We start from the raw sequence: 121,896 nt of genomic DNA, 5'->3' as shown, positions 1-121,896 counted from the left end.
AGGGTTCTGGCTTTTTAATGAGGGTTGAGTTCTCGGTGAGGAGCCCCCCCCCCCCCATGTCATGATTATTAATGACAGCGTTACGAAGCGAGCGTGACATCAAGGCTCTGGCTTTTTATGTATTAATGATTTCTTTATTAGGTTTACTTTCCATAAAGAAAGGACAAAATGAAAGCTAATTTTCTTAAACAAATGTTCGTTTCCGCTCCACCTTCATGCGGAGTGACGTCACCCGTTAATAACTATTAATGAGGTGGGGGGGTCCTTGTGGAGGACCCCACCTGGTCATGATTATTAATTAGGGGGGGCTGGTCGACGTGGAGTGACGTCACGCGCGTTACACACAGACATTCCTGGCTCATGTTAGTGATGGCCAGGTCGCTTTAGTGTTTAATTTGTTTCTGTTTTGGCTATTTGTTTACCTTTCATGTACTCTGCACTCCTACCGTGTTTGTTGTAACTGTTTGTTGTTTTAACGCTCTTACCCCGTGCCTCTGCTGGACATCTGTGAAAAAAGAGCTTTATAGCTCATCGGATTCCTCCAGTATAAATAAATATTCAGATTGTTATGTTTGGTTTCCGACCAACTGGGATAAGCCTGTCAACGTGATACCTAAACGTTCTAATTTTAACAAAACAAAAACACAAGCACCTCAAATGAATGACACACCACGTGGTTCACGCGCGTGTCGTTCCGCCGTGACGGCTGTGACGGGCAGCCCGAAGACGATAACGCTGTGGGACAAGTCCTGTGGGGCCGTCCATAAATGACGTCACGCGATTTTGGACGATTTTTGAACCCCCCCTCGTCACACGGCGTCACAAAAAGTCGGACCCCCCCTTCAAATATGACGTCACAAAGCTCTGCCCCCCCAAAAAAAATATGCTTCAAATCGCTTTAAACTATTGTCATTGTAGTGCGTATTTAATGTGGCGCTGCACTCTGATGTTTTAGGAGAAAACATTTATTAAAAAGTCTATTTAATTAAGTAGAACGTGTTGCCTATATTTATTTAAAGTTGCTCATTTTGATGCGACGTCACATTTCTCAACCCCCCCCCCCCTCGTCACACATCGTCACAAATGTCTGACCTCCCCAAAGTGCGTGCCGTCATTTATGGACGGCCCCAAATATTGGGGAGGCCAGATTAGAACACTGCTGAGCCACGTGACGGCACAGCGGGGCACTGCAGCAGCCTGGCCTCGAGGTGGCGATGGAGGCTGCGTAGAACGATTTCGATCATTTTTCCAACATTGATAGGGTCCGGACACAAATTAGAAATCCGGCTTATAGCATGCGTGGGCAAGGCTCTCAACCAGCAGTGGATTTGGGGCTGTGAAGAAATTCTATTAAATTTAATATCTATGCGATAAGCCACTTCGTTGGGCTATCATTTGTGGCCAGGTCGCTTCTGAAAGAAAGATACATTACTCAGTGGGCCTTTTTTGCGTAAAAAGATAGTTTATACATGGATCCTCTACTTACGAACGAGTTAGGTTTCAGATGTTTGTTCGTAATTCGATTTGTTCGTACGTACAACTTTACTCCCGTCGATTCTAAACACTATGTACGGCCATGTACACTAAACAAGGGGAATGGATTCAAAAGTTGTATAATTATTATACAACTTAAATAATCTCCTGTAGATGTAGATGCCACTGGTTCTTCACGTTCTGCAGATATAGGTGCCACTGGTTCTTCACATTCTGCAGATGTAGATGGCACCAGTTCTTCACCTTATACAGATGTAGATGCCACTGGTTCTTCACGTTCTGCAGATGTAGATGCCACTGGTTCTTCTAGTTCTGGAGATGTAGATGCCACTGGTTCGTCACGTTCTGCAGATGTAGATGCCACTGGTTCTTCACATTCTGCAGATGTAGATGCCACTGGTTCGTCACGTTCTGCAGATGTAGATGCCACTGGTTCGTCACGTTCTGCAGATGTAGATGCCACTGGTTCTTCACGTTCTGTAGATGTAGATACCACTGGTTCTTCACGTTCGGCAGATGTAGATGCCACTGGTTCTTCACGTTCTGCAGATGTAGATGCTTGTTCGTATCTCTGAAATTACGTAAATTGGGTGTTCGTAAGTAGATGACTACCTATAGTTTTTTTTCAGTTTTAACTTATTCCACTTCACAGTTATGGTTGGAGCAGTGCATACATACACGTGTGGTGGCCTCAAGGGTGCAGAGACAGTGCCGTGTGTGGGGTGTTGCCGTGAAGGGGGTCGCACCAGGATGTGACCGGGAGGTGAACCCGAGGGGACACGTGACCAGACAAGAGGTGGCAGAGGGGCCCCAGTTGGGGGTGAGAGGATCACGTGGTGGGGATCCAGAGTCCCCACGAGGGTTCTGGAAGGGAGGCGTGGCCAAGGGAGGAGCCAGCCAGGCCAGGGGAGCTATAAGCAGGGTCCCGGGAGGAACCGGGGGTCAGCTCTGGGAATGAAGTCGCCATCCTCAATCCTCGGTCTCCACGTGTGGGCCAGGCAGCCCGTTGGCTGTCCGGGTCTGGTTATAGAATAGCCGCAAGTATTAGTGTCGTTAGCCATGGTGGTCACCACCCTATGTGACAATCCTGTTAAAGAGTTACCCGTTGTGTTAAATAAAAGTGTTGCCTCCAAGTACAAGTCTGCATCTAATTAACGCACTACACACGTATGGACCGCATGCGTGAGACCGATCAGAGCCTGACTGGTTGACTCCGCCTGTGGGTGAGCCAAGGAGGGTTGGTGAGATCGAGAGGCCCGCGGTAAATATCCCTCCTCCCTCCCCCAGCTACTGATTTGACTGCCGCGTCTGATGTGGTGGAATGACGCCACATCCGTTCTGCCTGCCGGCTAAATTGGCACCAACAACTGGAGATTTGAGAATTTTCGTTCTCTTAGCAATGTCACCCGATGAGGAAAAAAAATATTCCGTAAAAGCAAAAAATCCTAACTTAAAAAAGCACTCAAATGACCAGATCCTCTCTCAAATCACCTCCGCCAACTCTTCAAGGGCCTCTAGGACTCTCCAAGGCACGCTGAGACCGACCCCAAATGTTGGAGTGACCTGGGGCAAGCGCAATGCCTCGTGTTAAAAATACAACTTCCAGATTAATTGATTGTGTATTTGAGATACAAAAACTGGCCAGGTATAACATTTTCGAGCATCTGGCCTCAGCCCCTGTGTGTACACAAGATGACGAGCTGATTCTAAATTGAAACAAACATTAAAACGACCGCACAAAGGGAGCTTTGTTCCTAAATAACATTTATGTATACAACAAAAAGGACACGTGGCTGAAAAGCAATTTTACTTCCGATAGAGAACCCAGCCTTGCTGTGCCCTCAAAGCAATGCCCACCGCAGCACCTCCTATTAGCGAGGTTGGCTTCGTACGGTGCGAAAGAAGTTCAACACACACACAGATCACTCCAACGTGGATCAAACGTCACAAGGGGTGCCTTGCACTGTCAGCCACTGATTTTACATAAAATAGTTTAGTTTTACAGTTTCGGGTTTTTTTTCGCACACCAATTTTTCTTAACGCGGTAATTCCACGAGCATCCGCGCAGTGGAGGTGAATTATTCGCTCGGTCCGTGGCCATATCAACGATAATGAAATCAATCAATCAAACTTCATTTCTATAGAATTATTCGTGCAAAAAATGCAATACATAGTGCTTTACAGGCCTCTCACAGCGCAGTTGGCAGCGCCGCAGCTTGTGTTACACATAGACATGACATTAACTTGCCAATCCCCCTAATCTCTCTGCCTAATCTCTCCCATCAACATAGTGCTAATCTCCCATTAACACTGCTGTTGTGCGCATATGCGGGGGCTATACTCTTATGCGGTGATGGAAGCTCATTTCATGCTAATCTCTCTCCCTAATCTCTCCCATTAACACAACTGACGTGCTTGCGTCCGGGGATGGAATTGTGGGGGACGCGCGCCCCCGGCTCCCCCTCTGTGGGAGGGTTGATCTCGGGAGGGCTGTGGACTCCGGACTCCTCGCTCGTGTGAGAGCCGCCGCTATTCAACTCCTCGCTCGCGGGGGGAGAGGGCTGCCGCTCTCCGGCTCCTCTCCTCGCACCGCAGCCCCTCAGGTCCGCAGGTCCTGTTTGGGGGGCATAGCTCGGGGCTGGCGCACGGCTGCCTGAAGTCAATCCGTCGCTTCTCAGCCACTCAAACGCGACGTCTCCGCTCACACAACCCCGCGCACCACTCACATGCGCTGAGCGGGGGGTCAGGGGTTAGAGGGCAATGACGTCCTTCGCACACGCGTTGCCGATTGGAGGGGGTGTCTCTGAGGTTATTTAAAGGGCTGTATGAATAATCCCACGTGTACCCGGGCGGGTCCATCGTCGTTCACCGGGGCACACGATAAACAAAGGCCGTATGGATAACCTCGCATGTACGCCGCCCGTTTACCTCACGCACACACCAAACAAAGGCCGCACGAATAACCGCGCGTGTATGCCGCCAGTTTGCCTCAAGCACACGTTAAACGAAAGAGCGTATGAGTAATCTCACGTGCCCCTGTACGAGTCCGCCGCCGCTCACCACACGCACACGCTAACCACGAGCTACACGCATGGGCGAGCGCAAACACGTGGGTGACTACACACTCGCGCACAAACACAGGGTACAACGACGCAGGAACCCCGGGCGGGCGCGCACACAATGGCCGCCTCGACAGAGTTACCCGCGCGCAAATCCCCGTACCACGACGAGCGGACTCACACCACCATGCGCCCGTTCCACACTCGCAGAAACCACACGACAAGGTTTATTGATCACCAACAGTTTATTCTCAGTGAGTCCGAGGCTAAATAGTACAGAGCCCGGAGTCAATATTAGTAGAATAACTAATCTATTCCCGACGGTCTAAGACCCAATCTGTCCTGCCTATTTTGAATTAACCTCCCTAGGCTTTTACGCTTAAATCCCAACTCTCTCTTTCGTACTCACGGTTTGCCTCGGATGCACGGGCCGTCGAGGAGAGACAAGGCTGCACGAGGTTCTTGCTGGGAGCGGGGCCTGGCTTCGCTGAGACTCGTCACACGGACGACCCAGTGGCCGGCAAGCTGACTGCTCCGATGGCTGACTTGAGGAGAACGCGAACTCCCCATCATCGCTCTCCTCTCCCATTTTATCCTTCCCTACATCAAAGGTCTGCCCGGCTAACCCGCGATACCCCACTGCCATTGGTGCGCCCGCCTCGGTGCCTTCACAGACGTCCGCTTCCCTCTCTACCCATCAACAGGGGCCACCGCTGGGCCGTTGACATTGGCTACGGCGTGCAAGCGTACTTTTCCGGCCAATCAGATGCTTCGCCTGGTGCTCGTGTATGTCCTAACCGCGGAGACTGAGTAGCCTCGTCGTGACCATGCAATTGCACGTCAATTCATGGCTCCGCGGTGTAATTGGGTGAAAACCTGGAGGCCAGGTGACTTCCCCACGAGGTCCTACGTGGGGGGTGTTGTGCGTGTTGAGTGTGTAGTGTGTGTAGTGTGTTGTGTGTGTGTTGTGTGTGCTCGGTTGGGGGGTGGTGAGGGAGAGTAGTGTCGGCCCGGACGCTCTCCCGTGGTGGCGCTGCAGGCACGGCTCCGACGGAGCGACTTCGCTGCTGTAGCACCACAGAATTCCTTTCCAGCTCAGACCCCGCTTGCTTGCCCTTCGCCACATATAAAACCTCTTGTTGTAACAGCTCTCTCGCTTGTTCAGCAGTTACACTGCTGAATTATTTTTTTCCGGCTGAGGACGACCGCTTGTGTTGCGATCGAAACGTCGTGATATATATATTTTTTATTTTATTTTTCCACCTACGTGACTTTACCGAAAGAACCAAAGAGTATGGATTCCTGCAGTCACGAAAGCTTCAAATGAAGATTATTGCTATTTACACATGTATTTTACAGAGAGCAAAATCCGTTCAATATGTCGAGTAAAAACGATACACTAATTTTGTATATTTTACAAGGTGTAAGGCCCCACTAAGCTGCTATGTAGTAGCTTTATTTCAGAAGCGATTTGGCCATCACAAATTATAGTTCAACGAAGTGGCTTATCATCATCACGTGGACATTTATAGCACGCAGTACGATACACAGGACGCAGATTCAAATGCAAAAGTCTTTGTAAAAGAAGCAGCCATGGTCTATCCACTGCTGGAAGAAGCCCTCCCCAAGCTGTCGCCATCTATCACACAAGTTATTTTCGGCACTCTGATCTGTTATTTTCGGCTCTGATTATACATCAAGTAAAATTTCTCACAATAACACCTCGAGGTTGCTGCTCTGCGATTATACATTCGCATGCTAATCTCTCGCATTAACATAGCCACCTCAGCGCGCTCGACATGGAGGCCGCTCAACGATCTTACATTAACATGCAAATGTTTTACCTGGCAGCCCTTTGATTGATGGAAAACACACCACCGTCGCGGTCGCTGCCCACCACTAACATTAAGATCGGCTGCTGAGGACCCGGAGAATAATCTGCACGACCACGGTGAGAGAGACAAATTCCAAATACACGAGCAATCGAACCCACGGCCTCCTGCATACCAAGCGAGGTAGTTAACATCTCACCACCGTGGTGCCTCCACAAGAGTGAAAGGTGCGGCCCTGCAATTACCTTGCTTCAAGCAATTGCTGGTGGAAAAGCCTCCGCTCGCGACAGCCCTGGCCGCGAGGATGAATCTCCCGTGCTGGCCAAACGTCTTGGGAGAGGTGGCAGGAGCCACTTTACCCCATCGTGCACACACTAACCCGCCCATCGACTGACTGCCTGCAGTGCAGCATTTTTCGTGCCACTGGAGCGACATGAGGATTGTGTGCGCAGCGTAGCAGCCCGTCGATGAACTGTGACGCACCTAGGGACGTCCCGAGTGACATTCAACAATCAGCGATTACTTTCTCGTTTTGTTGTTGTTGTTGGTTTGTACCATGGTGGGGGGAAGGGGGTCTCTGTTTGCTCCGACAGACCACGAATGTAACGCCAGCGGACAGTTTTGCGGACAACTCCGGCTGTCCGCCTTATGGTGCTGACCCTGGCGGTTGTTGTAATTGCCGGCGAAACGTGGGTTTACTCTCCAACACACAACCGGTGTGCATGCTGAACTAGTAACCCACGTGTTGTTTACGTGACACGACCATGCCAATTGGCTGTGACGGGTGGTGGCGGGTTCAACAACACATTTATATTTAATCGATCTCAACCAAAAAAACTTTGGATTACATTGGTCGTGACTGTCGCCTGATGAAGCTGGTGGTTGTAATTACTGGCGAAACGTCATACTCAGATTGTAAATGCAGCTTTGCTCTTCATCACACCGGTGTGCTATACTAGTCACAAATTGGCACGTTCTGTTTACGTGACACTACCTTTTGGCTGTGTCGGGTGGTGGCCGGTTTAATGACACATTTATATATCTTCGCGATCTAACTGAAAAAAAAACCTCAATTATTGTTCGTGAAGTCTGGTCGAATAAAACCTGCAACGACCTCCTCCACTCGAAGGCGTTGACGGCCGTGCGTTCACGCAATGTCCTTGTAGCGATCTAAACAAAAGCTCATTTCCTTAGAACTGATTTTTTGCGTTTAGTCTGCTGTCCTCCCCCCGTCACCTCCCGCACCACTGATTGGCTCGGTTGGCTCACTACGTACGGCGCATAAAGAAGTTCAACGTGCATCTTCACAAACTGCTCTATCATTTGCTGGAGCGGCAAAAGGGATTGCCCGGTCGCTCGACGGGGGGGGGAAAAAACGCTCGTTGGAACCGTTTCTCAAACGCGAAAGGCGGACAACAATTCCAGGGAACCGGTGAAAATTCGCTGTGGGCTGCGGCCGGCAGGGGGAAGGACTCGAGACGACGGCTGGGCAGCAAGATTCCTTCGAGCGCACTTTTCAGAAATCTGCCGCCCACACTTCCTAAGTGGATGCCGACGTCCACGCGCACTTGCAGGGCCACTTTTTTTGGGCCGCGGCCTCACGCACAAGGCGGCCAATGCGTGGCCTACCTCTAAAAACACATCTCCGTTACGCCGTCTCTCGCCGGGTCTAAAAAAAAAATACGCTTTGCGGTGGGCGGGGTGGGGGAATCCCTGCGTTGGGACTATTTGGCCACTTCCTCACTAACTTGGGCGCGTTTTTGTTATTCGTTTTTTTTATTTTAGGGGGTGGGGGGGGGGAAGCACAAAACCCGAGAACAAAACCCACAAATATTACCGGAAAGAAAAATTAAAGTCTGCACGGACGGGTTCGTGATCCCCACCTGCTGCTCACCTTGTATACACCACCCACCCCCCCACCCCCGTCGACCCCCAAGGCCATGTCGCAGCCCCAGGAGGCTACGGGAGTTTCACAAAAATATCAACGCGAGTCGTCAAACTGCCCACCGCCCCCGACCTCGCCTCCGCGGTCGTTTGCCGGAGGCGCGCGACCGTGACGCCCGGCTTCGCGCGTTTTGGATCGACGTCGAAAAGGGCACCGGCGCCAGCGCAAGAAGAGGGGGGGAGGGGGGCGGGACTCGCCCATGTGGCATGGGTGAAGAAAGACCTGGCCCACCGGGAGAACGGCGGTCGGACGGCCCACTGGGTGAATGTCGGTCGGGAGGCCCACCGGGAGAACGGCGGTCGGGCGGCCCACCGGGAGAACGGCGGTCGGGCGGCCCATACGGGTTCGAACTCCCCGGCGGCCGCCCCGGTTACAGTAGCGCGATGCCGCATCGACCATCGTCGCGATTCGACTGCTACACCGCCGTCGGCTTCACTCAAGGTCGGACATTAAAGACCCCCCACCCCAACCACCACCGCCCCCAGGGTCATTCGCAATGAGTGGGCTGTTGCATCCCTGCGTCAGATTAAAAAAAAACTCTTGAGAACTGTAAATTTCGATTTAAAGCTTTCATGACTGCAAGGATGCATCTTCTTTGGTTCTTTCGGTAAAGTCACGTAGAATGAGAATAAAATAATAAATTGATAAAATAACACAATATTATTCTCACGACGTTTCGGCCACAACACAAGCGGCCTTCATCAGGTGAGAACTGCTTGTTGTTTTTTTAGTTCGTTATTGCCCCCCCACCCCAAGTACACACCTCCGATTAGCGCGGTTGGCTACGTACGGTGCGAAAGAAGTTCAACACACACACGTACGTATAGGTACATACGTACGAATCTTTGTCAGGCTGTGTGCAGTAGATGCGGTGGCAAACACGGCACGTGTGTTGAAACGCTGGCGCGTGCAACGACGGCGACTCTTCGATAGAAATTGATTCCTACGCCCCGTTTGCACCACGATACCTTTGCTGATCTCGTCAAGGACCATAAACCGCCATCACTCGGACTCCGGTCATCCTCGCAGCAGCGGCGGCTTGTGGCTGGCCGTCAAACAAAGACGGCGGTCACCGCATCGCGCCCTTTCGCAAGCGCTTCTACGGCCGTCTGGAATGCTCTTCCTTCCGAGCTGTGCACTTTCAAAAATCATCTGCATTGACGAACTTATTTATTTCGAACTGCTTTTTGCGTTTAGTTTGTTGTCTTTCCCCCACACCTCCAATAAGCGCTGTTGGCTACGTAGAGTACAAAATAAGCTCAACATACAAAAAGACAAAAATCTCCCAAATAGCCTGAACAGAGTGTTGGAGCAAGTGCTGTTAGTGGCCACCTGTGAAGGCCGGAACTGTGGCACACGAGGGGGTGGGTGGCCAGCAACCACGCCCGGCCGCGTTTGCCTCCCCCAGCGACGATGTTTACTGCACACCGCACCAGGTACTCATTTGAGGCTGAGTCGACCAAGGGGAGGCCCAGGACCGGTTCAGATAATCGTCACCGGTGTTCGCCGCGAGCGGGAATCGAACCCGGGTCGCCAGGTTCATAGCGCAGCGCGCTAACCGCTACACTACCGCTCCCTCTACAACAAACACACACATCAGGGTCCAAATTCAAAAACCACATCGCAAACTCCTCAGTTAAAATTCCGCACGCTGCATATGCAATCGTCGCCTGCTACTGGCAGAGGGACTCATGGCCCAAGGTCGCTCTCACAAAGGCGACCCCTTCCTGGTCTCTTGCGCTCTCACCGGGGAAATCGACTCGGAACTCCGAGCGACGGAGGGGCTCTGAGAAATGGAACGGGCCGATCATTTTGTTCAGGGAGCCCGAACCCCCCCCCCAAAAGAAACAATTAAAGTTCTCATTCTGTTCGACAGCTCGGAAACCGTCGTTCGTCAACGGAGCCACCGATTCCTCAGGCTCACGACGCAACCCGTCGGGTGTGAGCGCGAGCGTCGGCCATTTGCGATCCGCGCGAATGATGCACGAACGTGAAATCCGGGTGAAGAAGAGCGATAACTGTGCAGAAAAACAAGAAACGGTACCAACGAGACGGTGAAAATGAGACCGAGTATCTGAACGTAATGGAATAGTAATTTCAGCGGTTGCACTCGATCCCTCCACCGAATGGCGATTCAGTGAAATGACACAGCACCCTGTTACGATCCCATTGAATACCGGTATAGTATTGTGTGCGTCTCATGGATTATCTCATATGTACTATTTCAAAACTATTTTTTATTTTACCAGGTAAGGCCCACCGAGCGATATATAGCTCTTTTTCAGAAGCGACCTGGCCACCACAAATGGTAGGACAGCAGACTAAGTGGGCTCAACGTCGCGTGGACATTCATGGCAGACAAACAACTCGAAAGGCGCGACATCCATTCTAAATGTGGAGGGAATAACCGGATGGGCCTGAGAAAAATCAACGCGACCACGGCGAGAGAAACACGCAGACTCCAAATATACAGCAGGTCAAGGCCATAATTATAATATGTATTTGGGGGGGACACATCCCCCCCAATATTCAAATATGCTCAAAATGTTCCCCCCAATATATTGCTATAAAATAGATTTCTGTTTATATGATTGTGGTTATGGTTGTACTTTATAAATACCTAATCTCTGCCATTACATACAATGAAACAAGAAAATGTAAAAAATAAAAAACAGAGCAATGTAATACAATAACACTATTAGACATTATTGTAAAAAAAAAAGTCCATCCCATGTGTTAGTGATTTTTTTATATTTTAGGCAGGAAATTAGTTTTCAAATTTAGATTTTTTTTCTGGGGGGGGGGGGACTCCCAGACCCCCTGGAAGATTTTTCCCCCCCCAATGTTGACTCCATGGCTACGGCCTTGCAGCAGGTGACAGGCGTCAGGGTCGGGATTGACTCACGACCCGCTGCACACCAGGGCCAGTGTGTACTGCCCCGTCTCATTGCACACCGTTTCGTTTTGTGCATTCATTTGTGCTGCCACGCTTATTTGTTCCGTCTCATTCTGTCGTGTGTGCTGTCTCGTACGTGCTTATCCAGTGTGGTACAATCTCATCTGTGCCGTCATGTTTTCCCAAGGGCCTGCATGGGCGCCACGGTGGTTAGGAGATGTTAACTACCTCGCCTGGTATACAGGAGGTCGTGGGTTCCATGCCGACCCTGACGCCCGCTGCTGTATATTTGTAGTTTCCGTGTCGCTCTTTCTCTCCCCGTGGTCGCGTAGATTTTTTTCCGGGTCCTCCGGTTTTCCCCCTCCACATTTAGAATCAGCGTCACGCATTCAGAATATTTGGCCGCTTAAAATTTCCACACGATGAGCAACTTCGTTATTTATGAATACAAATTAATTCGGTTCAAGTTTGAAAAAATAAGAAAAGGTTTTACCCTTTCTGGAAACAGGTGCTGAGATGTTAAAACACCAAGCAGAAACCTTGTGTAAGGAATCAAGTTCGCATTAACCACTTGTGGTGAACATTCAAATAAACACGCTCTGATAATTACAGTGAGGGAAAAAAGTATTTGATCCCCTGCTGATTTTGTACATTTTCCCACTGACAAAGAAATGATCAGTCTATAATTTAATTGTAGGTTTATTTGAACAGGGAGAGACAGAACAAAAAAATCCAGAAAAACGCATTTCAAAAATATTATAAATTGATTTGCATTTTAATGAGGAAAATAAGTATTTGACCCCTCTGCAAAACATGACTTTGTACTTGGTGGCAAAAAACTTTGTTGGCAATCACAGAGGTCAGATGTTTCTTGTAGTTGGCCACCAGGTTTGCACACATCTCAGGAGGGATTATGTCCCACTCCTCTTTGCAGATCTTCTCCAAGTCATTAAGGTTTCGAGGCTGACGTTTGGCAACTCGAACCTTCAGCTCCCTCCACAGATTTTCTATGGAATTAAGGTCTGGAGACTGGCTAGGCCACTCCAGGACCTATATGTGCTTCTTCTTGAGCCACTTCTTTGTTGCCTTGGCCGTGTGTTTTGGGTCATTGTCATGTTGGAATACCCATCCACAACCCATTTTCAATGCCCTAGCTGAGGGAAGGAGGTTCTCACCCAAGATTTGACGGTACATGGCCCCGTCCATCGTCCCTTTGATGCGATGAAGTTGTTCTGTCCCCTTAGCAGAAAAACACCCCCAAAGCATGTTTCCACCTCCATGTTTGACGGTGGGGATGGTGTTCTTGGGGTCTTAGGCAGCATTCCTCTTCCTCCAAACACGGCGAGTTGAGTTGATGCCAAAGAGCTCCATTTTGGTCTCATCTGACCACAACACTTTCACCCAGTTGTCCTCTGAATCATTCAGATGTTCATTGGCAAACTTCAGACGGGCATGTATATGTGCTTTCTTGAGCAGGGGGACCTTGCGGGCGCTGCAGGATTTCAGTCCTTCACGGCATAGTGTGTTACCAATGTGTTTTCTTCGTGATTATGGTCCCAGCTGCCTTGAGATCATTGACAAGATCCTCCCGTGTAGTTCTGGGCTGATTCCTCACCATTCTCATGATCATTGCAACTCCACGAGGTGAGATCTTGCATGGAGCCCCAGGCCGAGAGAGATTGACAGTTCTTTTGTGTTTCTTCCATTTGCGAATAATCGCACCAACTGTTGTCACCTTCTCACCAAGCTGCTTGGCAATGGTCTTGTAGCCCATTCCAGCCTTGTGTAGGTCTACAATCTTGTCCCTGACATCCTTGGAGAGCTCTCTGGTCTTGGTCATGGTGGAGAGTTTGGAATCTGATTGATTGCTTCTGTAGACAGGTGTCTTTTATACAGGCAACAAGCTGAGATTAGGAGCACTCCCTTTAAGAGTGTGCTCCTAATCTCAGCTCGTTACCTGTATAAAAGACACCTGGGAGCCAGAAATCTTTCTGATTGAGAGGGGGTCAAATACTTATTTCGCTCATTAAAATTCCAATCAATTTATAACATTTTTGACATGCGTTTTTCTGGATTTTGTTGTTGTTATTCTGTCTCTCACTGTTCAAATAAACCTACCATTAATATTATAGACTGATCATATCTTTGTCAGTGGGCAAACGTACACAATCAGCAGGGGATCAAATACTTTTTTCCCCTCACTGTATATATGGGCATTGTCTTTGAAACTGATTGGCCTACACCAGAGAGCAGTCTTATTTATTATGGCCTAGTCTCACCACCAGTGTCAGACCAGAGAACGCGAAAAGGCAAACAGAACCAAGACAATGCACGAAGCAGAGCATTTATAGCTCGGGGGGCAGAGAGGCAGAGGGGGGGTGGGGGAAGAGTGGCGGCGCTACCGACACGCACGGTCGGGAACGACGCCGGCGCCTCCCGCTCCCACGTCTGCGCCGCCTTTGTCGATGTCCGTGTGCGTCTTCATCATCACCGTCGGCCCAAAACACACAGCGCCCACTTGCACCGAAAGCCCAGCCGACTCTGGCGCCTCTCGCTCTCGTACCCGTTTTGTTTGGACGCCTCTCAATTGCGAGCAGCGCAACATTTGGCGGGGAGACCCCTCCGCAACTCCTCCTCCTCCTCCACGACGCCGCCGGCGGCTGCCGCTCTGCCGCGCTCACGCGTCCGGGGGGGGGGGGGGAGGGGTGAATCGTCGTCCGCCCGCACGCCACGAAGCGCCAACTGGAAAAAGCAGAAATGGTGGCGGCACTCGAAAGGGACCCCCCCGGGAAGCGGTTCTGCGGTATCCGCTTCCGCGGGGACGGTCTACGGCACGAAAGGGTCGCGGGGTCGCGGGGTCGCGGGGTCGCGCCGCCTGCCACCCCCGCGGGAGGTCCCGGCCGAATCCTTCGCCTCGTGCCCCGGCGCCGTCGGGGATTAAAATTTGGGGAGGAAAGGAAAAAAAGCATCACAGCCAGAAGACGGGAGGGCGTTCGTTTTTGGTAGGGGAATCCTTCTTTAATAGGGTGTTCGCTAACAACAGCACTTGCCTCAACAGTCTGTAAGGCAAAATGGGGGGGGGAAGGGGGGGGGGCATGTGTGTGTTAGTGTGTGCGTGTGTAGTGGGGTGGGGGAGCAGTAGCGCAGCGAGCCGTCGGCACGCCGCGTAACGAACCCGGCGACCCGAGTTCGATTCCCCCTCATGGCCAACACCGGCGACGATTATTTGAACCGGTCCTGGGCCTCCCCTAGGTCGACTCGACCTGGTGCGGTGTGCGGTGAACATCGGCACGAGGGAGACAAAGGCCGTCGGGCGTGGTGCTGGCCACTCACCCCCTCGTGTGTCGTGCCGTCCGTCATGTGTGCCAATCGCTAAAATCACTTGTCCCAACAGTCTGTTACAGGCTATAGGGGGGACCTTCGTCTCTTGAATGTCAGTAGTGTCACGCTGCACAGAAGCATTCTCAGCATATAATAGAGACCCCGGCTTTAACGGGGTCGCCGCTGTCTGCCCGGAACCGGACAAACGACCACATCTCGCGTCCCGGGGCTGCACTCGCAAGGCTCCATAGCGACCCCTGGGCAAGAGGATCTCCTTCCACCCCAGCAGCATCAGCGGCGGCGGCGGCGGCAGCAGCATCATCGGCGGCTTCCAAATCGCAGTCCCGTCCGGCGACGTCCTCCTCCAAGTCCGGGAAGGCGACCTCCCCGGCGCTCGTCCCGGCGCCGTTGCCGCCGTTGCCGCCGCCGGCCCCTCCTGGCTTCTTGGGAATGCGGAATCCACCCCAGTTTGTGGACGGCCCCGCCGGCGCGGAGCGCGCCGCGCGGGCCTTCGCCGCACCCGCCGCTTGCGCTCCGCTCCTTTTCGACGCCGCCGTGGCCGCCGCGGCCGCCGGTGCCGCGGTCGCAGCGGCGGCGGCCGCCGAAGCCGCCGCGGTCGCGCCGGCCGTCGATTTGCTACGTCGGCCCCTCCGCCGGGGGCCCGCGCTCGCCGTGTCCGTGCCGGTTCCGGGGCCCCGTCGCCGGCCAACCGAGGAGGAGGAGCGAGCGCGGTGGCGGCGGCGGCGCCGTTTGCGCCGGCGCGGGGCCCCCGGGCGCCCGTCGGCGTCGCTGGCGCTGCTTCCGCCGTCGCCGGCGCCGCTGCTGCCGCCGTCGCTGCTGCTGCCGCCGCTGCTGTCGCGGGATTTGCGATCGCGCGGAGCGCGCCGGGTTTTCCTTGCCGTGCCCTCGAGGGAAGGCCCTGCAGGAGGAGAGAGAAGTGGGGGGTCGGGGGAAGCTATTAAATCTATGATTCTGATCACAGCAAAACCTCGTTGGTGTATTTGAATGCGGGATCATTCGGCACGGCTGCGCTTTCGGCATATATAGAGTGAGGGAAAAAAGTATTTGATCCCCTGCTGATTTTGTACGTTTGCCCACTGACAAAGAAATGATCAGTCTATAATTTTAATGGTAGGTTTATTTGAACAGTGAGAGACAAAAGGTTAATTTACGTCAGCCAAATACTGTGTAATTTCTTACATAAACCTGTCAACCCATATGGTTCACCCGTATTCTTGTCCACGGAAATTGGGTTTTCAGATCCATACGGCATACGGCCATTCCAATACGGGCTTTGTAGGATGACCGTTGAGATTTCTAAGGGGCACGGGGTGACCAATAAGGTCTGAACTGGTCTGGAATAAGGTTGGGCAACTGATAAGGGGTCGACACAGGCATCTTTACACGCGAGCGCTGCTCTAATTGTGTCGCGGCTGTTCACCCACCAAATGTCAACGGCTCAGCGCCCACGAAACCGCAAACACGTCGGCAAATAAACCGACTGCGGTGAGATGACGCCCGCTAGGCGTTCACCCGCTAGGCGTCCACCCGCTAGGCGTTCACCCGCTAGGCGTTCACCCGCTAGGCGTCCACCCGCTAGGCGTCCACCCGCTAGGCGTCCACCCGCTAGGCGTCCACCCGCTAGGCGTTCACCCGCATTCTGCGAACGTGAACAACACATTGAGCCCCATCTACGCGTGTTGTGCGTAATCTGTGTTTCAGTTTTATCCGGGCCGCCCCTCCTCCCCGAGAGTTGACTGCATATCGGGGGGGGGGGGGCGGGTACCAAGGTGGCAAAATGTTAACTGCCTCGCGTGGTATGCAGGTGGTCGTGGGTTCTATCCCGACCCTGATGATGCCTGCTGTATATTTGGAGTCTGTGTGTCTCTCTCTCTCATCATCACCACAGTAGCTAGGAGATGTTAACTGCCTCGCCTGGTATGCAGGTGGTCGTGGGTTCTATCCCGACCCTGATGATGCCTGCTGTGTGTTTGAAGTCTGCGCGTCTCTCCCAGTGGTCGCGTGGGTTTTAATCTCCGGGTTCTCCTGTTTTTCCCTCCGCAGTTACAATCAACGTCACGCGTCCAACGTATTCGGCTCAGAAATCGTCCACACGATGATGAGCCACTTCGTTGCGCTATCATTTGTGGCCATGTCGCTTCTACGTAGCCCACTGAGCTACGAAGCTCAGTGGGCTTTACCTGGTCAAGTAAAAATAGCAAAAGTCTCAAGTTCAGCGATGAACTTTCATAATATTCATTTACAGATAAACCCGCGCCTCACGGCGTTTAACGACGGCGGGGGGACACGCACGCGCGCAGAGGCCGCTGTCGTCGTCGTCGTCGGCGGCGGCGGCGGAAGGAGACGCCAGGGCGAGCTGCACGCGCCTCCAGAAGAGCTGCTCGTGGAGGCGCGCCAGGGCGCTCTTGAGCTTCTCCCGGCGCAACGCCATGTAGCAGAGGTTCCTGGCCTGCTCCCGCCGGCAACACGGGCACCACGCCGTCACCGTTAGCGATGGGGGGGGGCAGGGACTACGCCATGTAGCAGAGGTTCCTGGCCTGCTCCCGCCGGCAACACGGGCACCACGCCGTCACCGTTAGCGATGGGGGGGGGCAGGGACTACGCCATGTAGCAGAGGTTCCTGGCCTGCTCCCGCCGGCAACACGGGCACCACGCCGTCACCGTTAGCGATGGGGGGGCGGGGGGGGCAGGGACTACGCCATGTAGCAGAGGTTCCTCGCCTGCTTCCAACCGGCACCACGGGTCGCCTCTGAAAACGAGCTACGTAGCTCAGCGAGCCTCCCCTGGTAAAATAAAAATAGCGTCATCGTTCCGTTTCAAAGAATCGCTTTTTATAAAGTTTTAAAAACGTCTCAGAGCAACAAAGCAACCACGGCAGGGATGCGTTTCCGATTTTCGAATTGAAGGGAAAACACCGAAAATTCCGCCTCGTTATGGAACGCTGGGACGGTACGAATCATTATAGACAAATCCGAAAACGCGACGTCACGGGAAATGACGTCGCATGCGTGGCACCACGTCCCGGCTCGTCCCGCCAACGCCAAAAGCAGGCGTCACGGGGAACTGGGCAACGTCACTTCTGAGAGCACGGAAATGGACGTAGCAACATTCCGACCGAATTGCAAATGCACACCGTGTCAACCCATACTGTTTGCCCCGTATTTTTGTACAGGCAAATTCAATTTTCAGGTCCATACGGCGTACAGCCGTTTCAATACGGGATTTGTAGGATGAACGTTGAGCTTTATAAGGGGCTCGGGGTGACCAATAAGGCCTGAATTGGCCTGTAATAAGGTAACCACTGATAAGGGGTGGAAAGGTGACCCAGATTTTCCGTAAAGAATCCGAATAAGATTTCCTCTTTCACCCAAAACGCATCCCCCTAAACCACGCCGTGCGTGCGAAAAATAACAATTTCTCAATCAATAGCAGTAATATGATGATGAAAATGAACACAATACTTTTTCAATCAGTCAACGGGAATACGATTACGCGCATTATTTGGCGACGCTGCCGTTGGCAGTGGGCCAAGAGGACGAACAAGAGGGTGGCGCATCGCCTGATACGTCACCGATAATTACGTATCAAAATAATAAAAACCTTCAACGTTTCTTCGTCACTGGTAAATCTCAAACACCAATTTCCTGGGTCTCAAGCACAGGGGAGAAAGGAGGGGGGGGGGGCGGAGGGAGAAATTTCCTCCATCACCGCCCCCCAACTAAACTATGGGAAGAGATACACAAATCCCGCGTGTAGCCTTAACAGACTGTCGGGGCAAGTGCTGTTAGCGGTACACGAGGGGGTGGGTGGCCAGCACCACGCCCGACCGCCTTTGTCTCCCCAGCGGCGATGTTTAAACACCGCGCCGGGTAATCATTTGAGAGGCCGAGTCGACCTAGGGGAGGCCTGGGACCGGTTCAGATAATCGTCACCGGTGTTGGCGGTGAGCGGGAATCGAACCCGGGTCGCATTATTCATAGCGCAGCGCTAACGGCTTGACTACCAAGACACGCGCACACACACGCGGGATTAATTTAAAATCCACATTTCAACCGACAGAGAACGCCGCTTGGCGACGTTGCGGCCCACCGTACCCGCTCGAGATTCTGCCGCAGGTGCGTGAGGGAGTTCATGTCCCGCTGGGCAGCGCTCTCCTCCTCCTCCTCCTCTCCCGTCGTCGTCGTCGCCGCCGTCGTCACCAGCGCCACCTCCGCGTGGCGCTCCTCCTCTTCGTCTTCCTCATCATCGTCATCATCCTCCTCGTCCTCCCCGTCCTCCTCGCTGCGCCCCTCCACCTCGTCGGCGCCCGCGTGAGCCGGGGACGACGATGACGACGACGACGACGACGATGACGACGTTGACGACATCGTCTTGGCCGGGAGGGTCGGAGGCCTGGCAGTGAGGACGCCGCACCAACGATTAAGGCTCCATTCTTATAGCCTGCTGGGGGCAGCACCACGCGTGCCAACGCGTGGTGCGTCTGGGGGTGGCCGGGGCTCAGCACACCGTACAGGAGGTCGTGGGTTCCTGTATACTACGACCTCCTGTATACCAGGCGAGGTAGTTAACATCTCCTAGCCACCGTGATGATGATGAGAGTCACGCAGACTCCAAATACACAGCAGGCATCGTCAGGATCTGGATCGAACCCACGACCTCCTGCATAACGTCGGGCATGCGGATTTAGCAGAGAGAAAGAGACTGGGGGTGGTCAGTCGTAGGCAGGGGAAACAATGGAGCCCTTAAACTTGAACCTGGACTTGAACAGAGGCCAAGGAGTCAACAGCACGAATGACTGCGGGAGTCCAGACTGTGGGCAGCAGCAGTAGCAGCAGTAATAGTAGCAGTAGTAGTAGCAGTAGTAGCAGCAGTAACAGCAGTGGTAGCAGCAGCAGTAGCAGCAGCAGTAGCAGCAGCAGTAGCAGCAGCAGTAGCAGCAGTAGCAGCAGCATCAGTAGCAGCAGCATCAGTAGCAGCAGTAGCAGCAGTAGCAGCAGCAGTAGGAGCAGCAGCAGTAGCAGCAGTAGTAGCAGCAGTAGTAGCAGCAGTAGTAGCAGCAGTAGGAGCTGCAGTAGCAGCAGCAGTAGCAGCAGCAGTAGCAGCAGCAGCAGTAGTAGCAGCACTAGGAGCTGCAGTAGCAACAGAAGCAGCAGCAGTAGTAGTAGCAGTAGTAGCAGCAGTAGGAGCAGGAGCAGCAGTAGTAGCAGCAGTAGCAGCAGCAGTAGTAGCAGCAGTAGGAGCAGCAGTAGTAGCAGCAGTAGTAGCAGCAGTAGCAGCAGCAGTAGTAGCAGCAGTAGGAGCTGCCATAGCAACAGAAGTAGTAGCAGCAGCAGTATTAGCAGCAGTAGAAGCTGCAGTAGGAGCAGCAGTAGTAGCAGCAGTAGCAGCAGTAGGAGCAGCAGTAGTAGCAGTAGAAGCTGCAGTAGGAGCAGCAGTAGTAGCAGCAGTAGGAGCAGCAGTAGTATCAGCAGTAGCAGCAGCAGCAGTAGTATCAGCAGTAGTAGCAGTAGTAGCAGCAGTAGCAACAGAAGCAGTAGCAGCAGCAGTAGCAGCAGCAGAAGCAGAGGAGATTTATTGATGAGAGGTTTTTGTTTGGGTTCGATCGTGTAAATATAATGTGTCGTTAAACCCGCCACCACCCGACACGGCCAATTGGTAAGGTTTGTCACGTAAACAAAACGTGCCGTTACTAGTTCAGCGCTCCCCGGTTGTGTGTTTACAATTTGAGCACAGTGACATTTCGCTGGTGATTACATCCAGCATCATCAGGCGAGAATTCGTGACCTTCCACGAAGCGAAAATTTGGTGGAGGCTTTCACAATGCGTTAAATTGCTCGTCGAAGAACGAACAGCTTACGATTCGTGAAACACATTCCAAGCAAAATGTAACACTCGCACAAACAAAAGCGCACTAACGAGGCGAAAACGACACGAACGAGACGAGCGACCCGAATCGTGGACGAGCCGTCGAACCGCAACGACGTCCAGCCTCGACGCGCGCCAACCTGCGAGGCTCCGGCACGGCCGCCGGCTTCGGCACGGACGGAGTCGTCAGCAGGGGCCGGTCGAAGCCGCTCTTCCTGCGCAGCTTCCAGAACTGGTAGACGAGGTCTGCGGCGGCGGCGCTGGCGGAGCCGGCGCGGCCCAGGGCCGGCGCCGCGTCCGCCGCGCCGGCGAGCGTGTAGAACTCCTCCTCCAGGCGCCGCAAGCGCTCCCTGCGCACCTCCGCGACTGCGTCGTCGCCGCCCCCGTCGCCGCCGCCGCCGCCGCCGCCGCCGCCGCCGGTGCGTCGCGCCGCTGCCGCGCCGGTGTCGGCCGCCCGTCGCCCGCCAGGGAGCTCCCACTCCCAGTCCGTGCTGCCGGTCGGCGTGGTGGCGACGCCGGCGCCGTCGGCGTCCGGGGGGAATTCGGGCGACGGCGGAAGGGAGCAGCCTCGGGTGCCGATGTCGGAGGATTGCGAGGGCGAGGGCGACGGAGGCGGCGGCGGCGGCTGCTGCTGCTGCTGCTGCTGGCGCTGCCGGCGCTGCGTGTGCTCGGGGCAGTAGGAGCGGAAGCGGACGCGGTCCGTGCGCTCGTCCAGGAAGGTGGCCATGTCGAGGCCGCCATGGAAGCCGCAGGTCACGTGGAACGCGCGCACGCACGTGTGCTCCGAGCACTGTGGGCGCACGCAGACAGACACACACAGGGTGAAATACACACACACACACACAGGGTCATATACACACACACACAGGGTGAAATACACACACACACACACACAGGGTGAAATACACACACACACACAGGGTGAAATACACACACACACACAGGGTCATATACACACACACACACACAGGGTGAAATACACACACACACACACAGGGTCATATACACACACACACACAGGGTCAAATACACACACACACAGGGTCAAATACACACACACACACAGGGTGAAATACACACACACACACACAGGGTGAAATACACACACACACACAGGGTGAAATACACACACACAGGGTCATATACACACACACACACACAGGGTGAAATACACACACACACACAGGGTCAAATACACACAGGGTCAAATACACACACACAGGGTCATATACACACACACACACAGGGTGAAATACACACACACACACAGGGTGAAATACACACACACACAGGGTCATATACACACACACACACACAGGGTCATATACACACACACACACACAGGGTCAAATACACACACACACAGGGTGAAATACACACACACACACAGGGTGAAATACACACACACACACACACAGGGTCATATACACACACACACACAGGGTCAAATACACACACACACAGGGTCAAATACACACACACACAGGGTGAAATACACACACACACAGGGTGAAATACACACACACAGGGTCATATACACACACACACAGGGTGAAATACACACACACACAGGGTCAAATACACACACACAGGGTCAAATACACACACACAGGGTCATATACACACACACAAACAGGGTGAAATACACACACACACACAGGGTGAAATACACACACACACAGGGTCATATACACACACACACACACAGGGTCATATACACACACACACAGGGTCATATACACACACACAGGGTGAAATACACACACACACACACAGGGTCAAATACACACACACACAGGGTAAAATACACACACACAGGGTCATATACACACACACACAGGGTGAAATACACACACACACACAGGGTGAAATACACACACACACAGGGTCAAATACACACACAGGGTCATATACACACACACACACACAGGGTCAAATACACACACACAGGGTGAAATACACACACACACACAGGGTGAAATACACACACACACAGGGTCATATACACACACACACACAGGGTCAAATACACACACACACACACAGGGTCAAATACACACACACACACAGGGTGAAATACACACACACACAGGGTGAAATACACACACACAGGGTCATATACACACACACACACAGGGTGAAATACACACACACACACAGGGTCAAATACACACACACACAGGGTCAAATACACACACACAGGGTCATATACACACACACACAGGGTGAAATACACACACACACACACAGGGTGAAATACACACACACACAGGGTCATATACACACACACACACAGGGTCATATACACACACACACACAGGGTCATATACACACACACACACAGGGTGAAATACACACACACACACACAGGGTCAAATACACACACACACAGGGTGAAATACACACACACAGGGTCATATACACACACACACAGGGTGAAATACACACACACACACAGGGTGAAATACACACACACAGGGTCAAATACACACACAGGGTCATATACACACACACACAGGGTGAAATACACACACACACAGGGTGAAATACACACACACAGGGTCATATACACACACACACACAGGGTCAAATACACACACACACACAGGGTGAAATACACACACACACAGGGTGAAATACACACACACACAGGGTGAAATACACACACACAGGGTCATATACACACACACACACAGGGTGAAATACACACACACACACAGGGTCAAATACACACACACAGGGTCATATACACACACACACACAGGGTGAAATACACACACACACACAGGGTCATATACACACACACACAGGGTGAAATACACACACACACACAGGGTGAAATACACACACACAGGGTGAAATACACACACACACACAGGGTGAAATACACACACACAGGGTGAAATACACACACACACACAGGGTGAAATACACACACACACACAGGGTCATATACACACACACACACACAGGGTGAAATACACACACACAGGGTCATATACACACACACACAGGGTGAAATACAAACACACACAGGGTGAAATACACACACACAGGGTCAAATACACACACAGGGTCATATACACACACACACACACACAGGGTGAAATACACACACACACAGGGTGAAATACACACACACAGGGTCATATACACACACACACACACAGGGTCAAATACACACACACACAGGGTGAAATACACACACACACAGGGTGAAATACACACACACAGGGTCATATACACACACACACACACAGGGTGAAATACACACACACACACAGGGTCAAATACACACACACAGGGTCATATACACACACACACACAGGGTGAAATACACACACACACACAGGGTCATATACACACACACACAGGGTGAAATACACACACACACACAGGGTGAAATACACACACACAGGGTGAAATACACACACACACACAGGGTGAAATACACACACACAGGGTGAAATACACACACACACAGGGTGAAATACACACACACACACAGGGTCATATACACACACACACACACAGGGTGAAATACACACACACACAGGGTCAAATACACACACACAGGGTGAAATACACACACACACAGGGTCAAATACACACACACACACACAGGGTCATATACACACACACACACAAGGTCATATACACACACACACACAGGGTGAAATACACACACACACACACAGGGTGAAATACACACACACACACACACAGGGTCATATACACACACACACACAGGGTCATATACACACACACACACAGGGTGAAATACACACACACACACAGGGTGAAATACACACACACAGGGTGAAATACACACACACAGGGTGAAATACACACACACAGGGTGAAATACACACACACACACACAGGGTGAAATACACACACAGGGTGAAATACACACACACACACACAGGGTGAAATACACACACACACAGGGTGAAATACACACACACACAGGGTCATATACACACACACACAGGGTGAAATACACACACACACACAGGGTGAAATACACACACACACAGGGTGAAATACACACACACACAGGGTCAAATACACACACACACACACAGGGTGAAATACACACACACAGGGTCATATACACACACACAGGGTCAAATACACACACACACACAGGGTCATATACACAAACACACACACACAGGGTGAAATACACACACACACAGGGTCAAATACACACACACACAGGGTGAAATACACACACACACAGGGTCAAATACACACACACACACACAGGGTCATATACACACACACACACACACAGGGTCATATACACACACACACACAGGGTGAAATACACACACACACACACAGGGTGAAATACACACACACACAGGGTCATATACACACACACACACACAGGGTCATATACACACACACACACACAGGGTGAAATACACACACACACACACAGGGTGAAATACACACACACACAGGGTGAAATACACACACACAGGGTGAAATACACACACACACACAGGGTGAAATACACACACACACAGGGTGAAATACACACACACAGGGTGAAATACACACACACACACACAGGGTGAAATACACACACACACAGGGTGAAATACACACACACACACACAGGGTGAAATACACACACACACAGGGTCATATACACACACACACACACACAGGGTGAAATACACACACACAGGGTCATACACACACACACAGGGTCAAATACACACACACACACACAGGGTGAAATACACACACACACACAGGGTGAAATACACACACACACAGGGTCATATACACACACACACACAGGGTGAAATACACACACAGGGTCATATACACACACACAGGGTGAAATACACACACAGGGTCATATACACACACACACAGGGTCATATACACACACACAGGGTCAAATACACACACACACACAGGGTCAAATACACACACACACACAGGGTCAAATACACACACACAGGGTCATATACACACACACACACAGGGTCATATACACACACACACACACAGGGTCAAATACACACACACACACAGGGTCAAATACACACACACACAGGGTCATATACACACACACACACACACAGGGTCAAATACACACACACACAGGGTCATATATACACACACACACACACAGGGTCATATACACACACACACAGGGTCATATACACACACACACACAGGGTCAAATACACACACACAGGGTCAAATACACACACACACACACAGGGTCAAATACACACACACAGGGTCATATACACACACACACACAGGGTCAAATACACACACACACACACACAGGGTCAAATACACACACACACAGGGTCATATACACACACACACAGGGTCAAATACACACACACACACACACAGGGTCAAATACACACACACACACACAGGGTCAAATACACACACACACAGGGTCATATACACACACACACACACAGGGTCAAATACACACACACACACACAGGGTCAAATACACACACACACGTACAGGGTCATACACACACACACACAGGGTCAAATACACACACACACACAGGGTCATATACACACACACACACACAGGGTCAAATATACACACACACAGGGTCAAATACACGCAGACGCACACAGGGTCAAATACACACACACACAGGGTCATATACACACACACACAGGGTCAAATCACACACACACACACACACAGGGTCATATACACACACACGCACAGGGTCATATACACACACACACACACAGGGTCAAATACACACACACACACAGGGTCAAATACACACAACACACAGGTCAAATACACACACACACACAGGGTCATATACACCACACAGGGTCAAATACAACACACACACGTACAGGGTCAAATACACACACACACAGGGTCATATACACACGCACACACACAGGGTCATATACACACACACGCACACAGGGTCAAATACACACACACACACAGGGTCATATACACACACACACACAGGTCAAATACACACACACACACACAGGGTCAAATACACACACAGGGTCATATACACACACACACACACAGGGTGAAATACACACACACACAGGGTCATATACACACACACACACACAGGGTCATATACACACACACACAGGGTGAAATACACACACACACACAGGGTCATATACACAACACACACACAGGGTGAAATACACACACACACAGGGTCAAATACACACACACAGGGTGATATACACACACACACACAGGGTCAAATACACACACACACACACAGGGTCATATACACACACACACACAAGGGTCATATACACACACACACACACACACAGGGTGAATACACACACACACACACGGGTGAAATACACACACACACACACACAGGGTCATATACACACACACACACACAGGGTCATATACACACACACACACAGGGTCATATACAACCCCACACACAGGGTCAAATACACACAAACACACACACAGGTCAAATACAACACACACAGGGTCAAATATACACACACACACAGGGTGAAATACACCAACACACACACGGGTCAAATACACACACACACACACAGGGTCAAATACACACACACACAGGGTCATATACACAACACACACACAGGGTCAAATACACACACACAGGGTGAAATACACACACACACACACAGGGTGCAAATACACACACACACAGGGTGAAATACACACACACACACAGGGTCAAATACACACACACACACACAGGGTCAAATAACACACCACACAAGGGTCATATACACGCACGCACACACACAGGTCAATACACACACACACAGGGTCAATATACACACACACACAGGTCAATACACACACACACACACACAGGGTGAAATACACACACACACAGGGTCAAATAACACACACACACACACAGGGTCAAATACACACACACACACAGGGTCATATACACACACACACAGGGTGAAATACACACACCACACACAGTCATATAACACAGGTCAAATACACACACACACAGGGTCAAATACACACACACACACACAGGGTCATATACACACACACACACACACAGGTCATATACACACACACACACAGGGTGAAATACCACACACACACAGGGTGAAATACACACACACAGGGTCAAATACACACACACACACACAGTGGTCAAATACACACACACACACAGGGTGAAATACACACAACACACAGGGTGAAATACACACACACACACAGGGTGAATACCACACACACACAGGGTGATATACACACACACACACAGGGTGAAATACACACACACACAGGGTCATATACCACACACACACAGGGTGAAATACACACACACACACAGGGTCAAATACACACACACAGGGTGAAATACACACACACACACAGGGTGAAATACACACACACACAGGGTCATATACACACACACACACCAGGGTGAAATACACACACACAGGGTCATATACACACACACACAGGGGAAAATACACACACACCGGGTGAAATACACACACACAGGGTGAAAACACAGGGTGAAATACACACACACACAGGGTCAAATACACACACACACACAGGGTGAAATACACACACACACAGGGTCAAATACACACACACACACGGGTGAAATACACACACACACAGGGTCATATACACACACACACACACAGGGTGAAATACACACACACAGGGTGATACACACACACACAGGGTCAAATACACACACACACACACAGGGTGAAATAACACACACACACGGGTCATATACACACACACACAGGGTCAAATACACACACCACACAGGGTCATACACACACACACACACAGGTGAAATACACACACAGGGTCTAACACACACACAGGGTGAAATACACACACACAGGGTCAAATACACACACACACCAGGGTGATATACACACACACACACACAGGGTCAAATACACACACACACAGGGTCAAATACACACACACACACACGGGTGAAATACACACACAGGGTCATAACACACACACACACAGGGTGAAATACACACACACACACACCGGGTCATATACACACACACACACACACAGGGTCAATACACACACACACAGGTGAAATACACACACACACACAGGGTATATACACACACACAGGGTCAAATACACACACACACACAGGGTGAAATACACAACACACACACGGTCAAATACACACACACCACACAGGGTAAATACACACACACACAGGGTCATATACACACACACACACAGGGTCAAATACACACACAGGGTCAAACACACAGGGTCAAATACACACACACACAGGGTGATATACACACACACACAGGGTCAAATACACACACACACACACATGGTCAAATACACACACACACACACAGGGTCAATACACACACACACAGGGTCATATACACACACACACACACACAGGGTCAAATACACACACACACACAGGGTGAAATACACACACACACAGGTCATACACACACACACACAGGGTCAAATACAACACACACACAGGGTCAAATACACACACACACACACACAGGGTCAAATATACACACACACAGGGTCATATACACAACCACGCACACAGGGTGAAATACACACACACACAGGGTCATATACACACACACACAGGGTCAAATACACACACACACACACACAGGGTCATATACACACACACGCACAGGGTCATATACACACACACACACAGGGTCAAATTACACACACACACACAGGGTCATATACACACACACACAGGGTCAAATACACACACACACTACAGGGTCATATACACACACACAGGGTCAAATACACACACACACCGTACAGGGGTCAAATACACACACACACACAGGGTCAAATACACACACACACAGGGTCATATACACACGCACACACACAGGGTCATATACACACACACGCACACAGGGTCAAATACACACACACACAGGGTCATATACACACACACACACAGGGTCAAATACACACACACACACACAGGGTCAAATACACACACACACAGGGTCATATACACACACACACACACAGGGTGAAATACACACACACACAGGGTCATATACACACACACACACACAGGGTCATATACACACACACACACAGGGTGAAATACACACACACACAGGGTCATATACACACACACACACACAGGGTGAAATACACACACACACAGGGTCAAATACACACACACAGGGTGAAATACACACACACACAGGGTCAAATACACACACACACACACAGGGTCATATACACACACACACACAAGGTCATATACACACACACACACACACAGGGTGAAATACACACACACACACACAGGGTGAAATACACACACACACACACACAGGGTCATATACACACACACACACACAGGGTCATATACACACACACACACAGGGTGAAATACACACACACACACAGGGTGAAATACACACACACAGGGTGAAATACACACACACAGGGTGAAATACACACACACAGGGTGAAATACACACACACACACACAGGGTGAAATACACACACAGGGTGAAATACACACACACACACACAGGGTGAAATACACACACACACAGGGTGAAATACACACACACACACAGGGTCATATACACACACACACAGGGTGAAATACACACACACACACACAGGGTGAAATACACACACACACAGGGTGAAATACACACACACACAGGGTCAAATACACACACACACACACAGGGTGAAATACACACACACAGGGTCATATACACACACACAGGGTCAAATACACACACACACACAGGGTCATATACACAAACACACACACAGGGTGAAATACACACACACACAGGGTCAAATACACACACACAGGGTGAAATACACACACACACAGGGTCAAATACACACACACACACACACAGGGTCATATACACACACACACACACAGGGTCATATACACACACACACACAGGGTGAAATACACACACACACACACAGGGTGAAATACACACACACACAGGGTCATATACACACACACACACACACAGGGTCATATACACACACACACACACAGGGTGAAATACACACACACACACAGGGTGAAATACACACACACACAGGGTGAAATACACACACACAGGGTGAAATACACACACACACAGGGTGAAATACACACACACACACAGGGTGAAATACACACACACAGGGTGAAATACACACACACACACACAGGGTGAAATACACACACACAGGGTGAAATACACACACACACACAGGGTGAAATACACACACACACAGGGTCATATACACACACACACAGGGTGAAATACACACACACAGGGTCATACACACACACACAGGGTCAAATACACACACACAGGGTGAAATACACACACACACACAGGGTGAAATACACACACACACAGGGTCATATACACACACACACACAGGGTGAAATACACACACACAGGGTCATATACACACACACAGGGTGAAATACACACACAGGGTCATATACACACACACACAGGGTCATATACACACACACAGGGTCAAATACACACACACACACACAGGGTCAAATACACACACACACACAGGGTCAAATACACACACACAGGGTCATATACACACACACACACAGGGTCATATACACACACACACACACAGGGTCAAATACACACACACACAGGGTCAAATACACACACACACAGGGTCATATACACACACACACACAGGGTCAAATACACACACACACAGGGTCATATACACACACACACACACAGGGTCATATACACACACACACAGGGTCATATACACACACACACACACAGGGTCAAATACACACACACAGGGTCAAATACACACACACACACACAGGGTCAAATACACACACACAGGGTCATATACACACACACACACAGGGTCAAATACACACACACACACACAGGGTCAAATACACACACACACAGGGTCATATACACACACACACAGGGTCAAATACACACACACACACAGGGTCAAATACACACACACACACACAGGGTCAAATACACACACACACAGGGTCATATACACACACACACACAGGGTCAAATACACACACACACACACAGGGTCAAATACACACACACACGTACAGGGTCATACACACACACACACAGGGTCAAATACACACACACACACACACAGGGTCATATACACACACACACACACAGGGTCAAATATACACACACACAGGGTCAAATACACGCACGCACGCACACAGGGTCAAATACACACACACACAGGGTCATATACACACACACACACAGGGTCAAATACACACACACACACACAGGGTCATATACACACACACGCACAGGGTCATATACACACACACACACACAGGGTCAAATACACACACACACACAGGGTCAAATACACACACACAGGGTCAAATACACACACACACAGGGTCATATACACACACACAGGGTCAAATACACACACACACGTACAGGGTCAAATACACACACACACACAGGGTCATATACACACGCACACACACAGGGTCATATACACACACACGCACACAGGGTCAAATACACACACACACAGGGTCATATACACACACACACACAGGGTCAAATACACACACACACACACAGGGTCAAATACACACACACACAGGGTCATATACACACACACACACACAGGGTGAAATACACACACACACAGGGTCATATACACACACACACACACAGGGTCATATACACACACACACACAGGGTCATATACACACACACAGGGTCATATACACACACACACACACAGGGTCATATACACACACACACAGGGTCATATACACACACACACAGGGTCATATACACACACACACAGGGTCAAATACACACACACACGTACAGGGTCATATACACACACACACACAGGGTCAAATACACACACACACAGGGTCATATACACACACACACGTACAGGGTCATATACACACACACACACACAGGGTCAAATACACACACACACACAGGGTCAAATACACACACACACAGGGTCAAATACACACACACACAGGGTCATATACACACACACACGTACAGGGTCATATACACACACACAGGGTCAAATACACACACACACAGGGTCATATACACACACGCACACAGGGTCAAATACACACACACACACACACAGGGTCATATACACACACACACACAGGGTCATATACACACACACGCCCAGGGTCATATACACACACACACGCACACAGGGTCAAATACACGCACACACAGGGTCAAATACACACACACACGCACACAGGGTCATATACACACACACACACAGGGTCATATACACACACACGCACACAGGGTCAAATACACACACACACAGGGTCATATACACACACACACAGGGTCATATACACACACACACGCCCAGGGTCATATACACACACACACACAGGGTCATATACACACACACACGCACACAGGGTCAAATACACACGCACACACACAGGGTCATATACACACGCACACACACAGGGTCATATACACACACACACACAGGGTCATATACACACACACGCACACAGGGTAAAATACACACACACACAGGGTCAAATACACACACGCACACAGGGTCATATACACACACTCGCACACAGGGTCAAATACACACACACACACAGGGTCAAATACACATACACACGCACACAGGGTCAAATACACACACACACACAGGGTCATATACACACACACACGTACACAGGGTCATATACACACACACACGCACAGGGTCAAATACACACACACACGCACAGGGTCATATACACACACACACGCACAGGGTCAAATACACACACACACGCACAGGGTCATATACACACACACACGCACAGGGTCATATACACACGCACGCACACAGGGTCATATACACACACACACGCACAGGGTCAAATACACACACACACGCACAGGGTCATATACACACACACACGTACAGGCACGCGAACACACACACAGGGATGCACACAGACACGTGCACACAGACACGTGCACACAGACACGCACACACAGACACACAAAGACAAACACACACACGTACAGGCACGCACGCAGAAACACACGCACTCCCACACACACCACAGACACGTGCACACCACAGACATGCGCACACCATAGACACGCGCACACCACAGACACGCTCACACCACAGACACGCGCACACCACAGACACGCTCACACCACAGACACGCGCACACCACAGACACGCGCACACCACAGACACGCACACACCATAGACACGCGCATACCACAGACACGCTCACACCACAGACACGCGCACACCACAGACACGCTCACACCACAGGCACGCACACACATCGGTGGAGAGTTACAACACATTTATACTTAAGCGATCTCACCCAACAACCTTTATCATGAGTGTAAAATTAATTTGGGCAATACATTTAGGGTACTTTGATGCTTAAAAATGATTTCACAGGGCAGTGTCGTGCACACATTACATCACAACGAAGGTGATTGCTTGGGACAGTTTTATCAGAATGCGCAGCGTTGCGACACAAAGGCTTTACATGTAAACCCTCCGCTCAAATCACGAATGCAGAGTTAGGATGTATTTAAGACACTACGAATACACCGAAATGTATGGGTGTCATTAAACTACTATTACTCTCACTGTGTTGATTTTTTACTATGAAGAGCTTTACAATATTTGATGGTTATCATGACTGAACTATCCGCAAGTAGTTTGCGCATGCTAGGGTGTTGATTTAGTGCTCAAAATTAGTCATTTGGCCGTTAAAAGACAATCGGATTCTACGGACACCCCCTTCCCCCCCCCCCTTTTGGTCCGTTAAACCGAGGGTTGTGATGATAAACTTCTTTTGTACGTAGCCAACCGTGCCAATCGGAGGTGCAGTGTTGAGTCTATGGGCAGTGTTGAGTCTATGGGCAGTGTTGAGTCTATGGGCAGTGTTAGTCTATGGGCAGTGTTAGTCTATGGGCAGTGTTAGTCTATGGGCAGTGTTAGTCTATGGGCAGTGTTGAGTCTATGGGTAGTGTTAGTCTATGGGTAGTGTTAGTCTATGGGTAGTGTTAGTCTATGGGCAGTGTTGAGTCTATGGGCAGTGTTGAGTCTATGGGCAGTGTTGAGTCTATGGGTAGTGTTGAGTCTATGGGCAGTGTTATTCTATGGGCAGTGTTAGTCTATGGGCAGTGTTAGTCTATGGGCAGTGTTGAGTCTATGGGTAGTGTTAGTCTATGGGTAGTGTTAGTCTATGGGTAGTGTTAGTCTATGGGCAGTGTTGAGTCTATGGGATAGTGTTGAGTTTATGGATAGTGTTAGTCTATGGGTAGTGTTAGTCTATGGGTAGTGTTAGTCTATGGGCAGTGTTGAGTCTATGGGCAGTGTTGAGTCTATGGGCAGTGTTGTGTCTATGGGCAGTGTTGAGTCTATGGGCAGTGTTGAGTCTATGGGCAGTGTTGAGTCTATGGGTAGTGTTGTGTCTATTGGCAGTGTTGAGTCTATGGGCAGTGTTGAGTCTATGGGCAGTGTTAAGTCTATGGGCAGTGTTGAGTCTATGGGTAGTGTTGTGTCTATGGGCAGTGTTGAGTCTATGGGCAGTGTTGAGTCTATGGGCAGTGTTGAGTCTATGGGCAGTGTTGAGTCTATGGGGTAGTGTTGAGTCTATGGGGTAGTGTTGAGTCTATGGGCAGTGTTGAGTCTATGGGCAGTGTTGTGTCTATGGGCAGTGTTGAGTCTATGGGCAGTGTTGAGTCTATGGGCAGTGTTGAGTCTATGGGCAGTGCTGTGTCTATGGGGTAGTGTTGAGTCTATGGGCAGTGTTGAGTCTATGGGCAGTGTTGAGTCTATGGGCAGTGTTGAGTCTATGGGCAGTGTTGAGTCTATGGGCAGTGTTGAGTCTATGGGCAGTGTTGAGTCTATGGGTAGTGTTGTGTCTATGTGCAATCTAATCGAGCAGGCAATAGCGCCGCGCCTCCAGGACCGTATCGACCGATGGCGGTTCGCAGACGTCCACGCGATGAGCCAGCGTTGCTGCAACAGGTCCGCTCTCCCACTCCGCAACCCGTTGCAACCCGTTGCAACCCGTTGCAGAGACGCCCAAAGAGTGAGGCGATTCGTTTAACGCGTTAAGCGACCGTTTAGGCGTGGACTTGGCTTTCGGCCGAGTCCACCTAGGGGAGGCCCCGATTGCACGCGCGTGAGTGAGCCGTCACTGCTGCGATGCACCGCGTCGCCAACCGTGGCTGGGAGTCGAACTGGGGCTGGGCAGGTTCGCGGTGTAGGGACGCTCGGCAAAACGCACCACATCACTCCCCACGCGCACACAAACGCCACGCACGCACACACACACACGGCACACACATGGACACCGTGGGCGTTGAGCTATCGCCAGACGGTCCTTCAGATGGGACGAGTTGAGTCACGAGTAACGAAAAGCACGTGTGTGTGTGTGCGTGTCTTTGTGTGTGCGTGGATGTGTGCATGCATGGGGTGTGTGCGTGTGTAAGCATGGGATGTGTGCGTGTGTGTATGTGTGTGCATGGGGTGTGTGCGTGTGCGTGTGCGTATGTATGTGCGTGCTGCCGGTGGTGTAGCGGTTAGCGCTACGCTGCGCTACGAACCCGGCGACCCGGGTTCGATTCCCGCTCACGGCCAACATCAGTGAAGATTATCTGAACCGGTCCTGGGCCTCCCCCTAGGTCGATTCAGCCTCAAATGAGTATCTGGTGCGGTGTGTAAACATCGCCACTGGGGAGACAAAGGCGGCCGGGCATGGTGCTGGCCACCCACCCCCTCGTGTGCCGTGCCGGCCTTTATAGGTGCTCGCTAACAGCGCTTGCCCCAACAGTCTGTTCAGGCTATACGGGGGATCTTTGTCTTTCATTTTGGCCGAGTGATTTGGTGGGGTGCTTGCTTGGTTGAGTGTGGGCGAGTGAATGGGTGAGAGTTGTTGTTGTTGACGAGACGAAGCGGTCAGGTAGCCCCGAGTCCCCAACGTGAATGGAGGAATCAATGAGTGAAGTCCACGGGAAAGTTGGCCAATTAATGAGAGGGGCTGCACACGCTGTGGTAGCCACCACTCACGGTGCAGCGATGCCTCTATGTCACTTCCTGTGCACTAGCTCATTATCTGCGTATGTGTGTACGTTGAACTTCATTCGCACCGCACGTAGCCAACCGTGCTGATCGGAGGTGAGGGGTGAGTGTGTGGCGAGTGGTTGGGTGAGTGTATCCGTATACACGTTGAACTTCTTTCGCACGGCACGTAGCCAACCGTGCTGATCGGAGGTGCGGGGGGTGAGTGGGTGAGTGTGTGGGCGAGTGGTTGGGTACGCAGAAGCGCACAGAAGTAGCATGGAGGAGCAAATTAAGGCTTTGGCGAAGTTTTACGGAAGCACACGGCGCAGGCGGCAATATGCGGAAGCGCAGACGGAAGCGCAGACGGAAGCGCGGAGAGGCAAAGTCCCGGGGAGGCGTGCGGGGGAAGCGGTCGAAGCGAGCGGAAAGCGCCGCTACCTGGATGCAGGCGCCCGTGCGCTCGTGACAGAGGCAGCAGAGGAGAGCCCAGCGTGTTGGGGGGATGAGTGAGAGGCGCGTGATCGGCTCCATCTTCTCAGGGCACCCGATGCTCACCTGCGCCGTCGTGCACACACAATCACAAACACACAAAGACAAAGCTCACACCCCCGTGTGGCCTTGACGGACTGTCGGGGTAAGTGCTGGTGGAGAGCACCAATGAAGGCCGGAATGGTCCACGAGGGGGGGGGGGGGGGTGGGTGGCCAGCGCCACGCCCGGCCGCCTTTGTCTCCGCACCAGGTACTGATTTGAGGCTGAGTCGACCTAGGGGAGGCCCAGGACCGGTTCAGATAATTACTATCGCTGGTGTTTGTTGGAACGGAATCGAACTCGGGCCGCCGGGTTCGTAGCGCAGTGCGCTGACCGCTACTACACTACCACTCCCCACTACACACACGCGCACGCACGCACACACGCACGCACGCACACACACACACACGCGTGGAGACGCTGGCACATCCAAGCTGAGCCAGCTAAGCGCGGCATAGGAGGCAACAGGCGGTTGCGTTTCCACCGCAGATGCCGAGCTGTGCCGTGAATGGCGGAGGACATGGGAGAAAAATCCACGGGGAGAGAAACATGCAAACTCCAAATATACAGGTGTCACGGTGGGGATCGAAATCACGACCTCCTGCAACTCAGGCGAGGTAGTTAAGATCCCACCAGCGTGCCTGGTATGCAGGAGGTCGTGGGTTCCATCACGACCCCGACGCCTGCTGTATATTTGGAGTTGGCGTATTTCTTTTACTGCGATGGGGTCGATTTTTCTCCGGATACTCAGTTTTTTTCCGTCCACATTGAGAATCAACTTCACGCGTTCAGAGAATTTGGCTGCTGCTATACATTTCCACATGTCGATAAGCCACTTCGTTGAGCTATAATTTATATACACTATAATACTATACACTACACTATACACTACACTACTATACACTACATTATACACTACACTACTATACACTACACTACTATACACTATATTACTATACACTACGCTACTATAAACTACACGACTATACACTACACTACTATACACTACACTACTATACACTACAATATTATACACGACACTACTATATACTACACTACTATACACTACACTATAGACGACACTACTATACACTACTATACACTACACTAATATACACTACTATAAACTACACTACTATACACTACACTACTAGAAACTACACTATACACTACGCTACTATATACTACACTACTAAACACTGCACTACTACACACTACACTAATATACACTACTATACACTACACTACTATACACTACACTACTATACACTACTATAAACTACACTATACACTACACTACTAAACACTACACATACTATACGCTACACTACTACACAATACACTATACACTACTAAACACTACACTACTATACACTACACTACAATAAACTACACTATACACTACGCATTGGGCTCGATGGAGGCCCGTCGTTAGGCGATTAGTCGTTAATAGGCGTGGTCGTTAAGAGGAGTTCTACTGCATAGCTCGTTAAAAGGGTCGCGTTTGACGGGCGTCCCTCGCCGATTCGCTCCAATCGCTGGACTCGCGAACTGACGGCCACTCGCCTCCCAATCGCTCTTCTCCCGCTACTGCCGTGGTTCCCGTCAACTTCACTTCTTGATTCCCCCGCCGCCCCCCCCCGCCCCCCGGGGTCTTTCAGAGGTGGGGGGGAGGGTGAAAGGAGCGGCCTGGGCCTCTCAAAAAACAGGGCCCCACAAGGCAAAACAACAATTTTCCGTCGCCAAAAATGGCCTCTCGAGTCTGTCTCGGAGCTCGTCCGGGGTGGGGTTAACGGCGCTGCGTTCACCGCGTCACGGCAGTCGGTGCGACGCGGTGAGCCCGTGGCGTCACCGACGCGTCACCGACGCGCGCCTCCCATCGGCCGTCGCGTCCGGTTTTACCCTGACGCGACGAGAATCGGCGTCACGCGTTTCACAGTAACTTGGCTCCTGCTATTAATGCAAACCTGTCAACCCCTTATCAGCGCCCTACCTTATTACAGACCAATTCAGAGACCTTACTGGTTACCCCGTGCCCCTTATAAATCTCAACATTCATCCAACAAAGTCCCATCACAAGGGAGAAACACGAATAGAAAATCAAAACGTTTTTTTTTGCCCGTATTGAAACGTCCGTACGCCGAACGGACCTGAAAACTCAATTTCCCTGTAGGAGAATACGGGGTAAACCGTATGGGTGGGACAGCTGTGTGAATGTCCACGTGATGATGATGATGATTATGCTGATGAGCCGCCGTTCCACTGCGCTATCGTTCGCGACGGCCGGGTCGCGTCCGCAAAAAAAAAAAAGAGCCACGCCGCCGAGCGGGGCCTCACCCGGTAAAATAAAACCAAAAATAAAAAAAACCGGTCGACATCTCGTCGCCGAGCGGCGAGGAGCCCGTCGGCGCAAATTCTCCCCCGTCGCGTCGTCGTCGCCTCTCACCTCGGGGATCCAGAGGGCGCAGCTGACGTGCGCCCACTTCCCTCCGCCGCGCGTCGGCTTCATGGCGCCGTCTCGCCGGGGGCACAGCTGGCAGCGGGGGGCGGCCACCCCGCGGTCGCACACGCGGCACAACCAGCTCCCCGCGGGCACGCACGCGATGCCGTAGCAAGCCTGGGTGCGCGCGCACGCACACGCAACAGCGCGGTCAGCGGGCGGGGATTTGCACAGACGCGCGCGCAAGCGTAGGTGATCACGCGCACGCGCACGGGCGGATGCCGATTGGATATCGGTACGTGCGCGCGGGCGCGCGCCCACACACGAGCATAGGTGCGTACGCAGAGCCTGGCGCGCACGCGTACACGCGTACACGCACGCACAGGTACACACGCACACGCACACTCATCGGCGGACACGCACACACACAGTTACATATGCACCAAGATGCCCCGTATTGCCTTGACAGACTGTGGAGGCAAGCGAGCACGCCGGCATGGCACACGAGGGGTGGGTGGCCAGCACCATGCCCGGCCGCCTTTGTCTCCCCAGTGGCGATGTTTACTACACACCGCACCAGGTACTCATTTGAGGCTGAGTCGACCTCGGGGAGGCCCGGGACCGGTTCAGATAATCGTCGCCGGTGTTGGCCGTGAGCGGGAATCGAATTCTAGCCGCAGGGTTCGTAGCGCAGCGCGGACCACTGTGCCACCGCTCCCCCCACCACGCTCACACTCGCTCACACGTGGACACGCTCGCTAGCACTCTCGCTCACTCTCGCTCACACGTGGACACGCTCGCTAGCACTCTCGCTCACTCTCGCTCACTCTCGCTCACACGTGGACACGCTCGCTAGCACGCAGACTTCACAGGCCAACCAGAGCAAAGATGTAGGATTCATGTTCAACTCCAGCACCATTGCTCCTCAACGGCCACCAACACCCAGGGCCTCCGCACCGAGGCCTCAGCACCGAGGCCTCAGCACCGAGGCCTCCGCACCGAGGCCTCCGCACCGAGGCCTCCGCACCGAGCCCTCCGCACCGAGCCCCCCCAGGCCCGGGCCAGCCCGGCGGCCGCGCCGCGTACCTGGTGGACGCACACGTCGCACTTGTCGCAAAACACCATCTCGTTGCCGTCCTCGGCGTGCGGGGAGCGGCACACGTCGCACACCACGTCCGCGTCGAACTCGATGCCCAGCGCCGCCTCGGTGCTGAGCGCCCGCAGAGCCGAGTCGGCGCAGCGCCTCTCCAGCCGTGACAGCGCCGCCTCCAGCGAGCGCTCGCGCACCGGCGGCAGTCCTAGCGACATCGTCGGCATCGTCAACATCGAACGAGCGCACGAACTGACCGAGCCAAGGCACCTGGTCACTTCGAGTTATTGAACTAGACTATCGAATGTTTATTTTTTGTTTTGTTTTACCAGGTAAGGCCTACTGAGCTATATGGCTCTTTTGTTCGCATCGACCTGGCAATCACAAATGATAGCTCAACAATGTGGCTTATCATCATCATCATCATCGTGTGCAGATTTATAGCAGCCAAACACTCTAAACGCATGTTGATCCTGAATGTGGAGGGGAAAAAAAACGGTGGACCCAGAGAAAAATCCACGCGGCCACGGGATCGCGAAAGCCTACGTGTTAAACTGGGGAGAGAGACACCACAAACTATAAATATAGAGGGTTTAGGGGCGAAATCGAACCCACGACCTCCTGAACACCAGGCGAGGTAGTTAACATCTCCTAGCCACCGTGATGATGATGAGAGCCAGAGACACGCAAACTCTAAATATACAGCAGGCATCATAAGGGTCGGGATCGAACCCACGACTCCTGTATACCAGGCAAGGTAGTTAACATCTTCTAGCCACCGTGGCGTTTCAGCAGAGTCTTGAGCCTTCTTGTTGACCAGAAGAAAAGAGAGAGAGAAAAAAATAACCCACTGATTTTAAGTTAAAAGAAATAACGCAGAACAATCGCACCAAAAGAACTCCACCGCATACAGCCCCCTCCCCAACACCCCCCCCTTCCTGTCTTTGCCACTTCAAAAAAAAATGGTCGCCGTGCCATGTGTCTCACATTGGAAACAAGATGTCAGAGGTCTCTGTAAATGGCACGTGAAAACAATTTCGCCGGTTCACAAAGCGTGCCGTTAAAGAGTTGGACTGCCGGGAACCTCGTGTGTGTGTTTGCGTGCGTGCGTGCGTGTACGTTGAACTTCTTTCGCACCGCACGTAGCCAACCATGGAGAAAACTACAGCCAGGGACTGGAATAATTGAGATGAGATTGGCACGTAAGGCGCTTTCAAACGCTGGGGTATTTAATCTACGACCTCGCCTGGTATGCAGGAGGTCGTGGGTCCGATCCCAACCCTGACGCCTGCTGCTGTATATTTGGAGATTGCGTGTCTGGCTCTCTCTCCCCGTGGTCGCGTGGATTTTTCTCCGGGTCCTCCGGTTTTTCACTCCACGTTTAGAATAAACTATCGCGCGTTTAGAGTATTAGGCTGCTTTAACTTTCCACGTGATGATACGTCCATTTCGTTGGGCTATACCATTCTGTGATGACCAGGTCGCTTCTGACAAAGAGCTACGTAAGCTCAGTGGGGCCTTACCTGGTAAAATAAAAGTTACCATTATGTGCAAATGCTTAAATCCTTCACAGTGCCCGAATGGTAAATTTCTAATACAAAACAGTTGCAATGCTTAAGGTTCAAAGATAAAAGAGTCAGGCAATCGATACAACAATAACAACAAAGCTAGCTAGAGAATCATGAAAAAAAACGCGGCGTGCGCAGATTCTTTGTTTTTCAATTATTAACTCCCCATCGGACGGACACCCGTTTTTTTTTCCTCGTGCACATTAAGCAGCCGAGAGGAGGCCTGCTGGCTCGTCAGAGGTCAAGGGCGCAGGGCCGGCACCTCTGAGGACCTGGGTTCGAACCCAGGTTTCAACCGCCGCCCGTGATTAAAACCGAGTTCCCGAGCGCAGCGGAGTTGACGGTCTCTCAGCCAGTTCGGAATCAGAATCTTTTAATTGTGCTGGAGGAGGCATCCGGTGAGCTATGAAGCTCTTGTTTCACATGTGTCCAGTTCGGGGCACCGTGTCAGAAAGTTACAGCAACAAACAAAAAAATGACCAAGATCCCCCGTATAACCTTAACAGACTGTTGGGGCAAGTGCTGTTAGCGAGCACCTATGAAGGCCGGCACGCAATTCAGAGACTTACAGAAATGTCGGCGTGACTGCCTTACAATTAACACTTATCTGTAAGGGGACATGCGGGAAAGTGCGCATCTTTAGTGGATGGACAGGAAGATGCGTTTAGATTATTTTGCTGCAAAACATTTCCAAGCGATGAGCAACTCCGTTGAGCTGTTATTTGCGGCCAGGTCGCTTCTGAAAAAGAAGCCAATAGCTCAGTGGGCTGTACCTGGTAAGAACATTTTCATTTATTTTTATTTGTATATTCTATTAAGCAATGTGCTTACTGTTCCTATACTTTGCACTCCTATCGTGTTTTTATATTGTTTGTTGTTCACGTTCTGACCCCGTGTCCCAACTGGACATCTGTGAAAAAAATCTTTATAGCTCATCAGATTCCATCTCTCTTGACTTGAAGGCATCTCAAAACGTAGTTCCGCAAAAGATGCTTCCGCAGTTCAACCAGTACGCTTTACGCGGACCAATGTTATCCATAGCAGAGGTTTTTGGGATAAATCGCGTGAATACAAATGTGTCGTTAAACCCGCCACCACCCGACACAGCCAATTGGCAAGCTTGCGTCACTAGTTCAGCGCGCACGCCCGGTATGTATGTGTGCGCGCGTTGGAGAGCAAACCCCCGACAACATTTACAATTCGGGTATCGTGACATTTCGCCGGTAACTACAACGAGCGTCGTCAGGCGACAGCCAGAGTTGCGGAGACATCGTCCTCCTGTCTTGGTCTTAAACTGAGGGGTAAATGCCAATTGAGTGCGAAGGCCAGGGGGAGGGGGTGGGGTTCATGTATTCATATAAATTACAATGGGTGTCCATTACCGGTTGGGTTTTTATAGGGTAATCAACGTGCACAACGCACGCGCACGTTATGCACGTGTGCGTTGTGCACGTGCACGTCCTGCCGTGGGCTCCCGCTGTCTGGCACACGGGGTGATGCAACGTGGCCGCGCGGGAGCCCCGAGCGGATACCTCGCAGGGGAGCCCCAATGGGTTCCATTTGGAGTGCGACGGTGCCAGCTCAAGACCTCTGACCGCCCCCCCCCACCCCCCCCCCCCCGCGCGGCGAGCCACTGACCCATTTTTGTCATCTCGTTGTTGGCGGCTCGGAGCCAGCTGACGTCCACGTCGTCGAGGTCGTACTGAGTGGCCTCTTCCCCGGGGTTGTGACCTCTGGCCGGGGTCCTGACCACGTCGGGGTCGGGGTCGGAGAGGTGGGCCGGAGGCAGAGGCTCCTCCGAGTGATCGCTGCACCAACCGTGGTTCAGAATCCTGGACGGAGAAAATAAAGGAAACAATCATTATAATAATTACTAAAATTATTCAAACATCACAATGAAATGTTCGGCGCCTGCGCCGGTCTTACGGCGACTTAGTCGAGCTATGACTTGCGATGGCCTGGTTGCTTCTACAAAATTAGTTAATACCTCAAGGGGGGCCGCTTTGCCTGGTAGGATGGGGATGGTTTCGTTTTGAATTTGCGTGTTCATTGGGGCGATTTGTGTTGCCTGTCGTGTACCTTGCACTCCTGCCATCGCCAGGCTGTCCGGCTGATGATGGCTGGGTTGTTATTACTGGCGAAACGTCGTACTCGAGCTGTAAGTGTTGTGGGTTTACTCTCCAACACACAACCGGTTAGTGCTGTACTAGTAAAGAATTGGCACGTGTTGCTTACGTGGCAAAGCTGGCTAATTAATTGGCTGTGTCGAGCGGTGAAAACATGAGCTGTGTTATAAGCAGCCCTCACCTGAAGCTGGGTACTGGGATGGATTCTGGACAAACCGGCACCTGGACTCCACGCTCCCACTCTGGTCTCCAGGGGTCGGCGAGCAGATAAAACTGACCCGGCACTAAGGATCCGGAGTCTGGCAGCTTCATGGCGCTGATGAGGTCGGTGCGGAAAATCTGGAGCGCATCGCGAACAGGGTCGGTGTCAGTGGAAGTCACGACACAGCCGGCCAGAATCTCCATCATCATCATCACCACCACCGTCACCACTACCATCAGCCATGTATGTATGTACAACTTTCTTCACACCCTACGTAGCCAACCGTGCCAATCGTAGGTATGTACAGTAAAACCCTGGATTGCGAGTAACTTGGTCTGCGAGTGTTTTGGAAGACGAGCAAAATTTTTAATAAATATTAATTTGATAAACGAGCGAGGTTTCTTGCAATACGAGCAGTGTACGTGTACGCTTTGTCTGCCGAGCGTCACGTGATCACAACTGATACACGAGTGTTTTGATATACGAGTGCTTTGGATTACAAACACGTTTCCGGAACGATTTATGCTCGCAATCCAAGGTTTTACCGTATATTGAACTTTTTTCACACCCTACGTAGCCAACCGTGCTAATCAGAGACATATATGTTGAACTTCTTTCACACCGTCTCGTGGCACGACCCCAAATGCACGAGTCGAATACCACTGGGGATTGGGGGGGCTAAAAAACGAAAATTCTAACCAAAATAATTCTACCCACACACACGGGAGGGCGGGCGGGCGGGCGGGCTACATTCCACAAGAGCGACTCAGCTCCCGCGCAACTGTTCAAGGCATAAAATCAGAACAAATAAACTTAAACTGACGAGTTCAGTGCATCGTAGAACCCACGGGCACACTGCCCGTATTCTCCTGCTGCTAAAATGTAAAAACGCACCCCCCAAGAGCTTGCGCCGAACATCATTGTACAGATCTGGTCTCTCGCGCACACAACAACAACAACACCCACCGCCATTCGCCACGAAATCGCGGTGACGTCACCACGGCGCTTGTGCCAGGCTAAGTGCAATTTAAGGCCACGTGAAGTGTCCAACGCCAAGCTGGCAGGAGGTCACGGGACAGACCCAGGTGCCATGGGTTGACCGACACACACACATACACACACAGACACACACCCACAGCAACGCAACACGCTCGCAGGCAACACCCGTGTGGCCTTAGAAGAAGAAAGAAACAATAAATGACAGCCAACTTATCGGGCAAAGGGCCCCTCCATCGGAGCACAGAAAACTCAAAGAGTTTGTGCGCCGCTGCTGCCAACGCACCACCACCACCACCACGACGTGCAACGTGCTCAGCGATGCCGTCACAAGATGCACTCTCACGTTCTCGTCGTTGTTGTTGTTGTATTAAAATGGAGGTGGCAGAAGAGAACACCGCCTCAAACCCATCGCAGTACGACGGCCACCGTGGCTCGCATGTTCACGGCACTTTGCTTGGGAGACCCAGAGAGGCGTGATTGGAGAGCCCGAACGACCGCCACCCTCCCCCCCCCCGTCACTGAGGTTGCGTCTGCCGCGTGAATGCGGACGCATAATGTCGCAACAGTTCAACGCGTTAGTAGTAGTAGCAGGCCTTTCGCGACCAATATTAATCTCGATTTGAAGCTTTTATACACCGCAGAAATCCATGCGCTTTGGTTCTTTCGGTAAAGTCATCACGTAGGTAGAAAAATAAAAACAAATCACGAAGTTTCGGGCGCAACACAAGCGTCCATCATCAGTTGGGAAAGCATTGGTCTGCTGGTGAGGCAGACTGTTTTAAAAGGTTTGAAATGGGTGTAGCCCAAGGGTCATAAAGAAGTGGCCGGGGCTAGTGATGTTAATGTGAAAAATTAGCACTGTAACTGTAAGATAGGAGAGCGGCCTCCTCGACATTAACATAGCCTTCGTGACTGCATTGATTCATATTCTTGGTTCTTTCGGTAAAGTCACGTTGAAGGGAAACAATAAAATAATAAAATATACATAAAACAACAAAATTCTCACGACGTTTTGACTGCAACACATGATGATGAATGCTTGTGTTGCAGTCGAAACGTCGTGAGAATTTTATTGTTTTATATATATTTTATTGTTTCCCTTCAACGTGACTTTACCGAAAGAACCAAGAATATTAACATAGCCACTTCCGTGCCCTCTAATTTCCCACATGAACATCATGCTCATCTCTCACATTAACATAGCCACTTCCGTGCCCTCTAATTTCCCACATTAACATCATGCCAATCCCGCACATTAACAGAGCCACTTTCGTGCCCTCTAATTTCTCACATTAACATCACGCTAATCCCTCACTGTAACAGAGCCACTTCCGTGCCCTCTAATTTCTCACATGAACATCATGCTAATCCCTCACATTAACAGAGCCACTTCCGTGCCCTCTAATTTCTCACATTAACATCACGCTAATCCCTCACATTAACAGAGCCACTTCCGTGCCCTCTAATTTCTCACATGAACATCACGCTAATCCCTCACATTAACATAGCCGCTTCCGTGCCCTCTACTTTCTCACATGAACATCACGCTAATCCCTCACATTAACATAGCTGCTTCCGTGCCCTCTAATTTCTCACATGAACATCACGCTAATCCCTCACATTAACATAGGCACTTCCGTGCCCTCTAATTTCTCACATTAACATGCTAATCCCTCACATTAACAGAGCCACTTCCGTGCCCTCTAATTTCACACATGAACATCATGCTAATCCCTCACATTAACAGAGCCACTTCCGTGCCCTCTAATTTCTCACATTAACATCACGCTAATCCCTCACATTAACAGAGCCACTTCTGTGCCCTCTAATTTCTCACATTAACATCACGCTAATCCCTCACATTAACAGAGCCACTTCCGTGCCCTCTAATTTCTCACATGAACATCATGCTAATCCCTCACATTAACATAGCCACTTCTGTGCCCTCTAATTTCTCACATGAACATCATGCTAATCCCTCACATTAATAGAGCCACTTCCGTGCCCTCTAATTTCTCACATGAACATCATGCTAATCCCTCACATTAACATAGCCACTTCCGTGCCCTCTAATTTCTCACATGAACATCATGCTAATCCCTCACATTAACATAGCCACTTCTGTGCCCTCTAATTTCTCACATTAACATCATGCTAATCCCTCACATTAGCAGAGCCACTTCCGTGCCCTCTAATTTCTCACATTAACATCATGCTAATCCCTCACATTAACAGAGCCACTTCCGTGCCCTCTAATTTCTCACATGAACATCATGCTAATCCCTCACATTAACAGAGACACTTCCGTGCCCTCTAATTTCTCACATGAACATCATGCTAATCCCTCACATTAACAGAGACACTTCTGTACCCTCTAATTTCTCACATGAACATCATGTTAATCCCTCACATTAACAGAGCCACTTCCGTGCCCTCTAATTTCTCACATTAACATGCTAATCCCTCATATTAACATAGCCACTTCCGTGCCCTCGTCGAGGAGGCCGCTCTCCTATCTTACATTTACATGCTAATTTATCACATTAACATCACTAGCCTCGGCCACTTCTTTATGACCCTTGAGCTACACCCATTTCAAACCTTTTAAAACAGTCTGCCTCAGCAGCAGACCAAGGCTTCCCCCACCTGATGACGGACACTTGTGTTGCGCCCGAAACGTCGTGATTTATTTTATTTTATACCGAGGTGATGACTTTACCAAACGAACCAAAGAGCATGGAGGTTTTTTGGTTTGTTGGGGTTTAGATCGCGTAAATATAAATTGCAGCCGATCAGCAAGGTTGTGTCACGTTAAACAAAACGTGGCATTTCGTTACTAGTCCAGCCACACACACACCGGTTGTGTTGGAGGGTAAACCCACCACGTTTTACTGACGAAGCAAATGATGACTGGCGAAACGTCACAGTACTCGAACTGTAACCATCGTGAGTTTACTCTCCGAAACACCGGCGTGCTTCAACTAGTAACTAATTAGGCACATTTTGTTCACGTGACAAAATAAAAACCTCACTAATTGGCTGCGTCAGGTGGTCGCGGGTTTAACGACACATTTATATTCATGCAATCTCACCCCAAAAAAAGCCTCTCATGGATATTAGTCGCGAAAGAGCCTACGTGTTAAACCGACAGCAAGCTGACCAATCGGCATCTGTTTCCATCTGTACGTTGCCCCCTCGCACGTGTGCGCGAGGGTTTTCTCCGGGCGCTCCGGTTTTTTCTCTCACACGCATAATAATAACAATAAAAAACCCTATACTGTTGATGTTGTAACGCTTAACGGAGAGAGGATGCGCGCTTCCCTCCCTCTGCGTCTCTTTGTGCGAAGAGAGAGCAGTGGTGCCGTGGCGATTGTAGAGGACTTGCTTTAACTACCCGGCTTCGCCCGAGACTTGGATTCTTGCCTTGGATTAATACACGGCCTACGCGGAGGGTGGGGGGGGATGCGTGACGTCAGCAGGCACACTGCGTGACGTCAGCAGGCACACTGTGTGTGACATCAGCAGGCACACTGTGTGTGACGTCAGACAGGCACACTGCGTAACGTCAGCAGGCACACGGTGTGTGATGTCAGACAGGCACACTGTGTGACGTCAGACAGGCACACTGCGTCATGTCAGCAGGCACACTGCGTGACGTCAGCAGGCACACTGCGTGACGCCAGACAGGCACACTGTGTGTGACGTTAGACACACGCTGCGTGACGTCAGCAGGCACACTGGGTGACGCTGTCGCATGCGGGTGACATCACAGATGTGACGTCACCGCTCACTTGCCGTGCAAATTATATCCATTATTGCGCCCCCCCCTCCCCCCCCAAAATACAAAAGTCTATTTTTATACTTTTCCCATTGTGTACAGTCTGGAAGCTACCCACATGCCCAATGTCAAGTTTTTTGCATGTCGGGAAGTACGCTAAACATTTTGAACAGACACACATATTCACAAATTTCCCTTATATATATAGATGTACGCGACGCGGTGGGTTGGTGGGAGCGGCGGTGGCGGCCCTGCGGTTAGCGCGCGGGGCTGCGGAACTTTGCAAATCAGAGTTTTCAATTCCTGGCCGTGGCTATTGGCAGTGGCAGGTGATATACCCGAATCAGTCCGAAGTAAGCCCAACTGGGTTCAAGCTTGGATAACGCTTGGATGGGTGAACACCATGCATGCCAGGTTGACATCAGCTGAGCGTGGTCAGCGGAGCAAAAGCCATTCTTGCACGACACTTCTACGCTCCCTCGCCGATGCTCCCACGCCTTTTCCAAACCGGCACTAGCCAGCGCGGTGAAGTACGGTAAAAGGACTCCCCTCCGTGATCCACACAGCGTCGCTATCCACACAGTGTGGGGAGGCCTTCATCCAGCAGTGGACTGACAAAAGGGCCGAACGCGTACACGCTCAGTGTATTTGTACTGCACGATCTGTTAATGGTCGTGATGATGATATGAACGATGCTGCTGCTGGTGATGATAAATATACGAGATGTAAGTAAAGCTACCAGTATCATGAGAGCCGTGATAGTGATCGTAGCAGGAGTGATGATCATCATGTTGGGGGTGGCACAGTGCCGAGATGTTAACTACGTCGCCTGGCATACAGGAGGTCGCGGGTTCGATCCTGCGTGTCTCTCTCCCTGTGGCCGCGTGGATTTTTCTCCGGGTCCTCCGTTTTTTACACGCTTTTATTTAACTCACTCTGTTGTTGTTGTCGTACCCTCAAATCTCGTAACTCAATTTTAACCCACTTCCCAATGCGGTATCGACTGCAAACTTGGTATACTCATGTCATACTGATGACAATACTATATTATATCATTAAACATCAACAAAATATTTTTTAACCATATTTTTTATATTTCGATTTAAAGCTTTCGTGACTGCAAGGATTCATCTTCTTTGGTTCTTTCGGTAAAGTCACGTAGAATGAGAATAAAATAATAAATCAATAAAATAAAATAACACAAACGTCGTGAGAATTTTATTGTGTTATTTTATTTTATTAATTTATTCTCATTCTACATGACTTTACCGAAAGAACCAAAGAAGATCTTTTTTATATGTTAGATGTTTCGGCTTGGGTCTAATCGTCCACGCTCAACTGACGTTGGCTGTAAATCACCACGGTCCCTTACGTTGTGGCAAGATTCGGAGTCGTGCAGTTTTGCCATTACGAGTACGGTACATTTCATTAAAGCGTGTTTTTAAAAAAAGTATTTTTAAATATTACTTATTTCCCTCCACGTTTTGGATCAACGTCAAGCGAACCACTGATCGGCGGTTGACAGGTTTGGTATTTTATGCCATCAAACCCAACAACAACAACAACAAAAAAGAGAAACCTCGGTTGTGAGTGCTGCTTTCTTGCGAGTGGCAGCTTTTGTTTGCCGGACCGCTGGCGGCACCTCGCTGGAATGCTGGCCCCGGGGGGTTCCACGCCGGCACAGGGCGCCTGCGCCCAGAGTACCGAAGTCGCCAATCGTTGCCGAAGAGGGCAAAAGCAGCCAAGTGTTCGCGGCGTTCCCGCGAAGAAACGTCACGAACATTTGGTGTGTCGGTTCGATGGCGATAACGAAAAGGTAATAAAGGAGTCGCTAGGAAAGGGGCACCAGAACGCCGCTGACATTTGGGGCGTGCGCGGGGAGGAGCAGCGGGCACCGTGGTTAGCGCACCGCCTGCGACGGACGTGGCTCCCTTCCACGGCCGACGCGTCAGCGACAAGCAACGTCTGCAAGCGTTCCCGAGGCCTCACCGGGAACGCACCCCCTCCCCCCCGCCCGCCCACCCGCCCGCCCGCCCCCTGCCCGAAACGGGGTACAGAGACGCCTTCATCCAGCAGTGGATTGACCCGAGGGCTTCAAGAACGAGGGCCCAAAAACGTCGCCCATCGTGTCCTTTTTTTCCTTCTTTTAAGGCCACACGGTATTGCTTGCGAGCGTGTTAAGTTGTTGTAGGTGTGTCTGTGTGTGTGTCGGTCAACGCATGGCACCTGGGTCTGTCCCGTGACCTCCGGTTGCCGTTGCTCTCCCCGGAGCGTCTCGCGACCAGGAGAATGCGGGCGGCGTGCCCGCGGCTCCACGGCGCACCGAACTTCGTCGGCCGCGCTTTGGGAGAGCGCCCTCTGCCACTTTGGAGGGCCCCGTTTTTTAACCTTCGAGAGGACACGCGGGACTTCATCAATCGTGGCGAGCCACCGGAACGGCACAGCGGGGTCAGTGTGTGGAGCCGGCGGCGGCCGCCTGCGGTCCTCCAGACCGCACCGACCCACCCCACCCCCACCCGCCGAAACTCGCACCCCGCGCGCCGATCGCACGTCGAGTAAATTCACGACGGGGGCTCCATGAATCGAGGCACTATTTTACAGGCGGGGGTGGGGGGGGGGAGGCGGGGGGTGGGGGGGTTGCGCCCCAGGAATTTCGCACCTCGGCCTCGCAACCCTCGGGCCGCCCCCTCTCGGGGCCGCGACCAAACGGACGCGGAAGGGAGCTGCCCTCTGCGACGGGACGCTAAGACATCGAGTTCGTTCGTCTCGTTACGGGGTGTCGGCGATGAGTGCACGCCCCGATTGCGCTTCGATTGCACCACAATTGCACCTCGATTGCACCACAATCGTGCCCCGATTGCACCATGATTGCGCCCCGATTGCATCACAATTGCATCACAATTATGCCTCAATTGCGCCCCGATTGCACCACGATCGTGCTCCGATTGCGCCCCGATTGCACCACGATTGTGCTCCGATTGCGCTCCGATTGCACCACGATCGTGCTCCGATTGCGCTCCGATTGCACCGTTGTTCCACTCATTACGGAAACGCTGTTATTCCCCAGGGCTTCGCTTTGCAATTTCAGGAAATTTGCCCACTCAAGGTGAAATCGCACACTGACTTCTAGGGTCACTTCAATAACGTCTCTTACCCACCACCAGACTGCAGCCCCCTTCTCACTCCGGAAGCCACAAGGTCCGCCGTCGGTCAATCATCCAGCTAGTGATTAAACATCACGGCCAACGGAGGCGGTTGCTTAAGTCGCAGGAAATGGCTAAAGCCCGGAAAAATTGTGGGGCACGTCAAATCACCGCGTGATCGTAAATAATGAACTTACGCCGACGTAAGTTCATCGTGTAGCGTGTTCCAGACTGTCGGGGCAAGTGCTGTTAGCGAGCAGCACCTGTGAAGGCCGGCACTGTGGCGCACGAGGGGGTGGGTGGCCAGCACCACGCCCGGCCGCCTTTGTCTCCCCCAGTGGCGATGTTTACCACACGCTGCACCAGGTACTCGTTTGAGGCTGAGTCGACCTCAGAGAGGCCCACGACCGGTTCACAAAGTCGTCACTCGTGTTGGCCATGAGCGTGAATCGAACTCGGGTCGCCGGGTTCGTAGCGCAGCGTAGCGCTAACCGCTACTACGCTACCGCTCGCCGCGTATATAACACAATCATACAATACGCATGCAGTAGACGTGAGACAAAATCATGAACGGATTTCCGTAACACATATCGCGAGCCTGAAACCGTGACAAGCTGTGACGAAGTGGTTCGCGTTGGGTGCTAATGGTAAAAAGTCTCACGACTTGGTGACCTCAAGTCCTCCGGGTCACCTACAAAAGAGATTCCACTTTGCGTATATGACACAACGGAGAGATGCAAGCGTGGAACGAAGTTGAGTGATGGGAAGAGGAACGCGCGGAATCGAGGATGTACACAAAATCAGAGACATACAAACTCCACAGGATGGTAAGTGGCACCCGGGCAGCACACTAAGACTAAACTAAAAACTAAACCATTGTTATATTTCACCAGGTAAGGAGGCCCACTCAGCTGCTATGTATCACAAATATAGCTCAACAAAGTGGGCGAATCATCATCAAGTGGAAATTAATGTCAGCCAAATACTCGAGATGTCGATTTTAAATGTGGCGGGAAAATTCGGAAGACGCGGAAAAAAAATCCACGCGAACGCGGGGAGAGAGACACACAAACTACAAAAAATACAGCAGGCATCATCAGGGTCAGGATCAAACCCACGACCTACTCTATACCAGGCGAAGTAGTTAACATATCCTAGCCACCGTGGTGATGAAGAAAGAGAGAGAGACACGCAGACTCAAAATATACAGCAGGCGTCGTCAGGGTCGGGATCGAACTGACGACCTCCTGTATACCAGGCGAGGTAACTAACATCACCCCACCGCTGGAAGGAGTTCCACAGAGCGAGGAGAACAGCGAGGGGTGGCAGACAGAGGAGGGACGGCACCCGGGGAGGTGGAGCGAACGGACCGTCTCGTTGGGCGACGATTCCAGCCGGTTCGTTGCGCCGCTGAGCGCGGCAGAGAGAGAGAGGGAGACACGGCGACAACGCGGAGAGGTCTTCGTGCAGCGGTGCGTCGATCCGTAGCCGGCGGTGCGTCCATACGTGGCCGGTGGTGAGGATAGCGACTGATGAAAAAAGGCCAAAGGAGCCCCCCCGCGCCCGCCCACCCACCTGCCGGCCGGCGCTCCTCAGAAACGGCGGCGTTGATCGCTTAAACAAAATAAACAAACCCAGAACCCTCCCTGCGTCGTCGCGAATGCCGGTTTTCAACCGATTTTTGGCCGAATTTGATCAATTTCGTCCTCTTGCTTGCTTTTCAAAGGCTACCAGACGGCTCCCAGAAAACGCATCAGTCATCCGAGCGCTCGAGGCGCTCGGAATTTGGCACGGGAACGTCAAAGACCCCCATTCGCGCGTGCCCACCAAATATTTTTTTTTCTTTTCCCCAGAGGCTGCCTGGCACGCGTTCAGCGCACCTGGCTGGGGTACGTGGGGCGGGCGACGGGAATCGACGACGCCCCGGGGTCTCGACGAGCAGCCCAGAGCGGTCGTTCGCGCAGAAACTCGGTAGGGCGGGCGACCGATTAATCGCTCGCGGTGCGCGTCGGACGGCTCCGCAAAAACCGGTCGCAGCGAGCGTTTTGCGGTCGCCGGTTTGCGCCCGGGGGGGGGGCGGTGATGGGGGTGAGGACGCACGCGGCCGTGACGCGCGTCCCGCCCAGGGATCTTTGCGGCGACGGATTTCCCATCGCGTGCACGCGGTTGGTCGCTACCCGTCCATCAACGACGCCGATCACCTTGCCCGGTGGGCAACCGCTCGCTCAGACGTGGACAAAAGTCGAACGAAGCTATGTTTGACATTTTACCAGGTAAGACCCACCGAGCTGTGTATCTTTCCTTCAGAAGGGCCATGGCCACAAAATGATAGCGCAACGCGTTACAACTCAAGACAAGCGGCGTATCGTCGTCACGTGGAAATTTATGACGGCCAAATATTCGAATGCGCGTGTTTGTAAATGTGGAGGAAAAGAACGGAGGACCCGGAGAAAAATCCACGCGACCATGGGGAGAGAGAGAGAGACATGCCAACATATACAGCAGGCATCGTCAGGGTTGGGATCGAACCCACGACCTCCTGCATAGCAGGCGAGGAAATTTTGACTTAAAACTCTCGTGACTGCAGGAATTCATATTCTATGGTTCTTTTGGTAAAGTCACGTAGATAGAAAATATAATAACAATAAAATAATTAAAATAAAGTAAATAAAAATAATAAAAAAATCACGTTGCGATCGCAACACAAGCACTCGTCATCAGGAACTGGGAGGTTAGCCTCTGAGGGCAAGCTGTTTATAAAGGTTTAGAGATGGGCTAGTCAACGTACCCGGCACGTCAACGTACCCAGATAGTTAACACACCCAGCTCGTCAACGTACCCGGCCGGTCAATAGTACCCAGCTAGTCAACGTACCCGGCCGGTCAACGCCTCGTTCTCAGAACACACTTGAAAGGCAAAAATCACCGCCCACCGCAGACCCGCACCTAGGCCGAGGCCACCGGCTTCGATCTCCCGGCGCAGCCGTTGAAGCAATGGGCAGGTTTCATTCATCCGCTTCCCCCTGCACCACCTGCGTCCACCCAATTCACGTCGATCAAACGGCGAATGGAAGCAAGCGGACCCCAGGGCGGGCAGAGCGACATCGCGGAAAAGGGAGTGGGGATGCCCGTCGGGCAAGGGAGAACGCCGGAGCGGCCGCCAAGGGATGGCAACGGCGCTCTGCGGCCTACGTCCACCGAGGGGACGGGACGGCAGCGATTCAATCGGCTCGCGAGCGGCGCTCGGGCAACCGCAACGTCACGGGACCCAATCGGGGTCGCGCGCAGCGGCAGCGATCGTCCGCCCCCCGACCGGCAGGACTCGTGCCCGCTGGCGTGCCAGGTGGCGGGTCACCTTGTTGCCCGCGGGGACAGCGAGTTCAAGGGCTCTGAAACCCACAGGCGTATAGGTAGGGGCGATATCAGAAACATACGCTTGCGTAGCCAACCGCGCTAATCGGAGGTGCGGGAGGGAAGGGAAACAAACACAACAACAATAAGCAGTTCTGAATAAATTAGTGTTCCGATCTAGATGATGTGAAGTGCGTAGCTCCCAGTGCATTCCGAATAGTGGAAGGTAAGGAAGAGCGTTCCAGACGGCCGCAGGAGCGCGTCCGAAAGCGCCGCGCGACGATGCGGCGACCGCCGTCCGTGTCCGACGGACAAAATGAGTCGCCGACGGCTTGGGTGGTCGGCCACCTTCCGACCTTTGTCTCCCGAGGGCTTTTGCATGACACAGTGTAGCGGGACACCAATTAATCACCGAGCCAACCTGGCGGAGATCCAGAACCGGTGCAGAGAATCGCCACCGATGTCGGCCAGGGCGGGGACTCAAACCCCCGTGGCGGCGGCGGCGCGAACTGTGACACGGCCGCTCCCCCGCAACACGCCTGACTCTCGATGATGGCGACAAAGGTCCAAAAAAAAACTCGCTCCAGAGTTTGCTTGATTAATAAATGGATACATATTCTTGGTTCTTTCGGTAAAGTCACCGCGTAGAAGGGAAACAATCAAATAATAAAAATATAAAACAATAAAATTCTCACGATGTTTCGACTGCAACACAAGCAATCGTCATCAGGTGTGAAAACCACAGTGAGAAAATAAGAAAAAAGTGGCGTCTTTTTTTCTTCAAATTTTCCTGCTGTGGTTTTCACACCTGATGATGATTGCCTGTGTTGCAGTCAAAACGTCGTGATCATTTTATTGTTTTATATTTTTATTATTTTATTGTTTCCCTTCTACGTGACTTTACCGAAAGAACCAAGAATATGAATCCTTGCAGTCACGAAAGCTTTAAATGAAAATTTAATAAACGGTTGCTCAATAATATCGGTCTGGAAAGCATAGGGCTGTCAACCCATATGGTTTACCCCGTATTCTTGTACGGGGAAATTGAGTTTTCATGTCCATATGGCGTACAGCCGTTTCAATACGGGATTTGTAGGATGAATATTGAGATTTACACGGGGTGACCAACAAGGTCTGAATTGGTCTGTAATAATGTAGGGGCACCGATAAGGGGTTGACAGGGATGCTATACACTACACTATACACTACATTACTAAACACTACACACTATACCATACCATACCGTGTCAACCCATACGGTTTACCCCGTATTCTTGTACAGGGGAATTGAGTTTTCAGGTCCGTACGGCGTACAGCCGTTTCAATACGGGCAACAACGATTACATAATTTGTCTCTTTGTGCTTCTCCCTTGTAATGGGACTATGTTGGATGGACGTTGAGATTTATTAGGGGCCCGGGGTGACCAATAAGGCTCTAAATTGGTCTGTAATAATGTAGGCGCACTGATAAAGGGTTGACAGGGATGGGAAAGCCACTAGGGTGATGGACTCAAAGCTTATTTTAATTGACACGTGGGGCGACAATGATCGGAGGTCTGCTTTGTATACTCTCTTATCCTCCAAAGACAAAGATCCCCTGTATAGCCTACAGCAGGCTGTTGGGGCAAGTGCTGTTAGTGAGCACCTATTAAGGACAGCGCGGCGCACGAGCGGTGGGTTGACCAGCACCACACCTGGATGAGTCGACCTAGGGGAGGCCTGGGACAAGCTCAAATATTCACTGTCACTGTTATTGGTCATGAGCGGGAATCGAACTCTGGTCGCCGCACTGCGCTACGAACCTCTACACTACTGCTCCCCATAACACAAACACAAAGATCCTCCGTATAGCCTTAACAGACTGTAGGGGCAAGTGCTGCTAGCGAGCACCTATGAAGGCCGGCATGGCCCACGACGGGGTGGGTGGCCAGCACCACGCCCGACCGCCTTTGTCTCCCCAGTTTACACGCCGCACAAGGTACTCATTTGAGGCCGAGTCGACCTAGCGGAGACCCAGGATCAGTTCGGATAATCGTCGCTGGTGGTGGCCGCGAGCGGGAATCGAACTATCGTCACCGAGTTCGTAGCGCGGCGTGCTGACCACTTCGCTATCGCTCCCCACAAAGACAAAAGACTCCCCGTAGAGCCTTAACGGACTGCAGCAGCAAGCGCCGCAAGCGAGCACCTTCGTTAACCCACAACAAAGACAAGGATCCCCCATATAGCCTTAACAGACTGTAGGGGCAAGTGCTGTTAGCGAGCACCCACAACACACACACACACAAACGCACGTAAAGCGACGCACGCTCTCACACTCGTTCACTCGCCACCCCCCACCCCGACCATCGCCCGCCCGCCCGCCCGCCATCGCTGCCCGGCGAGCGATTCGCGGTTCGCTTCAACCCCCGACGGAGCCGGCCCCATCGGGCTGAGCCACGGCCGGGGAGCGAGGGGGGGGGGGGGGGGCGGCCGCTTACGCACGGTCGGTGACGCGCGCTGTGCTCGCGGGAGCCTCGCGTGACGCGGGGCGCCCTTCCCACGTCCCCCGCGGCGTCCGCCAGACGCCACCTGTTCCTGCCGCCTCCGGCTAAGGTTGCAACGCGCGCCCCAATTATAGCGGCAACCTCCGCCTGACTGCCGCTCGCCTGAGAGAGCGGCGGGCTGCTGGGGCAGCGGTGGCTCGGGGATGCTGGTGGGCAGACCTCACGCGCCCCCGGCGTGCGCTTGTGTAGCAGCGCGTGCGTGTGTGTGTCTGTCTGTGTGTGTCTGTGCATGTGTGTGTGGCTATGCGTCGTGTGTGAAGGGGAGCGGTGGTGTAGCGGCTGGCGCGCTGCGCTACGAACCTGGCGACCCGGGTTCGATTCCCGCTCACGGCCAACAGCAGTGACGATGATCTGAACCGGTCCTGGGCCTACCCTAGGTCGACTCAGCCTCAAATGAGTACCTGGTGCGTTGTGTAAACATCGCCACTGGGGAGACAAAGGCGGCCGGGCGTGGTGCTGGCCACCCACCCCCTCGTGTACCGTGCCGGCCTTCATAGGTGCTCGCTAACATCACTTGCCCCTACAGTCTGTTAAGGCTATATGGGGGATCTTTGTCTTTGTGCGCCGCCCGTGTGTGCGGCTGCAACCGTGAAGGCCGTCGCAGCGCACCACGGAGTGGAGCTCCATCGGTGGAGAATACCCGCACCGGCTTTGGGCCCCTGCCAGGGAGACAAAGGTCGGCCGAGCGCAGTGCGAGCTCCACCGCCCCCTCATAGGCGCTCACCGACTCTTGCCCCGGCAGTCTGTATGGCTACGCGAATCCAAGCTATGGACCCACGCGGTAAACCCACTGTGGTCTGCGCTCCTTCAACCGAGCAGGAGGAAGAGGACGAACAGCTGCACGAACTCTCTCCTCTCTCTAGAGACGACTCTGCTGAAGCCCCTCTCTCTGGTCGTGGCCAGCAGCAGCAGACCCCGACGCTGGCATCAAGCTACTGAAGCACACTGCCAGAAGCAATAAAGTCACGGCAATACAGGGGAATGTTTAACTCGTAGGCGCTCGCGACCGATATAGGCTCACAGTGAGGGCTTCACAATCATTAAGCAATTTTAAGTTCAACCTAAAAACTTTTTTAAAACCTACTTTTACTTGAGATCATTTTACAGTGTTATTTTTATTATGATGAAATTTTGTTTGTATGGAACTTGCTTTTATCGTTCTTGCGCTTAAGTCTTTTAACAATGTTTTATTTTATCTGTACAGCACTTTGAATTGCCTCTTTTGCACGAAATAGTACATTAGAAATAAATACTTGATTGATGGACAGTAATAATATCACCTTTACTCCTATTTAAGTCCGAAACAGAAAGACTTCACAGTTCTGGCTGTCACCTAAAGAGGCTGGTTGTAGTTACCGGCGAAACGTGACGGTACTCGAAATTTAAATGTTGTGGTGGGTTTACTCTCCAGCACACAACCGGTGTGTGTGGCTGACCTAGTAACAAATTAGGCACGTGTTGTTCACGTGACACAAGCTTACTAATTGGTTGTGTCGTGGGGGTGCTGGCGGGTTTAACGACACATTTCATATTCACGCGATCTATCCCAAAAACCTCTGTTATGGATAACATTGGTCGCGTAAAGCCTACTTGTTGATCTGCGGAAGCATATTTTGCGGCACTACATTTGAGATCCCTTCAAGTAAGGAGTCAACAGTCAGACTATATTGATTTGTGCTGGGTGGAATCCGATGAGCTACAAAACTCTTTTTCACAGATGTCCAGTTGGGGCAAGGGGTTTGTATTTACGCGATATAAACCCGCAACAAAAACTCTTCCTTCTGGATGTAGAGGGATTTATTTTGGTGTGCATTAGCGCGTGTGCATTAGCTGGGAAGCACCTGACGCGCGGAGACGGAGCGATCGAATCGGTTTGGCGTGCAGGCGCCAGGTCGACCGCGACACCGCAAGATCGTGAGAGGCGGCAACGGCTCGGGGGAAGGCCGTCGCCGGCCAGCAGCGGATAGACCGTCGCGGCCGCTGACGGGGCTGATGAACGAACGAACGGGATGTCCCCCCCCCCCGTCCTGCGCGTGCCCCCGCCGCGTCCTTGTCTACTGGCGACGTTCCGCCCCCCCCCCCCAACCCCGTTCGCAAAGAACAGCGCGAGTGCCAAATTCCCCGTAATTCGGCCAGGGCGCTTCTCTCCGCCGCTGGCTGGCGGCCTCCCCCCCGAGCCGCCCACGCGGATCCATCGGCTCCCGTCTCCCCGGTGGACGTCCTCCACACAGAGGCCACCATTCGGTCTCGCCACGCTCAGTTCCCGCTTATCCCGAGCGCCGCTGTTGTTTCTTGCTGCTGCTGCCGCCGCCGCCGCCGCATCCCACGTTAACACGCGGTGAGGAAAGGCGCTGGAGTCGCTGGCGCTGGAGTCGCCCCCGTCACCGCCCGAGCGGTGACGCACGCTCGGGCGGGCTGCTCGTTTCACAACAACAACGCCGACGCCGCCGGTGTCAGGACACGGAGAAAATACAACACCCCCACCCCCCCACGCCACCCCCCTTCACGCCACCCCCCCTCACGCCCCCCAATGCCCCCCCCCCACGCATAGCAACAGCAACAACCCCCTTGCTGCGGTTACCAAGGGGGAATTGACATCGCGGCAAATATTACGCACATTCATGAAGTGGCTGGAAAAATAAATAACAAACGGCATTTAATCTCCGCGCAAGGTTTTCGGGGTCGCGTTGCCGCTGCGGCGTCATTCGGCAACGGTATCTCCGACGTTTCGCTCCACGCGCCGCGAGCTTTTTCAGGAACTCGACTTGAATGCTGCGTTCCGTCAGACCGCGGGGGCTTTTCCCAACGAATGCCATCACGTAATATCATCCACAGAGGCTCAGCGCTCCTCCTGCGCCGAGTAGGAGGAGTGCTCCTGCCAACGAACACCCAAGAAAGCCAGTGAGAATTCCGCCGAATAAAAACATTAACCGCGGTGCATTCGTGCACGAAGCTCTCTGGCACGTGTCGTGACAGGCGCTGCTGCAAGCTCCGACACCGGTGCCCGTCGAGCAGCATCGGCTTCCGGTTGCCAAACGAACGCGTTGATGAGGTTGCACTCATTAAGCACGCAAAGCGCTTGGAGCATAAACCACCATCGCGCGCAAACCCCCCCCCAGACCTCCGATTAGCACGGTTGGCTACGTACGGCGCAAAAGAAGTTCAACGTACGTACCGACGACTCTTATTTCAGGCAACTCCTGCCAAGCTTTGCGCGCTAGGTGGGTGGCGAGGTCAACACGCACGCGTTCGACAAGGCCGACCCGCTGCTGATGAGATCCAGAGGGTCGCTGCCAGTCTGCAGAGCTTGAGCCCACGGCAGCACAGGGTCTCAAGTGCCGGGTGGCAAACCGAGGCAGAGGAGGTAGCAAAAGGGTTCAGGGACCGGGGGTTGAACCGGGCTCACTCACCTCATCTGGCCGGCCATGTGGCTTGGTCACGGTCGGCAGTCCGGGTCTGCCGATCTTCCGCCACTGCCTCTTCCCTCCTGCCAAACGGGCAGCGGTGCACAAAGGTGAAACGAATCAACGACGGTTCAACGCTGTTGTGCGTGCACGTGTGTGTGTGTGTGTCGGACGCCCTCCTCCACCCGGACACGGGGAAAAACAAATGAAATTGTCCGGTAAATGATCGCACCAAATTTATTGTGGGCCCCCGCGAACACCGGTGCATTGAAAGGACGATCCACGCGTGCCGGACGTGCTGGTTGCATCATCAGGCAATTTCCCGATGATGATGCCGATAATTGTAACTTACCGGCGAAACGTCAGTACCTGGATCGCCCCTCCCGCATGGCGGTGGTGCTCAAGCAATCATAATAAATCGGCGCGTTTGTTCACGTCACAACCGTGTTTATGAGGCCGTCGGGTGTGGATTGCATACGACAAAACAAAGACAAAGATCCCCAATATAGCCTGAACAGACTGTTGGGGCAAGTGCTGTTAGCGAGTAGCACCTATGAAGGCCGGAACGGCACGAGAGTGGGTGGGTGGCCAGCACCAAGCCCGACCGCCTTTTGTCTCCTCAGTGGCGATGTTTACACATCACACCGGGTACTCATTCGAGGCTAAATCAACCTAGATGATCACCAGGACCGGTTCAGATATTTGTCAACGGTGTAGGCCGTGAGCGGGAATCGAACTCGGGTCGCTGGGTTCGTAGCGTAACGTGCTAACCACTACACTACCGCTCCCCACGACACACACACACACTCACGCAGCAAACCGTGACCCCGAAATAATCGATACATGAATCACAATAACATTGGCGGCCAGGGCCTCCGACGTGTTACAATCAATTAGGGGTTTCCGCGTCCCCAGGGCTAACCTCGGCCTGAAATGAGCAATGCCCGGTGCGGTGAATCCTGGACTATCATCAGCACCGGAGGGCCACCCTTGCGACACGCACGCATGCGGCCTCTCGTGCCAATTCACTCGCAGGGGAGAAGGGCCTTCCCCCCCCAAGCGCCATGCGTGCGGGTCGTGGCAAGTTATATTTGAGCATCCTCCACACGCGTTGGTCGGTGCGGGTCGGGCGAAGGTGGGGAGCACGGACGTCGGAGCGCGGTGCAGTACAGCATCTCGCCACGGTGGGAGAGATGTTAACTACCTCGCGTGGTATGCAGGAGGTCGTGGGTTCGATCCCGACCCTGACGCCAGCTGTATATTTGTAGTTTGCGTGTCTCTCTCTCTCTCCCCATGGTCGCGTGAATTTTTCTCCGAATCCTCCGGTTTTTCCCTCCATAATTAAAATCAACATCACCACGCGTTCAGAGCATTCGGCTGCTAGAAATGTCCACGTGATGATGATAAGCTGCCACCCGTTGAGCTATAATTTGTGGCCAGGCCCGCTTCTGAAATAAAGCTGCAAAGTTCGGCGGGTCTAACCTGGTAAAATAAAAAATAGTTTAGTTTTAGTTTCTATGCACTTCATCACGTGCTGGTCACTCACCCATTCAATCGCTACCCAGGGCGAAGGTTAAATGGGGGGCCTGTGTCTTGCATGGCTTGTTGTGTGTATGCACATATATGTGTATGCACATACATGTACCGGGCATGACACTGGGGATGGGGGAGGTGGGAGGGAGGAAAGCGGTGGTACAGCTGTTGGCGCACTGCGCCACCAACCCGGCTACCCGAGTTTGATTCCCAACATCGGTGACGAATACCGAACCGGTCCCGGGCCTCTCCCAGTTTTCGACTCGGCCTCATGAACACCCCGGTGCAGTCTCTTAAACGTTGGCGCTGGGGCGACGAAGGTGGCCGCCCACGCCCCTTGTGTGCCACGTCGACCTGGATAGGTGCTTGCTAACAGCACTTGCCTCGACAGTCGGTAGGGAAAGGTCTATCAGGGGCATGTTTATCTTCGCGTGTTTTTTTGTTTTTACCGGGTTTGTAGTCGGAGTCTTCGCTGCAGCTTGAGTCGCTGCCCCTCTTCATTCTGGCCTGCGCATCGCAAACGCACGCACGCACGCACACAAGAGGTTATTAGGCAAAATAAGAGTGCGCAGCAGTGTCCCACACTCGCCGCTCGGCGTCATCGGTGACCATTGATCATCGCGACCGCGCCAAGGTAGGTGCACACAAGTTCGCTGTGTGTGTGTGTGTACAGAGTGGGGTGACGGTGGTGTAGCGGTTAACGCGCTGCCCTACGAACCCCGCGGCCCCATTTCGATTGCCGCTCACGGCCGACACCGGTGACGGTTATCCGAACTGGTCCTGGGCCTCCGCTAGGTCGACTTAGCCTCGAATGAGTACCTGGTGCGGTGTGTAGTAAACATCGCCACTGGTGCGACAAAGGCTGGCGACCCCACCCCCTGGTGTGCCGTGCCGGCCTTCATAGGTGCTGCTCGCTAACAGCACTTGCCTCAGCAGTCTGTCAATACGTTAGAGGGGTTCTTTGTCTTCGTCTTATACTGCTGGGCAAAAGCCTCTCCATGCCGTATCGGTAACGGGGGTTGTGTGACCATACTTCGCTATGCTGGTCAGTCAGTGCACGCTGGTGTATATATGTTGAACTTCTTGGGGCCCCAGAACCGGCAGATATCACTCATCACTGGTCTTGTGTCTAGTTTGTTGTCCTTCCCCCCGCACCTCCGATCAGCACGGTTGGCTACAGACGGTGCGAAAGAAGTTGAACATACATAGTAGACTACACTATACACTACACTACTCTACACTACACACACTACGCTATATACTACACTATACACTACTATACACTAAAAACTACACGAAACACTACTATATGCTATACACTACACGATACACTACACTACACCCACTACGCTATATACTACACGATACACTACTATACACTAAATACTACACGAAACACTACTATACACTATATACTACACTATACACTACACTATACACTACACACTACGCTATATACTACACTATACACTACTATACACTAAAAACTACACGAAACACTACTATACACTATATACTACACTATACACTACACACGACCATATACGGCACTACTATACGTTATACTATACACACTACGCTACACTATACACTACTAAACACTACACTACAACCTACTATACACTACGCTATACTATACACTACTATACACTATACACTAAACACACTACGCTATACACTACGATACACTACACTATACACTACTATACACTACTACACACTACGCTATACAATACGCTATACACTACACTATACACCACTATACACTAAACCATACTAAATTGACAACCCATTTCTTTAGAACTGCTCTTAGTCGTTAGTTTGCTGTCCTTCCCCGCCCACCCAGACACCTCCGATGAGCACGGCTGGCTCCGTACGGTGCGGAAGAATTTCAACTTGCGTAGATTCACGTTTCGTACGACACAGAGACAACAACAACAACCGCCATTCGCCACTAAGTGGCGGTGACGTCACCACGACGCTTGTGCCAGGCCATGTGCACCTTGAGGCCACTTGAAGTGTCGAACGCCCGTTGGCAGGAGGTCACGGGACAGACCCAGCAGGTGCCACGGGCCGACTGACTGAGATGACTGAGATGACTGGCTTATGCACCACCTGTGCCCCCTACTGTGCCAACCTGCTGTGCTTTAGCCACCCGGCGCTCCGCTCGTTGTTCTGAGCGTCGCTCCTCCGCCCTCCGTTGTTGTTGGAGGGCGACTGCCTCCAACTGCCCAGTAGCAGCGTCCTTCACGAGTCTCCTCCACAGAGGCCAAGCTTATTAGTTACATATTTCAGTCGTGGTTTCGTGGTAAAAATGTTGATGGTGGAGGGGTTACCAGGCCCTCGCACCCGTCCAGAGCCCCACACAGAGACACACACGTATGCAGACACACGTACGTTGGTGCGTGCGCTCCACCGGGGAATCGAATCTCGGTTCGTCAGATCCATCGCGCCGCACCGCATCGCGGCGATGCAAAGTGCAGCTTCCCTCGCGTTGGTAAGCGGCGTCAGCACGTCAACACGATCATCTGTGTCTCACGAGTTGCCTTCGTCGTGGCAAGAAGACCGACGGTTGTGGCTACGGGCGCAGCGGTCCCTCGGTTAACGGCGACATCAAGTTCACGGCTTTTGCGGTGAACGTTTCGCCTCCCATAGAGCACCCCCACGGTTTCGAGTCACAGTATTTTGATGTAACGGTAACGTGTTCACGTCACATGTGCACGTGGAGTGCACCGATTTCGGCCAATCCGAGCGATCGTAAGTGGGGGGCTGAGCCGCGCCCCTCGGCCAATCGGTGACGCACATCGCCGAGCGGTTTAGACCTCAACTGGCTTTGTTTAATATTCTACCTTTTCTGTCTTTGGGCAGTGGAGAAACAGCTCTCTTGCTGACCTGGTGACAATTTTTTTTACCTATTATTTACAACTTATAAGTGAATTCGATTGACGGTTATTTCGCTTTATGGTAGCTTTCGTGGAACGGATAAAAAAAAAACTAAAACGTTAACCGGCGGACTTGGTGTACCCAGGAAAGCCTCACGACCCAGTCTCAAGACTATCGAGTCAGCAGGATGCTTTACCCAATAGAACCAAAGAGTATGGATCCTTGCAATCACGAAAGCTTTAAATCTAGATGCTGCCACACTTTGGCAGTAAGGGGGCGCGACCGAGAGAAGTTTTCTGGCAAACGTCTCGGCACAGGCGATCGTTTGGCCAATACCAATGTCACACGGCTACGGCGGGAAGCTGGAGGCGTGTGGAGGAATACCCCCCCACGTGCACAGAGAGAACTCCCGCACGCAGAGGACGGCACCCAAGTCTAAAGAGTGCACGTTCAGAAACACGCATGGGGGTTAGACACGAAGTGATGAGATATGAAGGCCTCGTGTACGGTAAGTTGACATGAATGGTTATTGCGTTCGACGGTAGGGCAAGGAACGCACTAACCCCCGTCTCCCCCGATACCTTGCGCCAATAAATGTGCGAACAAAATAAAAACAACCTGTCAATCAATACTCAGTGGATCTCATAAAACGGCGAGCATCCTATCACAACCGGCTCAGAAGAAGAACGAGCAGCTTCACAACTCAAGGCCGCAAGATGCAACGCCATACCTGAAGGTGATCCAGCCCATCATCACCTCTCACCGAGGGGTTGATAAACGAATAACCATTTAGCGGAGAAGTCCACAGCGGTTGTTCCATGGGTGGACTCACCCCCACCACCATGCAGTGTCCACCACTCGCATAGGGCTGTGAACGAGGAGTATACAGCGGAGTCTGCGTGTCCATCCTGACCCTGACACCTGCTGTATATTTGGATTTTGCAGTATCTCTCATCATCATCACGGTGGCCAGGAAATGTTAACTACTTCGCCGGGTTTACAGCAAGTCGATGGTTTGATCCCGCCCCTGACACCTGCTGTATATCATCACGGTGGCCAGGAGATGTTAACTGCCTCCCCTCGTATACAGGAAGTCGTGGGTTAAATCCCGACTCTTGAAGCCTGTCAGGGTCTCTCTCTCTTCCCGTGGTCGTGTGGATTTTTATCCGGGTTCTCCGGTTCTTCCCTACACATTTTACAAACATGTGATTGGAATATTTGCCTTCTGTGTGTGTCCACGTGATAAGCCACTTCGTTGAGCTGTCATTTTTGATAGCCAGGTCGCTTTTGAAAAAAAAAACCAGCTACATAGCTCAGTGGGCCTTAACTGGTAAAATAAAAATAAAATAGGTTTAGTTCCATACGGTTTCAGTCTTTTAAGGCCAATACAATAACTTCGATCCTGTATTTTACTGGAAGCTAATGCAGGGAATGAAGAATCGGTGCAATGTGCTCATTTTCTTTGCTGCTGCCCATGCAGTCCCTTTGCCTCCCTGCACTGCCGTTGTAATCCCCTCATTCAAGTCCAGGCTCTTGACTTTCCAATCCTCCTCTGCCTATGACCGAATGTCAAGCCACCACCTTTCTGAAGGGCTCAGCAAGGACACAATGGGATGCTCCTCCCTCCATCAGCCCCGCCCACTGCACAGGTAGCCCCGCCCACTGCACAGGTAGCCCCGCCCACTGCTCACCCCGCCTACTTGTTAGGTCACCCCGCCTACTTGTTAGGTCACCCCGCCTACTGCTTAGGTAACCCCGCCTACTGCACAGGTAACCCCACCCACTGCTCAGTCAACCCCGCCTACTGCTCAGGTAACCCCGCCCACTGCACAGGTAACCCCGCCTACTGCTCAGGTAGCCCCGCCTACTGCTCAGGTAGCCCCGCCCACTGCTCAGTCAACCCCGCCTACTGCTCAGGTAGCCCATCCCACTGCTCAGTCTGCCCCGCCTACTGCACAGGTAACCCCGCCTACTGCTCAGGTAGCCCCGCCCACTGCTCAATCAACCCCATCCACTGCCAAGGGAACCCCGCCCACTGCTCAGGCAACCCCGCCTACTGCTCAGGCAGCCCCGCCTACTGCTCAGGCAGCCCCGCCTACTGCTCAGGTAACCCCGCCTACTGCACAGGTAACCCCGCCCACTGCTCAGGTAGCCCCGCCTACTGCACAGGTAGCCCCGCCTACTGCACAGGTAGCCCCGCCTACTGCTCAGGTAGCCCCTCCCACTGCTCAGGTAGCCCCGCCTACTGCTCAGGTAACCCCGCCTACTGCTCAGGTAGCCCCGCCTACTGCTCAGGTAGCCCCGCCTACTGCTCAGGTAGCCCCTGACTGGACAAGTAACCCCGCCTACTGCTCAGGTAGCCCCGCCTACTGCTCAGGTAGCCCCGCCTACTGCACAGGTAACCCCGCCTACTGCTCAGGTAGCCCCGCCTACTGCTCAGGTAGCCCCACCTACTGCTCAGGTAGCCCCGCCTACTGCTCAGGTAGCCCCGCCTACTGCTCAGGTAATCCCGCCCACTGCTCAGGTAGCCCCGCCTACTGCTCAGGTAGCCCCGCCTACTGCTCAGGCAACCCCTGACTGGACATCTGTGATATAAAGAGCTGCATAGCTCATCGGATTCCTCCTCCTGCAGTATAAATAAAGATTCTGATTGTGATGGGGCCCGAAAATTATGAAACTTTGAACAAAAATAATTGGAATGTCCCAACCAAGCCGGGGCGTTTGGCATCGTTTGACACCCCACTGGGATTTTTTTTTGCACACAGCGTTGAAATGCGGTGTTTTTTCTGGAAGACTTTGCCGTCTTTTCCTGGATTTTTCTGTTGTGCGTAGTCACTTTAAAATGTTTCTTGTTCGTGTTTTTGTTTTGTTGCGGTTGCGCTCGAGTCAAGAGCTGCATGGCTCACAGGGCTGTACCTAATACATGAAACTGAAAAACTGAGGACCTGGACAAACCGCCTTCAATCCTCCCCTCCATCCGCGCTCCCCATCTCCGCGTTTTCCCGTCCGCCTTTTCTTTAGCTCCCCGTCGCATCACTCCCCCCCCTCCCCCCCCCACGTGAAGACGAGAGAGCAATCGTCGCGACAAATTAAATCCCTCCGACAAGTGATGCCGAAAGCGCCAGCCCCTGCGACTGGACGGCTACCCCCCACCCCCCCACCCCTTTGAGGCGCCGTCGACGCCGGATGCTCCACAAACCAAAACTGCCGGCCACGGCATCGTTTCATCTTGAGTTGCCACTTCTTACGCAACGCTAAACATCACAAACGCTCACGACCGCTCCACGCAGTCGCAGCGTGATCACTGAAAGCGGCCCCCTGCCTACTGCGATCTCCGAATCTGACAAAGACAAAGATCCCCCGTGTAGCCTCAACATACCGTTTGGGCAAGTGCTGTTAGCGAGCACCTATGAAGGATGGAATGGCACACGACGGGATGGGTGGCCAGCACCACGCCCGACCGCCTTTGTCTTCCTAGTGGCGATGTTTACACGACGCACCATGTACTCATTTGAGGCTCAGTCGACCTAGGGGAGGCCCAGAACCGGTTCGGATAATCGTCACTGGTGCTGGCCGTGAGCGGGAATCGAACCCGGGTCGCCGGGTTCGTAGCGCAGCGTAGCGCTACACACACACGCGCACAGAATGCCACAAGACTTGTGGGGGTTACATGGTGTGCAGCAGAGGGCTTGAGCAGCAAAAATCCATTGCGGTACGGTACTTCTATGCTCCCGGGCCTACGCTCCGTGCATTCAGCAAGCTGGCGCGGTGAGAGGGCTCTCATCCAGCAGTAGACTGAGCAAGTGCCGTACATGTGGACAGTTTTTATTTTGTCTTTGTGCTGACGGGCACAGCGTGGGATGAAAAGGGCAGTGCCACCCCCCCCACTCACCCACGCTTCGAACATCTGATATTTGTTTAACAGGCGTGACCCCTCCCTGCTGATGACACCCAGAGGGTCAACATCCAGCGCAGGCTCTCGCTTGCTTGAGCAAAACGAACGCTTGCGACGAAACATTCGCTCAGGAGGCCCCCATATGGCCGGCGGACAAGAAGACCGCGTGCCTTTGCGGGGTGGAAAATACTGGACTTGTGTTTCCTCATCCGTTCCATCATTTCTGTCGCCGGCCACGGTGACACCTCGAGCGAGCAGGACACAGCTAACTCGGGTCGTGGTGACACGGCGGTGGTACGGTACGATACTCTACGGTACTATATGTACTACGTCATGCGGTACCACATCGTACAATAATATACCGTACGGCAATCTACGTACTACGTCGTGCGTACTACATTGTGCGGTAATACATCGTATGGCAAGACGTCCTGCGGTACTACATCTTAGAGTACTACAGCGTACGGTACTGCACCGTACGTTACTTTATCGTACGGTACCACACTGTACAATACTACGTCGGCGTGAAATACAACATCCACAATCACTGTGCCAAAATACTTGTAGCATCGCGGTTATCGTTGCTCATTTTAACTTTTACAGATCACTTAATTGGCGAATTAAGTTATCTGCACAATAACATTATTTACTAGTTACACCTGTTACGCATTAAAGAAATGCCCTCAATGTCCTTTGGAGCAAACGGCGGCGTTGGCACCTTTGTGACCTCTGCGTGAAAGGCGGAGTTCAACTTTAAAGGTCTTTTAGAATTAAAAAAGCACTGTAAATTATTGTTATTTTCGTAGAGTTTGTCATTTGCCCCACTAAATTTAGTAATGTCAGTGCACATGGGCAGCATTGTCAGGGTTATAGACGCACGGCATTGTCCTGATTACAAGACTTATGGCAGGTTTCATGTGACGTAAAAGTTCACTTAATGACCTTCACATTCTTTTTTCATGCCAGAAGTCCAGAAAATCCCCCAAAAACGAGGCAATAATGTGAAACGGCACCACAAATTCACGGGAAACTGATCATCATGACAATCGTCGTTATGTCGTGACATTTGACATCACATCGCATACAATTATATTTCGGAACCCTAAACTCAGAATAACTTTGACTATTATATTCTTAGCTCTTTCGGTAAAGTCACATTGAAGGTAAACAATAAAATAATAAAATATATATAACAATTGTTTCCCTTCAACGTGACTTTACCGAAAGAGCTAAGAATATGAATTACTGCAGTCACGAAAGTTTTAAATCAAAATTTAACTTTGACTATTCTTTCGTAAACAAAAAACAAATGCCCCAATTCTATCGCCGAATGTGATTCCGCATCGGCGCCGTGTCTTCAAACCGAGAATCAACTCGGAAGTCTCCCAGAGCGGTGCAACCCTGTGTGTTAGAGAGCGGTACAACCCTGTGTGTTAGAGAGCGGTGCAACCCTGCGTGTTAGAGAGCGGTGCAACCCTGCGTGTTAGAGAGCGGTGCAACCCTGTGTGTTAGAGAGCGGTACAACCCTGTGTGTTAGAGAGCGGTACAACCCTGTGTGTTAGAGAGTGGTGCAACCCTGTGTGTTAGAGAGCGGTGCAACCCTGTGTGTTAGAGAGCGGTACAACCCTGTGTGTTAGAGAGCCGTGCAACCCTGTGTGTTAGAGAGCGGTGCAACCCTGTGTGTTAGAGAGCGGTACAACCCTGTGTGTTAGAGAGCGGTGCAACCCTGTGTGTTAGAGAGCGGTGCAACCCGGTGTGTTAGAGATCCGTGCAACCCTGTGTGTTAGAGAGCGGTACAACTCTGTGTGTTAGAGAGCGGTGCAACCCTGTGTGTTAGAGAGCCGTGCAACCCTGTGTGTTAGAGAGCGGTGCAACCCTGTGTGTTAGACAGCGGTACAACCCTGTGTGTTAGAGAGCGTTGCAACCCTGTGTGTTAGAGAGCGGTACAACCCTGTGTGTTAGAGAGCAGTGCAACCCCGTGTGTTAGAGAGTGGTGCAACCCAGTGTGGTAGAGAGCCGTGCAACCCTGTGTGTTAGAGGGAGGTGCAACCCTGTGTGCTAGAGAGCGGTACAACCCTGTGTGTTAGAGAGCGGTGCAACCCTGTGTGTTAGAGAGCGGTACAACCCTGTGTGTTAGAGAGCGGTGCAACCCTGTGTGTTAGAGAGCGGTACAACCCTGTGTGTTAGAGAGCGGTACAACCCTGTGTGTTAGAGAGCGGTGCAACCCTGTGTGTTAGAGAGCGGTACAACCCTGTGTGTTAGAGAGCGGTGCAACCCTGTGTGTTAGAGAGTGGTACAACCCTGTGTGTTAGAGAGCGGTGCAACCCTGTGTGTTAGAGAGCGGTACAACCCTGTGTGTTAGAGAGCGGTACAACCCTGTGCGTTAGAGAGCCGTGCAACCCTGTGTGTTAGAGAGCCGTGCAACCCTGTGTGTTAGAGAGCGGTGTAATTCCGTGTGTTAGAGAGCGGTGCAACCCTGTGTGTTAGAGAGCGGTGCAACCCTGTGTGTTAGACAGCGGTACAACCCTGTGTGTTAGAGAGCGGTACAACCCTGTGTGTTAGAGAGCGGCCCACTGAAGCGGACGTCACAGAACTACCTCCGAGATCCCCCACCGCACCCACCCACACATATAGTACTGCACAACGTAGTACCGTACGATAGAGTACCGTATGATATAGTACTGTACGATATAGTACTGTACAATATAGTACCGTACGATATAGTACCGCACGATATAGTACCGCACGATATAGTATCGCACGATATAGTACCGCACGATATAGTACCGCACGATATAGTACCGTATGATATAGTACCGTATAATATAGTACTGTATAATATAGTACTGCATATAGTACTGTATATAATACTGTATAATTTAGTACTGTACAATATAGTACTGTACGACATAGCACTGTATGATATACTGTACAATATAGTACTGTATAAAATAGTATTGTATGATATAGTACTGTACGATATAGAACTGTACTATGTAGTACTGTACGATATAGTACTGTACGATATGGTACTGTATATATTACTGTATGATATAGTACTGTATGACATGGTACCGTACGATACAGTACTGTACAATGTAGTACTGTACGATATAGTACCGTACGACGTAGTACCGTACGATGTAGTACCATACGATATAGTACCGCATGATATAGTACTGTATAATATAGTACCGTACGATATAGTACCGTACGATATAATACCGTACAATATAGTACTGTACAATATAGTACCGTATGACGTAGTACCGTACGATATAGTACCGTACAACGTAGTACCGTATGACATAGTACCGTATGATGTAGTACCGTACGATGTAGTACCGTACGAAGTAGTACCGTACGACGTAGTACCGTACGATATAGTACCGTACAACGTAGTACCGTATGACATAGTACCGTATGATGTAGTACCGTACGATGTAGTACCGTACGAAGTAGTACCGTACGACGTAGTACCGTACGATATAGTACCGTATGATATAGTACCGTACGATATAGTACCGTATGATATAGTACCGTACGATATAGTACCGTATGATATAGTACCGTACAACGTAGTACCGTACGACATAGTACTGTACGACGTAGTACCGTACAATATAGTACCGTACGACGTAGTACCGTACAATGTAGTACCATACGATATAGTACCGCATGATATAGTACCGTATGATATAGTACCGTACGATATAGTACCGTACGATATAGTACCGTACAATATAGTACCATACGATATAGTACCGCATGATATAGTACCGTATGATATAGTACCGTACGATATAGTACCGTACGATATAGTACCGTACAATATAGTACCGTACGACGTAGTACCGTACGACGTAGTACCGTACGACGTAGTATCGTACAATACTATACCATATGGTACTATACCATACAGTACTATACCATACGGTACTATAGTCGAAGAGCGGACCCCTCCACGATGGACGGTCTCTCACCCAAGCGGCCCGTCAGGATGAAAACGTCGAAGACTCGCGGGGTACAGTGCGCTCTGGCCCCAGCGGGAGGGGGCTACTACGCGACGCAGCTTTACTCAAAATCTCCTCCGCCGTTGGTTAATTGCACCCACGGGTGTGAGGGGGGGGAGAGACCGGAGGCAACACACACACAGGCAGGTAAAAAAGAACAGGTAAACATCGGCGGGATAAGATAATGGGTAGCGATCGCGAGATTCAATAACGCTTATCTCGGGGAAAATAAAATAAAAAGCACGGCGGCCTTGACACCAACACATGTGCTGACTCTCCCACGAAACGCCCCTCGGTTCGGACTTACAGACGGCTGGGAAAAGCAGCAGCAGCAACAACAATAACAACAACGCGGTACGGAAGGTGCGCGATATTTGACGAACATAGATGAAGGTGACTCTTGGTGTCGTGGAGTGGTTGGAAAGCCAGGCAGAGGAGGAGGAGGACCTTGAAGTGTCTCTTAAAAAGGTAGGTATGGAACTGCTGGGGAAAAAATAAACTTAGCGAAAAATTTAACTATGTTTATTTTTACAGGTAAGGGGCCGTCCATAAATGACGTCACGTGATTTTGGACGATTTTTAACCCCCCCCCATCATCACACGGCGTCACAAAAAGTCAGACCCCCCCACCTCAAATATGATGTCACAAAGCTCTGCCGCCCCCCCACCCACCCCAAAAGAAATTAAACATGTTTCAAATCGCTTGAAACTATTGTCATTGTTGTACGTATTTCATGTGGCGCTGCACTCTGATGTTGTAGGAGAAAAATGTATTAAAAAGTCTATTTAATTAAGTAAAAAGTGTTGTCTATATTTATTGACGTCGCATTTCTCAACCCCCCCCCCGTCACACATCATCACAAATGTCTGACCCCCCCCCCCCCAGGTGCGTGACGTCATTGATGGACGGCCCCTAAGGCCCCACTGAGCTATTGCAGCTGTTTGTCAGAAGCGACCTGGCCATCACAAATGACAGCTCAACGAAGTGGCTTATCATCATCATCACCACGTGGACATTTATAGCACGCAGTGCGATAAGCACGACGCAGATTCAAACGCAAAAGTCGTTGCCAAAGAAGCAAAAGGGTTCAATAATCAGCCGTGGTCGCACCGCTGCGGGAAGAAATGCTCCCCAAGCTTCGATCTAAAGCTTTCGTGACAGCAGGGATTCATATTCTTGGTTCTTTCGGTAAAGTCACCACGTAGAACGGAAATAATACAATAATGAAAATATAAAAATAAAACTATTTTAAAGAAAATAATAAAATAAAATATTCTTTATTATTTCCCTTCTACGTGACTTTACCGAAAGAACCAAGAATATGCTCCCCAAGCTGTCACCATCAATGACAGTTCTTCGACATTATAAAATCAAATATATTTTTTTATTTGTACCTGGTAAAGGCCCCACTGATGAGCTACGTAGCTCTTCCTCAGAAGCGACCTGGCCGTCACAAGTGACAGCTCAACGCAGTGGCTCGTCGTCACCACGTGGACATTTATCGCAGCCGAAAACTGGAAACACGCGACGCCGATTCCAAACATCTAAACGCTGCCATGTGCAATGACGACTCGTCGATATAAGTCGATTCCCACGCTCGCGGAATGCGTTTCTCGATTTGCTGCCCCCGCTTGAACCACAATACCTCAATGATCTCGTTCAGCAGCGTAACCACCACCACCACCACGCAAACTCCGCTCATCCTCTCAGCAGCGGCTTTTGGCACAGCCATCAAACAAAGACGGCGGTCGACGCATCGCGCGCTTTCAGATGCGCTTTTGCGGCCGTCTGGAACGCTCTTCCTTCTGATATTAGGAAACCGCCCGAGCCGTGCACTTTCAAATAATCATCCAGACTGAAAAGACATTTCTTTAGAACTGCTTTTCTGTGTTTAGTTTGTTGTGCTTACCCCGCCACCTGCGTTAAGCACGGTCGGTTACGTACGGTGCGGAAGAAGTTCAACACACACACTTTTGTACACTTTTGTATAACATCATCAATCCGCTGCTGGATGAAAGCCTCCGCAAGCCGTAGCCATCGCTCTCGTGGTCTAGCAACGTAACATTCCACCCAGCACCTGGCACACACACACACACACGAGCCGATTTCATCGCTCCATCTCTGCAGCGGACGTGTTGCCTCCGGGGCCACGCGCTCCCTTGGCTGGCACCGTTGTAAAGTCTCGACCAGGAGAGCCTCCTCCTAACAACGTGGTCCTGCACGAGCCCACCGGGCGCCACGGTGGCTAGGAGGTGTTAACTACCTCGCCTGGTATACAGGAGGTCGTGGGTCCGATCCCGACCCCGACGCCTGCTGTATATTTGGAGTTTGCGTGTCTCTCTCTCTCTCTCTCCCCGTGGTCGCGTGGATTTTTCTCCGGGTCCTGCGGTGGCTAGGCATGCGGGCTACATGACCCAGCCAACGCAGCCTTGCCTGCCGGAGGAGCTCACCGATGGGACCGTGCCCAGATCTTTCAAGGATTTGTGAGCTCCTCACACAATCCAGCCTGGTTAAACCCAGGATGGATCGTAGGCAGGCCAGCCTAAAGGTTTCTAACCGGCGAAGATGTTCCAGTCACACACACACAGTCACACACACAAACAGTCACACACACACAGTCACACACACACAGTCACACAAACACAGTCACACACACACAGTCACACAACAACAACAACAACCGCCATTCGCCACTAAGTGGCGGTGACGTCACCACGACGCTTGTGCCAGGCTATGTGCACCCTGAGGCCACGTGAAGTGTCGAACGCCCGCTGGCAGGAGGTCACGGGGCAGACCCAGGTGCCACGGGTCGACTGACTGAGATGACTGGCTGATGCACCACCTGTGCCCCCTACTGTGCCAACCTGCTGTGCTTTAGCCACCCGGCGCTCCGCTCGCTGTTGTGAGCGTAGCTCCTCCGCCCTCCGTTGTTGTTGGAGGGCGACTGCCTCCAACTGCCCAGTAGCATCCTTCACGAGCCTCCTCCACAGAGGCCGATCCTGACACCGCTGGTACCAGTCATCGGCAAGTCCACTCAGTTCCACGTCCTCCTGTACCACATCACTCCATCTCTTCTCTAGCCTGTGCCGCGCCCGCTTAGCCCCCTCAATCCGGCCAAACAAAAGCTGTTTCGGCATGCGGTGGCTGGGCATGCGGGCTACATGACCCAGCCATCGCAGCCTTGCCTGCCGGAGGAGCTCACCGATGGGACCCTGCCCAGATCTTTCAAGGATTTGTGAGCTCCTCACACAATCCAGTCTGGTTAAACCCAGGATGGATCGTAGGCAGGCCAGCCTAAATGTTTCTAACCGGCGAAGATGTTCCATTAGGGGGGTCCACGTTTCGCAAGCGTAGAGAAGGGAGGGAATGACTGTGGCCGAGAAGACCTGAAGCTTAGTGCGGAGCGACAGACCAGGTAGCTTCCACACAGCGTTACGCAACCGATGAAAAGATATTGCCGCTCGACTGATTCGGAGTGAGACCTCTGCTGTTAAACTGGAGCCAGTCATAAGCACACTGCCCAGGTATGGGAAACTCTCCACTCTCTCCACAACTGCCCCATCACCGATTGGGAGTTGTGGGGGTGGAGTGTCCGATGGTACAAAATACCCAGGCAGGTGCTTAGTTTTGGTGGGGCTGATGGTAAGGCCCCACCTCTTAGTGGCACGCTCCAGTCTCAGCAGCAGCGTCTCCAACTCCTCCTCTGACTGAGCAGCTATTACCAAATCATCAGCATACATAACGTGGTTGAGCAATAGGGAGCCATCCCTTGATCACACCCGGGCATCGATTAGCCTCCCATTATATCTGTACCATATGGAGATTCCCCCGGTACAGCTATTGAAGGCTTCACGAACTACGTGGTCAAAATAGATGTTAAATAATGTGGGAGCCAGAGGACATCCCTGTCGCACCCCAAGGTGTACAGGGAATGGCTCTGACTCCCGGCCACGTAGTTTTACCCTGGCCCGCTCACCATCATGAAGGTCCTTAATGATCGTGAGCAGAGGGTCAGGTACTCCAAAAGCACGAAGAACGACCCAGAGCCCAGGCCTACTGATGGTATCATAGGCCTTGACCAGGTCAATAAAGCAGAGATGTAGGTCTTGTTGGAATTCCCTACCCCTCTGCTGTAACAGACGGACAGAAAATATGGCATCTGTGCAGGACCGCCCTTTCCTGAAACTGCATTGGGGCTCCGCAAGCCTCTCCTCAGCGTGCCTGGCAAGGCGATGCTGAATAATCCTTGCCAGGACCTTTCCCGGCACACTGAGGAGTGAGATGCCCCTGTAGTTGTTACAGTCTGTGCGGTCCCCCTTCTTAAAAAGGGGGACCACCAGGGCATCCTTCCAATCCTGCGGAACCCGTCCAGTGGTCCAGACTGTTGCTATGATGTCATATAGGGCAGTCTGTGCACAAACGCCACCCTCCCTCAGCATTTCGCTTGGGAGATCATCTCTGCCCGCTGCCTTTCCTGGTCTCAGACTCCGGATCGCCTTCAATACTTCCTCAGCAGATGGCACCTCAGCCAGCCACTCACAGGGGGTGACTTCATCCAATATTTGAGGCACCGCAGCCTCAGCAGGGTCATCCTCACTTTGTGCCACGATGTTTTCCTGGCTGAGGGATTTTCCCTCCCCCAGGACCTCACAGAAATGCTCAGCAAATCTGCGAACCTGTTCCTGGGGGTCGGAAATTGGATCACCGTTTTTTCCCCTAATGATGGTAATAGGTGTGGCGCTGCAGGTTACTTTTTTGATGGAGTTAAATAGAGATTTGTGATCACGGGCCACTGAGGCAGACTCCATCTCCTCAGCAACCCGCGACCACCACCCATCCTTGCAGCGCCTCACGGCTCTCCGAACCTCCGAGCGAAGGCTGCGGTAAGCCTCCTCATTCTCTGACGTGGGATTCTGTAGCCGATGACAGTGGGCCTGTCGCTTTTTCTCAACCATCCTGAACACCTCCTCTGTCAGCCAGGGTGTCTGGGGAGGTCTGGACCGCGTACCCATAGCAGCCATTGCAGCTGCATGAGTCACAGTCCTAAACCTCGCCCATTTACCCTCGACATCAGGAGGAGTCGGGGACGATGCCAATCCCAGCCGCAAGCGATGATGAAATTCTCGCTTGCAACTTTCATCAGATAACTGAGACCAGGCCACTTTAGGTTGGAATGGGGTCCTGGGTGTACACCCACCACCGGAGTGGAAGAATGGCAGGCGCATCTTACAGATGACTAGTCGATGGTCAGAGGGCAGATCAGCTCCACGGTAGGTCCTGGTGTCAAGGACATGGGCTCGCATTCGCTGGTCCGTCACTATGTAGTCCAGCAGATGTCCTTGCTTGGACCCGGCATGCATCCATGATGTTGTGTGGATGCGCCGATGCCGGAACAGCGTGTTGGTAATTACAAGCCCATGGGCTGCACAAAAATCTAGCAGCCTCCTACCGTTGTTATTGAGCTGATCTGGCCCATGCCCTCCAATCACTCCAGACCAGGTGCCAGTATCATGACCAACTCGGGCATTGAAGTCACCCAACATGATGACTCTATCCCGAGGGGCCACTTTAGCCAGCACCTGTGACAGGAGGTCATAGAAGGCATCTGACTCATCGGCTTTGCCTGCATCCCTCCACGGATGTTCATCTTCGGTGGGGGCATAAGTAACCACGACCACCATTCCTCGCCTCCGGTTGATGGGAAGGCGAGCCCAAAGTAGCCTGGGGCTTACAGCTTCCCACACCTCACCGCCACGCTCCCACGCCCCCTTCATTCTTTTGTTCAAAAGAAGACCCACACCCTGTTGTTTGGCAGTCTGCTGCCCCGAGTAGAGGACTGTCCACCCCTCATGGTGGCAGGAGCCAGAGCCGGTCCACCGGACCTCCTGAATGCCGCATAGATCCAGGCGGTACCGGTCCAGCTCCCGACAGAGGAGTGGCAGCCTCTCCTCTGCAGTGAGCGTTCGAACATTCCACGTGGCCACCCGTAGTGGCTTTTCGTTGTTTCTGGAGTAGCCCCGAGGGTAGGTATTCAATCTCCTGGCTCCGCCAATTGGGGTTTGGCCAGGAGACGTCATAGACGCCTGGCCCCCCGGGGCCTCCGGCACAAGCTTATTTGTTACATATTTCAGTTTAATTCGTGGTTTCGTGGTAATTAATTGAAGGTGAAGGGGTTACCAGCCCCTCGCACCCGTCCAGAGCCCCCGTTTAGCCCCTGTGGTGGACACATATGCCATGAGGGGAGGAGCCAATCAAAATTGGATCTCCCCCCACAGCGCTGTCCACGACAGAGTTGCCCGTCCGGCACCGCGAGGAGGTAGTCACACACACACAGTCACACAAACACAGTCACACACACACAGTCACACAAACACAGTCACACACACATAGTCACACAGCGGTGGCTAAACCACCCCGGAATGCGCCCGTTCGCACGCGTCGGACCTCAGAAGCCAAGCAGGGTTTGAGCCTGGACGACAGTGCTCTGGATGGGCGAGCTCCGTGCACAACTCGGCTCCCGGCTATCGCCAATGCACACTGACCAGCGCGGCGAAGTATGGTCAGGTAACCCGCAAGACCTGCGCGGCATGGGGGTGGCCCTCATCCGGCAGCGGATTGACCAGGGGCTGTACACACACACACGCATACAACGGTACACTTCACAGTGCGTTCAAGTTACGTGAATGCGAGTGCACTGCTATCGAAGTCAAGGTCACCCAACCTCCAAGAACCACTCTGACAGTCTCATCATCACCACCATCTGGCATTAGGTCTGCCCTTTGGCCACGGAGCTCTGCACGTGTCTATGAGTCTCTGCATGAGTCTACGTGTCTCTGTGTGAGTCTATGGGTCTCTGTGCGAGTCTATGTATCTCTGTGTGAGTCTATATGTTTCTGTGTGAGTCTATGGTCTCTATGTGAGTCTATGGTCTCTGTGTGAGTCTATGGTCTCTGTGCGAGTATATGGTCTCTGTGTGAGTCTATGTCTCTGTGTGAGTCTATGGTCTCTGTGTGCGTCTATATGTCTCTGAGTGAGTCTATGGTCTCTATGTGAGTCTATGGTCTCTGTGTGAGTCTATGGTCTCTGTGTGAGTCTATGGTCTCTGTGTGAGTCTATGGTCTCTGTGTGAGTCTATATCTCTCTGTGTGAGTCTATATGTCTCTGTGTGAGTCTATGGTCTCTTTGTGAGTCTATGGTCTCTGTGTGAGTCTATGGTCTCTGTGTGAGTCTATGGTCTCTGTGTGAGTCTATGGTACTCTGTGCGAGTCTATGGTCTCTGTGTGAGTCTATATGGTCTCTGTTTTCGATTCTATCGTACTCTGTGTAAACTCACGTCCACTGTGAGCGGTCCCCGACAGCTCGCCGTCCTTCGAAACCCAGGGGCCGGAATTTCGAACTCGGGACGACGATTTCCCGTTGACACTCAATTCACGTAATCCGTACGGGTGAGGGGGGGGGTGGGAGAACAATCCTCGAGTTGAAGGGCTAATGACTCCATCCTTAGTGGCGTGACATTGCCGTGCAAGTCCTGGATCAGCCTCCACCGAGGGGAGGTCACACGAACCGTAAAGCAATAGGAGGCGGCGGGCGGCGCTGGGGCGTGCACAGATTCCTCCTCCGCCACCGCCGCTGCCGTCATCGTTAACATGGCCTCATTACGGGGACGCAAACAGTGGGATCGGGTTGCATCAGGGCTTGGGTCCCCTTCCTTGGGAAACACACGGGGGTTTATATATATGTATGCTTCGTAATAGGATCTGTCAGCGAAAGGCTTGCACCCGTGGAAGCGCAGCTAATATGGTCTCGACGTGCCACGCTCCCCGGAGGCCGAGTCGCCTTCGCCAACCGCTTCATAGAAGTACCCACATCAAGTGCGTCCGCAGTTGATGGGCTACAACGCCCCTAAACCTTACCTGGTGTCAGCGGTGGGGTGGGTTGGGTGGGGTGGGTTGGGTGGGCTTGGGCACTATTCGGGGATCCTGTTATCCGTCGATTGTTTCGTGTGCCCCCCTCTTATCCACTGCGGAGGAGCGCGCGTGTCAGCGTGGACACGCCGATTAGTTCGACCGCAACTGCCTCCGGGTCGCTTTGCTCGCCGATGCTCGGAGCAAAATGTGAAAATCCGAAGAGTCGCTCTGCCCATAAAACAAAAGGCGTTTTTTTTTTCTATAAAACCGCTCTCCGTAACTCAAGGAGGGGGGGGGAATGACGAGCTGACGGAGCACCAAAGGATGCCCGAGGATTTTTTTACGTCTCCACACAACTGTCGCGTGCGCGGCAAATAAAAAAATAAATACAGCGAAACCTTGGATTGCGAGTAACTTGGGTCTGCGAGTGTTTTGCAAGACGAGCAATTTTTGTCGTAAATATTAATTTGATAAACGAGCGAGGGTCTTGCAATACGAGTAGTGTACGTATAGACGCTTTGTCTGCCGAGCGTCACGTGATCACAACTGATACATGACGCGTGCTTTGATATACGAGTTGCTTTGGATTACAAACACGTATCCGGAACGAATCATGCTCGCAGTCCAAGGTTTTACTGTACATACATATATACTATTGGGATTCAACTTTAAAGTTCTCTTTTTAAAAAATCACAGCCCCTCCCCCCCCCCCCCCCGATAAAATCACATCGGCTCCCCGACCCCATCGATAGAAAGCGTCGATAGATCGATAGAAAGCGTCGATAGATCGATAGAAAGTGTCGATAGATCGACAGAAAGCATCGACAGATCGATAGAAAGCGTCGATAGATCGATAGAAAGCAGCGATAGATCGATAGAAAGCATCGACAGATCGATAGAAAGCGTCGACAGATCGATAGAAAGCAGCGATAGATCGATAGAAAGTGTCGATAGATCAATAGAAAGTGTCGATAGATCGATAGAAAGCGTCGATAGATCGATAGAAAGTGTCGACAGATCGATAGAAAGCGTCGATAGATCGATACAAAGCGTCGATAGATCGATAGAAAGCGTCGATAGATCGATAGAAAGCGTCGATAGATCGATAGAAAGCGTCGATAGATCGATAGAAAGCAGCGACAGATCGATAGAAAGCGTCGATAGATCGATAGAAAGCATCGATAGATCGATAGAAAGCGTCGATGGATCGATAGAAAGCGTCGATGGATCGATAGAAAGCAGCGATAGATCAATAGAAAGCGTCGATGGATCGATAGAAAGCAGCGATAGATCGATAGAAAGCAGCGATAGATCGATAGAAAGCGTTGATAGATCGATAGATGTATACCCCACCCCACTCCTCCACCCGCGGTTAAATTCCCTCGTCGAGGTCTGAGGGCACCCCCCACCCACCCCCGTCCGCTTTCACCATCACCTAAAAATAATTAAAAAACAATCACAAAGCGACGAGAAAGTAACCCCCCACGCAAGCGGAGCCAAGGGCCCTGGGACGGTAAGATGCCCCGATCCCACGGAAACGCCTTCAACCCCAATTTTATTTTTACTTCTCAAACCGGGCGGTGATTTCACGGAAGGCGGGCGGCGGGGAAATTCACAAGAGGCGCAGTGAAATAAAAAAAAATACTAAAGTTTTATCGTTTTACCGGGTAAGGCCGCACTAAGCCGCTGTATCATAGATCTTTAATCAGAAGCGGCCCGGCGATCACAAATGAGAGCTCGACGAGGTCGGCTGATCATGCAGAAATTTCTAGCAGCAGCCAAATACTCTCAAGGCAACGGTTCTAAATGTGGAGACCACGGGGAGAGAGACGCGCAGACTCCAAATATACAGTAGGTGTCAGGGTCGGGATCGAACCCACGACCTCCTGTATACCTGGCGAGGTAGTTAACATCTCCTAGCCACTGTGATGATGAGAGAGAGACGCGCAGACTCCAAATATACAGCAGGCGTCTGGGTCGGGATCGAACCCACGACCTCCTGTATACCAGGCGAGGTAGTTAACATCTCCTAGCCACCGTGATGATGATGATGAGAGAAAGAGACACGTAGACTAGAAATATACAGCATCAGGCGTCAGGGTCAGGATGGAACCCACGACCTCCTGCATACCAGGCGAGGTAGTTCTCATCCCGCCACCTTGGCACACCGCCGTGACGCCCCAAATTGGCTCGGCAGTGAGCGATGCGGAATATTCAAACAGAGCACTGTACTTCGCTCACCTCTTTAAATATAGACGGGGCCGGGGGGGGGGCACACACAACCGTGTGAGTTCACCCTGCTCACTGTGCATCGTTCCTAAGAAAAGACCAAACGTACACACGCACGCACCACACACATGCGCAACACACACACGCACCACACACACACGCACGCACACACGCACCACACACGCACACACGCACCACACACGCACGCACGCACACACGCACCACACACGCATGCACACGCGCATGCACACACGCATGCACACACGCACCACGCACGCACACACGCACGCACACACACACACACGCACCACACACACACGCACCACACCACCGGGTTCGGTTCGCAAACGACGTTCGGGTCCCATTGCAGCCGAAGTGGACGTTGAAGAGCGGAAGGGATGCAAGTTCATCGGTGCACAGTAACGGATGCATCGATTCGCCCATCCCATGGTCAGACGACCCCCCCCGACCCCCCCCATGACTAAGGCATGGCCAAGCACTCACCCCCCGCAGTGGTTCGATCCCGACTCTGACGCCTGCTGTATATTTGGAGTTTGCGTGTTCTCCCCGTGGTCGCGTGGATTTTTCCCCGGTTCCTTCTAATTTTTCCCCTCCACATTCATAATCAACATCACGCGTTTAGAGTATTTGGCTGCTATAGATTTCTACGTGATGATAAGCCACTTCATTGAGCTATCATTTGTGATGGCGAGGTCGATTCTGCATAGCTCAGTTGGGCCTTAGCTGGTAAAATAAAGCAGTTTAGTTTATAGCAATATAACTATTCACCGATTTAAGTCCCAATCGTACGCCAATAACACATTCCCCCAAATAGTACGCGCAAGATTCCCGTGCGTTACGGCACTTCGAATCACAAACGTCCGCCACAAATGGTTCGGCAACGCACCTTGCAGACGCGCGCAGCAGCAAATCCTAAGCGGTGGGCCAACACGGACAAAGAATGACATGCGTTGTCGAAAGCGCGGCTTCCGATCACGCCGTACAAATCCATCTACAGATTCGCGGGGCTGCCGAGTCATCGCTGGGAGGTTCCTTCACAGTGCGAGACAGCTCAATGAAGAGACGGTCAAAAGAAAGCATCACGGCAGAACGTTCCCAAAACCCGCGCGCACGTATGGAACGCGTAAATGTTTTCCCACCGCGGGAGTTTTCCTCGGAAGTATTTAATTTGCGGAGCGAAAGGGAAAACGAAAATGAGAAGCTTGTCGGGGGCAAGAAAAATAGATACGTTTGAGTACGCGTTATCTGGTTTGCATGTCCGTAGCTTGAGCGAGCCTTTGATCAATGTGGCCGGAGCTCAATAGGGCAAGCGCCTCACAGCCATCACAACTTTATACTGCGGGTTCGTTTGTAACCGGATCATCTTGAAGGGTAACTCTTAAGTGCCCTCCCTCGTCTTGGACAGACCAGCCAAGGGATAAACACTTTTGAGCCGAGTTGGAGACCACTGAACCGTCGTGTAACATCGTGTGCCAGGGTCTGAGACCAATATCCGTAAATGGCAAATTACAAAACACGTGCGGCATCACTCGCCGCAGTCCGCTGCCGGCCTCGTGTCCCACGGGAGCTAGGAGATGTTAACTACCTCGCATGGTATACAGGAGGTCGTGGGTTTCAATCCCAACCCTGACGACGCCTGCTGTATATTTGGAGTCTGCGTGTCTCTCTCTCTCTCATCATCATCACAGTGGCTAGGAGATGTTAACTACCTCGCCTGGTATACAGGAGGTCGTGGGTTTCGATCCCAACCCTGACGACGCCTGCTGTATATTTGGAGTCTGCGTGTCTCTCTCTCTCATCATCATCACAGTGGCTAGATGTTAACTACCTCGCCTGGTATACAGGAGGTCGTGGGTTTCGATCCCAACCCTGACGACGCCTGCCGTATATTCAGTCTACGCGTCTCTCTCTCTCTCTCATCATCATCACAGTGGCTAGGAGATGTTAACTACCTCGCCTGGTATACAGGAGGTCGTGGGTTCGATCCGAACCATGACACCTGCTGTATATTTAGAGTCGGTATGTTCTCCACGTGGATGCGTGAATTTTTCCCCAGGTCCTCCGGTTTTTCCCTACACAATCAGAAACACGCATTTAGAGCACTCGGCTGCGATAAATGTCCACGTGATGAGCCACTTCGTTGAGCTGTCATCTGTGATGGCCAGGTCGCTTCTGAAAAAGAGCTACATACCTCAGTGGGGCCTTACCTGGTAAAATAAAAACATTACACAATTAAGCACTACGCATTGCAATCAATCTTCATCGCCATCTTCGTCGGACTGTAATTGTATTATTTATACTTTGAGGCAATCACGCCGTAGAGAACGAGACCCCAAAGGCCATCGTGGATCACCACAGGTGATGGAGTGAACCGATTTACATCAAATGGTGTTAAAGTTCAATACGAACCAATTTCCATTAAGAAAGCGGTGTGGACTGTGAGATTGAACTGTTGGCAACATGGAGAGCCATCAACCCACACGGTTTAACCCGTATTCTTGTACAGGGAATTTGTATTTTCAGGTGCATGCGGCGTACAGCCGTTTCAATACGGGCAGAAAAAAATGTCTATTTGTTTGTGTTTCTCCCTTGTGATGGGGCTTTGTAGGATGAACGTTGAGAATTATAAGGGGCACGGGGTGACCAATAAGGTCTGAATTGGTCTGTAATAAGGTAGAACACTTATAAGCGGTTGACAGCGATGAATATGTCCCCGCTAATAATAATATTAATACGTAAAATAAACATTCAACCAAAAATCTTGAGTGATCTTCAACAGTAAAGAATGGAAGCGTTTGAAGCGACCGCAGCTGAGATGTTGGAGATATCTCACTTCTGGCGCTTCCTCTTCTTTCGTGAGACTGCTGATGTAGTTGCAGAGATGACGACTACAATTTCACATTCAGGTGGTCAAGACAGCAGATAACCGCGTCAGGACCAAGCCAAGTGTAGCGGCCGGGATGTCTCCTCCTCCGTATTTGTGGATCAGGGCGTTCCGTCGTTACACGTTGTACTACGCACGGTTTGTTCTGGATGACCACAGTCTTTCCACTACTACAGGAGAGTTTTCAATTTTTCATTTGTGCATCAACAGGCATCCGCATCTACTGCCATGGCTTGTGCTGTGGATGCGGTTTCGGGGTGGGGACCACGAGCAGCTTCGTGGACGATCAAACCCCCCGGGATCTCCTGCGTTGGGCCTTTCACAACAAGGCGGTGTCTTGAGAGTTCTTTTTAACTGCATTCAGCTCCCCAGGCTTCACTTAGGGGGCTTAGCGGGGGATGAGACTCTTACGATAACATTTGCCGCCACCCATAGTGCGTGCGTGCGCGTGCGTGCGGGCGAGCGTCTGCAGTTTAATTGCCTTAGCTCAAACCGGTAATAACAAATCTTGAACGAGGCACCGAAAATTTACCGACACCCCCATTAACAAACAAACGTGCGGCAGTCCCCTTTTTTGCCAATCCACTGCTGGTCGAGGGCCTCCGCACGCCGTGTGGGTCGTGGGGGTTATTTGACCACACTTCACCACGCCGGTAGAAGTGCGGGTTCGTGAAGGTAGTGAGCAAAGACGCGGGAGCGTAGAAGTACAGCTTAACAATGGATTTTGCTGCACTGGCCTCTAGTCATCACCGCGTGGCCACTAGATGCCCCCATGAGCACCATCCAGGCTCACATCTGCTTAGCTTCCAAGATGCATGTACGTGGACGTTGAACTTATTCCGCACCGCACGTAGCCACCTGTGCTTTATCGATGCGATCGGGCACATTCAGGGCGATTTGGTCAAACGCAACCATATAGGCGGGCACTTTTCAGCACATGGCCATCCGAAATGGCGTTAAGTCTACTGAATCTCGGTGCATATGAAAACTAAACCCGTACAGCGATTAGCCTTGAACTGGCAGGCATGAGAAGAGTCAATGCAATGCTTAGTGGTAGAATAATCCAGAGCTTAGGCGCAGCGAACAATACGGTAGGGCACTGCAATTGATTCTAAGTGACGACGTAACTTCAGGTTTCCTTTGCAAATGAAAAAAAGATGGATCACGGCCAAATGCTGCTGATGCCACCACACCTCGGTACCTCTTCATTCCTTTTGCCAGACCCCGCAGGTTTTGGACGTCCAATTTAACTGCGAGGTCTGCTCTCTCACCGTCTCACCGTGTGGCTTCAGCTCCTCCGCTTGTTGCAGGCAACATTCCCCTCCAGGACCACTGTTGCCATCTCATCACCACCACCGCCATCTAACTTCAGGTGCCCCCCTTGTTGCAGGCAACATTCCCTTCCAGGACAACTGTTGCCGTCTCATCACCGCCACCGCCGCACCCTACACACGTGCCCCACCCATCGCTGCCACCTCCTCCTCCTGCTGATCACATTTTACAAGTCCCGTTCCACCGACTGGCACGGTTTGCGACGTGCGGTGCGTTAGAAGTTCAACACACACGTGATCTTCCTCGTATGCTCCAATGTGGGTTCCAAAGCATTTACTTTTACATTATAATCGCATTGCTAGTGCTCATCTCTGGTGTCGGCCGTGAACGGGAATCGAAGTCGGATCGCCAGGTTCGTAGCGCAGTTCGACAACCACGACCAAAATCGCTCTCCACTGTGGTGCAAAGACAAAGATCCCATGTGGAGCCTTAACCGACTGTTGGGAGCGAGTGCTGTTAGCGAGCACCGATCTCTCTTGACTAGCACAGTAACACAAACATTCCGTCTGAAAGAACACCCCGTCTGCAAGAACACCCAACTCTTTAACGCAAAGATGCCCTTCGTAATCTCCCCAAGAATATAGACTTCATCGAAAAAGAGGTTTTTTTTCTGGGTAGGATCGCGTAAATATATAAATGTGCCGTTAAACCCGCCACCACCCGACACAGGCAATCCGTAAGGTCTGTCACGAAAAACAAAACATGCCAATATATACGTCACACCCCACACCACTTGATTCACAACTCTTGACTCGCATGGTCTCCAGTCCACATTTGAATCTCACTATCTCGAAGCTCAGGAAATGCCGGCGAGCATGCACATCTAGTGTCGATCCTTGGATTGAAAATTAAGCTGTAAGCGTACTTAAAACCCAACTAATTTGTCAATAACACCGCCTTAAGACATATTACACGCTTTTTATTAACTCACTCTGTTGTCGTTGTTGTGTCCTCAAATCTTGTAACTCAATTTTAACCCACTTCCCAATGTGGTATCGACTGCAAACTTGGTATACTTATGTCATACTGCTGACAATACTGTATTCTATCATTAAAAAATAAGAAATATATGTTTTTTAACATTCTTTTTTATATGTTAGATGTTTCGGCTTGGCTCTAATTGTCCACGCTCAACTGACGTTGGCTGTAATTGGCCACGGTCCCCTTACGTTGTGGCAAGCTTCGGGCCACTTCCTGGAGTCGTGGAGTTCTGCCATTACCAGTACGGTACATTCAATAAAAGCGTGTTTAAAAAAAAAAGTTTTTTTTTAAATATTACTTATTTATATATTAGATCCATACCTTGGTCCAAATGATCTGTTGCATGCACTCTTATTTTAAGGCAGAGTTATTGGCGATTGTGTCAGGTTCTGTGTCAACCGTGCTTGTTACACCACTGTGCTTTTTAAGATGTAGGAGGCTCTCATGACCAATATTGGTCATAATAAAGGTTTTTGGGTTAGACCACGTAAATATAAATGTTGTGTCATACCCCTCCACCAGCCGACACAGCCAGTCAAGTTCGTCACATAAACAACGCGTGCCAATTAGTTAAAAGTGTAGTGTATAGTGTATAGTAGTGTAGTGTATAGTGTAGTGTATAGTAGTGTAGTGTATAGTAGTGTAGTGTATAGTAGTGTATAGTGTATAGTAGTGTAGTGTATAGTAGTGTAGTGTATAGTAGTGTAGTGTATAGTAGCGTAGTGTATAGTAGCGTAGTGTATAGTAGCGCAGTGTATAGTAGCGCAGTGTATAGTAATGTAGTGTATAGTGAGTGTATAGTAGTGTAGTGTATAATAGCGTAGTGTATAGTAGCGTATTGTTTAGTAGCGTATTGTTTAGTAGCGTAGTGTATAGTAGTGTAGTGTATAGTAGTGTAGTGTATAGTAGTGTAGTGTATAGTAGTGTAGTGTATAGTAGTGTAGTGAATAGTAGTGTAGTGTGTAGTGTATAGTAGTGTATTGTGTAGTGTAGTGTATAGTGTAGTGTATAGTAGTATAGTGTACATAGTAGTGTAGTGTATAGTGTATATTGTAGTATACTACTACAGCCCATCGGTGTGTTAGAGAGCAAATCCACAACATTTACAATTTGAGTAGCGTGACGTTACATCGAGCAGCATCATCGGGCGATTTGCCAGAACAGCGAAGCAATCACCTGCTTCGGGTCTTAAATAGAGCAAGATGACGTCATCACCCATCAGGTGCGTAAATCAGAGGCGGAGGAGTAAGGGTTTCTTGTAATTATATAATAGGTTTGTAATAATGTAATTATTACTAACCTATTATATAAACAGGAGAATGTATCATTGATATGTTAACCCCTTTGTCAAGGTGCCTCTCTTCTCTCAACCAGCTTAAAAGATGCTACGAATCTTAGCAGCGTTCATTGGAGCTCTGTCGTCCCGACAGTTTTTTGTTTCTTCACCTGAAGAAGGCCGCTTGTGTTGTGGCCGAAACGTCGTGAGAATTTTATTGTTTTATTTTATTATTTTAATCTCATTCTACGTGACTTTACCGAAAGAACCAAATAAGATGAATCCTTGCAGTCACGAAAGCTTTAAATCGAAATGTAATTAGTATGTGTTTCCTCTATTATTATGACCACTGTGCTTGTTACACCATTGGCAATGCAGCAGGGATCACCTCGTAACAGACCAGCATACAAAGTCTCCTTCATGTATCTGTCTCTCTACATAAAATAAACTGTTACAAAAACTAAACATTTTTTTTGTACGTAACCCATTGGCCCCACGGCCTTCTGGGAGTGCATAGTTACGGCAGCGTCGATTTAGTCCAAGGAAACACTCTGGACCGGTTTTGACGCAGTGTCTCATCAGCATCGATCGCTAGGCTCGCCTGAATATGCTGGTGAACTACCAGGCAAGGACCCCACTCTTTAAGGAATGTGTCCCAGATAAAGAGATGTTAACTACCTCGCCTGTTATACAGGAGGTCATGGATCCGATCCCGGGCCCGACGCCCGTACACTTGGGAGTCTGCGCGTCTCTCTCCCTGTGGTCACGTGGGTTTTTCTCCGGGGTGCTCCGGTTTTTCCCTCCACATTTAGAATCAACGTCACAAATTTAGAATATTTAGCTGCAATCAATTTCCACGTGATGATGATGAGCCACTTCGTTGAGCAATCATTCGTGGCCCAGGTCGCTTCTGAAAAAGCCCTGCATAGCAGCTCAGTGGGCATTACCTGGTAAAATAAAATAAAAATTGTTTAATTTAATGGTTTGTGGTTTAAAAGATGGTCACGTAAATTGCCCAACGTGTTGAGTTCTTTGCGACTTGCTATTCAGTCACCTACTGGCCACCTTGCACGGTGGGATACTCAAGTACCGTTAATGATAACATCTGCGTGATACTACCAACTCTGCCTCCAAAGTGCTGAATTACAAATGTGCATCATCACCTTTGGGACAGGTGAATGAATGCACGTTAGAAAACGCGTTGTCCGTCCGTGAGTCCACAGTACCGACTTGAGTCTTTGTCATCGCACGAAGGCTCGTTTTGACCGGTTGTAACATCATGCTACTGATGATTCTACAACCCATGACCTTTGACCTAAGGTATTTAAAAACAGCAAACTGTTTACAGGCTAACAATATGACCCCCACACCCTTGTCTTTGTTCAAATGTGGTCGTGTCCACATTGCCCGCGTGAGAAGTTGAAGGTGCGGGCACTGAATGGAAACTTATACGAGCACTCAAATGGATTGAGTTCAATTTAACCCAAGCAAAATGCTACCAACGAATGTATTTTTAAACGCATTATTTATTTACGGTTGATTCGCCCCACCCATAGGATGGGCTGCTACTGGCTGACCACGAATAATAGTGTAAATAAAGGGCCTGGCCAAAGTTTCCCTGGGTTAACAATACATGTTTCGGTTACAATCATCATCATCATGGTGTGCCATTCGGCTTGTTCCAACAGGCGAAACGTAACATTAGCCTGTTTCTTTGCATTCATTGTGAATACGGCGCGAATGAAACAATAACGACTGCATTTTAACCGATAAATCAATGGGTCAGTATGTGACCTGCCCACGTGTGTGTACATGTGGGTAGCGGCAGTGTAGTAGCGGGTCGCGCGCTGTGCTACAAACCCGGCGACCCGGGTTCGATTTCCGCTCACGGCCAACACCAGTGACAATTATCTGAACCGGTCCTGCGCCTCCCGTAGGTGGACTCAGCCTAAAATGAGGCAAAGGCACCCGGGCGTGGTGCCGGCCACCCAGCCCCCGTGTACCGTTCCGGCCTTCATAGGTGCTACTCGCTAACAACGCTTACCCCAACCGTCTGTTACAGGCTATACTGGGGATCTTTGTCCGTGTACGGCTGCGTGGTCGGGCTGTAAAGAGAAGGGGGCGTAGTGGTTGCGTATTGACCAACAACGCTGCGCTACGAGCATGGGGGAAAAAAAACCCGACTGCAATCACTGGGCGCAGCAAACATATGTGGCGAGCAATATCTGGATTTGTCGTACCTACCCACCTCTTCACTAACACGCGCTGACCATGGTGGCGGTGAAGTGTGGTCAAACAACGGCACTCCGCTATCCAAAAGCGTGGGGACCGCTCCATCGGTGCACTGTGCTACGAGCTACGGAAATCCGAGGCTTAAATTTCAAGCCGCGGCTAACGTCCGTGGCGAGTGATATCTGATGTTTTTTTCCTGCGCATCCCTTTCCCTTCACCCATACACACCGACCAGGGTGGCAGCGGTGGGCTCAAACAAACCCCCGTGACTTGACACAGCATACGAGCGGCCTTCATCCAGCAGCGGATCGACAAATAAGGGGCTGCCAAGTATTTTTTTTGCAATAAATACACAACGACGAACAAAGGTCTCGTGCCCAGGGCCCCAAATCTCTGCAGTTGCTGTGTTTACAAGAACACACGCCGAGAGCCGCGCACACGTAGCCAGCAATTCCCGACAGCGTCAGCGCGAATGCCTTCGCGCTGACGCGAATGCACAACACACGGCATTGCACGCCAGCGCTCTGGCCGAGGAAGCCGTTCCCAGAAACGGGCCTGGTGCGGCGTTCCCATCGTTGCCGACTCCCCGGTCACGCCCCCGGTGTTTTTGTCGCGCACCCGAGGTGGCGCCGCCGTCGGTTGGCGCGCGTACGTGGCGGAGAACATCCCCTCCACCCCCAACCCCGTCAAATCCACTGCTGGATTGCGAGAGGGCCGCTTTGCGGGGGGTTATTCGGGGCCGCGCTTCCGCACGCCGGTCCGCACGGGGCTGGCGAGGGACGAGAGGGGCGAGCAGTTTTGCCGCAATGCCCCCCCGGACTGCGCTGACCCACAGCCTGTACCGCCTGTTACGCACAGTGGTCGCACATTCGGAATACTATCCGGGCTCGAGGCTGCTGAGCTTCAGAGGCGGGATGCGATGGGGTTGCGTTGCTCAATGTCACTTATCTGAAGTCAATAACGATGTCTCCAACGTAGGGGAATGTTCTCTCAATTATCTAGTCCAGGGGTAAACTGGACTTCCATGGTAAAATGGACTGTAAATAATTAATCGTAATACTGGAACAAACAGTCCCGCGCATGTACAACGCCTTTTGGCAATCCACTGCTGGATGAAGACATCCACATGCTCTGCGAGTCGTTTGGTGGTATCCGACGCACTTCACCGAACTGATCTTGAAGGTGGGGTAGCCATAGCCATGGGCGCATAGCGGCACAGTACAACAATGGATTCTGCTGCTGTGCTGCTCCCTGCTGCCCACCATGTAATCCCGCAAGCCTACAGCAACCAGTCCACGCATATTGGTCTCCCATCCAAGCACCGCTCAGGCCCGAACCAGCTCGGCTTGCCAGGCCGAATGAGAGGGGCTGCGTTCCGTGTAATTTGGCAATAATAAAAATACTAGAGTGCTAATTATTTACCCAGGAAATTATTTACCCATATCTGAAGCAATAACCCCAAGCGTCACTGATCTCCTGGCCACCTCGCAGCGTTGGACTTATGAGCCACGGCGGCAGTGAGGTCACCACGGCTCTTGTGCCAGGCTAGGTGCACTCTAAGGTCACGTGAAGTTTCGAACGCACACTGGCAGGTGGTCACGGGACAGACCCAGGTGCCATGGGTTGATTGAGACGAGTGGCTGATGCACCACCTGTGTGTGCCCCCTACTGTGACAACCTGCTGTGTTTTAGCCGCCCGGCGCTCCACTCGTTGTTGTGAGCGTCGCTCCTCCGCCCTCCGTTGTTGTTGGAGGGCGACTGCCTCCAACTGCCCAGTAGCATCCTTCACGAGTCTCCTCTACAGAGGCCGATCTTGACATCACTGGTACCAGTCATTGAGCTGAGTCCAAAGACAAAGATCCCCTGTATAGCCTTAACATACTGTAGGGGAAAGTGCTGTTAGCAAGCACCTATGAAGGCCAGCATGGCACATGAGGTGGGTAGCCAGCAGCACGCCCAACCTTCTTTGTCTCCTCAGTGCCGATATTTACACACTGCACCAGGTACTCGTTTTGAGGCCGAGTCGACCTAGGGAAGGCCCAGGACAGGTTCAGATAATTGTCACTGGTGTTAGTCGTGAGCAGGAATCAAACTCGGGTCGCTAGGTTCGTAGGGCAGTGCGCTACCGGCTACACTACCACTCCCCACTCAGTTATAGCCTTAACAGACTGTAATAATAATGCAATTTATAACGCGCACAAATTTGCGAACGTAATTGCCGCAACTCAGAGACGCGGAGCGAAGCTCAGAGTCACTCGAAAGCGTGGTTGTAGAGGTGAGTTTTTAAGTGTCTCTTGAAGGTGACGATTGGTGTGATGCTGCGAATGTGCAGAGGGAAAAAGCGTTCCAGACTGTTGGGGCAGCCACCGAGAGGCGGGGCATAGGCGTGACCGTCCTGGATCTTGGCATCAAGAGGAGGTCGCGAGTCTCGCTGCGAAGGCATCTGCCGTGCGCTGTGCTGCAAGTCGTCAATAATGTAGAGAGGTAGGCGGGGCAGGCCGACCTCTCTACATTATGTGAAGGCGCGGTGGCAGAGGCAGGCGATCTTGTATGTGACCCTGGTGGCGATGGGGGGCCAGTGGAGGGCACGGAGAGAGGCTAAGTAAGTCGAGACGGGGTTGAGTACGGCCAATGACGACGCGTTGCCAGGTCGTTTGGTCGCCTTTTAAGTTGTTTGAGGTTGCCAGAGGAGGAACGGACGAGGATGGAGTTGCAATAGTCGAGGCGAGACCCAACTAGGCAACATGCCAATGTGTTGGCAGTTTCAGTGGAGATGAGAGGACGTAGGTGTCTGAGAGCCGACAGGTGAAAGTTACATGAACTTATGATGTGATTGGTTTGGCGGTCGAAGGATAAAGTTGAATCTAGGATGACACCGAGGTAGCTGAAGTGATCGGTGAACCTCATGCTGTGACCAAACATGTGTATGTGTGTTGGGAGCGCTGATGGGCTGAGACGTTGCCTGGTGCCTAACACGATGGCCACTGACTGTGACGGATTAAGGGCAAGGTTGTGTGCCGAGAACCACTGTTGCAGGGCGGTGGTGCACTCCGAGAGCCTCTGAAATCCAGACGCATTGGGAGAATTGATGGCGGTGAACAAAACAGCGTCGTCCGCGTACGAGTGGTGCTTGACACTGAAGCTTGCGATGAGGCGGCCGATAGGGGAAGTGTCGGCCGTGAACAGCAGCGGACCGAGGATGGAGCCCTGGGGGACGCCACGTAACGCTTTTGTTTCAGGAGATGTGGACAAGCCCACCCTGACTGAGGATTGCAAGTACTGTTAGCGAGCACCTATGAAGGCCGAAAAGGCACGCGAAAGAGGGGTGTGGGTGGCCAGCACCACACCCGGCCGCCTTTGTCTCCTCAGTGGACATATTTTTAACACACTGCACGAGGTACCGCTCCCCACTCAGCTCCACACAAGTGCACACACACACACACTTGAGTTACCTAAACAAATCCCAAGAAAGCCCAAAGACTTAACCTGTGGACTTCAATCGTTGTGACATTACAGCAGCACCTTTGTAAATCCACTGCCAAACGTAGAAGGCCTCCCTACAACAGCAAGCTGCTCAGCACTCGGCTGAAAAGAGGGCCCCAGCACCCAAACTCTCTGTGTGCAAGTCTGTGGGTCGCTATGCGAGTATATGAATATGTTGGTCTCTGTGTGAGGACTATGGGGTCTCTGTGTGAGACTCTGTGAGACTGTGCGACGCTCTGTGAGAGTCTGTGGTCTCTATGTGAGTCTATGTGTTTCTGTGTGAGTCTATGAGAGTCTCTGTGTGAGTCTATGTGAGTCTCTGTGAGTCTGTGGTCTCTATGTGAGTCTGTGTTTCTGTGTGAGTCTATGAGAGTCTCTCTGTGAGTCTATGTGAGTCTCTGTGAGAGTCTGTGGTCTCTATGTGAGTCTGTGTTTCTGTGTGAGTCTATGAGAGTCTCTGTGTGAGTCTATGTGAGTCTCTCTGTGAGTCTATGTGAGTCTCTGTGTGAGTCTATGGGAGTCTCTCTGTGAGTCACTGTGTGAGTCTCTGTGAGTCTCTGTGTAAGTCTATGGGAGTATCTCTGTGAGTCACTGTGTGAGTCTCTGTGAGTCTCTGTGTAAGTCTATGGGAGTCTCTCTGTGAGTCTCTGTGTGAGTCTCTGTGAGTCTCTGTGTAAGTCTATGGGAGTCTCTCTGTGAGTCACTGTGCGAGTCTATGGGAGTCTCTCTGTGAGTCTCTGTGTGAGTCTCTATGAGTCTCTGTGTGAGTATGGGAGTATCTCTGTGAGTCACTGTGTGAGTCTCTGTGAGTCTCTGTGCAAGTCTATGGGAGTCTCTCATTAAGTCTATGTGAGTCTCTGTGTGACTCTATGGGTCTATGTGTAAGTGTATGGGGGTCTGTCGCCTTACGATGCCATCATGGCTAGCTTCTGTGAGGCTGTGCGTCTCTGAGTCTACAGTGAAGTGTGTGGGAGTCTCCTCCATAAATGGAGATTTAAAGACCGAACCGCATCGTGGCTGCGGTGAAAGAAAGCTTCCCAAACCGCTCACATCGCCGATCACGCACCCGTTTGCAGGAAGGCACAAGTGGGAATCCATATGGTGACTCATATCGACCACCCCCCCCCCCATCCAATTGCTTCTCTAAACTCTAAGACAATACAAAGATCCCTCGTACAGCCTGAACAGACCGCCGGGGGCAAGTGCTGTTAGCGAGCAGCATCCATGAAGGCCGGCAGCTGCGGCACACGAGGGGATGGGGTGGACAAAACCACGCCGGGCCACCTTTGTCTCCCCAGGACCGGCTCGGATAACCGTCGCCGGCGTCGGTGGCGGCCGTGAGCGGAGAATGGAACTCGGGTAGCCGGGGTTCGCAGAGCAGCGCTGACCGCCGCCGCCGCCGCCACTCACGTCGCCAACCGCACGTGGGAAACCCACGCGGTGACCCGTGTCGACTCAACATCGAATTCTGTGAAAAACTCAAGACGGACGGACGCACGCACGCACGGCGACCGAACCTCGGGCCCGTTGCTTCTCAGACGCCTTGACGGAGGAGGCCGCGGCGAGGGGTTTGCAGGCAGCCAGGGTCCTGGCAGCCTACTACCGACCCCCCCCCGATAATTCAGAGCCAAGAGCATTTCACTGTACCCCGAAGCATTAATGCGTTTAGAGAGCATTAGCAGGGATGGTACAAGACTGGGGCCGGGAGACTATGCTGAGCATTTGCAACGGGACAGGATGGGCACAGTCAGTAACGCGTGCCCTCCATCTATATAAGTGTGCACGTACCAATCACACATTCTATATATGAACCTTATGGCGGGACCCCGGGGTGCCGAATAAACGGAAGTCAAAACTGTAATTCGTTAATTAATTTATTTTTGGCGACTCCGTCCCACCGCGCTAACACAAACGTCGCGACCGGCCTGACGCGGATCGTTCTGTTGTCACGTCGAGTTCAAGCGCAGCAGCAGCGAGGAGGACGAATGCGCAGAAAGAGCTGAACAAGCGAATGCACTCCACGCTCGGGTATGGGCAAGATCATAACAAGTCTTATCCAAAGCTGCTCAAGCTGCCTACGCGACTTTATTTTGTCACAACGGCATGCATAATGCAGTGAAACTGCTCTCTATTCTTCATTATTATTTGTGACCTACCAATGTCTGCAGCCAGAATCAATCGATGACAATCCTATTGCCTGCAGACATTTAACAGATGAGATGCATTGCTCCGTTAATTCCTCCTGTTTGATAATACTTCTCTTGTCCGTATGCATCTGCGCAGATAAGTTTTTTTTTGTGGTTAAGCCATAGTCCACACATACCGCTCGTACCAATGCGGATAAGGGGAGCGGCGACCCACTACTCTGTAGAGTAACATTGGTATAAACGCTTGTTACAATATGAACAGCGCATTGAAAACGCGTACTATTTTATGTACTGTTTACAAAGTGCGTTCACAAATCCACACTGAGAAACACGATGAGTGACAGAGGGGTGTAAATTATTTCATCGATAGTGTATTTAAATAGAGGTACTGCAGGTAAGTAGTTTTCAGTTTTAAAGGCGTAGTTCAACAAGAAAACACTTGCCACCATCCTTCAAACCCATTGCTGAAAAAGAGCAAATTTTTTGTTTACATTATAATATAATGTTTACATTACATGTTTACATTATATTATAATATAATGTTTACATTATATTATAATATAATGTTTACATTATATTATAATGTTCATGCGAGAGCCGGGGGGGCTTACAGGATTCAAGGGGGACCGCCAAAAGGTTCATTTGTGCACTGTGGTCGACAAGAACTGCACGTTACTACATAGGAAAACATACCAACATGTGCACACGTACCACATGCGCACACGTAACACAAGCACACATTACACATGAACAGATGTCGCGTGCACGCAATAAACAGTACGTACATGTGAACACAATCGTAACGCATCACATGCACGCAGCACATTCTACGAACGGGATACACGCGACGCACAACGCATGCTACACCCGCATACGCACTCTGCAACACGGACACAACACCCGTTGTACATATTACGAACGCACAGACCCAATTCTGCGCGTGTACCACACCGCACGTCTTGCTGACAGACCGACCAACAGAGGGCCCACCCGCCCCAAACTCCGCATCCTGTGTGGCAGCAACCTGTTGCGCATGCTGATAAACCAATCCCAACCAAACTCTCCAAGTTACAGCTCATTAACAAACAAACAACAACAACAAGAACACAAATACAACCTGCTCAGACTTCGAGATCATGACGGAGAGCGGGGCTGCTGCTGGTGCTGCTGCTGCTGCTGCCGCCGTGTCAGACGTTCACGCGGCCGTGCATGAAGGCGCACGCACGCCGCATGCAGCATGTGCCAAACACGTTACACGTTCACACGGCGGGACAGACCACGTGCCCGTCTAACCCACGCACGGTTTGCACGTATTCTTGCACGGGGAAATTGGGGTTTTTGTCTTACTTGTTTGAGTTTCTGCCTCGTGATGGGACTTTGTAAGGGGCACGGGGTGACCCAGGAGGTCTGAACCGGTCTGTAATAAGGTAGGGCACTGACAAGGGGTTGACAGGTGTGCAGTGGTGAGTGTACTAGTGGTGAGTGTAGTGGTGAGTGTACTAGTGGTGAGTGTAGTGGTGAGTGTACTGGTGGTGAGTAGTGGTGAGTAGTGGTGAGTGTAGTGGTGAGTGTAGTGGTGAGTGTAGTGGTGAGTAGTGGTGAGTGTAGTGGTGAGTGTAGTGGTGAGTGTACTAGTGGTGAGTGTAGTGGTGAGTGTACTAGTGGTGAGTGTACTAGTGGTGAGTGTAGTGGTGAGTAGTGGTGAGTATTGGTGAGTGTACTAGTGGTGAGTAGTGGTGAGTAGTGGTGAGTGTAGTGGTGAGTGTAGTGGTGAGTGTACTAGTGGTGAGTGTAGTGGTGAGTAGTGGTGAGTGTAGTGGTGAGTGTAGTGGTGAGTGTACTAGTGGTGAGTGTAGTGGTGAGTGTACTAGTGGTGAGTGTACTAGTGGTGAGTGTACTAGTGGTGAGTGTAGTGGTGAGTGTACTAGTGGTGAGTGTAGTGGTGAATGTAGTGGTGAGTGTAGTGGTGGGTGCAGTAGTGGTGAGTAGTGGTGAGTGTAGTAGTGGTGAGTGTACTCGTGGTGAGTGTAGTGGTGAGTGTACTAGTGGTGAGTGTACTAGTGGTGAGTAGTGGTGAGTGGTGGTGAGTGTACTAGTGGTGAGTAGTGGTGAGTGTACTAGTGGTGAGTGTACTAGTGGTGAGTAGTGGTGAGTGTACTAGTGGTGAGTGGTGGTGAGTGTACTTGTGATGAGTAGTGGTGAGTGTACTTGTGATGAGTAGTGGCGAGTGTACTAGTGGTGGGTAGTGGTGAGTGTACTAGTGGTGAGTAGTGGTGAGTGTACTAGTGGTGAGTAGTGGTGGGTAGTGGTGAGTGTACTTGTGATAAGTAGTGGTGAGTGTACTAGTGGTGAGTAGTGGTGAGTGTACTAGTGGTGGGTAGTGGTGGGTAGTGGTGAGTAGTGGTGAGTGTAGTGGTGAGTGTAGTAGTGGTGATTGTCCAGGTAGGGCTGCAATGACAAGGGGTTGACTGGGAACCACAATAAACAACGTCGCGACCCTCAGTGACCACAGAGCAGGCCATGACGATTTAAGCCACGGTGTGTAGTGGCTTAACGCTTAATAGACAACTCGCAGTACGCAAACGCACGTGTTTTGACTCCATGCATTGGGCACAGTGCCATGTGTACGTCAGTACAGTACTCATATCGAGTGTGTGTGTGTGTGCCAGTGTGCTGTGTGTGTACTAGGGTGGTGTGTGTGTACTAGGGTGGTGTGTGTGTGTGCCCAGCGTGGTGTGTGTGTGTACCAGCGTGGTGGGTGTGTGTACCAGCGTGGTGGGTGTGTGTGTGTGTACCAGCGTGGTGTGTGTGTGTGTGTGTACCAGCGTGGTGTGTGTGTGTACCAGCGTGGTGTGTGTGTGTACCAGCGTGGTGTGTGTGTGTGTGTGTACCAGCGTGGTGTGTGTGTGTACCAGCGTGGTGGGTGTGTGTACCAGCGTGGTGTGTGTGTACCAGCATGGTGTGTGTGTACCAGCGTGGTGTGTGTGTGTACCAGCGTGGTGTGTGTGTACCAGCGTGCTGTGTGTGTGTGTACCAGCGTGGTGTGTGTGTACCAACATGGTGTGTGTGTACCAGCGTGGTGTGTGTGTGTACCAGCGTGCTGTGTGTGTGTGTACCAGCATGGTGTGTGTGTACCAGCATGGTGTGTGTGTGTACCAGCGTGGTGTGTGTGTGTGTGTACCAGCGTGCTGTGTGTGTACCAGCGTGGTGTGTGTGTGTACCAGCGTGGTGTGTGTGTGTACCAGCGTGGTGTGTGTGTGTACCAGCGTGGTGCGTGTGTACCAGCGTGGTGTGTGTGTGTGTACCAGTGTTATTATTACAGTCGTGTGTACTGCATGTGAATGTACCGTATACCAATGTCAATATTATTACATTAGTGTGTACTGAAAGGGAATGTACCCTATACCAATGTTATTATTACATTAGTGTGTACTGCATGAGAATGTACCCTATATCAATGTTATTATTACATTAGTGTGTACTGCATAGGTATGTACCATATACCAATGTTATTATTACATTAGTGTGTACTGTATGGGAATGTACCCTATACCAATGTTATTATCACATTAGTGTGTACTGCATGAGAATGTACCGTATATCAATGTTATTATTACATTAGTGTGTACTACATGTGAATGTACCCTATATCAATATTATTACATTAGTGTGTACTACATGTGAATGTACCGTATATCAATGTTATTATTACATTAGTGTGTACAGTATGGGAATGTACCGTATATCAATGTTATTATTACATTAGTGTGTACTGCATGAGAATGTACCCTATATAAATGTTATTATTACATTAGTGTGTACTGTATGGGAATGTACCCTATACCAATGTTATTATTACAGTCGTGTGTACTGTATGGGAATGTACCGTATATCAATGTTATTATTACAGTAGTGTGAACTGCATGTGAATGTACCGTATATCAATGTTATTATTACAGTCGTGTGTACTGTATGTGAATGTACCCTATACCAATGTTATTATTACATTAGTGTGAACTGCATGTGAATGTACCCTATACCAATGTTATTATTACATTAGTGTGTACTGCATGTGAATGTACCCTATACCAATGTTATCATTACAGTAGTGTGTACTGCATGTCAACTAAATAATGTGTAAAGTAGAGCACCAATGTTATGAGTGTGTTCTGGATGTTTCATAATCGTGAGTTTATACCAATGAATGTGTGTACACAGGACCACATTTGTGTTTTTAGTACTGCACACTATACTGTATACGTGTATATTGCAGTGTGTGTGTGTTAATAAGTGCAGCTATGTATACAGTAGTTGTGTATACAGAACAGAAACTTCACGATGCGTGATACTGCAGTGTGTGCATGCTGGTGTGTGTACTGTGTGTGTGTACTACCTATAGTAGTACTGTGTGTGTGTACTGTGTGTGTACTACCTATAGTATTACTGTGTGTGTACTGTGTGTGTACTACCTATAGTAGCACTGTGTGTGTGTACTGTGTGTGTACTACCTATAGTAGTACTGTGTGTGTGTGTACTACCTATAGTAGTACTGTGTGTGTGTATACAGAACAGAAACTTCACGATGCGTGATTCTGCAGTGTGTGCATGCTGGTGTGTGTACTGTGTGTATGTACTACCTATAGTAGTACTGTGTGTGTGTACTGTGTGTGTACTACCTATAGTATTACTGTGTGTGTACTGTGTGTGTACTACCTATAGTAGCACTGTGTGTGTATATACTGTGTGTGTACTACCTACAGTAGTACTGTGTGTGTACTACCTATAGTAGTACTGTGTGTGTGTGCTACCTATAGTAGTACTGTGTGTACTGTGTGTGTACTGTGTGTGTCTACTACCTACAGTAGTACTGTGTGTGTACTACCTATAGTAGTACTGTGTGTGTGTATTGTGTGTGTGTGTGTACTACTATAGTACACACACACAGTACACACTGTTTGGGGAGCGGTAGTGTAGTAGCGGTGAGCGCGCTGCGCTACGAACCGGAGTTTGATTCCCGCTCACGGCCAACATCGGCGATGATTATCTGAACCGGTCCTGGGCCTCCCCCTAGGTCGGCTCAGCCTCAAATCAGTACCTGGTGTGGTGTGTAAACATCGCCACTGGGAAGACAAAGGCGGCCGGGCGTGGTGTTGGCCACCCACCCCCTCGTGTGCCGTGCCGGCCTTCAACAGCACTTGCCCCGACAGTCTGTTAAGGCTACACGGGGGATCTTTGTCTTTGTACTATCATCTGTACTGCTGGTGACTAATGTACTGTAGTGGTACTGCATGTGTCGTACAGTACTTACATGTGTGTTTATGTAGAGATGTGGTTAATACGTGCACTGCACAGCCTATAGTATGCTACATATTCAATAGTGTATACAGTACTACATGTGTTTAAGCTATGATGTATCGTGTTCACTGCCTATGTGTAAGCTATGTAACCATTACCTAACAAAGTATGCACACTGCTCTATGTGTATGCTACATATTTAATACACACCAACACGTACATGACATGTCACGTTGTAAACTACATAATGTACAGTGTGTGTAAGTGGCTATTTAGAGTACAGTGTGTGTGTGTACTATGTGACAGTTATGGACAATGTGTACTACCTATGTGTGTAAGTGACTATTTAGAATACAGTGTGTGTGTACTATGTGAAAGTAATGGATAATGTGTACTACCTATGTGTAAGTGACTATTTAGAGTACAGTGTGTGTGTGTACTATGTGAAAGTTATGGATAATGTGTACTACCTATGTGTAAGTGACTATTTAGAGTACAGTGTGTGTGTGTACTATGTGAAAGTTATGGATGTGTACTACCTATTTGTGTAAGTGACTATTTAGAGTACAGTGTGTGTGTGTGTACTATGTGGAAGTTATGGATAATGTGTGCTACCTATTTGTGTAAGTGACTATTTAGAGTACAGTGTGTGTATGTACTATGTGAACGTTATGGACAATGTGTACTACCTATGTGTGTAAGTGACTATTTAGAGTACAGTGTGTGTGTACTATGTGGAAGTAATGGACAATGTGTACTGCCTATGTGTGTAAGTGACTATTTAGAGTACAGTGTGTGTGTGTGTGTACTATGTGAAAGTTATGGACAATGTGTACTACCTATGTGTAAGTGACTATTTAGAGTACAGTGTGTGTGTGTACTATGTGAAAGTTATGGATAATGTGTACTACCTATTTGTGTAAGTGACTATTTAGAGTACAGTGTGTGTGTGTACTATGTGAAAGTAATGGATAATGTGTACTACCTATGTGTAAGTGACTATTTAGAGTACAGTGTGTGTGTGTGTGTACTATGTGAAAGTTATGGACAATGTGTACTACCTATGTGTGTAAGTGACTATTTAGAATACAGTGTGTGTTGGTACTATGTGAAAGTAATGGACAATGTGTACTACCTATGTGTAAGTGACTATTTAGAATACAGTGTGTGTGTACTATGTGAAAGTTATGGACAATGTGTACTACCTATGTGTAAGTGGCTATTTAGAATACAGTGTGTGTGTGTACTATGTGAAAGTTATGGACAATGTGTACTACCTATGTGTAAGTGACTATTTAGAGTACAGTGTGTGTGTGTACTATGTGAAAGTTATGGACAATGTGTACTACCTATGTGTAAGTGACTATTTAGAGTACAGTGTGTGTGTGTGTGTACTATGTGAAAGTAATGGACAATGTGTACTACCTATGTGTGTAAGTGGCTATTTAGAATACAGTGTGTGTGTACTATGTGGAAGTTATGGATAATGTGTACTACCTATGTGTAAGTGACTATTTAGAGTACAGTGTGTGTGTGTACTATGTGAAAGTAATGGACAATGTGTGCTACCTATGTGTAAGTGACTATTTACAGTACAGTGTGTGTGTGTACTATGTGAAAGTTATGGACAATGTGTACTACCTATGTGTGTAAGTGACTATTTAGAGTACAGTGTGTGTGTGTACTATGTGAAAGTTATGGACAATGTGTACTACCTATGTGTAAGTGACTATTTAGAGTACAGTGTGTGTGTGTACTATGTGAAAGTTATGGACAATGTGTACTACCTATGTGTAAGTGACTATTTAGAATACAGTGTGTGTGTGTACTATGTGAAAGTTATGGACAATGTGTACTACCTATGTGTAAGTGACTATTTAGAATACAGTGTGTGTGTATGTACTATGTGAAAGTTATGGACAATGTGTACTACCTATGTGTGTAAGTGACTATTTAGAGTACAGTGTGTGTGTGTACTATGTGAAAGTTATGGACAATGTGTGCTACCTATGTGTGTAAGTGACTATTTAGAGTACAGTGTGTGTGTGTACTATGTGAAAGTTATGGACAATGTGTACTACCTATGTGTAAGTGACTATTTAGAGTACAGTGTGTGTGTGTACTATGTGAAAGTTATGGACAATGTGTACTACCTATGTGTAAGTGACTATTTAGAATACAGTGTGTGTGTACTATGTGAAAGTTATGGACAATGTGTACTACCTATGTGTAAGTGACTATTTAGAATACAGTGTGTGTGTGTGTGTACTATGTGAAAGTTATGGACAATGTGTACTGCCAACACGTGAACACTGTTTCTGCACGTGTGTGCACAGTCCATGCGTAGCCCTACGGAGAACTACACATGCACACTGTACAATGCACTAAGACTCTTACACAGTATGCCTGCAAGTTGGCTGTGTGTAAACAACCAAGAGGTTAAAACACGGAGAAATGTTCCATCATTGCACTCCGTGTGTAGGTCACATAGATTGTGCACTGCGGCTGTGTACAACATACATGTTGTGTGTAGGCTATACAGTACGGGGGTATGTATAGTGTACTAGCCGTGTGTAAACTACGCATTGAACAGTGTGTGTGTACTGTCAGTGTGTGTGTGTACTGTGTGTGTGTAGTGTCAGTGTGTAATGTGTGTACTGTGTGTGCTGTCAGTGTGTGTGTGTACTGTGTGTGTGTAGTGTCAGTGTGTAATGTGTGTACTGTGTGTGCTGTCAGTGTGTGTGTGAACTGTGTGTGTGTACTGTGTGTAGTGTCAGTGTATAATGTGTGTACTGTGTGTACTGTCAGTGGGTGTGTGTACTGTGTGTACTGTCAGTGTGTGTGTACTGTCAGTGTGTGCGTGTGTACTGTCAGTGTGTGCGTGTGTACTGTAAGTGTATGTGTGTACTGTCAGTGTGTGTGTGTGTAGCGTCAGTGTGTGTGTACTGTCAGTGTGTAGTGTGTACTGTGTGTAGTGTCAATGTGTGTTTATACTGTCAGTGTGTAGTGTGTACTGTGTGTAGTGTGTACTGTGTGTATTGTCAGTGTGTGTGTGTAGTGTAAGTGTGTGTGTACTGTCAGTGTGTAGTGTGTACTGTGTGTAGTGTCAGTTTGTGTGTACTGTGAGTGTGTGTGTGTACTGTGTGTAGTGTCAGTGTGTGTGTACTGTCAGTGTGTAGTGTGCACTGTGTGTAGTGTCAGTTTGTGTGTACTGTGAGTGTGTAGTGTGTACTGTGTGTAGTGTCAGTGTGTGTGTACTGTCAGTGTTTGTGTACTGTCAATGTGTGTGTACTGTGTGTGTACTGTCGGTGTGTGTGTACTGTCTGTGTGTGTGTACTGTCAGTGTGTGTGTACTGTCAGTGTGTAGTGTGTACTGTGTGTATTGTCAGTTTGTGTGTACTGTCAGTGTGTAGTGTGTACTGTGTGTATTGTCAGTGTGTGTGTACTGTCAGTGTGTAGTGTGTACTGTGTGTAGTGTCAGTGTGTGTGTGTAGTGTCAGTGTGTGTGTGTGTGTACTGTCAGTGTGTGTACTGTCAGTGTGTAGTGTGTACTGTGTGTAGTGTCAGTGTGTACTGTGTGTAGTGTCAGTGTGTGTGTACTATCAGTGTGTAGTGTGTACTGTGTGTAGTGTCAGTGTGTGTGTGTAGTGTCAGTGTGTGTGTACTGTGAGTGTGTAGTGTGTACTGTGTGTAGTGTCAGTGTGTGTGTGTAGTGTCAGTGTGTGTGTGTACTGTAAGTCTGTGTTTACTGTCAGTGTGTGTACTGTCAGTGTGTGTGTGTACTGTGTGTACTGTCAGTGTGTACTGTCAGTGTGTGTGTACTGTGTGTACTATCAGTGTGTGTACTGTCAATGTGCATGTACTGTGTGTACTGTCAGTGTGTGTACTGTCAGTGTGTGTGTGTAATGTCAGTGTGTGTGTGTACTGTCAGTGTGTATGTACTGTGTGTACTGTGAGTGTGTGTGTAATGTCAGTGTGTGTGTGTACTGTCAGTGTGTGTGTGTGTACTGTCAGTGTGTGTGTACTGTAGTGTACTGTAGTGTGTGTGTACTGTAGTGTACTGTAGTGTGTACTGTAGTGTACTGTAGTGTGTACTGTAGTGTGTACTGTAGTGTACTGTAGTGTGTACTGTAGTGTACTATAGTGTGTACTAGTGTACTGTAGTGTACTGTAGTGTGTACTATAGTGTGTACTGTAGTGTACTATAGTGTGTACTATAGTGTGTACTGTAGTGTACTGTAGTGTGTACTGTAGTCTACTGTAGTGTGTACTATAGTGTGTACTGTAGTGTACTGTAGTGTGTACTGTAGTGTACTATAGTGTGTACTATAGTGTGTACTGTAGTGTACTGTAGTGTGTACTGTAGTGTACTGTAGTGTGTACTGTAGTGTAGCGTGTACTGTACTGTGGTGTGTACTGTAGTGTAGTGTACTGTGTACTGTAGTGTGTGTACTGTAGTGTACTTAGTGTGTACTGTAGTGTGTACTGTAGTGTGTACTATGGTGTGTACTGTAGTGTACTGTAGTGTGTACTGTGGTGTACTGTAGTGTGTACTGTAGTGTACTGTAGTGTGTACTATAGTGTGTACTGTAGTGTGTACTATAGTGTGTACTGTAGTGTGTACTGTAGTGTGTACTGTAGTGTCTGTGTGTGTGCACAAGAAGGCGATGCAAACAGGAACGTACCCAAGGCCGAGCAACTTGTTGATGTTGTTGTTGTTGTTGTCGATGTTGTCGATGTTTTTGTTATTGTTGATGTTGTTGATGTTGTCGATGTTGTTGTCGTTGTTGTTGTCGATGTTGTTGTTGTCGTTGTTGTTGTCGTAACTGCGCCACCCCGCCGACTCTGAGAGTCAGAGCAGAGCCGCGAGGGTTGAAGCGAGAGGCGACTAACGGCGTGGCATGGCGAGACACAGAGACAGAGACACAGAGACACACACAGAGACACACAGAGACACAGACACAGAGACACACAGACAGAGACACACAGAGAGACAGAGACACAGAGACAAAGAGACACACAGAGACAGAGAGACACACAGAGAGACAGAGAGACACACAGAGAGACAGAGACACACAGAGACACACAGACACAGAGACACACAGAGACAGAGACACACAGAGACAGAGAGACACACAGAGACACACACAGAGACACAGAGACACACACAGAGACACACAGAGACACACAGAGAGACAGAGACACAGAGACAGAGAGACACACAGACAGAGACACACAGAGACACACAGCGAGACAGAGACAGAGAGAAACAGAGAGACAGAGACACAGAGACAGAGAGACACACAGAGACACACAGACAGAGACACACAGAGAGACAGAGAGACACAGAGACACACAGAGAGGCACAGACACACAGAGAGACAGATGATCCGTCACTACTACTCACACCACCACGACTATCACCACCACTACCATCACTATCACCACCAATATCACCACCACCACCACTATCACCACCACCACGACTATCACCACCACCACGACGACTCCCTCCGGTGGCGGTGGGCGGTGTCTGTCGATGTGCAACTCCCGGCTTGTGGATGGCGGTTGAAAGTGGTGGTGGTGGTGATAGTGATGGTAGTGGTGGTGATAGTGGTGGTAGTGGTGGTAGTGGTGGTGATAGTGATGGTGGTAGTGGTGGTGGTGATAGTGGTGGTGGTAGTGATGGTAGTGGTGGTGATAGTGGTGGTAGTGGTGGTGATAGTGGTGATGGTAGTGGTGGTGATAATGATGGTAGTGGTGGTGATGGTGGTGATAGTGATGGTAGTGGTGGTGGTGATAGTGGTGATGGTAGTGGTGGGGGTGGTGGGTGATGGTAGTGGTGGTGATAGTGGTGGTGGTAGTGATGGTAGTGGTGGTAGTGATAGTGGTGGTGATAGTGGTGGGTGATGGTAGTGGTGGTGGTGATAGTGGTGGTGGTGATAGTGGTAGTGGTGGGTGATGGTAGTGGTGGTGGTGGGTGATGGTAGTGGTGGGTGATGGTAGTGGTGGTGGTGATAGTGGTGGTGGTGGTGGTGATAGTGGTGGTGGTGATAGTGGTGGTGGTGATAGTGGTGGGTGATGGTAGTGGTGGTGGTGGGTGATGGTAGTGGTGGGTGATGGTAGTGGTGGTGGTGGGTGATGGTAGTGGTGGTGGTGATGGTGGTGATAGTGATGGTAGTGGTGGTGGTGATGATGGTGGTGGTGATAGTGATGGTAGTGGTGATGATAGTGATGATAGTGATGGTAGGGATGGTGGTGATGATAGTGATGGTGGTGGTGATGATAGTGGTGATGATAGTGATTGTAGGGATGGTGAAGGTTGTGATGATAGTGATTGTAGGGATAGTGGTGATGGTGATGGTTAATAGTGATGGTGGTGAAAGTGATGGTAGTTTATGGTGGTGTCACTGGTGCTGTTTGAACAACATCAGTGTTGTATAATAATGATGCCTCGTACCTTAATGATGGTGCTTTGGTTTATGATGTCGATAATGAACGAACTTTAATTACAATTACGGCGATGTGAGTGATGGTGTTTGTACAATACCACGATGATGGCTGTGTAATGACGATGATGATGGTGGTGATGGTGGTGGTGATGATGATGATGTATGAGGGATGGTGGTGGTGATGTATGAGGGATGAGTATCTTAAAGACGATGTACGATCGCTAATTAAAGTTCGTGTTATTAAACGCAATGCATGCGCGCAAGTAACGTTTCTCTCTGGTGCGAATGTCGGTGATGGTGTGTGTAGGTGATGGTGTGTGTGTAGGTGATGGTGTGTGTGTGATGGTGTGTGTGTGTAGGTGATGGTGTGTGTAGGTGATGGTGTGTGTGTGATGGTGTGTGTCGATGATGGTGTGTGTAGGTGATGGTGTGTGTGTGTGTGTGATGGTGCGTGTGTGATGGTGTGTGTAGGTGATGGTGTGTGTGTGATGGTGTGTGTGTGTGATGGTGTGTGTGATGGTGTGTGATGGTGTGTGTAGGTGATGGTGTGTGTGATGGTGTGTGTGTGATGGTGTGTGTGTGTGATGGTGTGTGTGTGTGATGGTGTGTGTGTGTGATGGTGTGTGTGTGATGGTGTGTGTGTGATGGTGTGTGCGTGTGATGGTGTGTGATGGTGTGTGTGATGGTGATGGTATGTGTGATGGTGTGTGTGTGTGATGGTGATGGTGTGTGTGTGTGATGGTGTGTGTGTGTGTGATGGTGTGTGTGTGATGGTGTGTGTGATGGTGTGTGTGATGGTGTGTGTGTGATGGTGTGTGTGTGTGATGGTGTGTGTGTGTGATGGTGTGTGTGTGTGAGAGTGATGGTGTGTGTGTGTGATGGTGTATGTGTGAGAGTGATGGTGTGTGTGTGATGGTGTGTGTGTGAGAGTGATGATGTGTGTGTGTGTGTGAGTGATGGTGTGTGTGTGTGTGAGTGATGGTGTGTGTGTGATGGTGATGGTGTGTGTGTGATGGTGTGTGTGTGTGTGATGGTCTGTGTGTGATGGTGTGTGTGTGAGAGTGATGGTGTGTGTGTGTGTGATGGTGTGTGTGTGATGGTGTGTGTGTATGGTGTGTGTGTGATGGTGTGTGTGTGATGGTGTGTGTGATGGTGTGTGTGTGATGGTGTGTGTGTGAGAGTGATGGTGTGTATGATGGTGTGTGTGTGTGATGGTGTGTGTGAGAGTGATGGTGTGTGTGATGGTGTGTGTGATGGTGTGTGTGTGATGGTGTGTGTGATGGTGTGTGTGATGGTGTGTGTGTGTGATGGTGTGTGTGATAGTGATGGTGTGTGTGATGGTGTGTGTGTGTGAGAGTGATGGTGTATGTGAGTGATGGTGTGTGTGTGTGATGGGGTGTGTGTGATGGTGTGTGTGTGTGATGGTGTGTGTGTGTGTGTGTGTGATGGTGTGTGTGTGAGAGTGATGGTGTGTGTGTGATGGTGTGTGTGTGATGGTGTGTGTGTGATGGTGTGTGTGTGTGTGATGGTGTGTGTGTGTGATGGTGTGTGTGTGATGGTGTGTGTGTGAGAGTGATGGTGTGTGTGTGTGTGATGGTGTGTGTGTGTGTGTGATGGTGTGTGTGTGATGGTGTGTGTGTGATGGTGTGTGTGATGGTGTGTGTGTGTGTGATGGTGTGTGTGTGAGAGTGATGGTGTGTGTGAGAGTGTGTGTGTGATGGTGTGTGTGTGATGGTGTGTGTGTGATGGTGTGTGTGTGATGGTGTGTGTGTGAGAGTGATGGTGTGTGTGTGTGTGTGCGGTGAGCCAACGACAAACGTTGACGATGGCGATGTTTGTAACAATGCTGATGGATGTTTATCAAAAGATGACAAAGTGGAGCTTGCGTCGAAGGCTCCTGTTGACGATCCCTCTGGAATACGGTGGCCGCCGCTGCTGCTGTGATGATGTTGTTACTGTGATGATGATGATGTTACTGTGATGATGATGTTAATGTGATGATGATGTTACTACTGCTGCTGTGATGATGATGTTGTTACTGTGATGATGACGACACATTTATAAATAAACGCGATCTAACCCAAAAACCTTTATTATGAATGATGATGATGTTACTGTGATGATGATGATGTTACTACTGCTGCTGTGATGATGATGATGTTGTTACTGTGATGATGATGTTACTGTGATGATGATGTTACTACTGCTGCTGTGATGATGATGATATTGTTACTGTGATGATGATGTTACTGTGATGATGATGTTACTACTGCTGCTGTGATGATGATGATGTTGTTACTGTGATGATGATGTTACTACTGCTGCTGTGATGATGATGTTACTGCTGTGATGATGATGTTGTTACTGTGATGATGTTACTACTGCTGTGATGATGGTACTACTGCTGTGATGTTGTTGTTACTGCTGTGATGATGATGATACTGCTGTGATGATGTTGTTACTGTTGCTGTGATGATGATGTTACTACTGCTGTGATGATGATGTTGTTACTGTTGCTGTGATTATGATGTTACTGCTGTGATGATGATGTTACTGCTGTGATGATGATGTTACTGCTGCTGTGATGATGATGTTGTTACTGCTGCTGTGATGATGATGATGTTACTGCTGCTGTGATGATGGTGATGTTACTACTGCTTTGATGTTACTACTCCTGTGATGATGTTGTTACTGCTGTGATGATTATGTTGTTACTGCTACTGTGATGATGTTGTTACTGCTGCTGTGATGATGTTACTGCTGTGATGATGATGTTACTGCTGCTGTGATGATGTTGTTACTGTTGCTGTGATGATGATGATGTTACTACTGTTGTGATGTTGTTACTGCTGTAATGATGTTGTTACTGTTGCTGTGATGTTACTACTGCTGTGATGATGATGTTACTGTTATGATGATGTTGTTACTGTTATGATGATGTTGTTACTGCTGTGATGATGATGATGTTACTACTGCTGTGATGATGATGTTACTGTTATGATGATGTTGTTACTGTTATGATTATGATGTTATTACTGCTGTGATGATGTTACTACTGCTGTGATGTTGTTACTGTTGCTGTGATGATGTTACTACTGCTGTGGTGATGTTACTACTGATGTGATGATGATGTTACTGTTATGATATTGTTGTTACTGTTGATGATGATGTTTTTACTGCTGTGATGATGTTACTACTGCTGTGATGTTGTTACTGTTGCTGTGATGATGTTACTACTGCTGTGGTGATGTTACTACTGCTGTGATGATGATGTTACTGCTGTGATGATGATGATGATGTTACTGTTGCTGTGATGATGATGTTACTACTGCTGTGGTGATGTTACTGCTGTGATGATGATGATGATGTTACTGTTGCTGTGATGATGATGTTACTACTGCTGATGATGTTACTGCTGTGATGATGATACTGCTGTGATGATGATACTGCTGTGATGATGTTACTGCTGTGATGATGATGTTGTTACTGCTGTGATGATGATGCTACTGCTGTGATGATGATGATACTGCTGTGATGATGATGATGTTGTTACTGCTGTGATGATGATGATACTGCTGTGATGATGATGTTACTACTGCTGTGATGATGATACTGCTGTGATGATGATGTTACTACTGTTGCTGCTACTCCAGAATAATTCCTGTGATGTCACAGCCTGCCACCCTTTTCAGAGCCTACGACGACAACGCAACCGTAGCGTGTACTCCACCTTTAATACACGAAAACTACTCGCGATTCACACGCAAAGCTCTGTGCTAAGCGCTCGTTAAACTGCACACACTTGCTGCGAGACACTTCGCTGCCTCAACTATAAAAAGCGTGTAGCACACACATGGACACACACACGGGCACACTCACACACACACGGGCACTCACACACGGGCACACGGACACGGGCACACACACACACGGGCACACACACACGGACACACACACACGGGCACACACACACGGACACACACACACGGGCACACACACGGACACACACACACACGGGCACACACACGGGCACACACACACGGACACACACGGGCACACACACACGGACACACACGGGCACACACACACGGACACGGACACTCACACACGGACGCACTTCCTTCACCGCCTGCTGATTGTGTGCTACAGAGTACAGTAATCTAAAAAAAAGGACGCATTACGCAACGCTGAATAAATACGAGAGAGAGGATAGCGTAGCCCATGCCTCCACTACGTGCCCGCGTGTGTGTGTGTGTGTCTGTGTGTGTGTCTCTGTGTGTGTGTGTCTCTGTGTGTGTGTCTGTGTGTGTGTGTCTGTGTGTGTGTCTGTCTGTGTGTGTCTCTGTGTGTGTGTGTCTGTGTGTGTCTGTCTGGGTGTGTGTGTGTCTGTGTGTGTCTCTGTGTGTGTGTGTCTGTGTGTGTGTCTGTCTGTGTGTGTCTGTCTGTGTGTGTCTCTGTGTGTGTGTGTCTGTGTGTGTCTGTCTGTGTGTGTGTGTCTGTGTGTGTCTGTGGGTCTGCGTGTGTCTGTGTGTGTCTGTCTGGGTGTGTGTGTGTGTCTGTGTGTCTCTGTGTGTGTCTCTGTGTGTGTCTGCGTGTGTCTGTGTGTGTCTGTGTGTGTGTCTGCGTGTGTCTGTGTGTGTCTGTGCGTGTGTCTGTGTGTGTCTGCGTGTGTCTGTGTGTCTGTCTGACTGTGTGTGTCTGTGACTGTGTGTGTCTGCGTGTGTCTGTGACTGTGTGTGTCTGCGTGTGTCTGTGGGTCTGCGTGTGTGTGTCTGCGTGTGTCTGTGGGTCTGCGTGTGTCTGTGGGTCTGCGTGTGTCTGTGTGTCTGTGTGTCTGCGTGTCTGTGTGTGACTGTGTGTGTCTGTGTGTCTGCGTGTGTCTGTGGGTCTGCGTGTGTCTGTGGGTCTGCGTGTGTCTGTGTGTCTGCGTGTGTCTGTGGGTCTGCGTGTGTCTGTGTGTGACTGTGTCTGTCTGCGTGTGTCTGTGTGTCTGTCTGTGTGTCTGCGTGTGTCTGTCTGTGTGTCTGCGTGTGTCTGTCTGTGTGTCTGCGTGTGTCTGTCTGTCTGCGTGTGTCTGTGTGTGTCTGTGTGTCTGCGTGTGTCTGTGTGTCTGCGTGTGTCTGTGTGTCTGCGTGTGTCTGTCTGTGTGTCTGCGTGTGTCTGTGTGTCTGCGTGTGTCTGCGTGTGTCTGCGTGTGTCTGTGTGTCTGCGTGTGTCTGTCTGTGTGTCTGCGTGTGTCTGTCTGTGTGTCTGCGTGTGTCTGTCTGTGTGTCTGCGTGTGTCTGTCTGTGTGTCTGCGTGTGTCTGTCTGTGTGTCTGCGTGTGTCTGTCTGTGTGTCTGCGTGTGTGTGTCCGGCAAAAACAAACCCCTACCTCCTCGCGGTGCCGGACGGGCAACTCTGTCGTGGACAGTGCTGTGGGGGGAGGAGCCAATTCCGATTGGCTCCTCCCCTCACCGGAATTGGCTCCTCCCCTCATGGCTTCTGTGACCACCACAGTGGCTAAACGGGGGCTCTGGACGGGAGCGAGGTGCTGGTAACCCCTCTACCTTCAATAAATTACCACTAAACCACGAATAAAATATCTAACTAATAAGCTTGTGCCGGAGGCCCCGGGGAGACAGGCGTCTATGATGTCTCCTGGCCAAATCCCAATTGGCGGAGCCAGGAGATTGAATCTCTACCCTCGGGGCTCCTCCAGAAACAACGCAAAGCCACTTTGTGTGGCCACGTGGAATGTTCGAACGCTCACTGCGGAGGAGAGGCTGCCACTGCTCTGTCGGGAGCTGGACCGGTACCGCCTGGATCTTTGTGGCATTCAGGAGGTCCGGTGGACCGGTTCTGGCTCCTGCCACCACGAGGGGTGGACGGTCCTCTACTCGGGGCAGCAGACTGTCAAACAACACGGTGTGGTTCGGTAAAGTCACGTAAAAGTATAAACAAAAAATTAAAAAAAATAAAAATTTAAAAAAGATGGAAAGATGTTCTAAATCGAACCAAACATTAAACTAATTTTCAATGGTACAGTATATGTTTTCAAGTAATGGTATCCCAAACTTTCGCAGCTGCTTAAATTCCCTTTTCACACCATCAATATGTAAACTCCCCCTCCCCCCCTTGCCGGTCTGCACATGTTCACCCCCTCTACACCGTTCACCATGCTAAGTCCGCCAATTAAATGCTAATGTTTATGCTAATTCCTTTGTCAAGGCACCTTAATTCCTCTCACACAATCATAAAGGTCGCGGTCTGAGCTTGGCTGTGTTCACTCCAGCGCTGGCCTCGAGACAGTCCGGTCCCTTCACCTGGTGAAGGCCACTTGTGGCCGAAACGTCTTGAATTTTTTTAATTTTTGTATTTTTTGTTTTATACTTTTACGTGACTTTACCGAATAGAACCAAAGAACAGGGTGTGGCTCTTCTTTTGAACAAAATAATGAAGGGGGTGTGGGAGCGTGGCGGTGAGGTGTGGGAAGCTGTAAGCCCCAGGCTACTTTGGGCTCAACTTCCCATCAACCGGAGGCGAGGAGTGGTGGTCGCGGTTAAATATGCCCCCACCGAAGACGGACATCCGTGGAGGGATGCAGGCAAAGTCAATGAGTCAGATGCCTTCTATGACCTGTCACAGATGCTGGCTAAAGTCCCGAGTTGGTCATGATACTGGCTCCTGGTCTGGAGTGATTGGAGGGCATGGGCCAGATCAGCTCAATAACAACGGTAGGAGGCTGCTAGATTTTTGTGCAGCCCATGGGCTGGTAATTACCAACACGCTGTTCTGGCATCGTCACATCCACACAACATCATGGATGCATGCCGGGTCCAAGCAAGAACATCTGCTGGACTACATAGTGACGGACCAGCGGATGCGAGCCCATGTCCTTGACACCAGGACCTACCGTGGAGCTGATCTGCCCTCTGACCATCAACTTGTCATCTGTAAGATGCGCCTGCCATTCTTCCGCTCCGATGGTGGGTGTACACCCAGGACCCCATTCCAACCTAAAGTAGCCTGGTCTCAGTTATCTGATGAAAGTTGCAAGCGAGAATTTCATCATCAGTTGCGGCTGGGGTTGGCATCGTCCCCCACTCCTCCTGATGTCGAGAGTAAATGGGCGAGGTTCAGGACTGTGACTCATGCAGCTGCATTGGCTGCTTTGGGTACGCGGTCCAGACCTCCCCAGAGACCCTGGCTGACAGAGGAGGTGTTCAGGATGATTGAGAAAAAGCGACAGGCCCACTGTCATCGGCTACAGAATCCCATGTCAGAGAATGAGGAGGCTTACCGCAGCCTTTGCTAGGAGGTTCGGAGAGCCGTGAGGCGCTGCAAGGATGGGTGGTGGTAGCGGGTTGCTGAGAAGATGGAGTCTGCCTCAGTGGCCCGCGATCACAAAGCTCTCTTTAACTCTATCAAAAAAATAACCTGCAGCACCACACCTATTACCATCATTAGGGAAAAATACGGTGATCCAATCTCCGACCCCCAGGAACAGGTTTGCAGATTTGCTGAGCATTTCTGTGAGGTCCTGGGGGAGGGAAAATCCCTCAGCCAGGAAAACATCATGGCACAAAGTGAGGATGACCCTGCTGAGGCTGCGGTGCCTCAAATATTGGAAGAAGTCACCCCCTGTGAGTGGCTGGCTGAAGTGCCATCTGTTGAAGACGTACTGAAGGTGATCCGGAGTCTGAGACCAGGAAAGGCAGCAGGCAGAGATGATTTCCCAAGCAAAATGCTGAGGGAGGGTGGCGTTTGTGCACAGACTGCCCTATATGACATCATAACAACAGTCTGGACCACTGGACGGGTTCCGCAGGATTGGAAGGATGCCCTGGTGGTCCCCCTCTTTAAGACGGGGGACCGCACAGACCGTAACAACTACAGGGGCATTTTACTCCTCTGTGTGCCGGGAAAGGTCCTGGCAACATCGCCTTTGCCAGGCACGCTGAGGAGAGGCTTGCTGAGCCCCAATGCGGTTTCAGGAAAGGGCGGTCCTGCACAGATGCCATATGTTATATCCGTCTGCTACAGCAGAGGTGTTGGGAATTCCAGCAAGACCTACATCTCTGCTTTATTGACCTGGTCAAGGCCTATGATACTATCAATAGGCCTGGTCTCTGGGTTGCTCTTCGTGCTTTTGGAGTACCTGAACCTCTGCTCACGATAATTAAGGACCTTCATGATAGTGAGCGGGCCCGGGTAAAACTACGTGGCCGGGAGTCAGAGCCATTCCCTGTACACCTTGGGGTATGACAGGGATGTCCTCTGGCTCCCACATTATTAAACATCTATTTTGACCACGTAGCTCGTGAAGCCTTCAATCGCTGTACCAGGGGAATCTCCATATGGTACAGATATAATGGGAGGCTGATCGATGCCCAGGTGCGGTCTAGGGATGGCTCCCTATTGCTCAACCACGTTATGTATGCCGATGATTTGGTAATAGCTGCTCATTCAGAGGAGGAGTTGGAGACGCTGCTGCTGAGACTGGAGCGTGCCACTAAGAGATGGGGTCTTACCATCAGCCCCACCAAAACTAAGCACCTGCCTGGGTATTTTGTACCATCGGACACTGCACCCCCACAACTCCCAATCGGTGATGGGGCAGTTGTGGAGAAAGTGGAGAGTTTCCCATACCTGGGCAGTGTGCTTATGACCGGCTCCAGTTTAGCAGCAGAGGTCTCACTCCGAATCAGTCGAGCGGCAATATCTTTTCATCGGTTGCGTAACTCTGTGTCGAAGCTACCTGGTCTGTCGCTCCGCACTAAGCTTTAGGTCTTCTCGGCCACGGTCATTCCCTCCCTTCTCTGCGCTTGCGAAACGTGGACCCCCCTAACGGAATATCTTCGCCGGTTGGAAACATTTAGGCTAGCCTGCCTACGATCCATCCAGGGTTTAACCAGGCTGGATTGTGTGAGGAGCTCACAAATCCTTGAAAGATCTGGGCAAGGTCCCATCGGTGAGCTCCTCCGGCGGGGAAGGCTGCGTTGGCTGGTTCATGTAGCCTGCATGCCCAGCCACCGCATTCCGAAACAGCTTTTGTTTGGCCGGATCGAGGGGGCTAAACGGGCGCGGCACGGGCTAGAGAAGAGATGGAGTGATGTGGTACAGGACGACGTGGAGCTGAGTGGACTTGCCGATGACCGGTACCAGCGGTGTCAAGATCGGCCTCTGTAGAGGAGGCTCATGAAGGACGCTACTGGGCAGTTGGAGGCAGTTGCCCTCCAACAAGAACAGAGGGTGGATGAGCGACGCTCACAACAACGAGCGGAGCGCCGGGTGGCTAAACCACAGCAGGTTGGCACAGTAGGGGGCACAGGTGGTGCATTAGCTACTCATCTCAGTCAGTCGACCCGTGGCACCTGGGTCTGCCCCGTGACCTCCTGCCAGCGGGCGTTCGACACTGCACGTGGCCTCAACGTGCACCTAGCTTGGCACAAGTGCCGTGTGGACGTCACCGCCACTAAGTGGCGAATGGCGGTTGTTGTTGTTGTGTGTGTTAGTCTGTATGTGTCTGTGTGTCGGTGTATGTGTGCGTGTTTGATTAGACTGTATGTATACTTGTGTATCTGTGTAAAGTATTTTGTCTGTATGTGTGCTTATGTGTCACGTGTGTCTCCATGTATCGTATGTATCTTTGTATATATCTGAATGTATACAAAGTATATTATGCCACGATGTCTAAGAGTACAGGACTCTTGTGCTTTAGAGAATGTGTCTGTATGTAGTGTAGCAGGTAGCGCGCTGTGCTACGAACCTGGCGACCCAAGTTCGACTCCCGGTCAGGGCCACTTTCACCGGTGACGATTGTCTGAACCGGTCTTGGACCTCCCCTAGGTCGACTCAGCCTCAAATGAGTATCTGGTTACGGTGTGGTGTAAGCATCGCCACTGGGGGAGACAAAGGCGGCCGGGCGTGGTGCTGGCAACCCACCCCCTCGTGTGCCAGTGTCGGCCTTCATAGGTGCTCGCTGACAGCACTTGCCCCCGACAGCCTATTACAGGCTACACGGGGGATTTTTGTCTTTGTGGTGTCAAGTAGTACTGTGTGTGTGAAATGGGGTGACCAGCTACAAAATGGGACCTTCTTGGGCAGTATTAAAGTATGTTTGAACATCTTAACACCTCCTGTTTAATTGCAAGAAAGGGTGAAAACAACCTATTTATTATTTGCTTTATTATTACACGCTTTCTATTAACTTACTCTGTCTGTTGTTGTCCTCAAATCTTGTAATTTAATTTTAACCCACTTGTGGTATCGACTGCAAACTTGGTATACTTATGCCATACTGATGACAATACTATATTCTATCAGAAAAAAACACATTTAAACCATCTTTTTTACGTCTAAGGTCTAATTTGACACGGTCCCTTACGTTATGGAAAGCTTCGGGGCCACTTCCTGGAGTCGTGAAGTTCTTCCATTACTAGTAGGGTACATTTCATACTGGTAGGAACCTCCTGGTTACACCACCAGCCCACAGGGGTTATTGTGTCCATCCGTCGTGCATCCAAAAATGGGAGGGGTGGGGCTGGGTCGAGAGGGGAGGGTGGGGAGGGGCTGGGTAGGGAGGGGAGGGTGGGGAGGGGCTGGGTGGGGAGGGCCTGGGTGGGGAGGGGCTGGGTGGGGAGGGTGGGGCTGGGTGGGGGGTGGGAGGGTTGGGGCTTGGTGGGGAGGGGCTGGTCACCCCGTGGTGCCCTTATAAAACTCAACGTTTAACCTACTCACGCCGGCTTGTGCCCGCCCTCACAGTCGGGCATATTGTGCTGAATACACCACGTGGTGCCACCGTTGACCCTGGCCATTGACCGAGCAACCCAACGTTCCTACCAGCTCCCTCCGCAGGAATGTGTAAGTGTGTTTTTTCAAAGTTTTTTTTTAAATATTACTTATTTCTTATTCTTAATGCTACACATCGCCCCGCCTATTTAACTGCGGTAGAGACGGCCCGCCGCCACCACCGGTGTAAAATCGCCTTCCTCCTCATCGTATAATATTGTGCACCGCGTAATGCCCGCACTGTAGGGGTGTAATCTCCATGTAAGTCTGATGTTTGTTTGAATACAATTCAAACCCGTGAAAATCCCAGATTAGCCATCGGCAGGAGAGCATGTAACGGGAGGCTTGGGTGGGTACCAGATGTTTTGTAACCTCCCCCAATTAATTGACCTTTTTTGGTTTGTTTGTGGTTCCTGTCATAAATGGGAGGGCGGCAGTCACAAGACATCTGGACCATCCTGCAGACTACCCCCTGCATTGTAGTGCCATGACTCATACATAGACACCACATGGTTTTACAATTATACATATTGCCCTACTAGCTCGTGATGTTTTGTATTCCACCCCTACGGCTCTCCGATGTGTTTGTTGTTGTTGGTTCGTATCCCTCGCTGGTTCGGCACGACTTTGTCCGACGTTTCCCTCTCAACGGTGCAGCCTCTTCAAAGCGCCTGAATTCAATTTACCCGAGGAAGTTCCACACACACACGCGCATGCGCACGAGGGTCGTGGGCTTGGAACGAAACGTCGGACGTCACACAACCGCACCATGTGCCCGATGGATGGGAGGCATAGTCTGGGATTTGTGCACCCTATG

General features: G+C 50.7%; 1 protein-coding gene across 8 annotated transcripts; it reads right to left on the bottom strand.

Moving 5' to 3' along the window:
• Positions 1 to 4,779: 4,779 nt before the first annotated feature.
• Positions 4,780 to 115,760, bottom strand: LOC116955654 (protein Jade-1-like). Of its 8 annotated transcripts, none has more exons than XM_076053542.1 (13): positions 115,681 to 115,760; positions 108,541 to 108,743; positions 63,726 to 63,783; positions 61,750 to 61,826; positions 44,506 to 44,663; positions 43,837 to 44,030; positions 40,627 to 40,838; positions 39,547 to 39,717; positions 37,010 to 37,126; positions 20,574 to 21,223; positions 18,663 to 18,960; positions 16,861 to 17,017; positions 4,780 to 15,466 (listed from the first exon to the last, which is right to left on the bottom strand). In XM_076053542.1, exons 3-13 carry the CDS (start codon positions 63,775 to 63,777, stop codon positions 14,691 to 14,693), a joined length of 2,862 nt encoding a protein of 953 aa, XP_075909657.1. In that variant the 5' UTR covers positions 63,778 to 63,783; positions 108,541 to 108,743; positions 115,681 to 115,760; the 3' UTR covers positions 4,780 to 14,690. The 8 variants fall into 8 exon arrangements, with proteins under 8 accessions (XP_075909657.1, XP_075909660.1, XP_075909658.1 ...); XM_076053545.1 differs by having other exon boundaries at positions 108,541 to 108,700; positions 115,681 to 115,748; XM_076053543.1 differs by lacking the exon at positions 115,681 to 115,760 and adding an exon at positions 114,413 to 115,673.
• Positions 115,761 to 121,896: the final 6,136 nt, after the last annotated feature.

Source organism: Petromyzon marinus, chromosome 61, assembly GCF_048934315.1.
Source record: "Petromyzon marinus isolate PM22_M1 ecotype Great Lakes invasive population chromosome 61, UKy_Petmar_22M1.pri1.0, whole genome shotgun sequence".
NCBI lineage: Eukaryota > Metazoa > Chordata > Hyperoartia > Petromyzontiformes > Petromyzontidae > Petromyzon > Petromyzon marinus.
Note: the sequence above shows the minus strand (reverse complement) of the source record. Positions and strands in the feature narration are given on the sequence as shown.

What these genes read in the sequence shown, in the direction of transcription:
- LOC116955654 (XM_076053542.1), bottom strand. Translation starts at nt 63,777, where the DNA reads ATGAAGAGGGGCAGCGACTCAAGCTGCAGCGAAGACTCCGACTACAAA. An exon ending in CACATGGCCGGCCAGATGAG is followed by an intron (nt 44,664 to 61,749) that starts GTGAGTGAGCCC and finishes GATGCGCTCCAG; the next exon opens with ATTTTCCGCACCGACCTCAT. An exon ending in CAACGAGATGACAAAAATGG is followed by an intron (nt 40,839 to 43,836) that starts GTCAGTGGCTCG and finishes CGATGTCGCTAG; the next exon opens with GACTGCCGCCGGTGCGCGAG.